The sequence below is a fragment of the Erinaceus europaeus genome, chromosome 2 (assembly GCF_950295315.1).
Source record: "Erinaceus europaeus chromosome 2, mEriEur2.1, whole genome shotgun sequence".
Lineage (NCBI taxonomy): Eukaryota > Metazoa > Chordata > Mammalia > Eulipotyphla > Erinaceidae > Erinaceus > Erinaceus europaeus.
In genome coordinates this window covers 57,678,612-57,797,050 of record NC_080163.1, presented here as the reverse complement: position 1 = coordinate 57,797,050, position 118,439 = coordinate 57,678,612, and the positions used below count along the sequence as shown (strand labels likewise).

At 47.5% G+C, this 118,439-nt stretch overlaps 2 protein-coding genes across 7 annotated transcripts; both read right to left on the bottom strand.

The window, feature by feature from the left end:
- Positions 1–12,325: 12,325 nt before the first annotated feature.
- On the bottom strand, positions 12,326–26,076 carry MYOZ3 (myozenin 3). Of its 2 annotated transcripts, XM_007516413.2 has the most exons (7): positions 25,927–26,076; positions 24,378–24,439; positions 21,584–21,738; positions 20,731–20,784; positions 20,486–20,618; positions 20,091–20,253; positions 12,326–14,120 (listed from the first exon to the last, which is right to left on the bottom strand). In XM_007516413.2, exons 2-7 carry the CDS (start codon positions 24,436–24,438, stop codon positions 13,952–13,954), a joined length of 735 nt encoding a protein of 244 aa, XP_007516475.1. In that variant the 5' UTR covers position 24,439; positions 25,927–26,076; the 3' UTR covers positions 12,326–13,951. The 2 variants fall into 2 exon arrangements, with proteins under 2 accessions (XP_007516475.1, XP_060042395.1); XM_060186412.1 differs by lacking the exon at positions 20,731–20,784.
- Positions 26,077–29,063: 2,987 nt separating this feature from the next.
- On the bottom strand, positions 29,064–117,332 carry SYNPO (synaptopodin). 5 transcript variants are annotated; one of them, XM_060181252.1, is made up of 4 exons: positions 117,232–117,332; positions 81,234–81,861; positions 39,020–41,352; positions 29,064–31,797 (listed from the first exon to the last, which is right to left on the bottom strand). In XM_060181252.1, the coding sequence occupies exons 2-4, from the start codon at positions 81,655–81,657 to the stop codon at positions 31,162–31,164; spliced, it is 3,393 nt and encodes a 1,130-aa protein (XP_060037235.1). In that variant the 5' UTR covers positions 81,658–81,861; positions 117,232–117,332; the 3' UTR covers positions 29,064–31,161. The 5 variants fall into 5 exon arrangements, 4 of the variants coding, with proteins under 4 accessions (XP_060037235.1, XP_060037228.1, XP_060037243.1 ...); XM_060181245.1 differs by lacking the exon at positions 117,232–117,332 and adding an exon at positions 116,499–116,601 and having other exon boundaries at positions 81,234–81,865; XR_009547252.1 differs by lacking the exon at positions 117,232–117,332 and adding an exon at positions 116,499–116,601 and having other exon boundaries at positions 31,666–31,797; positions 38,528–41,352; positions 81,234–81,865.
- Between the last annotated feature and the right edge of the window lie 1,107 nt (positions 117,333–118,439).

Here is a 118,439-nt window from a genome sequence, read left to right as displayed (position 1 = left end):
TGTTTTATTGTTGTAATTATTGTTGTTGGATAGGACAGAGAGAAATGGAGAGAGGAGGGGAAGACAGAGTGGGAGAGAAAGACACCTGCAGACCTGCTTCACCACCTGTGAAGCAACTCCCTTGCATGTCGGGAGCTGGGGGCTTGAACCGGGATCCTTACACCCGTCCTTGCGCCTTCAAGCCATGTGTGCTTAACCCACTGCACTACCACCCGACTCCCAGGTGTTTTTGTTTTCTTTGGGGAGAACCCTAGAGAAGAATTGCTGAGTTAGAGGGTAGGTCCCTTTTGAGTGTTCTGAAAAATCTCCACACTTCCAGAGGTTGAACCAATTTACATTCCCACAACAGTGCAGAAATCTTCCTTTTCCCTTATGTCCTCATTAGCACCTGTAGAAACAGCACTAAGGGGCCCAGACAGTGGCATACCTGGCCGAGTGCAAGGACCCAGGTTCAAGATCCCAATCCCCACATGCAGGGGGGAAAACTTCACTAATGGTGAAGCAGTGTTGCAGGTGTTTCTCTTCCCATCTCCCCCATCCTTCCCTCTTAATTTCTCTCTGTTTCTATCTAAAATAAAAATATCGAAACAAAGATTTATGAAAAAATACGGGTTTTCTGTATGCAGCAAAACATTGTACTAATGTATATGTTTTGACTTTAGAAAATATGTACAATAATAAAACTCTGCTACCTTACGGAGTTAATGCAAGCAGGTAAACACTCAGTATATATGCACCAACTGAGAAAGCACCAAAATACATATAGCAATTATTAATGAGGTTAAGAGATTGACATATTTGCTTGTTTGAATCTAATATGGATTACAGTATTGCAAGATTTTAGGAGTATAGTTCTGTGGGACTATGTGAAAGCTTGGTAGAGCTTAGGGGAGCTCTCCCATCCTTGGATAGAGGTCTGGAAAGACACCCTGCTTGTTAGCCTCTCTCATCATAGAGATGAGCCAAGAGGGAAAAAGTCTCCTAGACTAAGCTTGCCTTGTTAGCCTCCCAGGCTCACAGAAAACCTGCAGACCTCTTGCACTTAAGTTTCTCCCTGCTGGCAGGCCACATGGCTGCCTGCTTTAAGGTTCATTCACAAAGGAGAAACACACTCCATCTTACACCCCAACACCAGACAGTGAAGCCTCAAAACACTATTTCCTTATGGCACACTCCCCTTTCAGTTTCTGCCATAGCTAATAGAAGGGAGAAAAAAAGGGAAAATGACCAGGAGCAATAGATTTATGGTGAAAGATAATGTAATGATGTATAAGATTACAGGTGGGAGTACTGTGGTAGTGCAGCGGGTTTAACGCACATGGCGCAAAGCACAAGGACCAGCATAAGGATCCTGGTTCGAGCCCCCAGCTCCCCACCTACCGGAAGTCGGTTCACAGGTAGTGAAGCAGGTCTGCAGGTGTCTATTTCTGCCTTCCCCTCCTCTCTCCATTTCTTTCTGTCCTATCCAACAATAACAACAATAATAACTACAACAAAAAAACGAGGGCAACAAAAAGGGAAAACAAATATTTAAAAAAATATATCACAGGTTTATAGTTCCACACTAAACCATCACCAAAGATCTGTGCCCTCACATACTTCACTACATGCCCCCTGATAACCATCTTAGTTCTCACATATGGTAGCTTTAATACCAGAGCACTGCGCAGCTATGACTTGTACAGAGGATTGAACCTGGGACTTTTGAGCCTCAGGCATTAGAATCTATTTGCATAACCATTATGCTATCTACCCCTGCCCTCTATTTCTTTTTTTTAATTTCTTTATTGGGGGATTAATGTTTTACATTTGACAGTAAATACAATAGTTTGTACATACATAACATTTCCCAGTTTTCTACATAACAATACAACCCCCACTAGGTCCTCTGTCATCCTTTTTGGAACTGTACTTTCTCCCCACCCACACCAGAGTCTTTTATTTTGGTGCAGTACACCAGCTCCAGGTTCTGCTGGTGTTTTCTCTTCTGATCTTTTTAACAACATATATTTTAATTGTAAAAGTTTCCCCCCTCCCCCAAAGCACTGCTCAGCTCTGGCTTATGGTAGTGCTGGGGATTGACTCTGCCCCTCAGGCAGGAAAAGTTTATTTTGCATAACACATTTTTTTTAATTTACTCATTTTCCCTTTTGTTGCTCTTGTTTTATTGTTGTAGTCATTACTCTTATTATGGATGTTGTTTTTGGATAGGACAGAGAAATGGAGAGAGGAGGTGAAGACAGAGGGGGAGAGAAAGACACCTGCAGACCTGCTTCACCACTTGTGAATCGACTCCCCTGCAGGTGGGGAGTTGTGGGTTCGAACTGGGATCCTTACACCAGTCCTTGCACTTCACACCACATGCGCTTAACCCGCTGCGCTACCGCCTGACTCCCCATAACTGTTATTCTATTTCCCCAACCCTCACTGTCTTTCACCTCCTTTGTTAGATTTATCCAAAAGACTTTTTACTTTATTTATTTTTTAATTTTATTTATTTTCCCTTTTGTTGCCCTTATTGTTTTTTATTATTGTTGTAGTTGTTACTGATGTCATTGTTGTTAGGACAGAGAGAAATAGAGAGAGGAGGGGAAGGCAGAGGGCCTTCACCTGCTTCAGGGCTTGTGAAATGATCTCTCTGCAGGTGGGGAACTGGGGCCAGCCACATGTGCTTAACCCGCTGAGCTCCCACCTGACTCCTCCAAAAGATATTTTCTATTTTTAAAAATATTTTTTTAATTTACTTATGAAAGATAACCTTGTATCCACATTCCACTCCCACCTGCCCTCTGCCCCCAACATTTCCCTTTAGGAATTCTCTGTCCCTGCCAGGAACTTTTAAACCCAAGCACCACAATTTGACAGTGTTTTCTGTGGAGGACAGAGGACCGAATAGATAAGCCCTAATTTTTTATTTGTCTAAAAAATTACAAGATTATAATAGGGATATAATTCCATACCACTCCCACCACCTATGTTGTGTCCCCTCTCCCAACATTAACCACAATAGAACTATCCCAAGGTCATAGTTATGGATTGACTATATATACACGTTTTCTTTTTTCAGTTTTTTTTTTTTAATTCTTTATTGAGGAATTAATGTTTTACATTCAACAGTAAATACAATAGTTTGTACATGCATAACATTCCCCAGTTTCCCATTTAACAATACAACCCCCACTATGTCATTTATCATCCTTCATGGATCTGTATTCTCCCCACCCACCCACCCCAAGTCTTTTAATTTGGTGCGATATGCCAATTCCATTTCAGGTTCTACTAGTGTTTTATTTTCTGATCTTGCTTTTCAACTTCTGCCTGAGAGTGAGATCATCCCATATTCATCCTTCTGTTTCTGACTTATTTCACTCAACATGATTTTTTCAAGGTCCATCCAAGATCGGCTGAAAACGGTGAAGTCACCATTTTTTACAGCTGAGTAGTATTCCATTGTGTATATATACCACAACTTGCTCAGCCACTCATCTGTTGTTGGACACCTGGGTTGCTTCCAGGTTTTGGCTATTACAAATTGTGCTGCCAAGAACATATGTGTACACAGATCTTTTTGGATAGATGTGTTGGGCTCCTTAGGATATATCCCCAGGAGAGGAATTGCAGGGTCATAGGGTAGGTCCATTTCTAGCCTTCTGAGAGTTCTCCAGACTGTTCTCCACAGAGCTTGGACCAATTTACATTCTCACCAGCAGTGCAGGAGGGTTCCTTTGACCCCACACCCTCTCCAGCATTTGCTGCTGTTACCTTTTCTGATGTATGACATTCTCACAGGAGTGAAGTGGTATCTCATTGTTGTCTGTGTTTGCATTTCTCTGACAATCAGAGACTTGGAGCATTTTTTCATGTGTTTCTCGGCCTTTTGGATCTCTTCTGTGGTGAATATTCTGTCCAATTCCTCCTCCCATTTTTGGATGGGGTTATTTGTTGTCTTGTTGTTGAGTCTGGCAAGCTCTTTATATATATTGGTTATTAAACTCTTATCTGATGTATGGCATGTAAAGATCTTCTCCCATTCTGTGAGGGGTCTTTTGGTTTGGGTAGTGGTTTCTTTTGCTGTGAAGAAGCTTTTTAATTTGATGTAGTCCCATAGGTTTATACTTGCTTTAGTCTTCTTTGTAATTGGATTTGTTTCATTGAAAATATCTTTAAAATTTATGCAGAAAAGAGTTCTGCCAATATTTTCCTCTAAGTATCTGATAGTTGGTGGTTTAACATCCAAGTCCTTGATCCACTTGGAATTTACTTTTGTATTTGGTGAAATACAGTGATTCAGTTTCATTCGTCTGCATGTTTCAAACCATTGTTTCCAACACCATTTGTTGAAGAGACTCTGCTTTCCCCATGAAATAGTCTGGGCCCCTTTGTCAAAGATTAGATGTCCATAGGTGTGGGGCCTCATTTCTGGGCTCTCAATTCTATTCCACTGGTCAGTGTGTCTGTTCATGTTCCAGTACCAAGCAGTTTTGATGACAATGGCCCTATTATACAGTTTGAGATCTGGGAGTGTGATGCCTCCAGTTCTGTTCTTTTTTCTCAAGATTGTTTTGGCAATTCTAGGTCTTTTCTGGTTCCAGATAAACATTGTAGCATTTGTTCTATTCTCCTAAAAAATGTGCTTGGGATCTTGATGGGGATAGCATTAAATTTGTAGATGGCTCTGGGTAATATATTCATTTTGATGATGGTAATTCTTCCAACCCATGAACATGGAATATCTTTCCACTTCTTTGTGTCTTTTTCAATTTCTTTGAGTAGTGACTCATAATTTTCAGTATACAAGTCTTTCACTTCTTTGGTTAGGTTTACTCCTAGATATTTTATTGTTTTTGTTGCTATAGAAAAAGGAACTGATTTCTGGATTTCAATTTCTTCTAACTTAGTGTTTGCATAGAGGAATGCCACTGACTTTTGAATGTTAATTTTATAGCCTGACACCTTACTGTATTGCCTGATGATTTCCAAAAGCTTCTTGCTGGATTCCTTAGGTTTTTCCATGTATACTATCATGTCATCAGCAAATAAGGAGAGTTTGACTTCTTCTCTTCCAATCTGTATGCCTTTAATTCCTTGCTCCTGCCTGATTGCTATGGCAAGAACTTCCAACACTATGTTGAATAGTAATGGTGATAGTGGGCATCCCTGTCTAGTACCTGATCTGAGTGGAAATGCTTCCAGTTTTTCACCATTGAGTAAGTATGATGTTGGCTGTAGGTTTGCTATATATAGACTCCACTATCTTCAGGAATTTTCCATCTATTCCCATTTTTTGTAGTGTTTTGATCATAAAGGGATGTTGGATTTTGTCAAAGGCTTTCTCTGCATCTATTGATATGACCATGTGGTTTTTGGTCTTGCTTTTGTTGATGTGGTGGATCACATTGATTGATTTACGTATATTAAACCAACCTTGCATGCCTGGGATAAACCCCACTTGGTCATGATGAACAATCTTTTTGATATACTGCTGTATCCTGTTGGCTAGAATTTTGTTCAATATTTTCGCATCTATGTTCATCAGAGATATTGGTCTGTAGTTTTCCTTTTTGGTTGTGTCCCTGTCTGCTTTTGGTATGAGGGTGATGTTGGGTTCATAGAAGCTGGCAGGGAGTATTCCAGTGTCTTCAATCTTCTGGAAGACTTTTAAAAGTAGAGGTATTAGTTCTCCTTTGAAGGTTTTGTAGAATTCATTTGTAAAACCATCTGGTCCAGGACTTTTATTTTTGGGGAGATTTTTGATAACTGTTTCAATTTCATTAGCTGTGATGGGCCTTTTCATGTTATCCACTTCCTCTTTACTTAGTTTTGGAAGTTGGTAGGTATCTAGGAAATCGTCCATTTCTTCCCGGTTCTCTAGCTTGGTGGCATATAGTTGTTCATAGAAGCCTTGCATGATATGTTGAATTTCTGCGGTGTCTGTTGTGATATCTCCTCTTTCATTTACTATCTGATTTATTTGGGTCTTCTCCCTTTTTTGTTTTGTGAGTCTGGCTAAAGGTTTGTCGATTTTGTCTACTCTTTCGAAGAATGAACATTTACTTTCATTCATCTTTTGTATGGTTTTCCTATTCTTAATGTTATTTATTTCTGCCCTAACTTTAATAATTTCTTTCCTTCTCGTTGCTTTAGGGTTCCTTTGTTGTTCTTCTTCTAGGTCTTTAAGGTGTGCAATCAGGCTGTTTATTTGTGTTTTTTCTTGTTTCCTAATGTGTGCTATGAACTTCCCTCTTAGGACTGTTTTAACTGTGTCCCAAATATTTTGATAGCTTGTGTCTTCATTTTCACTGAAGTCTTGAAACATTTTGATTTCTTCCTTGATTTCCTCTTTGACCCAAGAGTTGTTAAGAAGTGTACTGTTGAGCTTCCAATTTTTGGGACTATTACTAATCTTTTGTTGATTGTTAAGTGTTAGTTTAATTCCACTGTGGTCTGAGAAGATGCTTGGGATGATTTCAATGCTCTTGAATTGGCTGATGCTGTCTTTGTGGCCTAACATATGGTCTATCCTTGAGAATGACCCATGTGGATTTGAGTAAAATGTGTATTCCAGTTTCTAGGGATGAATGACTCTGAAAATGTCCAATAGTTCTAGTTTATCTATCTCTTCATTTAGCTCCCTTATGTCTTTATTGATTTTCTGCCTGGATGATCTGTGAAGTTGTGAGAGTGGGGTGTTGAAGTCCCCTACTATGATTGTGTTACTGTTAATATATTGCTGTAGCTTTTTCAGTAGAAGTTTGATGTATTTAGATGGCTTCTCATTGGGTCCATAGATGTTAATAATTGTTAAGTCCTCTTGATTGACCCTCTGAGCATTAAGTAGTGTCCATTCCTATCTTTTTTAATCTTATCTATTTTAAAGTCTATCATGTCAGATATGAGAATAGCTGTTCCTGCCCTTTTTTGTGGGCCATTGGCTTGTATGATAGTTTTCCATCCTTTCACTTTAAGTCTGTGTTTGTCTTGTTGAGTTAGGTGGGTCTCCTGTAGACAGCGTATTGTTGGGTTGTGTTTTCTGATCCATCTTCCTACTCTGCGTCTTTTAATAGGTGAATTCAGGCCATTGACATTTATTGATATCAAAGATTGAAGATATTTTAACGCCATTCTTGTAGAGTTTTAGAATGTTTTGATATATGTCCTATTTGTGGTGGTCTGGTTGTTTATAGGAGACCTTTCAGAACTTCTTTCAGGGCAGGCTTTGTGATGGTTGATTCCTTCAACTGTTGCTTGTCTGAGAAGGATTTGCTGCCTCCATCTAGTCTGAATGACAGTCTAGCAGGATATAGTATTCTTGGCTGAAAGCCTTTCTCATTGAGCACTCGATAGATATCTTGCCATTCTCTTCTGGCCTGTAGTGTTTGTGTGGTGAAGTCTGCTGCTAATCTTATGGGTTTTCCTTTGTAGGTGACTCTTTGTTTTTTCTCTTGCAGCCTTCAGGATCCTTTCTTTATCCTTATTCCTTTCCATTCTAAGTATGATATGTCTTGGTGTCTTTAGGTCTGGGTTAATTCTGTTTGGGGCTCTCTGGGCTTCTTGAATCTTTATGTCTTTGGTGTTGTCTAGACTAGAGAAATTTTCAGCTATTATGGCCTGGAGAATGCTTTCTTCCTCTCCTTCTCTTTCTTCCTCTGGTATGCCAATAATGCGTATACTGTTTCTTTTGAAGTCATCCCATAAGACTCTGTTGTTGTTTTCAGCATCTCTTAATCTCTTTTTGAGATCTCTTACTTCTTTTTTAGTTGTCTCTAATTCGTCCTCCATCTAGCTAATTCTGTCTTCAGCCTCATTGATTCTATTCTCTCTGCCCTCTACTGTTTTCTGGAGTTCATCTATTTTGTTGATTTGCTCTGATACTGTTTTAGCTTGTTCAGCTAGTTGCATTCTTAGCTCAGCGATTTCAGCTTTCAGCTCTCTAATAACCATGAGATAATTAGTATTTTCTTCCATAGTCTCATTTGTTGTTCCTGTATTTCTGATTACAATTTTTTCAAATTCTTTACTCACTCCTGTTATTATTTCCTTAGTTAATGTTTGGATGTTGAACTCGTTCTTTTGTGCTTCACCCTCTGGAGGACTTTTAGCTGGACTCTTGTCCTGGTTCGATTCTCCAACATTTTTTCTTGTTGTTTTAACCATTTTATATATTATGTTATGAGTTCCCTTTATCAGTACTTTTCAAATTATTGATCACTATTGCCTGGATTGACTTGTGTCTAAGTAAGTTAATTAAAGGGTTCACAGTGGTGGAAGTTAACAGTTGTTTCAATCCCTGAGTTGGAGCTCAGTGATTTAAAAGCCTCTTTTTTTTTTTTTTTTTGTCTTCCCTGTAGGCTATTTGAGCCTGAGGGCTTTTGAGCTATCAATAGGCTTCTTAGCTTAATCACTGACTCCGGACCAAGAGATAAAGCAGGGTGTGGCAGAGATAATCCAGTGGTTATGCAAAGAGACTTTCACAGCCCCTCAACTATGCCACTGAGGTATAGGTCTTCTCCTGAGTTTCCAGGTTAGATCTCTGTCCCCTGGTGTCCCTCCCTGTTGCTGTTCCAGATTCTGAGGGTAGGAGCAATGGAGACTCAGAGTTGCACTTGGTGAGTCTCTGGGGAGTCCTCTCCTCCCTTCAGCTGTCCCCTTGTTGGTGGAGCAGACTGGAGGTGGTGTCTCCACTGATAAACTGCTGAACTGTTAGCAGTCACTTAATCTCTCCTTAGGCCCCTCTCTCCTCTCTGTCACCAGCCACATGTGTTTGTACTCACGGGTGATTTACTGGGTTCCTGTGGTCATTCTAGTCCTGTCTTGTTTCAGTCCCGGGTGGTCTCCTTTGGTATTCCTAGTTGATCCGGGAGAGGAGAGGAGAGAAAGCAATCTGCTGCTTGTAGCTCCGCCTCCGGAAGTTGAATCCCAAGTTTATATGTTTCAACTCTGCATTCCACTTAAGAGTGAAATCATCCCATAATTTTCCTTCCTTTTTTCCTCTTCCCTCAGATAAGAGAAACAGTGCCTGACTTGCTCATGTGTTCTCTAGAATCTCTTCCTTCTCAGTCATGGTGTAAAAACAAAGGTTCCTTGTCACAAAAATTCTGGGTCTCAGTGAAACTGGGGTTTAGAGCTCTCTGGTCATCTTCCCCTAACACTCCCCCCACCCCCCGGGGGCACTGCTCAGTTCTGGTTTATAGTGGGGGATTGAACCTGGCCAGAACTTAAGTGCCGAAAGCATGAGAGTCTCTTTGCATAACCATTATGCACTCTACTACCCACACCCCAACACTTCCCACTCTGGACATGTGGGCCAAAATTCTTTTTTGGAGTGCAGAAGAGTTAGGTTATTTTGGGTCCCTCCCATTTGCAATAACACCCTATGATTTCATTCATGTCTTGAACAAAGCCAGAACAAAGTATAAAGTGAGGTTTTCTTTTTTTTTTTTTTTCAATTTTTAAAATATTTATTTATTTTCCCGTTTTTTTGCCCTTGTTGTTTTTCATTGTTAGGGGAAGGCTGTCCTCTTCAAACAACCAAGCATGCAGCTTCGGGAGGGATGCACATGGAGCAGTGAGGGAGGAAGGGGACACCCGCCTAGCCAGCCAGATCAGCCGAATCAACCCTGGTGATCAATGGGGTGACAGATGTTGCAGCCAGATCACCCTCACATCCTGTTTTTCATTGTTGTTGTAGTTATTACTGTTGTTATTGATGTTGTTGTTGTTAGATAGGACAGAGAGACATGGTGAGAGGAGGGGAAGACTGGGGGAGAGAAAGACACCTGCAGACCTGCTTCACCACCTGTGAAGCGACTCCCCTGCAAGTGGGGAGTCGGGGGCTCGAACCGGGATCCTTCCACTGGTCCTTGCGCTTTGCTCCATGTGCGCTTAACCCACTGTGCTACCTCGCGACTCCCAAGAGTGAAGTTTTGTTTGTTTTACACAGTAATGCAGAGAGAGAATGAAAGGAACCACAGCACCAAAGCTTCCTTTAATGCAGTGGGGGATCGACTCAAACCTGGGTCACTCACATGGCAAAGAAGCACAGCTATTTCATTGACCCATAGAGTATTTTAGATGTTGGACTGACTACGTCCCCCCAAACTCCATGAAACATTAATAACCTGCATCTTCAGGACCCCAATGTTACTTAGAGTTGAATAAAGAAGCAACATATAGGATGATACACATAGTACAGTCCCCGTAAACAAAGACGTAGCTTTCTGCTGATGCACTATACACATGTACACATGTACACATCTACTTCTCAACTAACTGCACCAATGTGAGAAAGGCACAGAATGCAGATGGCAGACAGGGCTATGCACGTTCACATGAGGAGCTGTATGGGCAAACACACTGTATGTGTTCATTTGTTTTATTAATTTTGCAGTTGTTTTAACATCAGCCACACCCACATCACCAGAAGAAAAATGGTCAAGGATCTGTTTCAGGGTACAGCAGAAATCCTCTCAGGCTCCTCTTTTTCTGTACTTGGCAGCCAGGAGGACCCTCCAGAGCAAAAAGCACCAGCCCAAGGCTTTTTTAAAAATTATATTTATTTATTTATTGGACAGAGATAGCCAGAAATGGAGAGGGAAGGTGGAAAGGGAGAGAGACACTTGCAGCCCTGCTTCACCACTTATGAAGCTTTCCCCCTGCAGGTGGGGACTGGAGGCTTGAACCCAGCCCAAGACTTTCCAAGTCCTCTCTTTTACATTTCACACACTTGAACTTTGAGCTTTCAGCCTGTGGAAACAGCTTCCCGTAGCAGCCCTGAAATGCAAGACTGCATATGAACTGCAAGTGGTTCTCAGAGTCAGGCTACTGACTACCAGTATTGGGTTCTGGAGACTGGGGGCAGGGGAGGATTATGAAACTTCAAGCAGAAGGAACATATAGCCAGAATTCCTGACCATCTGTCTCATCTCCAATCCACAGAGGCTGTCAGGAAGGAGGCAGAGGTAAGGTAAGGGGTGCGGGGGAAAGGTGGGGGCTGATTCACAGGTAAGGGAGCTCACAGAGACCAGAGGTTTTCCTGCACATCTCTGCTTTACTGACCCCAGTGACATCCTGGCACCTGCTTCTCAAGCCACAGCCCCTACCAGGACTACTACTACTACTACTACCACTTCTTCTCCTTCCTCTTCTACTTTCTACTTCTTCTTCTTCTTCTTCTTCTTCTTCTTCTTCTTCTTCTTCTTCTTCTTCTTCTTCTTCTTCTTCTTCTTCTTCTTCTTTCTTCTTCTTCTTCTTCTTCTTCTCCTTCTTCTTCTTCCTTCTTCTTCTTCTTCTCCTCCTCCTCCTCCTTCTTCTCCTTCTCCTTCTCCTCCTTCTTCTTCTCCTTCTCCTCCTCCTTCTTCTTCTTATCCTTCTCCTTCTCCTCTTTCTCCTTTTCCTTCTTGTTCTTCCCCTTCCCCTTCCCCTCCCCCTTCCCCTTCTTCTTTTAACTTTTTATCTTTATTTATTTACTGGATAGAGATAGCCTGAAATCGAGGAAAGGGGGTGATAGAGAGGGAGAGAGACAGAGAGACACCTGCAGCCCTGCTTCACCACTGGTGAAGCTTTCCCCTGCAGGTGGGGACAGGGGGCTCAAACCTGGGTCCTTGCACACTGTAACGTGCACTCAACCAGGCGTACCACCACCCAGTTCCCCCTACCAGGACTTCTAACCAAGAACAGTTGCTGCATGAATTTTAATAACGGTTGAGTGCTTGCTATGCACATACCCACCTCTGCTCACAATTATTTCTTTCCTACTTCCTTTCTCTCTTTCCCTATCTATCTCTTTCCCTCTCTCTGGGGCTCAGTGCCTGCACAACTCCATCATTTCTGGTGGATATATATATATATATATATATATATATGAAGGAAAGACACCTGCAGTACTAAGCCACCAGTTATGAAGCTCCTCCCCACTTCCCACAGGTGGGGACCTGGGACACAGACTTGAGTCCTCAAACTTACAATCCTAAAGGGGCACAGTCCTAAGAAGGGCACTTTGTCCTCATGTGACAGGTGGAGGAAAGGAGACCATGTCTGAGACATGACTTGCTCCTGTTCACAGGGCAGTGGCAGTCAGAAGCCACTTTATCCAGTCTGCCTCCCAGCCTGTCTACTCAGCCTCAAAACTCCAAGCAGGGGACCAACCGTGATGCGATGTGGTGACTCCGAGTGTGTGAGCACTGGCTCACCCACCAGCTGAAGTAGAAAGTGATGCCCACGAGGAATCACAAACACCCACTTTGGCTCTGTCCTTGGACAAGTCACTTCCTGCCAGGCTAGCTTTGCAGGTGGGAGACAGATGACCAGGGACTCGTGGCTAGTATGCAGTTCAGACTTTATTCATGTGGAACGCAGCACAAACTAAGCTAAGCTATACCTAATCACAATCCTGTCCTTATATATACTCGCCAAGTAGGGTGGAAATAGGATGTGACATAGAGAGGGTGGAGCGAAAAGAGGTTGGTGAAAATCAGGGTGTGACAAGGAGAGGGGGGGGAGCAAAAAGACATCGTGAACCAGTGGGGATTAAGCCAATGCCCTGGAGGCAGGGTGGTGCTTAGTTAACAGTGGTTATGTAAATAGAATACAATGTTAATCAGGCGGGAGTAAACCAATGAAACAGAAGGGGTTTTAGAAGCCGAATTAGAAGCATACCAACAACTTCCCTCTTCTGGGCCTGGATAACCATGTGGGTAAGCTGGGACAATCCCACCCTTCTGGGATCATATGATAAATGAACAATAAGATATACAGAAAAACAGTCACTGAGGCTCCCAATAAAACACAGCCATCAACCTTACCATCATTACCATCACCACCTGCACAAAGAGTCCTCCCTTCCTCTCCTTTTCCTGAGAAACCTAACCAGAGCCTGGAACTGCTGGTAGAATCTGGGGCCCAACCTACCCTGGGATCCACTTAGGGTGGTGAACAAAGGAGATGGAAGAGAGTTCTTCCAAGTGCCCCTTTGGTACCTCTCCTATAAGATGCCCAGAAAACTGTCCATCTTTCCATCCTAGTAGCAAGCCTTGTCCCTGCATTCCGGCCTCACTCCTCTCCAGTCTGTACCCCTAGTACCACAGCCATCTTACTCCATTTCCTTAGAGCTCACCCCACTCTGGCCCTCCCTGACCCCTATAACCCAGCCCACTTCCTTTTCCAGAACTCTCCACATCTACGACCATGCCACATCTTGACCATGCACATGTTGGTCCACTCTCCATCACCCCGTCTTCCCTACCTATACAAACTCTCACTCCTACTCCCAGATCCTTCTCAGACCCTCTGGGAAGCTTCCTAGAGTTACACCCCACCTTGGGGTTGGGAAATGCTCCCCACCCCCTTCTGTTTCAGAGCACTTGATTCCTTCCTTATCAGTTATCAGGCTTTACAAATCTGTTTTCCTTGTTCTGTTTCTCCTCCATAACAGGGCTCTCTTCCAGGGGCTGGGATAGAGTCCAACACACAGTGGGTACCAAGAAAACACTGACCAAAGGAAGAGACAAACATGAACTACATCTCCACAAAAGGAGAAGCTCTTGGGTTATCAGACTTTTCCACAGGTAAATGAGCTTGCTGTGTTGGGCAGTGAGTATAAACAGGAATGCCTGAACAGCCAGGAGTGGGTGTCCATTCCATTGATGGTTTGGATTCCTACAGACACAAGCCAAGGACAAGCAACATGAACACTGCCTGGGAACAATGTTTCCAGCTCGGAAGATTCTGAGGCTGCAAATCAGGCGTGTTAGACAGTTGTGGAGGAACAATGTCCCCAGATCATTTGAAAAGTACACCCCCATGGGGATAGAGGCTCTGTGTGAGTTTTGAGGCTATCTGCAATCAGATTTTGTGTGGAAGGTCCTCCACACACTGTGATCTGCTGTTCACAAGTCCTGGTGTCAGGTGTTACCGCACTCTAGTAAGACTGGGGGATTAAAAGCTTCAGTAAGGTTTATAGCTCCTCGGATTCCGGGAGCTGGCGGACCCAGCCCTGGGCCACTCTGTTGAAGTTGGGTCTGAGGCGAAGGAGGTCCAAGCCACTTGTGAGCTCTGGGAGGAAGAGGGTGCCAGCTCTGGCACTGGGATCCTCCACCAGGAGTCCTCCAAAGGGCACCGGGGTCCTAGGGGGAGAACAGTAGCAGAGAGATAGAAAATGTGACAGTGGGCTGGCAACAGTGCCATGGGAGTCACTATATGCAGTCCTCTTCATTTATTTATTTACTTACTTAATTTACTGCTCAGCTCTGGCTTATGGTGGTCTGGGGGTTGAATCTAGGACCTCGGAGCCTCAGGCAAGAAAGTCATTTACATAGCCATTGTGCTTGCTCCCCAAACCACAATCTTCTCTTTGGGCCTCAGTTTCCCCTTCTATCCCTATCCAGAAAGGTTTTGTACTTTTTTTTTAAGTGCTGTATTTTAAAATTCATTTGATTGATTGATAGGACAGAGAAATTGAGAGGGAAGAGGGATACAGAGAAAGACAGAGAAACAAAGAGACACCTGCAGACCTGCTTCACTGTTTATAAAGCTTCTCCCTGCAGGTGGACCTGGGGCTTGAGTCTGAGTCCTTGATGATGATAATGTGTGTACTCTGCTGGGCGTGCCTCCATGCGGTTCTGGTTTTAAACTTTATTATTTTCACCAGATTGATGATTAGCTCTGGTATTGATGGTACTAGGGATTTAACCTGGGACCTCAGACATGAAAATCTTTTTACATAACCATTATGCTATCTCCCCAGTTTTTTGTTTTATTTTTGCCTCCAGGATTATTGCTGGGGCTTGGTGATTATACCATGAATCCACAGCTCCTGGAGGACATCTTTTTTCCATTGTCGTTTTTGTTGCTGGATAGGACAGAGAGAAATTGAGAGAAGAGTGGAAGGTGTGGTGGCGGAGAGAAAGACAGACACCACTCGTGAAGTGACCCCCCTGCATGTAAGGAGCCTGGGGCTTGAACTGGGATCCTTGTGCCAGTCCTTGTGCTATGTGCACTTAACCCCCTGCACTACCGCCCAGTCCCCCCACTCCCCCAGTTCTTGTACTACCTTAAATGTATATATTACTCTTAAGTTTTACATAATTATAAAATACTAATATGTACATTTTAATTAACCAGTGAACCAAATAAAGATTTAAAAGGTAATATACATATATATGTATTTTTAATTTACTTTTATATTTATTCGTTTATGAGAGAGAACCAGGGCATCACTCTATCTCATGTGCTATGGGGAACTGAACTCAGGTTCATGCTTGTAAGTCTAACATCCACTGTACAACCTCCCAAGCTCGAATTCTTACTGTCTTTAAAAAGTCTCCCTAGCTAGGACCATGTAAGTCTCTAGGGGGAGGTTTGTTACTTAGGAATAGGAGTGATCTTTTCAGAGCTAGAATGGACTTGTCTTAGACAAAACTCTAGTTTCCCACTGAGTAAGCTCTAGAAAGCGGCAGAGTTGGAATAGGACTTTCTTTTTTCTCTTGTCATCTTCCTTTAGAATAATAACTTATGGGGCTGGACAGTGGTACACTTGGTATAACACATAACATAATGTATAAGAAGTCAGGTTCAAGCCCCGAGTTCTCACCTGCAGGGGGGAAGACTTCACAGTGGAATACTATACAATAGCATATAAGGAATAAAAAGATCTATGTATGTTGAAACCATAATGTTGAGTGCCTAGCAAATTTCAGCCCTCAGCAGACATTTAGTCCTGACAGCCAACTTCCAGGATGGCCAGCTCAGGGCTCAGCCCCAGGTATGACAGATTGAGGGACATCCTACCAGTTGGAGGATCTAAGGGAGCCCCGATCCTTTCTAGGACAGAAGGGACAGTAGAGCCATAGCGAGAGAGAGAGAGAGAGAGAGAGAGAGAGAGAGAGATACAACAATACCATTGGCCAAGCTGTGCTCAAAACCCAGGACTCTGGGCTCCTCATCCTCGTGTGAGTTATGTCCAGTTTGGAAGCTGCTCAGCTGTTCTCAGCTGCCTTTGGCGGCTGCTGTAGCTGGGGTGGTCCAACAGAAATGCTTTCCTGGCTGGATCCCAGGCTCTGGGCCAAAGTTCTACTTTTCATCCCAAGTCTAGTCACTCTTATCTTCCCACTGGCTTCAGGCCATGGAGAAAGAAGTATATGAGCAATGTTTTTTATTCTTATTATAACTTAAAAAAAAATAAAAGACAAAGATGAGTATGGGATGATCCCACTCATAAAGCAAAGTTGAGAAAGAAGAACAGAAAGGGAAACTCAAAGCAGAATTTGACTGAGTATGGAGTATTACACCAAAGTAAAAAAAAAAATTTGAGGGAAGAGGGAGGGTAGATTTTCAGCTTTACTTGTAGGGTATTGGGGGTATGCACACAGACCTTTGGTGGCAGAAATGGTGTTAATATACACTCTTATTTATAGTTTTGTAAATTACTATTTAATTAACAATTTAAAAAAGGATCTGTCATATCTATCTATGACCCAAATCCAAACCTGGCCCCCACTGCACTGAAGTGTATTTCTCTCTGCCTCTCCCTAAAATAAATAAATAAATAAATAAATAAATAAATAAATAAATAAATAAGAAAACTCCAGTCTTATAGTCTTTCTTAAAAAGGGGGGGGGGGGGCGCTCTGTATTCACCACCTTGTGATCCCAGTTGCCTTCTCAAATGTAAAAACTATTGTTAGGTTAGTGGGCATGTTTTCACAACATTTTCCTTGGGCAGTTCCAAGCCTGTAACTCTGAAAGTTGCCTGTCAGTACTGAATCTCTTCTGAGAGTTGAAAATTACTGTGTAGGGGCTGGGGAGATAGCCTAATTGTTATGCTAAAGTACTGTCATGCCAGAGGCTCTAAGAGCCTAGGTTCAATCCCCAGCCAAAGCTCAGCAGTGCTCTGGAGAAAAAGAAAAACCACTGGACAGAGACAGAGCAGGGTCCTGCCTATGGACAGCCCCAGAACGCCTGCCAGAGGCTCAAGGCTCTTCTGGACCCAGTTCTTCCCATCCTGGCTTTCCATATTGGAGAAAAATCATCCCCTCCATCCCTCTTTTCTCAAGGTCAAATACCTCCAGTGCCTTTTTTTTAATTTTTAAAAAATATTTATTTATTTATTCCCTTTTATGGCCCTTGTTGTTTTATTGTTGTAGATATTATTGTTGTATTGATGTCATCATAGTTGTTGGATAGGACAGCTCTCTGGAGAGAGGAGAGAAATAGGGAGAGAGGAGGGGAAGACAGAGGGGGAGAGAAAGACAGACACCTGCAGACCTGCTTCACCACCTGTGAAGCAACTCCCATGCAGGTGGGGAGCTGGGGGTTTGAACTGGGATTCTTACGCCACTCCTTGCACTTTGCACCATGTGCTCTTAACCCACTGTGCTACCGCCCGACTTCCTCCAGTGCCTTTTAAAAATATATTATTTGGGGATCGGGCGGTAGCACAGCAAGTTAAGTGCACATGGTGCAAAGCGCAAGGACAGGAGTAAGGATTCCGGTTAGAGTCCCTGGCTCCCCCACCTGCAGGGAGATCGCTTCATGAATACTGAAGCAGGTCTGCAGGTGTCTATCTTTCTCTCCCTATCTCAATTTCTCTCTGTCCCATCCAACAATAATGACATCAATAACAACAATAATAATAACCACAACAACGATAAAACAACCAGGGCAGGGGGCTGGGTGGTAGCGCAGCGAGTTAAGTGCGCATGGCACAAAGTGCAAGGACCGGCATAAGGATCCTGGCTCGAGCCCGCTAGCTCCCCCCCTGCAGGGGAGTCGCTTCGCAAGTGGTGAAGCAGGTGCAGTACAGTATCTTTCTCTACTCCTCTCTGTTTTCCCTTCCTCTCTCGATTTCTCTCTGTCCTATTCAACAACAACAACAACAGCTATAACAACAATGACAAAAACAGCCACAACAAGGGCAACAAAATGGGAAAAATGGCCTCCAGGAGCAGTGGATTCACAGTGCTGCCACCAAACCCCAGTGATAACCCTGGAGGCAAAAAAAAAAAAAAAAAAAAAAAAAGCCAGGGCACCAAAAGGGAAAAAATAGCCTCCAGGAGCAGTGGATTCATGGTGCAGGCACTGAGCCCCAGAAATAACCCTGGATGCAAATATATATAATTTATTTATTATTAGATAGAGATAGAGAAATTGAGAGAGGAGAGCAAGATAGAGAGGGAGACAGACACCTGCAATACTGTTTCACCACTTATGAAGCTTTCCCCTTGCAGGTAGGGACCATGGGCTGAACCTGCATCCTTGCACACTGTGATGTGTGTGCTTAAGCAGGTGTGCCACCACCTGGCCCCTCCTCCAGTGCCTTTATCCCTTCCTCAGAGGACCTGATCCAGCCAGACCCTGGTGCCTATTTGTCTGTCTTTATCGGATAGCCATGGACTGTGTGGTCTGAGCAGGTGCCAGAAGTACTGGACTGTAGCCTCCTCTCTGTTGACCCTCTTTTTCACTTGCTGTATTCCAAGCCAGAGAAGCACTTTTTTTTTTTTTTTAAACTAACATCAGACCAAGGAAGAAAATTGCATTTGAAAGCCATCCTCCAGCTCAAGGGCTTCGGGCTTCATCCAGGGCCAGACTTCTGTCCTAATTCCTATGATTTGTTTTCAGGTCCCTGTGGCAGAACATGAAATGTATTCCCTTCAAGTTCTTTCCTGGTAACTTTAAAATGATTATTTATTAATGAAAGAAGGAGAGATTCAGAGCATCCATCACACTGACATATGCAGTGCCAGGGATCAAGCTCATGACCTCACGCATGCAACCTCCCAGCTGGTCCCTGGACATTTTCCTAGCCATCATTTCAGTCTATAAATGACTACACTTACTGTTTATTCAGAGCTTGCCAGGAATTTTGTAGATGGCTTCTCATGCCATTCTTACAACAGTCTTAGAAATTACACAGTATAATAGGCTCATTTATTATTATTATAGTCATTTATTTGTTTTTACCAGAGTACTGCTCAGTTCTGGGGATTGAACCTGAGATCTAGGAGCCTCAGGCATGAAAGTTTTTTTTTTCAGTGCCACTATGCCATTTCCCTAGCCCAATATACTTATTTTATAGTTAGGAGGAGGGGAAATCAGAGTAGTCGGCCATATATATTTGTCACCAGGGTTATTGCTGGAGCTTGGTGCCTGCACAGTGAATTCACTTCTCCCAGTGACATTTCCCCCACACACACACCTTATTTTATTTTGAAAAGACAGAGAGAAGTTGAAAGGGAGAGCGAGGGAGAGCGACACAGGGACACCTGCAGCGCTGCTTCAATACTGGTGGAACTCCCTCCCTTGATCCCCCACTCCCACCCCTACAGGTGAGGACTGGGGGCTTGAACCTGGTTCCTTGAGCATGGTAGTCTATGTGTTCAACTGGGTGCACCAGTGCCTGGCCCCCATTACATATATTTTAACCTTTGTTGAGACCTCATACTCTAAACAGTCACTCCTCTGTGGCTTTTCCTTTCTGATGTACCTCATTTCAGTGCCAACATATTTTGGAACATCCTTAAAGCCAGTGCCCAGGCCTCCGCCAAGCTTTTTCATGGATGAAACTGAAGCATAGGATGAGCTGGTCTGGGGCCAGTGAGATCCCATTCTCCCACCCTCCCACCCCACCCCCAGAAGGATGTTCACCTTTGTCTTTGTTACAGAGGAGACCATCCAGCAGGGATGGAAAACAGGTGCTTGGGCTCAGAGGTCAGACAAACCCAGGTTTGAATCTTAGACCTGGCTATTGAGTCTTTGCTTTGTGACTTTGGGAAGGTTGCTAGTGCTAGCATCTCTGTCTGTGTGTGTGTGTGTGGGGGGGGGGTTACATCTGCAGAATAAGAAGCCATCAGCCCCAACCCACCCAGTGGTAGGAGGATCTAACAAGATGTGTGGCCCATGTATCCATTTGTTCCCTGTATATTTATTGGGCACCTACTATGTACTGGTTCTACCGAAAGCCCAGTACAAACATGAAGCCTTTAACTAGAGCCTGGTTTGCAGAGAGGATTCAGGAAAAGGAATGACTGCTGTGCTGTGACTGGCTCCCTCCCATCTCTCCTCCCCACTCCCCACCCCTAACACACATACACTCCTTACTTGTTGAAATTTCGGTACTCGGTGAGGCTGGGGGTGTGACATCCACTGTCCACCCTGTAATCTGGGGAGCTGCCCAACTCCTGCCATGGGCAGCGGTAGCCCTTGGGGATGGCCGTGTGGTTGAACTTCTCTGGTGGGACGTCCCTCAGGGGCTCTGCGTAGCCTGCGAGCAGAGATGGGGGTGGGGCGGTTCCTTGCCTGGGAGGCGGGCGGGGCGCGGGGTTCAAGTCCCCCTACCCCAGCCCCGCTCTCGCCCCCAGCCCGAGCGCTCACGCCCATCCAGTGGACCAGACATGGGAAGGGGAGAGCAGGGGCAGGGTCTTCATCCCCGAAGCAAGCCCAGGAGCAGCCCTGCTCCCGGGGCCGGACAGGGTGGGGAGTGGGAGTGGGCTTACCAGGCGCAAGGGCGCTGGGCCCACGGGCGCGCCCCTCTGCGCTGGCTGCGGGAGCGTGCTCGGGGTCTCCGGCCGGGGCGGCGAGGACCTGCAGCTGGGAGCTGTAGTTCTGCCTCCCGGGGCCGTTGGCAACCTGGATACAGGGACGCGCTCAGAGGCGGCAGGGCGCCAGCTCCCAAGGGCCTGTCCCTTCTCCAGAGCTCCCTATTTTGGAGGTTTGGGTGGGGGGCTCTCTCTATGCTCACATTGCGGGAATCCGCGGCTCCAGTCACCTGCTCCTCATTGCTTCTGGCCACCATCTGTGCAAGGCAACAGAGAGATTTAGCCTAGATGATTTAACCTAGATGAAATGTTGCCAGTGAAGAGAACAACTAGCACCATCCTAGACTCAGCATAAAGATGTTCTGGCATCTTTATTATTTTGTCACGTGGCTCCCTGTCAGTCATCTTGATTTGGTCCAGAAATTGAACTGAATGGCAATAGAATGCCCCTAAATTCACTAGAAGCAGCAGGGTCTACCTGATTCCCCTCCCCCTTCCTTTTTTTTTTTTTTTAAGATTTGGCTATTTATTAATAAGCAAGAGCCAGAGCATCGCTGTGGTATGTGTAATGCCACTGATCAGACTCGGGACTTCATGTTTGTGATTTTAACTTTTTTTCCCACTGCACCTCCTTTCTGGCTGCTACCTGATGCCTTTAGAAGCCCAAGTATTAATCATTCATCCACTTTCCACTTTCTCTTCCAGTGAGAAGAAGAAGGGGGGATAAGGCATTCTGTGTTTTCCATCTTAGATCAAGCTCAAATTGGATCTTACTCCTGCTTGATGCAAACACTGTCCAGAGCACCACACACTGCAGCACTTTCTGTAGGAGTTCTTTTCACTCCACAGCTCATCCTGCACATGTAACGTTTTGCACCTGCAGACAGATTCCTAAAGAGGTAACACGTGCATAAGGCAGAGATTTCATCTCATGGGACATCATGATCCTCACCAAATGAAGGCTGAGGGACTCCCCAGAGGCCAAGGTCCTCCCCTGGATCCCTGTTGAGTTTAGGCCAACCAGCCCTCTCTGGCTTCAGCTAGGATCTTACTCACCGCCTGCTGGCTGTCCGAAAACTCATATGTGAATCTCTGCACTCTTTGCTGCCTCTTCTGGAAGAGAAGAGATCCTCGATTGTTGCGTAGTGACAACTCCTCCATCATCAAGTCCTGGGGAACGCTCAGCTTCTTGCCCAGGTTCAGCAAAGGGACTGCCAGCAGAGACAATAATCAATCAATCAATCAATCAAACAGCTCTCTTTATCAAACTCTGAGGTCTCTGGAGGCTACTGCTAAGGGGACTCTCAGGGCCAGTTCTGAATGAGAATGCCTATTTCCCCACTTGCCAGCAGGGGGCATCATCACATTGTAGAATCTGCCCTTGTGATAGGCAGAAGTGACAACTCAGCATTCAACTGGCCTGTGTTTGATACTCAGAAAAACAGAGCATTGCTCCAGATGGCCTGTAGCTATTTGTATTTATTTCATGACTGTCTTATGCCACTCTTGGAGAGTAGTTGTGGAAGGAGTGAGAAATTATTGGAGTATATATATTCTTTAAAGGTAAACTATGGGTATAGAATGAGAGAAAGAGAGAGAGAGAGAAGGAAAGAAAGAGAGAGAGAGAGAGAGAGAGAGGAGACAGGGGAGGGTTATTCCAAGGTGTTCCTATACTTAGTCACTGTCAGGATGGTATGCTCACTCTACTGAGATAAGAATGACTGCAGAAGAGTGGACCCACTTGTTTTCTGTTTTTACTTTTTAATTTAGCTTATTTTTTCTTATTTTTAATTAATTAGTTATGGGATAGAGACACAGAAAGTTGAGATGAGAGGGGAAGACAGAGAGAGAAAGAGACACCTGCAGCTCTGTTTCACCACTTGTGAAGCTTTCCCCCAGTGGGAGAGGGAACCAGGGGCTTGAACCTGGGTCCTTATGCACTGTAATGTGTGCATTTAACCAAGCATACTACTCCTTGGCTCCCTGTTTTTTTCTTAAACATTTCTGCATTACTAATATGTTTGGAGAGAACTAGAGCACCACTTTGGCACATGTGATGCATGGAATGGAACTCTGGTCCTCTTGCTTGTGTCATGCTATAGCCACCATGCCACCTTCTGAGCCATTTAATGCATTTTAGATATATGCCCACTTATTTATTTAAAATTATTTATTTTCCCTTTTGTTGCCCTTGTTTTTTATTGTTGTTGTAGTTATTATTGTTGTTGATGTGCTGTCGTTGTTGGGCAGGACAGAGAGAAATGGAGAGAGTAGGGGAAGACAGAGAGGGGGAGAGAAAGATAGATACCTGCAAACTTGTTTCACCACCTGTGAAGTGACTCTCCTGCAGGTGGGGAGCCGGGGGCTCAAACTGGGATCCTTATGCCTGTCCTTGCACTTTGCACCATGTGTGCTTAACCCGCTGCGCTACCGCCTGAATCCCCCACTTATTTATATTGCATTGCTTCACTCTTCTAGCTAGAGCCTCAATACTGTACAAAATCTGCATATTTCCACACACCACTTCATGGAATTTAGAAAAGCAGGGGGACAAAAAGGAGCCACATAAATGAAGGTGCATGTAACAGGTTAGAAGAACAGCACACACAAAGTCATATATATTATCAAACACTTCTCACTGCTCTGATGAAAGAAAACTGGTAGCAGTGCCTGTAGACGTGAGTTTATCAGAGTTTAGGTCACTGTCACCCACATTGGAATCATATAGATACTTGTCTTAAAGGCAAATATGTGTGTCCCCCTAACCCCATCCTGTGAATCAGAACCCTTGGAGGGTTGGGAGCTGAGAGCTTATTTGTTTTTTGCCCACTATCGTTACTGCTGGGACTCCATACCTGCATGATTTCATTACTTCTGGAAAACGCTCTTTTTTCTTTTTTAACTTATTTTTAAGTCAGAAGGTGAAAGAGAGAGAGAGAGGGAGAGGGAGAGGGAGAGGGAGATGGAGGAAGGGAGATACCACAACACGGCTTCACCGATTGTGAAGCTTCCCCTGTGTAGGTGCCCCCATGTGGTGTCTTGGGGCTCAACTGAGTCCTCCTAAATGGTAAATTGTGTGCTCCATTGTATGAGCTACCTCATGGTCTGCTTTTTGGTTTTTTTTTTTTTTTTTTAGATAGAGAGAAAGAGAGAAAAAGAAAGAGACCACAAGGCCAGAGTTTCCTTCAGTGGGTGGGTTCTGGCTTGAAACTAGGTTGTGCACATGGCAAAACAGTCCACTGTGAGCTATTTCACTGGCCCCTGGTCTGCCTTTCTAACTAGCACCATTTCACTGTGCTTCACCCTGCAGTTTGAGAGCCTTGCCCTAGTTGCATTTGTTTTTGAAATATTTGAAAGGCTCTGAAGGAGGCCAAATAAACAGATTCTAAAATCAGGCCAAGAGTTCTGGAAGAGAAATCACAAAGTTGATAAGCATGTATTTTAGAGATTGGTTTCGTTAATAAATTAGCTTTTTGGCCACATGGTTGGAATCTGATTGATGAGTTAATTCTTGTTCTACCCTCCCCCTACCTCAGACCACAAGGAGATCCACAGCTTCAGGGAGTGAGGTTAGGCATGGAGGTGGGAGGTGGTTGGTTGGTTAGGGCCACAGTGAAGGCTGGGTGTGAGGCAAGAGTTAAGTTTGGGGTTGAGGCAAGGACTGAACTGGGGCCAGGGCCCAGAGTAAGGCATTCAATCACAACCTGAGTGTATGAAGGCAGGACTGCCACCCCCACCCACCCACCCCCATACTTCTGGAAGCTTCCCATCCCAGGGGGCAGATGTCCTGTTTTCTCAGGGCCAACAAAAGATGGGGGCTGAGAAACACATGGGACTGAGTCCACCTTACCTGCTTCATCAAGGTCCCCCATGGCTGTTATCTCTGCCCTCTTTTGATCCTTGGGAATCATCCTGTGGAAGAGAGACACCCCCCCCGCCCTCAACAAGTGGGCCAGGCTGCTTCCATTCTTCCCAGGACAACCTAACATTCCCTCATTTACCTATTCCCAGGCCTGACCAGCCTTGGACGGCCCCAAAGTCTCAAGTAAGAGCTGTCTAAGATGGAAGGATCTTAGAGAAAATGGAAGTCCTGAGAGGGGGATGAAGAAACTTGAGGATACATAAATCTGTTCCCATGTCCCTGTTGAGGCTGATCTCTGGGGCTTCTTCCTAGTGTGGGGGGCAGAGGAACTGGTATCCTGCCTGGAGGGAGAGCAGATGCCCATGACAGTAGGGATATGGGGGTGGAAGCCTAATTCAGGACAGCTCTAACTAGAAACTGGGAGAGATTGGAGGCTTAAGTCAGAAAAAGAGGAGGCTAGGTTGGAGTGGCACTGGGGTCTGCAAGGGTTAGCCTCCCCTCCTGTTAGCTATTTTTAATCCTGAGGTTTGCTGGAACAAACTAGTCCAAGGAAGCTGACTGAGCTTCCTTTCCTCTGAATCCCCATCCCAGGACCCCTATGCAGGTACTCCCATGTGGTATCTGAGGGTTCTTCCTCCTCCCTTTTACAAATAAAATGAGGTCCAGAATCACAGAGAACCCTGCAGGTCCCAAATTCAGATATACCCTTCCCCTCAAACTTGCTCCCAGGAGAAAAGGCAGAGCTGTGGAGTCCCTGACAGGCCACCCACATCAGTGTTGGGTTTTTTTTATGACCCTTCCTTTATGGAAGCAATCAGTCTTCATCTGTTTGTCCTTCCAACACACACACACACACACACACACACACACACACACACACCTAGGACTTGCTGGAGAGGTAGGGGGTCGGGATTCCAATCAGTGTTCCAACTCCCCCTGCTCATCATAGAGATGAGCAAGAAGTACTCCAGCTCTTTGAACTCTCTCTTCATTCCTAGCTCTGTAACATAGGGCTTGCTAAATCATGGGGAGCCCTGGATAAACTTCAAGACACCTCCAACCCCCCTAAAACTCTTTGCAAGCCCAAGCATATCTGCATGCATCTGGAGTAAGGGCTGTATGACAATCGAGGAAGCTTTATCCAGGATCATTTTGGTTACACTGTGCACAGATCTACCTCTTGTTAGAAACCCCTTTGCAGCGGGAGATGCAGACATTGGGATGGGGCCCTCATTTTGCAATCAGGAACTTGATTTGTCTCTGTGACCTAAAGATCTCAGGCTTCTGCCAGCTTCATTATTTATCATTCTGCCTGGAATCCTAGCCACCCTTCTCTTAATCTGAATCCCGCTGAGTCTCGAACCCTTTCTTCTCATGCAGGATTTAAGCTTCCACAAGGTTCCCCCCAACCCTACCCCCCCCCGCCCAGATGCTCCCCAAGACCCTGCCTTTGCCTGGGTTGGGGAGGTATTTGGGAATTGGTATATTTCCTCTGCCCACTCCCCACTGCGCCCCAACCACCCTGGGTTCCTGGTACCTGAGAGATAGGACCCCAGTGGGAAGGAGGGCGTGATAGACCCTCCAGATTAACACCTCTGCCGAGGAGCTGAGAGCTGAGTGGTGGCGTCTGTGTGAGCCTTCAGTAGTCAGTGAGCTGTAGGTGCCCTATGGCTGGCTCTGGTCTTTGCTGACAAGACTCCTTCCTGTCCCGCCACTGCAGCAGCTCACAGCCTTATTTCGGGCTGCAACAGGATCCAGGGCCAGATGCTAAAACCCTGGGCCCCAAGGAGGACAGGTGCCCGGCGGCCAGCCCTAGAGGACAGAAGGGTGCACACAAATGCAGTACACTGCAAAACTGCCTAGAAATGGTGAGGTCTGTTGTCACTTGCCACTTGCGCTTGTTAATTGTGTTTGTGGTGCCTAGAACAGTGGCTGAGAGGAACACAGCAGAATGGGTCAAATGCATGCCTGAATGGATGAATGGTCCCCCAAGGGATATGCTTCTTATTCCTCACTTGCTTGCTTGTTTCCTTCTTTCCTTCCTTCCTCCTTCCCACCCTTGGTCTCTCCCTCCACCTTTTCGTATTCTCTGAGCCTGTCTCTATGGACTGAAAATAAACCAGGCAGGGAGGGCTCTGCTCTCAAGGAGCACAGCCAAGCCCAGTCAGGCCCATCAACAAGCCTTCGTGAAGCATCATGGGAAATCTGGATGGTGGGGGTCGGGGGGGCAGGCAGCTTCACAGAGGGAGCAACATCTGAGGGGTGGGGCTTGACTACTGCTGGGTGGGAGTGGGGGCATGACATCTCAGGCAGAGACCACATCATATCACCTAAGAAAATGTCAGGAATCGGCAAGAGAACCAGGACTGAGGTGGCTGGGGCATCGCCAGGTCTCCACAGGCCTTTCAGAAGGAAAGCACATTTTATAAAGGTGACTCACCCGGGAGAGTACATAGGTTACCATGAGCAAGGACCTGGGTTCAAGTCCCTATCAAGCATGTGTGAGCACCTGTGGGGGTGGGGGGAGGGAGTTTCATGAGTGGTGGAGCAGTGCTGCCCTGTCTTACCTCTCTCTGTGTCTCATCCTCTATCTAGAGGAAAGAGAAGAAAAAAGGGTCACTGGGAGTGGAAGACTGATGCAGTCCCCGGGCTCCACTGATAATCCTGACAGCAAAACAAACAATCAGTTGCTGAAGGGTAAAGAATGCAATGAAGTGGTCTGATAGGCATTTTCCAAAGATACCTTTAGCAGTGGGCACAGGAGATAGCATAATCTTTTTATACAAAGACTCTTATGCCTGAGGTTCCAAAGGCCTAGGTTCAGTTCTCTGAATTCACCAAAAGCCAGAGCTGAGCAGTACTTTGGTAAAAGAAAAAAGAGGGAGTCGGGCGGTGGCGCAGTGGGTTAAGCGCACATGGCACAAAGTGCAAGGACCAGCGTAAGGATCCCGGTTGGAGCCCCCGGCTCCTCACCTGCAGGGGAGTCACTTCACAGGCGGTGAAGCAGGTCTGCAGGTGTCTATCTTTCTCTCCCCCTCTCTGTCTCCCCTTCCTCTCTCCATTTCTCTCTGTCCTATCCAACAACGATGACATAAATAATTACTACAATAATAAAAGCAACAAGGGCAACAAAAGGGAATAAATAAATAAATTAATTAAAAAAAAAGAGAATTCCATATAAAAAAAAAAGAAAGGACAAAAATCTAAAGATACCTTTTCCTGTGTATGAAAAATGACTTGGGGGGATTAGCCTGAAGTTTGACTATAACAGGGGCCTGTTGGTGGTGTACTTGATTAAGTGCACAAATTACAGTGCACAAGGAACAGAGTTCAAGTAGCGGGGGTGGGGAGAAGATTCAGGAGCAGTGAAACAGTGCTACAGGTCTCTCTCTTTCTATTTTCCTGTTCCTGCTCAACTTCTCTCTGTCTCTATCTAAAATAAATAAAATATTTAAAAAATAATGAGGAAATTTTAAATAGTAAGATTTGCTCAGGGAAGAGGTCCAGGGACATGACAGGATAAGAGAGTGACAGGGGATGGAGGGGGTGTTCCAGACATAATGGGGGATTTCCCATGTCCAAGTAAAAGACTGGTAATGAGAGTGGCCACTGCTGATTCTGGCTGGAGTGGCTGAGAGGAGTAAGAGATTGCAGTGAAGGGAAGCTACTGAGCTGGAGTGGGAATGAACTTGACTGGGATGCTCGGTAGGCAGAAGATACTGTGTTCAAGGGAGGTTTGAGGGTACTTGCAGGTGGCACACCCAGTGGTGTGTGAATACGACCATGTGCAAGGACCTTGGTTCAAGTCCCAGGCCATCATATGGGAGCACCTTCGAGGTGGGAAGGCGATTCATGAGCTGTGGAGCAACGCTGCTGTGTCTCTCCTTTTTGCCCCCTATTTCTCACCTTCTATATTGAAAGAGAAATGACCATCAGGAAAGGTGGCTATGCAGGCACTGGGCCCTAGCGCTAACCCTGATGGCTAAATAAATAATCCCACTGAAGAGAAAGTCTAGGTCAGAGAGGAAACCAGATAGTCTCAGGGAAGGATGTGTTGGTCCCAGAGTGAGGAGCACCTGCACCTATGTGCTGGGACACACTCCCCAAGATGCCTTTGCAACATCCTTTTGAGAAGAGACTTGATATCACTCCCTTGACCTTATCACTTGACCACTCTCTCTTCTCTGGGCAAATATCACTGGAGGTATTCAGGAGAGAAACAGTCCTGGGAGTCTAGTCTCATGAGATTGTCCTGACCTCTCACAGGAACCCCCTTTTCTGGCCCAGGAGTCCCCACGTGCCATATGGATGCAACCCCAGAGCACCAGGCCGTCACTTGGTCTTGTCCACTCAGAGCCCTGTGACACCATGTAGCCTAGCCCACTTATTACACACATAGGGAAACTATACACACGAGGTCAAGAGGAGTTGACTTACCCCAAGTCACCTAGCCGGTGGATGACAGAACCAGGGCTCCAACCAAAAGATTTCTTCTTGAGCCCTGAATTCTTCTTTGGCTTTCTATCTGTCCTCATGGTTGTTGCATCCCTGGCTTCCATCTTGTGTGTTTCAAATATGCACACCCACCCTGAGTTCCACAGACTGTTCCATGGTTGGGCAGAAAGAAAGTTACTTCTGAAGCAGCTGAAAATGAGACACACGAGGAGGCAGAAGGATGCAGGAAATGTTTATTGAAGGCTGGAGCTGAATTCTACAGGAGGCAAGAAACAGGGCACAGGCAAGCTTCATAGGTTAGAGAAGAGGTATGGGGTGAAGGCAGTGACAGGGAGCTACCAGCCAGACTGAGGAAATGCAGTTTCCCAAGGTTGCCTTCTGCTGGCCCTTTGGGGAAATGTAGGCAGAAGCCAGCCTCAGTTAAGAGGTCCAATGAGTCTTCTTTGGAACAGCACCTCAGCTCCAGTCTGCCATGTTACAAGGGATACTGACACAAGGGGGGATGTGGATGAATGTGCTGATTCATTCTTGACTGGTCAGGCATGACCTCTCTTCTTGTAACCAGCAGGGCCTATGTTCCCAATCCTGAGGCCCTAAGAACTCTCTGGGATCACTCTTTTATTCCAAAGAACTCCCTGATTCTTTCCCATCTAGACCCTAGCTTTCCTCAGCCTCACCTAGAAAATTAGATGCAGATCTAAGTGGATAAGTCTATCCCTAAACATAAATCATGCTTGGTACCATTCCTTTAACAACATCTCGGTATCCTGTCTCTTACATAGCTAGGATTTTCAGTCAATTCCAGCACACATACCCCCTGAATATCCTGAAGCTGACATTCCAAACTCCTAGAAGGCACCACCAGCCAACTGCAGATACTTCAGAACTCAGCAATATTCCTCCCTTGAGCATTGGAATCAGACTTGTGAGGCTTAATGGACAGAACAGGGCCTCTGGCCAGTGTCTGCAAGGTCACTGGGTATCAGACATGAGCTGGGCCAGAGTGTGATGGGAAATAGCTGGGACAGGAAATGCCCACTCATCTGGGCATGGTGCAGACATTGGGTGGCATTTGAAATTGAAGAATGGGATACTTGCTAAAGACACAGAAACACAAACAGATCAGGATCTAACCCCTCCTCCCTCACACAGCCAACCTCATGGGCTCTTTCCCAAATTCTGCCCAGTTAACCCTCTACTATGACCTCCCTCCCTAACATCGTGCCATGTGTGTCAGAAGTGGAAGAATCCTTAGAGATTCCTCTGAGCCATTTGTATTCCCAAACTAGAATCTTTTCTTTCCCTTCTGGCTTCTGCTTGCTTTCCTGCTATGACATCCCTTTGCCTCCCTCTTTCCAAATGCTCAAAGCTCAGCACAACCAGCTAACACACTGGTTGGTTCTTCTCTTCTTCCTTAGCTGAGCTTTGAACCCAGGACTTGCCTGCCATGAAAGGACACAGGAGCAAATGGGTTGGAGGCACCTATAGCTTTCCTGGAGACCCCAATCCAGGATATATTTGTGGGGGGGGGGGATGAAGTGTCTGTGTGGGGAGATCCTTGTAGCTCTCTTCTTTGGCAGCAGATAGGATACCCTAAACAGTCTGAGCTGGGGTTGGGGAAAAGCATGCGAGGCCCTGTGGGAGGAGGGCTCTTTCATCTCTGTTCTGCCAACAGGCCAGCAGGGCACCTTGAGCTGGCCCAGGAGACCTTTCTAAAGGTCATCTTGGTAAAAATAGATCTCCTCTGGGAAGGGATGGAGAACAGCTGCTCCTGCCCCAGACATGGTGCCAGGGAGGCGAATGGTCAGGCCAAGTCTGGACAGGGGACTCAGGCCTAGGAGCTTCTGAACACAGCCTCTTTACCAAACTTTAATGGGCCTAAAAGAGGTTGGGTGGGGGTGGGGGAACCTTGGAATGCAGCAACAAATTGAGGGGTCCATATACATACTCCCTGCCTCCTCCAAGGTGTGTGTGTGTGTAGAGGAATTTAGATTTTTGGAGGGTGTCCTGGTGTGTGTGTGTGTTTGTGTTGATGGGAAGAGGAATTTAAGATTTTGAAAGGGTGCCCTGGCCAGAGCCCCATTAAATGGACGGGAAAACTGAAGTTCAGACAGGGGATGCATCTCTCCCAGGGTGACAAAACTGGGTGCTATAGAGAGGCCAAGCACCCAAGCTTGGCCCACTGCCCCACCACCCCCAAGCTGAAAGCCTACTGCCCTTATATCTCGGGGGCGTCCGAGGAGGCAAAAGCCCTTGTGGACGGGCCAGCTGGGCCACCCCAGGCCGGGTGACCCCCTGTGGGTCCCGGGGTGGGGGTCTAGGTGGTGCAGGATGCTTCCGCGGGGAGGCTGCCGCGCTTGAGCCTCAAGCTGCCATTCCACCCGCGGGGACAAATGTTGTAGCCGAGGATGCCGGGCGACTTAGCCCCGGAGTCCTCGGAGTCGAGGGACACGTCGGAGTCTGTGGGTGAACGGCGGTAAGGGAAAGGCCGTGGCGGCGCAGGCAGCGGGCTCCGCGGGATGGGAGAGAACGTGGCCCCGGCCACCGCGGGCGGGGCAGGCTGAGCTGGCTGCGGGGAGCGCATGCGCGGCGGCGGCGGCGGCGGCGGCGGCGGAGCTCGGGGAGGCGAGAAGGGCCGCAGGCTCTCTGCGCCCGCCGGCCGCGGGGAGGCGCTCTTGCGCCGGGCTGCGTTGATGATGTTTCGCGCCAGCAGCGCCTGCAGCTGGCGGCTGGGGGGCCGCGTCTCGGGCTCGGGTCGCATCGGGGACACTGAGCGCTCGCTCCACGAGGGAGACATGGGCGGCGGCGGCGGCGGCAGTGGCGGGGAGCTGCTCATGCTGCTCCCGCGGCCCGGCTCCCACGGCCCTGGGCTCACCCAGCCGTCCAGGCTGCTGGGAGGCCGGGATGCGCCGGGCGTCCAGGGCGGGGAGGTGGGCAGGTTCTCCCGGCGGTCCTGGGGAGAGAGCAGAGAGGGTGGGGGCAGGTGTTAATGCTGGGGTTTTCCAGACCGAGGAGGCAGAGGGTTCAGGAGGAACCGAGTCTCATCTGTGCATTGCATAGATTATTTTAATTTTTTTCTCTCTTTAAACCCCAGCACTGCTCAGCTCTGCTTTATGGAGGTGCTGGGGACTGAACCTGGGACCTCAGAGTTTCAGGAACGAAAGTCTCTTTGCATAATCATCATGCTACAACGCATGATATATATATATATATTTAACACATTGGATATATATATATCCGATGTGTTAAATAACTAGGGGGTTAAGAACTGTGGCTTTGAAGACAGATCCCCTCTCCTCGTGCTTACTGAATGAATTTGAGCGAGTTGCATCAGCAGCTGAAGCAACTTGAGACCTCGGAGCTTCAGTTTTCTCTGTAAAAATCTCAACTACTAAAAGGACTTAATGAGATAACTCATAGGAAAAAAAAGTTACATGTAGGGTGGGGAGATAGCACACATAGTAGATGCATATTTTACCATGGCCTAGGACTGTTAGGGCATGAAAGGAGGAGAGAGAGAGAGAGGGAGGGAGGGAGTGAGAAAGAAAGAGACTGACTTGCATTGTGGTGATCCAGGCAAAGAGCCCCATCTCTCTCAGACTCCAGGTTTTAAAACCAAAGCCTGGCCTCCACCTTTCTAAGTCACACCTGTAACCTGTAATTTACTGGGTGGTACTTTCTTTCTCAACAGGATCTGATTCTGAGTCTCTGGCCATCACATAGAAGCTCCTGCATGGGGGGAGCTTGAAGAGCAATGGAGCAGTGCTTTCTTTTCTCCCTCTACCCCCTTACTATTTCTCAAAAAAAAAAAAAAAAAAAAGGTCTTTCAGGAGTAGCAGAATCATGCTGGCATGGAGCCCAGCAATAGCTCTGGAAGATGTGTGTGTATGTATGTGTGTGTGTGTGTGTGTGTGTGTGTGTGTGTAGGTGCCTGCACTATGAATCCACTGCTCCTGGAGGCCATTTTTTCCATTTTGTTGATATTGTTGTTATTGCTGTTGTTGTTGGATAGGACAGAGAGAAATCAAGAGAGGAGGGGAAGACAGAGAGGGGGAGAGAAAGATAGACACTTGCAGACCTGCTTCACCATTTGTGAAGTGACACCCCCCCTCCCCCACAGGTGGGGAGTCTGGGGGGGGGGGCTTGAACTAGGACTCTTATACCGGTCCTTGCACTTTACTCCATGTACATTTAACCCAGTGCACTACTAGCAGGCCCCCAGCAATAAATATTTTAAAAGAACATGTAAGGGCTAGGGAGACAGTGTACAGTCTATGAAAAAGGACTTTCATGACTGAGGCACCAAAGGTCCTAGGTTCAATCCCCAGCATCATTGTAAACCAGTTGAGCAGTGCTATAGTAAAATAATAATAATTGTAATAATAATGATATTGTTTTAGCAGAAGAGTCTCTAGAAGAGACTAAATGTTCACTAGATGTCAGCTACTATAAGGAGGTGTATAAGGAATACTAAGTGCTACTAAAACAGCTCACTTGGATAGTGTGCCATATGCTCTGTTCAAGTTTGAAACCAGCCTCCACCTCAGTGGAGGAAGCTTTGATGCTGTAGTCTCTTTCACCATCTCTTTCTACCTCTTTGTCTCTGTCTCTTTTCATATGAGGGGGAAAAAAGTCATCCTGGTGGATGACTGGTGGATCTTTAGTGATGAAGGAAAAGAAAAGAAAGAAACAAACTAGGATACACATGAACTCAACCTAAATAGGAAGTGGAGTGAAAGGGACAAGGTTACAGGCAGCATGGGTAGGTTTTAATTGATCACTTTTTTTTTTAACAGAGAAACAGAGACTTCTCTCTAAAGAGAAAGTGAGTGAAAGAGACCACAGCACTGAACCTTCCGTGCAGTGGGAACCAGCCTCAAACCTGAATTGTACACATAGTAAAGCAGTGCACTGCTGAAGTGAGCTATTCCATTGGCCCTTTAATGTACTACTTGTTATAAAAGTTTAAATTCTTGAACCATTTGGGTGAGTCTAACCAGAGAATTAAAACTTAAAATTAACCATTATTATTAAGGTTGGGCTTAGGGACAGGCCTTCTCAGTCTGGACTGCCTTGCCATGTTGCCATGGTTACCTCTTAATTTGTCCTTTGGATGACTGACAGATGGAAACACAAGAGGAAGTTTGGTCCTTCCTCCCTAGGCAGCACACTCCCCTCACTGACTTCTCGCCATTGTCTGGTGGAGAACCTGGCTTTGGTGAGGTCAACTTGGTGAACATTTTTGTATTTTGAGCAGGCTCTGCTATACACTCACCACCATATCTGTTTCCTACCTATTTAGGAACTCTCTGGTCTGCAAGATTCAGCTTCATGCTTAATCTCTTATTAGATCCTCAGTCTGTCACCCATTTTTCTTTATGATGAAAATTGTTTGGAGGTGTAAATAACTATCCACTGTGTTCCAACCCACCAGGAAGTGTGTGTGTATGTGTATGTGTGTGAGAGAGGGGGGGAGAGAATCTGCTGCACTAGCAGTTATCTGAACTAGTCAGTCTGTTCAGTGTCCTCTAACAATAAATCTAGAACCAGCTTCAGGATTCATTCTCTCCTCGTCAGTAACCAGCCAAAACTAAACCGGTCAACCTCTCACCCAGTCAGAATATAGTTCCTCCCAATCAGAGGGAAGCATTAGACACAGAAGTCTATGTTTTTTTGCCTTAGGATACAGTCCCTGTTAGATGTATCCAGACTGGGGATCTATAAAGAGGAATGTTGTACAATAAATGCTCTGAGCAGACGTTTGATGGGATGGCGAATGCTAAATACTTCTGGGGGTATCCAAGGCCCCAATCCTTAAGTAGGAAATGTTCAGTGTGGGGTCCACCCCTCTTACAGCCAGAGTTAAAAGGCTAAGGTATCCCAGGAAGCTTTCAGCCAACCTGGAAACAAGAGGTGGAGTGGAGAGTTCAACATCCAAGGCAGCAAGCATGGAGGCTCCTTGGCCAGCTTAGTGGTGGAGGTGATGATAATCATGAGAATCTGTACAGGATGGCCTCTCTGCCTCTGGTGGCTCCAGAGGAAGGCTCAGGTCAGAAAATGGAAGAAGCAACAGAACTGACTTCTCAAGCTTGGGCTGAAAAGTTGAGGGGCAGTGGTGGGCCACAGCCTCCCTTCATCAGAACTGCCGTGTCTGGGTCCTGACTGTGTGTGTAGAGGCAGGAGATTACAACACAAAAAGGCTGTGGACACCAGAACTGTTAGCTTTCAGACAAAGAGCTATAAAGTGCATGGGCACTGCATACTGTATACTCCAAAACTCCCTGGATATGCACATGGAGACAATTACCCCACCTAACTCAGCACCATCCTCAAAGCAGGGCTGTGTGTGTGTAGTATGTGTGAAGGTTTGTGTGTGTGTGTGTGTGTGTGTGTGTGTGTGTGAAGGTGTGAGGAGAACAGGGCCCAGCAGGAACTGTCAGAAACCAAAGAGCTCCCAGACCTCCTTCTGTAATCCTTTCATGACACAGAAGGGGAAACTGAGGCCCAGAGGTAAGGAGGGGATGTCTAGATTCATACAGGTGGAGTCAGCTGCACAGCTGGGACTAGAGCCCAGTTCTGATTCTCCAGGGCAGTTTGTTCCTCTCTAGCTTGGGCAGAAGTCCAGAGCTGTCAGGAGTCAGATGATGATGAATATGGGAAAAGACCAGATTGAAATAATACAGTGGGAGGTGGGGACAGGAACCTGAGAGAACTGGAAAGTGTACACTCTGGCTCAGCACATTTAAATTTCACTTTCGGTGGCCCAGAAAGTAGTGTCGTGACTAGACTGTTGGACTTGGAAGCATGAGGTCCTGAATTTAATCCTTGGTGTTACATGTAACAGAGCGATGCTCTGATGCTCTTACTTTCTCTCTCTGAAAATAAATATTTTAAAAAATGACTTCTTGGTGTACTGCACAGAAAGGAAGGAATGGAGAGGGTTTGGGCGTCCTGGTGCATGATGGTGAAAAAGGACCTAAGTTCGGGGTGAGATTGTTTTGCAGACAGCTATCACAGGGAGATGGGAAATTGTAGCCATGTGTCAGCAACTCTACTGTAAACCATTACCACCACACCCCCAATAAATTAATTTTAAAAAGCTTCCACTTTTAGGGGCTGGGTGGTGGTGTACCGGTTGAGTGTAGGCATTACTATTCACAAGGACCTGGATTCAAGCCCCTGACCTCCACTTGCAGGGGGGAAACTTTATAAGCAGTGGAGCAGTGCTGCAGGTCTCTCTCTCTCTCTCTCTCTCTCTCTCCCTCTCCCTCTCCCTCTCTCTTTCTCCCTCCCTCCTTCCCTCCCTCCCTCCCTCCCTTGCCATCTCCCTTTCACCTCTCAATTTCTCTTTGTCCTATCAAATATAGCAATGTGTTTTTTTAATTTAAAGAAATTAAACCAGGACTATAGAGGGCTATGGCTTCCCCCAAATTCTAAAGCCTTGTTGGTTAAACTCTAAAGGTAGGAGAAAACCAAAGAACATATTGTTACAGAACTGTGGTCCCCTAAGTGTTGACCAGGGATTCAACACTTCAGGGCAGGCAGCCCTCAGTTTTTTTTTTTGTTGTTGTTGTTGTTTGTTTGTTTTGTTTTGTAGAGCACTGTTGAGCTCTAGTTTATGGTGGTGCTGGAGATTAACCTGGGAGCTTAAAGCCTCCGGCAGGAAGTTCATTTGCATATCCATTATCCTATCTCTCCAACCCTTAACCCCAACCCTCACTTCCAAGCCAACATCCTTGCATCCAGACACACAACAAATACAACAGCATGGGCAACGCCTCACACATTCACTATACAATAACCTGCAGTCCCACCCCACTTTCTGGGCTGGAATCAGGACTTCCAGAAAAGGGCCCCTGGCCACCAGCAAGCAAGCGCAGGAGAAAGAATGAAGCAAAGACAGGTTTGAGGCAGAGTGTATTGAGAGCAGGATAGAAACAAAAGTTGGGAGCAGAGTTTAGCTAGCCTGGCCCCAGGAGCTATAGGACAAAGGATGGACTCTTCCCAGAGCTGGTCCTGGGTGGTGGTGGGAGAGGGAGCAGGGCTGGGACAGGGACCTCACTCTGTCCCTGGAGGGGGCTGGCACTAAGGAACTAAGCTTGCTCAGGGCTCCCCCACACATGCCCCTGAATCCTGGGCAGAATGAGCTCACTGGGAAGGCACCCCTGTTCCCACGGCAACCAGCAAGCCCCAGCTCAGGAAAAACTGTAGGCTCAACCCAGCATGGGCACCGCCTCCACCACCCCTCCCTGCACTGTGAAGCCCAAAAATAGGGCTGGGGAAGAGGAAGTGGGTGGTGCTCGGCCCCCAGTTTTGGGAAGCTTCCATCTGAGCCCTGCCTCGTGTGTCTCTAATTCTCTTGCCACCCACCTAGCCTGGTGGAGGGGTATGTGTGAGTCACCTCAGCGATGTCAGAGCTAGTGGGGAAAGCAGATTACTTGCCTCAAAACCCTCACTGTGCTAAGGGGAAAACTGAGTCTCCAAGATACTTCTGGAATGTTAGAATCCAGATCTGAGTCTCAGCCTTTCCTCAGTGTCCCCTCTCTCCACTCCCTCCTGTCCTTCTGAGCTCAGCATGCTCCCATGGTCTCCAGGTAGCCCTGAGCCAGCTCATGCTAGTCACATCCTCCTCAGGAAAAAACACACCTGAAGGTACCTACTCTCCATCTAGCCCGGAGCAGTAACCCATCTCCATCTCTCTTTTTCTCTCCTCCCTTCCCTGGGGCACTGTCTTGTCACTTACAGTGTCTTTCTCCCAAAGCATCAGCCTGTCCTCCCTGGCCTTCAAGATGTCACAACTAGAAAGGTCCTCACTGTATAAATAAGGAAACTGAGGGCTCCAAAAGGGAAAAGAACAGGAGTCGGGCGGTGGCGCAGCGGGTTAAGCGCACATGGCGCAAAGCACAAGGACTGGCATAAAGATCCCGGTTGGAGCCCCCAGCTCCCCACCTGCAGGGGAGTTGCTTCACAAGCAACTTATTCTCCCCCTCTCTGTCTTATTCTCCCCCTCTCTGTCTTCCCCTCCTCTTTCCATTTCTCTCTGTCCTATCCAACAACAATGACAACAACAGCAGCAATAATAACTACAACTAATAAAAAACAAGGGCAACAAAAGAGAAAATAAATAAATATAAAAAAAAACAGAAAAAAAAGGTAAAAGAACTTGGCTGAGATCAGAGAGCAGACAGGAGGCCTAGCTGGGAACTGTGTATGTACGTGTCCCTTTTCCTCTCCTTCTGCAGCCCCCTCCACTGTATAGACATGGCTGCCTTGACTATGGAGCATCTTTGCAGAAGCGCAGCCCCAAAGGCCAGTGGAGACATTGCCAGGAGCCTCTCTCAGGCTGCAGAGCCATATCTGCCCACCCTTCACAGTGACTGCCTCCTGGGGAACCCCTGGGACCTCCCACACCCTAGAACTGTGAGGGCCAGCCAGGTGCAGTTGGGACTGAGGACCAAGATGATGAGTTGTCCCTGAAGTGGAGGTCACTGAGCAGAGGGAGCAAGGAGAGGAGCATCAGACAGCAGCGGGGGGGAGTCGAGTCTTCATCCCGCAGAAGAGTCAAGGAGAAAGGAAAGGCGCAGGTCGACACAGAGCTCTCCGCAAGGTGTCCAGAAGGCAGAGGTGGAAGAGGCAAACCCTTGGCAGTGAGAACTCAGCCAGAGGCAGAAAGACGCCAGGACCTGGGGTGACAATGGGAAGGCCCCCCCATTGGGGCAGTGGAAGCAGCAAACCCTAGGCTGGCTGTGTCACAGGCATGGGTAGGCTGTTTGCTCCAGAAATCCCTGTCAGAGTCTCCCTTTTTGAACACTCCCCAGCAAGACGCTGGCCTCCCGCAGTTCACACAGGCCAGAGGAGACCCGCCAGCCTCATTGGGGCCTGCAGAGGGTGGTCTCTCCCTACAGCTGTCCTGCCCACCCCATAGGAGACTTTAGATCTCTGAGTCTAGCCCCTCTCCTAGTGGGGATGGGGAGCTGCAGCTTAAAGAGAGGACGTGGCTTCCTCAGCTTCACCAGCTAGCCAGGTGGCAGTATCATTGAACACTGTGCCCCCAGAACCCTTACACTCCTGCCTCTCTCCCCATGCTGTCACATCTACTCTCCATCTGGCCCTCATGAGCCATGGATCTCTGTGGGGAGGTTTTGTTACTTGAAGCAGAAGGAAGGCTTCCACACCTGAGCCTCGATCCCCGCATTGCGGGTGGAGAAAGAGGGCCTGGGGGCCTGTTTGGCTCGGGGAGACCAGGCCCTGGAGGGAGACATGGGGGAGATGTCACAGCCATAGGTGGGGCTCACGGCAGTGGGCTGTAGGCCATCCTGGCCAGATTGGGCGTAGAGGCCGGGTGAGGAGCGGGAGGCCCGAGGCAGTGCCGGTGAGGATGGCAGGAAGGTTCCCTTAGGCAGATTGGGTGCCAGGTCCAGGGAGCTGGGCTTGGCAGGGGAGGCAGATCTGGAAGAGGCCATTCTGGGGGAGGCTTTGGTGGGTTCCTTGACAGGAGAGAGGACAAAGAGTGAGGAGCGCAACTGGTAGGGCGGCTGCTTGGTGGGCTCCGGGCGCAGGATCCCGTTCTCAGGCAGGTAGCCATGGTAGAGGGAGCCGGGTGGTGTCCGTGCCGGGCTGAGGGATGCCACTCGGAAGCCTCCGGGGGCGCTGGTGGAGTACTTCCAGGAGGGAGGCAGAGACATGGTTGGAGAGGGGCAGCGGGCCAGCTCGGCGTGGCCTGAGGACTCGATGACATACTTCTCCATGCGGGACTGGCGGCGGGCATAGAGCTCAGCCCCCTTGCCAGAGGCCTCTGACAGGTTCTGGTTGGGTTTGGGCTTTGGCTTGGCCTGGATGCGAGGGGACTTGAGGCACGAGGCCCACTCAGGGACCGGCTCCTCAGCTGCTGCGGGGCTAGCCCTGTCCCTGTCCCTATCCCGGGAGGGCGGCTCCTGCTGGAAGTTGGAGGCCTCTGCCCCCAGCGCAAAGGGCTCCTCATCCACAGCTGTCTCTCCCTGGTCCCGCTGTCTCCGCTTTTCGTCAGCCGTCTGCACCAGGTCCAGCAGATCTGGATTTGGGGTCACCTTGGGCTTCTCCACAAAGGTGAACATGGACTTGCGGCTGCCCCTTCGGATCATTGACTCCTCCAAGATGCCCGTCTTGCTGGCGGGACCAGCCTGGCCCTTCCCGTGAGGGAGCTTGGGGTCGGTGCTGGGGTACAGGGCTGAATAAGAGGGGGGAGACCTCACCCGGGAGGCTGGGGGCGCTGCGGACAAGGTCTCAGCATAGGTGGGGGGTGGGGTGAAGTTCCCCAGGGGACGCCTCTCCAAGGCAGGACTTCTCTGTGCCACAGGTCGTCTGGCCACCATGGGGCTGTGGGCCATGATGTGTCTCTGTGGCCGGGGGCTTCTGTCTGCCATGGCAGAGGGCTGAGGGGTCACAGCCTTTTCTCCCAGGTGCCGCCTCTCCACCATAGGGCTCCGATCCACCTGGCCGGGGGCCCCTGATGCCTGCATCCCAAAGGGCTTGGCCGTCCTGTTGACCACCGACGGAGGCTTGGCCAGAGTGAGGTGGACCTCGCTGTATAGCCTGGTGGGTGTAGTGGGGGTTGTGGATGCCACTGGGGCACTGGGCTGCACATCAATGAGCAAGGAGCTGGATGTGAAGTCGGGGGCCGGGGGCTCAAAGGTGGAGAGGGGAGCAGCTTCTTTGGAGAAGGTGCTGATGGTGGCAGGTGGTGCTGACACCTTGTCGATGAGAAGGGTACTGGAAAGCACCTCTGCGGCTGGCTCTGGAGCACTAGGCCTGGAATCTGGCAGGGTGCCATCGGGTGGGCCCCCCGGGGAGTTCTGTTGGCTGTTAGCCAGGGGCAGGCTCTGTGGGATGACTGCTGGGTTCTGATTGACATCTATGGCGGGAAGACTGTGGTTGTCACCAGACACTGGGGTGACAAGTGTGGCATTGGGTGAGGAGATGTTTTGGTTGACATCCGCCACCACCGGGCTGGGGGCCTCAGTCAGAGGTGGAGGGGGTGGACTCTGCTGAGCCTCTCGGTTCTGGGACAGGTGGAGGCCATTGGCAGTGAGCAGGGCCGCATTCTCCTTGAGATAAACCACCAGTGGCACCTCTTCTTCCTCACTGGCTGCCTTCTCCAGGTGCCTCAGCAAGTTGGCTTCCTCAGAACACCCCTCCATGCTGTGGCCAGGGACCCCAATGCCTGGGCTCGGGGAGACCAGGTGCAGGGAAGGGCCTGGCTCAGGAAGTGAGGCGGGACTCAGACAGAGCCCTGGGGCATGGCCTGTGGTGCTGGTGGTGGGTGCTCTGAAGGCCTCCTGGCCTGGCTTCTGACCCCCGCGTCTGTGGCTTTCAAGGGTGAACTCGTTGACCCTCTGCCGACGCCTGTTGAAGAGCTGGACGCCTCGGGAATTGGAGCTGGGCGGGGTGGTCAGCTGTGCAGCAATCTGCTGGCTCCGGGCTTTGGCCTCCTTCAAATCCTTCTCGGTGACACTGGTGCTCCGGCCCAAGGCTGCAAGGACAGGGACCTGGTTAGCACAGGGAGGGCACAGCCTTGGGGCACACCTGCAGCCACCCATGCCCCGTCCCCCACAGATGACCATTTTCTCTGCAACTTGACATTCACTTACTGTTTCCAAGGAACTGCTCTCCTTATCAAGACCCCGGATTCACCGTTGGGGAGATAGCATTATGGTCAAGTAGAAAGATAGTCATGCCTGAGGCTCTGAGGTCCCAGGTTTAATCCCCAGCACTACCATAAACCAGAACTGAGCAGTGCTCTGGTTAGAAAAAGTAATAGACAAAATGGTGATTTCACTTTCATTCATTTTGGATGGAACTTCAAGGAATCACATTAAGTGAGATAATTCAGAAACAGAAGGATGAAAATGGGATAATTGCATTCTTAAAAGTTGAAAAATGCTACCATCATGAAAAACTGCCTTCCTTGGGCAGATGGCCCTACCAATATGTCCTGAAACCCCATGTCCCCAGAGCCCTACCCCATTAGGGAAAGGTAGAGACAGGCTGGCGATACGGATTGACCTGTCAACACCCATATCCAGCAGAGAAGCAATTATAGAAGTCAGACCTCCTAACTTCTGCACCCCATAGAGATCTTTGGTCCATACTCCTAGAGTGATAAAGAATAAAGAAGCTTCCAATGGAAGGAATGGAGTGTGGCACTCTGGTGGTGGGAATTGTATGAATCGTACCCCTCTTATCGCACAATCGTACAGATAATTATTAAATCACTAATAATAAAAAGTTGAAAACTAAGAAAACATGAAGCAGAACTTGGACTTGGTTTGGTGTATTGCATCAAAGTAAAAGACTCTGGGGTAAGGGGAAGGTTTCTGGTCCTGGAACATGATGGCAGAGGAGGACCTAGGGGGAGTTGAATTATTATGTGGAAAACTGAAAAATGTTACACATGTACAAACTACTGTATTTTGCTGTTGATGATAAACCATTAATCCCCTCAATAAAGAAAAAAACAGATACATAAAAAATTCTCATTCAACCACCATGGCATGATTCAAATGTCCCCACCTGTGGAAAGCCTTCCCTGTATCCCATCAGAACTCACAGCTTTTGTCTGGGTCCCACAGAAGATATGTGCTTTAGCAAACAGCTTAGCAGCCAAGGCCACACAAGGCCCCCAACTCATCTCCTAACATGGTCCTTCTCTCTCACTGTTATTTAATAAAAGATTCACCTATTTATTTATTAAGGGGGGCGGGGAGCAGGGGCAAGGCATGGGGAATCCGAACATTACTCTCTGGTACATGTAGTGTTGGGGACTAAATTCAGGACTGGATGCTGGTGAGTCCAGTGTCCTACCTACTGTGCCAGCTCTCTGGCTGCCTTTGCTGGCTTTCTTTCTGTTCCATGAAAATGCAGTTTGTTTCTGCTCAGAACCTTGACACTTGCTATTTCTTCTGCTTAGAATAAGCTTTCCACATGTGCATTACATGTTGGTGTCTTCTTGAAACTTGGGGCTCAACTACATCTTACCTATCTAAAGCAGAAGTCCTCCTTCATAAGAGGAGGAGCAGAGAGAGGGGGAGAGAGAGAGAGAGAGGTTAAAGGAGAGGGAGAGGGAGTGAGATAGGCCAGAGCATTGCTCAACTCTGGCATACTATGGTGCCAGGGATTGAACCTGGTGCCTCAGGCAAGTAAATTTGGTGTGATATCAGCTATGTGATCTCCCTAGCCCTTAGAATTATTTTCTTTACACATTTCCTTCTTTGTTATCTATCTCTCCACACATAACATAAGCTCTAAGGGACAGTATAGTCACCTGAGCCCTGGCCCTAGTGCTATATCCAGCACCTCCATTTGCTTTGCTTAGGGATTTCTTTTTCCCACTATAGTTAACCCTAGCGCTTGGAGCCTCAACAATGAATCTACGACTCCCAGAGACCATATTTTTCCCCCTTGTCTTTATCTATCTTTTCTTTCATTCTTTTTTCTAGAGACAGACAGAGAGGGGGAGAGAGAAAGAGAGACATCTGTAGCACTGGTCCACCATTCATGAAGCTCCCTGCCCCTGCAGGTGGAGACTGGGACCTTGAACCTACAACCTCAGTCAAACACAGTAATGTGTGCACTCTACTGAGTGTGCCACTGCCCAACTCCTCCTTAGAAACCTTTACACTGTCATTTGCTTGGCCACTAACACTTTACAGTGTACACCAGGTAATGTATTTCCATGGCCTAAAAAAGAAAAGCTAACAGCTCACACAGTGAATAGTGTCTCTTCATGCTTGAGCACCTCACACCACAGCTAGTTTTTTTTTTATATTTATTTATTTTCCCTTTTGTTGCCCTTGTTTTTTTATTGTTGTTGTAGTTATTATTATTGTTGTCATTGTTAGGACAGAGAGAAATGGAGAGAGGAGGGGAAGACAGAGAGGGGGAGAGAAAGACAGACACCTGCAGACCTGCTTCACTGCCTGTGAAGTGACTCCCCTACAGGTGGGGAGCCAGGGCTCGAATCAGGATCTTTATGCCACTGGTCCTTGCGCTTTGCGCCAATTGTGCTTAACCCGCTGTGCTACTGCCCGACTCTCCACCACAGCTAGTTTATGACTGCTGTTAGCTTCTTCTATGGCTTCTCTGTTGTTTTTTTTTCTATTTCTATGTAAATACTCACTTAATTTTCTTCATATTTGTTGACAATAGGAAATTCATCAGTTGGGCTATTTTTTTTTTTAAATGATTTATCCATTGGTAAAGAGACAGAGAAAACCAGAATATGGCTCAAGAATCTCATGCTTGAGAGTCCATTGCTTTATATGCTGTGTCATCTCCTAGGTCATAGACTGGGCTAATACATTTATTTATTTATTCCCTTTTATTACCCTTGTTTTTTTATTGTTGTATTTATTATATTGTTGTTGTTGGATAGGACAGAGAGAAATGGAGGGAAGAGGGTAAGAGAGGGGGAGAGAAAGAGACACCTGCAGACCTGCCTCACCACTTGTGAAGTGACTTCCCTGCAGGTGGGAAGCTGAGGGCTCGAACTGGGATCCTTACACGGGTCCTTGCGTTTGCGCCACCTGCACTTAACCTGCCCAACTCTCTGCTGGGCTAATTCTAACAGTGACTGTGCTAGAAGATTGCATTCCTTCATTTTACCCTCTAAGAACACAAGAACTTCTTGGCCCTACTTCACGAAGTGGAAGATAAGACTCAGAGACTTGTCACTCAATCAAGGTCATGCAGTGGAATGGAAACTAAATCAAGTCAGGGTACAGCCATGCTCACACTACTTGTCCCAGAAGATCTCATCTGCATATCTAAGAAATAAAGTCAGTGTGTGAATGGTAGAGGAATCAGGATTCATTCTGGGTTTGGAGTCAGGTCCCTGAGGTCAAGTATTAGGCTGCGGTAAGGACCCTGTGTTCACTAGAAGCAGTTATTTCTTACTCTAGCCCAGCTCCCAGCTGGTACACAATGGATACTCACTTGGTGCTTACTAAGAGCAAATGGGTGGAAGGACAGGCCAGTTCCTCTATGACCAGGGCAGCCTGTGGCCAGGGTTAGCGGCTCAGTCAGTGGCTGGGAAGATTCCTTTTTTCTTGCACTACTACCCCCAACCCTGCCCCAACTATGGGAAGCTAATTAGTTCTTGAGGAATCTGACCTTACCCTCCCTTCTACCTTGCCCTCATTAGCACTGGCCATAACATGCTGAATGGGTCTCCAGGGACAGTCTTTCTAGGCATCCTGCCAACAGGCTCAGAATTCATGGGCTCTCTAACATAGAAGGGCCCCTAGAGAGAAGCCAGGGCAACACCACTCCTGTTCCATCCATGGGAAAACCGAGATCCAGATTGTGGTGCAGGGCAGAGTCTGCAAGGGCAGACTTGCATACCTGAGGCTCTGAAGTTGCAGGTTTAATCTCCAGCACCATATGCCAGAGCTAAACAGTATTCTAGTAAACAAACAAACACAGAGGGAGAAAGAGGGAAAGAAAAAGAGAGGGAGAGAGAGGGAGAGGGAGAGGGAGAGGGAGAGGGAGAGGGAGAGGGAGAGGGAGAGGGAGAGGGAGAGGGAGAGGGAGAGAGAGAGAAACCATAGCACTGAAGCTTCCTTCAATGTGATGGGGGCTGGGATTGAATAAAACAATCTTGAAAGGAAAAAAGAGAAGAATGACAGCTTCCCTAGGACAAGCCCAGTGATCATAGGTCCTCTGGCCCAACCTTTTCCTTCCTCTCCTTCCATCCCACAAGGCAAGGCTCTTCAAACACACACACACACACACACACACACACACACACACACACACATACACACACACACACACACACACACACACACACACTACACATTCCCACACCCATAGCTGTGCCCACTTGCCCTAAACAGTGAGAGCACACAGCCCACCTCCTGTACCTATGACAACTACATCTTCCTAGAGGACCACTCTCCTGCCTGAGTCACTCTGTCTGTAAAAGATAAAGAGTCTGGGGGTCCAGCCAGGCTGCTTCCCTGGGGAGGGGGTGGGGGAGGAGCTGAGCAAAAGGGGAGCCAGCCCTACTGAGGAAAGGGCTCCTAGACATTGCTCTATTCCACTTAGGCCAGCCTCCTGGTCCCTGACTAGTCTCTGGATTTGCTGGCTATGTGACACTGGAAAGTCAAGAGCCACTTTCCTGAACTCAGAAGGGGCTTCCAGAGCACTGACATGCAGCCTGGGAAGTGACTCTTGAATGGAGTGTCAGACTCTTAAACATAGGGAGAGTCCTGAGTTTGATCCCCAGACTCTTAAACATAGGGAGGGTTCTGAGTTTGATCCCCAGCCTCACATGTGCCAGAGTAATGCTCTGGTTCCTCCTCTTTCCAATCAATCAATCAATCAATCAATCAATCAATCTAAAAAATAAAAATAAGCACTGACATTAGATATGGGAAACTACAATGAGTTCAGCAATGCTGGGTGTTATCCTCAGGCCAAGTAGATGGGCGGACAGCTCACAGTTCCCTAAGACAAGAGGCACTTGGTAACCTCACTCAACTCTCCACAAGGGGCCAAAGCTGCTTGGACAAAGGAGAATCACCTAGGGGCCAGGAGGTGGTGTGCCTGGTTAAGCACACATGTTACAGTGGGCAAGAACCCAGGTTCAAGCTCCTGGTCTCCACCTGCAGGGCAAAGCATCATGAATTGTGCAGTAGGGCTGCAGGTGTCTCTCTGTCTCCCTCTCTCTATCTCCTCCTCTCCTCTAGATGTCTCTCTGTCTCTATCCAATAACAATCACCCCACAAATGGGGGTCCAGAGAGGACATGTGATGCTTTCAAGGACACACATCAGGGGACTCTATCACTGTGGGGGAGACAGAGATTATTCTCCCAAATCACAGAAGCTCAGAGAAGGCCAGCACACAACTGCTACGGCCAGAAAACCAATCCCTAAGCATGTACATTTCTATGTCCAGCTGACAGGCAGCTCACTGCCCCCAAAGAAGTGCATTCCACTAGTTATTATTAATTCCTTCCACTAATTCCATTAATTTCATATTCCTCAGCTGTAACGCTGCTTCTCATGTTAATGCCTTTTCCACCTTCCTTCCTTCCCTCCTTCCTTCTTTCCTTTCTTCTTTCTATACTTCTTTCAGAGAGGGAGAGAATAAAAGAAGGAGAGAGAAAGAGAGAGAGAGAGAGAAAAGAGAGAGAGAGAATGAGAAAGAGAAAGAGAGAAAGAGAATAGCAACAAAGATTCCTTCTATATGTCGGGGAGCAGGCTTAGATGTGGATGGTGATCATGACAGAGCAACTCAATATTCAAGTAAGCAATTTCACCAGCCCAATGTCCACCTTTTCACACAGAGCCTGCCCTTCCTGTCTTCCAGACAGTTTTCTTTTCCAGCTTAATAGCCCCATGGAAATTCAAACACAAATATTAAATATGGGCGGGATAAACACCCCTGGCTCTGCCAATGTTCATAATCCCCCCCATACTGGAGTCTAGTGCATACATGATGTACAGCTCCCAGGCTAAATTTGTCATTTTTGTGGGACCCTGTCCTCACACACTCAATTTCACCTCTCTAGGCTGCCTTTTTCACTCAGACACACACACACACACACACACACATACACACACACACACACACACACACACACACACACAGGGAGGGTGTGGCACCACAACACTGGTGCTTCCCCTGAAGCCACAGTGCCTCCCATGGGGTGCCAGGGCTTGCTTTGACTTGGATGCAGCACCACAGGTGTCCTACTCAGTGAACTATCTCCCAGGCCCCTCTTCTCACTTCGCTGCTTCTAATGGGTTTAGAATACCTGAACTGTGCGGCATGAAGAGCCCACAGAGATAAGCTGGCCCGGAGGCCTAGATAGGGGAAGGATCACGGGGAAGACTGTTGTCTGCAGCCACGTTAGGAATCTACCCCCCCCCCCACACACACACACATACACAAACACACCCTCTGGGCAACTGCGGTCTGGGACTAGAGGAACCCTACAGAAAAGGTCCAGGGTGAGGAGCTCAGCCTCCGGGGATCACTCCCTGCCCGCCACCACAGCCACACAGCCAGCACTATGACTCTATGGCAATGGAATTCAGTAGGCTTGGAGCAGGCCCAGCCAGCCATCCAGACAGTTTGTGCCACCCTGTACAAACAAAGCTGAGCAGGGACGGGGAGGGGTTGGGCCAGCTCTGGGCACCCCAGACTCACCCAGCATGGACCAACCAGACAGGCAGTGACAACCACCAGCTCCCAGACTAGGGCACTGCTGCCCTTGGCACTGCCCTAGCAATACCACCTCCATGATTGTGCTCCCCAGATAGAGAGAGGCAGAGGGTGGGTGCCTCACTGAACCTCCATTCAGCAATGCTATAGCCTACATATTAGCACATGTCCTAATACTCCCCTTTTCTCCAAGCTTCTGCAGGACCAGGTGGGGGAGCTGGGCCTTTAAAGATCCACCCTGGGTCATGGGTCAAGAGATAAAGGGAAGCAGACAGACACCAGAAAGAGCTACCTGGGGCCAGGAGGCCTGGGTCCCCAAGTAAGGAGGGAATAAGGAATCCTAAGTGCCAATATTAGAACAAGCCTGAAGCCACTACTATAATCACTGAGTTCCCCCCACAGCCCCCACCCCTGTGTCAGGCACTTCAGATTCATCACCTTCTCTTACCCTCCCAGCAGTCCTTGTGACAAAAGTACTGTTCTTAGTTCACAGCCGAGCTTGGAGCCCAGAGACATCTGCCCAGGGCCTGGGACTTGAAACTCAGAACGACTGGCTGCAGTTCACTCAGAGAGGCTCCAATTCCCTAGACAAAGACTATGAGAGCCCTCAACTTCTTTATTTCATGAACAGTCCTGCTAGGTGTCCCCTCTGCCCTATAAAGTCAGCTGCCTTGAAGAACCCATGCTTCCTCTCCCTTCTTCCCCTCAGAAGCAAAGCTGATCCACTCATTTTTACTAAGGTAGAAATGACTGCTAGGACATGAATGGGGAGTGGAGTGGAAAGAGCACTAAGGTGTCCTTATCTCTTGCCCCATCACCTAGCCCCATCTGGCTCCAGGACCCAGCTCCTGGGATCCATGGGAGCAAGAGAGGGAGTGCAGGGGGAAGGGTGGCCAGAACTGAGGGTCAGGAGAGAGAGAATTCAAGGAAATGCTTCTCTCAATGCCCAGGCTGGAGAGGGTGGAGCAGGACAGGGAGTGAGAAATAGGAAGGGAGAGTGGCTGGAGGAGCCCATTGTGGCCTCTGGGAATCCTGGCAGAAGGACAGGCAAGCACCGGGTAAACGCCCCCTCTGGTGGAGCCAGGAAAGAACCAGCACTAGCCTCTGCACAACCCCCAGCAGCGGGGTGGTGGGACTCAGCTGGGGGGGCAGGAAGATGAGCTGGGCCTGAGTAATGGTCTGGCTACCTTGGCAGTCCTTGCCTCGCATCCTCCCTGCAGCCAGGAGGAAATGACACAGCCTCCTTGGCCCCTAGGAGCTCTCCGTCCAAGCCAGACTGAGCCAGACCTCCTCGTAGGGGAGACTAACTCAAATTAAAGGTGGGAAAATCTGTCAGGACTCGGGGTGCATGCATAGGGAGAGCAATGGGGGAGCCCCAACCCTGCCACAGAAGTCACCAGGCACCTCTCTCTTGATGCCCAGAGGGGAAACTGAGACCCGAGAGCACTGCCACACACGCTGCACCAGAAAGACATGTTGGGGGTCCCATCTTACTCACTCGGGCTGGGTCCCTCCTGCAGCCCAGCTTCCACAGGGTGCTGAGCCGCCTCAGTTCTTCAAGCTCCCGGAGAGCCAGCCAATCGCCTTGCTGGCAAAGAGAGGAAAAGCCCACTTCGAAGAAGGCACCACGGCAGGAGCCCAAAGTGACTGCTCTCTCCTCCACGGATGACTCAGCCCAGCTCTTTATCAGGAAAACTGATTTTGCAACAGCCTTTTTAAATGGCCTCTCCACCCCCAGCCTCTCCCCCGTCAATCTACCCGCCCCACGCTGCCAGATCCGTCTCCTTTTGCCTAGCTCCTCTCTCTCCTGCTTCCCCAGGATGCGGAGGCTCCCGCGCGTCAAGTCCCCACTTAGGGCTTGCTTACTGATTCTCAGTGCCCTTGGCCATGCCACAGGGAAGCCCTTAGGCAAATGGTTCTCACACCTGCCCCTGAGTTCCTGCTTCTGCAGTGGGGTGCACAGACCCCTTCCCTCAGAACCTCCTGTCTCCTATCTTCCACACATACCCTAATGTCCCAGGCTGCCAACCAGACTCTAGCACCACCACCCCCTCCAAGGACCTCCCCGAACTATTAATGTTATTTGCCCCCCAACTTAGTAACCTCAACAATATTTATTTATTTATATACTTACCAGCAGAGCTCTGGTTGGGGCTCTGTAAGCTGCATGGCTTCACTACTCCCAGTGATACTTAAAAAAAGGGAGGGGGGCAGGTGGTGGTACACCTGGTTGAGCACTCACATTATAGTGTGCAAGTACCCAGGTTCAAGCCCCTTGTCCCCACCTGCAGAGGGAAAGCTTCACAAGTGGTGAAACAGGGTTGCAGGTGTCTATCTCTTTCCCTCTCTCCTCTCAGTTTCTCTCTGTCTCTATTCAATAATAAATAACTAAAAATATTAAAATGTATGAGTGTGTATTTTTTCTTTGCCTCCAGGTTATTGCTGGGGCTCAGTGCCTGCACCATGAATCCACTGCTCCTGGAGGCCATTTTCCCCCCTTTGTTGCCCTTGTTGTAGCCTTGTTATGGTTATCATTGTTGTTGTTGATGGCATTCATTGTTGGATAGGACAGAGAGAAATAGAGTGAGGAGGGGAAGACAGAGAGGGGGAGAGAAAGACACCTGCAGACCTGCTTCACCGCCTGTAAAGAGACTCCCCTGCAGGTGGGGGACTGGGGGCTCGAACCGGATCTTTATGCCAGTGTTCGTGCTTTGCACCACGTGTGCTTAATCCACTGTGCTACCGCCTGACCCCCATGTGTGTGTATTTTTAAGATAAAGGGTTAGAAACACACAGAGAAAAGAGACTATAGCATCCCATACCATTGGCAAAGCTCCCCCTATGCAGACCCTCCTTTGTGGTGGCCGGGGGCTCAAAGCCAGGTCCTCACACACGGTAAAGTATGTGCTCTGCCAAGAGAGCTATCACCAAGCCCCAAACTTCAGCACTTTTTTTTAAAGATAAATTTCATTTCACTGATGAGAGAAAGAGGGAGAGAAGGAAAGAACCCTATACTTATATATTCATTTATTTATGAGAGATAGATAGATAGATAGTCCCCAGAGTACTACTCAGCTCTGGCTTTTATAGTGGTGCTGGGGATTAAACCTGGAACCTCTGGGGCCTCAGGCACCCAGTCCTGTGCTCTAACATGCTGAGCTGTCTCCCTTATCCCTTATCACTCTGAACACATCAATACTATTCACTGCAATGAGCTTTGCTACAGTGCATATCCAGCACCAGGTTGTGCCCAGCCCTTGCCCACAGCAACCCCCTGCGGTGGTAAGTACCCTCCTTTCCAAGTTGGAGAAGAAACAGACTCAGCAGTGAGATGTGATGTGCTCAAGAAGGCACATTTAGAGGTAGGGTTGGAATTCAAACCCAGCACCCAGTCCAGGGCCTGTCAATGGGTTACACTGCTTCCTCCCAGCGTCTGCCTTTGCAGCTACCAGGGACTGCGTTGTATTCCCTTAGAATGTTAGAATCTAGGCAAATCTGAAATTCATCTCCAGGAATAAACAGTGGAGCAGAGAGTAAGGGCACATCTAGACTATGATTGAGCTTGTATTTCTACCATTTACTGAGCCAGTATTTACTGAAACTCCCCCCGCCCCTGGTGATAACCACTGCTGAGTCTGAGGGGACAAATAAAGAGAAGGGAGACAGCTTTGGCACTAGAAGCTGGTACAGGACTTAGAAGAAGGGCTGCATCTTTGTGGAGAGTCTACAGTGTGTAGGCTGGGACAGGGAAACCAGTGATGACCCAAGCCCAGTCCTTCTCTATTATTATTTTTCCCCCACCAGTTAGGGCAGGGGAGAGGTAGCTTCCCTGTATGGCTTCTGCCATGGGTCAGGGCTAGGGCCTCAGCCACCTCTGTCTCAGCCCAGCTAGGGCCTGGCACACCCTGGGCCCTCCACAAAGATGCAGGATTACTGCTGGGACTTGGTGCCTGTATGACAACTCAAATGTTTTCAGTGGCCTTACCGCCTCCCTTTCTGACAGAGACAGAGAGAAACAAAAAGAGAGAGCACTGAAGCACTGCTTCAATGTTTCAGTGCTGGTGAAGCTTCTCCCCTCCAGGTGGGGGACTGGGGGCTTGAACCTGGGTCCTTGTGCATGGCCAGCCTCCTGCCAATCCCCAAGCCTAAGCTATTTGAGCCTGTAAGAGCTTTGGGGGACAGGGCTTTAAGTGATTCACTGCTGCGCCCACCCCCACCCCCACCCTGCCCCCACCCATCCCTCCCACTGTCCACAGTGGCCTGCAGAATTTTGAAGTCAGTGAGGGTACTGCACTCAGGGAGCACTTGATGCTGCTGGGCTAAGGGTGTGATATGTGCTTTCCTCATTCAGTCCTGAAAGGGAAGATGAGTTAACCATTCACAGATGAGAGAATCAGCTCTGGGGGTGAAGAGGAGGGGTAGGGGTAAGGAGAACTGGAGCCTGGGGTCTGACTGAGTCCCACTCACTTTCCCACCTGATGTGCAGACCAAGCCCAACCACCACTTCCTCCAAGGAGCCCTCAGCCAATTCATCCCCACTGCACAGCCAGTGCTTCTCCCTTCATTGGGGGAGAACAGAGGAAACAATAAGTTGAAACCCAGGCCTAAGGAGGGGGGGGGTGGTGTGCTCCAAGCCTTATATTTCCATTCTGGAAGTAGGCTGAGATGGAGCAGCGTGGGATGGTGGGGGTGAAGTGGGGAACCTAGTGGAAGGGCACCCACATTGGTTTGGGCCTTGATTGGTAGTGTCCTCACAGGCCACAGGCACCACTCAGGGCCCAGGGTCCTGTTCTGGGGTCCTACTCTGCAGGGACCAGGAGCCACCACCTCCCATAGACCTATCCTATCAGCCCAGACCTTAACCTTCTGTAACTAGATTTCAGGCATTCCAGTGTGGTGACCAGGGAGGCAGGCTGGTCCCAGGTTCACAGCAAACTGAAAAAGGCTGGGCTAAGCCCAGGGGAACTGGGTTTCAGCCCCCAGCACCTCAGCCACCAGTCCCAGGAGCCTCAGGGGTTCAGAAAGTATGGTCACACCCTGCCCTTCCATAGAAGACATTTACTCCAGGAAACAGAAAGGTGGCGAGTTAGGGCAAAGGAGGGCGAGCTTCCCCATGTGGACTCTGCCAGGGGCAGGGTTAGGCCTTGGCCACCTCTGTCCCAGCCCAGCTAGGGATTGGCACACTCTGGGCACACATCCACAGTGATGCAGCCCTTCTTTTCAGCCCTGTGCTGGCCTCTGGCACCAGAGTTGCTGTCCCTTCCTCTCTCTAGGCTCAGAGTGGCTATCACACAAGGGGGCAATGAAGCTAGCCCATAGGCCACCCACCCTCAGTTTCTGCTACACCATTCATTCTTGGAGACAAATTCTAGATATGTCTAGATCTGATATAAAGATCTGGGAATGAAGCCCAGATCTTGATGGCTGCAAGGTGAGACATGTGTGGCCCATATGACAGAGCCTGGACTGGGGGGCTGGGTTTGAATTCAACTAAATTCTAAGTCAGAGACCTAGGGTCTGGGTCTGGAAGGGACTGAGAGGAGAAGGAGGAAAAAAGGGAACAGCTAATCTATGGATGAAGAGGGAGATGTAACTTCAAATAGTGATATTAAACCTAACAGGTAGATTATATATATATAGTTGAGTGCACATGCTACAATTCACAAGGACCCAGGTTCAAACCCCCAGCCACCACCTGTAGGGGGTAAGCCTCACAGGTGGTGAGGCAGGTATACAGGTGTCTCTCTCCCTCTGTATTTCCCTGTCCCCAAATTCTCTCTCTCTATCCAGAGTAAATACATAAATTAATTAATTAAATAGATAAAATACATTTTCAAAAAAGAGAGAGACTAAGAGAGAGGTGAATTAGTGTGAAGCAATCTAGGAAGTCTTCCTGGAGAGACTGGCATAGGAACCAAGTTTTGAAAGATAAAGATGTGGAAGCTAACAACAACAAGGGCAACAAAAAATGGGGGGGGGGATGGCCTCCAGGAGCAGTGGATTCCTAGTGCAGGCATTGAGCCCCAGCAATAACCCTGGAGGCAAAAAAATAAATAAATAAAGATGTGAAAGCTTTGTAAGCAATGGGATTTCTCAGTAGAAACTAGAAGGTAATTCCTATTCCACCTCCCTATTAAATAAAGAGATAGAGACATTTATTGTATTTATTTTATCTAAGGTAGAGATATAGACAGACAGAGAGAGACAGACAGACAGAGAGAGGGGTAGGGAGAGATAGAGAGAGAGAGAGAGGGAGAGAGAGAGAGAGAGAGAGAGAGGAGTCTGAGCACCACTAGTACATGTAGCACCAGACATCTAACAAGGCGACCCAGGCAGCTGAGCTATATTCCTGGCTGCATATTCCACTCCCTTATCCCATACTACCTGCACCCTAAAGCAAGACCTACTGGGCTGCTCGACACCCATGCCCAGTAGAGAAGCAATTACAGAAGCCAGACCTCCCACCTTCTGCACCCCATAGAGATCTTTGGTCTGTACTCCCAGAGGGATAAAGAATAGGGAAGCTTCCAATGGAGGGGATGTTCCAATGGGATATGGCATGTTGCTGGTGGGAACTGTATGAATTGTATCCTCCTTATCCCTCAATCTTGTCAATCATTATTAAATCACTAATAATAATTTAAAAGAGACGATGAAAACAAAGAAAGCGCAAAGCAGAACTTGGACTTGGTTTGGTGTATTGCACCAAAGTAAAAGACTGGGGTGAGGGGAAGGGTCAGGTTCTGGAACATGATGTCAAAGGACCTAGAGGGTGTTGAATTATTATGTGGAAAACTGAAAAATGTTATACATGTACAAACTATTGTATTTTTTTAATTTTTCATTGTATTCTATTGTTGACTATAAACCATTAATTCCCCCAATAAAGAAAAAGAAAAGCAAGACCTGTTGGAGAGAAAGGCACATCTGATGGAGGGGAACCCCTGATGGGCTGGCCCAGAGTGGGAGGGGGAGCTGGCAATCCAGGCAGAGTTCTGTGGGTCCAGAGACCAGAAGCAGTGACCCTGGGGTGGAGGCTGGGGGGTTACATCACAGCCCAGATGTCTTAGAGGGTCCTCTGCCTCCGCCTTTCCTCTCCCTCTGCTCCTCAGACCCACCTCGATGGTCCCTTTCTGTTTCTTCACTCTGACAACAGAGGCTGCAAAGCAGTCCAAAGGAGGGCTAGTGCCCTGTGGTAAATTCCCCACATTCCTTCCTTACAGAAAAATAAATAACTGGGCAAGAAAAAATGCAAGAGGAATGATAATGACGACCAAGCAGTCAGCCTCGGGGTAAACAGCAGAGGGTTCCAACTCCATTGAGGCCACAAGTCTGTGAGGGCTTCACTTCCCCAGGGGGTGTCCTCAACAGCACACCTCCCACCCCCTCCCACCCCACCCCTCGTGCAGCTTCCCAGGCTCTGCTGATAGGCTGCACCCGACAAAGGAAGCACTGAAGCAAACTCAGTCAGAGCAGATGGCGGCCGCATGTGCTTGGGCAAACCTGTCACCTGACTGGTGCGTTTCACTTCTTCTGTCCCTCAGGTGGTTGTTTATTGATTATGTCTTACATTTCAGGCATTCACTTGAAGTAGCATCACATTTGTATCATGCTGTTTTATTTCACTTTTTGGAGGGTGAACCCACCCCACAGAGGAGGAAACTGAGACTCCAGAATGTGTAAGTCATTCATTCATCCCAGTGATTTGGCCACAGAGCACTCTGCAAACATTGAGGGTCATGTCTCCTTCCCAGCCAGCCTGCCTGCCCTGCTGCTATGTTAGTCCTCTTTTGAGTGGGATCCAGACAGAGGTGCTGTCCAGTTAGTGCTCCCCATCCCCACACAAATCCCACCCCCAACATGCTCAATGAGGCATCCGTGCAACTTGCTGGGCTGTCATCAGCAAAATTACTCCATCACTCTGAGTCAAAGATGGAAATCTCTGCTTTTTTGGTGCAGATGAACTGCAGAAGTGATTTCCAGAGTGTACACATACCTGAGGCCTTTGCAACAAAGCCCATCTCTGCACAGCCCTACCAGGTAGGGCTCTGTCTCTAGCTCCCCCGATCCCCCCCCCCCCACTCACCCCCCTTGCCCTCTTCATCAGTCCTCTTGTGTCTGTGCTCTTCCACTCACAATCAAGCACTGCCCAACCTCACCCTCACCCACCCAGCATCCTCTCTGCCGCTGTAGCCTCCAGCCTCTAGCCATTCTGTCGCAACAGGGAGAAGTGGGTTTGAATTCCTGGGAGTAGTCCCTGGGGTCCAAGACTCCTGGGAGGGGATGTTTAGTCTACACTGTCCCCACTATTCCCGGAGGCCTGAAGCCTGAAGAATACAGTGGCCCTGAAAGTGCTGCTGACTTTGCCATGCTCTGTCGCCACTCACCAACTGCCTGAGTCATCCAGCCCCCATCCCATCTCCCATGTGCCCCTCAGACAGCAAACGCAGAACAGAATGGAGGCCCGGAGGACCAGAGATGAGACCGGATCTGACCTGTGATGCCTAGAATGTGGGGACCCCTCACCCCTGTGCTAGAAGCAGAAGGACAGAGGTGGCACCCCCAGGGTTAAAGTCTTAATCCTTGTGTAAATTTCAAAGGTGCATTGATTGGAAAAAGGAATAAAAGCAGCCCAGCAAACCTGTGAGAGGGAGAGGTGAACGTGACAATAACAGAAGTTAGATAACATAAAGGAAATACGTAAGTATAGGTGGAGCACAGGCTCATTCTTTCAGTCAATTTCCTGCACACCAGCTGAAGGTCAGGCACTGTTCACAGCCACGAAAAGAAAATGTTAACAATCCCTGTTAGGTGACCCAGGAGATGGTACAGTGGATAAGATACTGGACTCTCAAGCAGGAGTTCCCAAGTGTGATTCCGGCATCACACGTATCAAAATGATGCTCTGGTTCCCTCATTCTGACTGTGCTCTGTCATAAATAAATAAAATCTTTAAGAGGAAAGAATCCTTGCAAGCACTGTGGTGGGGGAGGGAGAAGACAGCTCCATGAGGAATTAGACAAGTCAGGTGGTAATGCTACAGAGAAATAGAAAGCTGGGGTGGGGGGAGAAAGACAGACAGTGCAGCTGGGGTGAGGGATCGTAAATACACACAGGTGCACAAAGGTAAATATGGTGTCATTTGGCAGGTGTCACCGAGAAGTCCCATCTGAGTAAAAGACCAGAGGTGGTGGGAGAGTGAGGCCTGTGAACAGCCAGGGAGCAAGGGGCCTAAGACTGGCTCAATCAAGGAGATCTGAGGCTGGTGCCCAAAATGTGGAGGTGGGACAGTGGGACACAAATAAGGGCAATTGGTGTTCTCGTGGCTCTTCTGCCTCCAGTCCTGGAGGTGTCAGGGAGACTGCAATCCTTTGCACTGGAGCCGCACACCTAACCCCACGACCCCCCACACCCCCAACACAATGCATCTTCAGTGGCTTCTGACAGCAGTCAAGGTCATGCAGCACACCCTCCTCTGCACACTCACCCACATGAGGCTCTGTGCCATGCAAGGAGCCAAGTCCATGAGGGGGTAAGGGGCAATCCACTCAAGTGGGTGCACATAGAGCCCTTGAAGAGATGGGCAGGGAGGCACAAGGGCCCCCATCCAGGTAGCACACTGGCAGTAACAGATTTGAGGGAAACATTTTGCATCTCCAGGTAACTCCTGCTGGCAGAGCAGATACTACCTGAGAGAGATAAGTACACCCATGGGGTGTGCTTGCATGGTCGTTGCTCCAGCCTCCCTGCACCTCAGTCATGCTTTCTTCTTTCCAGGGCATATTAAATTGGCCCCTCAAATTAAATTTGAGGGGCCAGGCAGTGGTGCACCTGGTTGAGCACACACATTACAGTGCACGAGGACCATGAGAGAAACTTCATGGGTGCTGAAGCAATTGCTGTAGGTGTCTCTCTGTTTCTCTCATTATCTCCTCTTCCTCTCTCAATTTCTCTCTGACTCATCAAATAAATAAGTTACTAAATAAAATTTCAAAATGACATTGAACTGGAGAGAGAGCATAATGGTTATGCAAAACTTACATATCTAAGATTCTAAGGTTCTTAGCACCACCATAAGCCAGAGTTGAGCAAAGTTATAATCCCTCTCTCTCTGTATCTTTCTCATTAAAAATAAATAAATATATTTTTAAAAATATTTATTTATTTTATTTTTTCCCTTTTGTTGTCCTTGTTTTATTGTTATAGTTATTATTATTGTTGTTATTGATGTCGTCATTGTTGGATAGGACAGAGAGAAATGGAGAGAGGAGGGGAAGACAGAGAGGGGGAGAGAAAGACACCTGCAGACCTGCTTCACCGCCTGTGAAGTGACTCCCCTGCAGGTGGGGAACCAGGGCTTGAACGGGGATCCTTATGCCAGTCCTTGTGCTTCACCATGTGTGCTTACCTCGTTGCACTACCGCCCAACTCCCATAAATAAAATATTTAAACAATAAAATAAATAAAAAATATAACCAAATACAATGCACTGTCTGACACTCCAAGGTTGCAGGGGATTGCATTGCTGTGGAGAGTGGTCCCCTCAGTATCCCATGTGCAATGAAGTGGGAATATCTTGTAATACACCTGACACCACACTGCAGATATCACCAGCCACTGGTGTCATAGCTCCTCTGGGGCCTTAGCATCTTGGGTTTACACTCTGCTAGGGTGCTATGTGGAGTGGAGGCTTAAGAGCCGGAAGACAGGGCTACACTGGGAGACTGAGGGCTGGGTTTCAGCTCCATCTCCATCTTGTCCCAACATGTTGTGAGACCTCAGGCAAACTACATTTCTTCTCTGAGAGGGAAGCCACTGGGAGTGAGACAAAAAAAAAATGGCAGCCTCTAAATCTCATGTGATCACAGATCACATGTGGTAACAGTCTTATTCTCTAATAACAGTTCTGAGTATAGTCAGCTAGGGGCCTATCAACTTTTTTTGAAACCATGATTTTATTTTGTTTAAATTTTTTTGGTGTGTGTTTTGTTTATTTTATGCATTTCCTTCCTTTTCCAAAAATACCTTATTGATTTTAATGAAAGAGAGATACAGAGAGAACTGCTCAGCTCTGGCTTATGGGGGTGCTAGGGATTGAATCTGAAGCTTCAGACATGGTTCAGACATAACCATTTACTGTCTCCCCAGCCCTATGTATATATTTCTAAATAATTTATTATTATTTTTTTAATTTTTACCAGAGCACTGCATAACTGTGACTTATGGTGGTGGCAGGGATTGATCCTGGGACCTCTGAGCCTCAAGTAAAGTCTGTAAGTCTGTTGCATAAGCTACTGTGCTATCTGCTTGGCCCTATTTCATAGGATATATATACACATGACAGAGACCAGAGTATTATTGGCTTATGATAGTGCTGGTGATTGAATCTGGGACCTTGGAGCCTCAGGTATGAAAGTCTTTTTGCGTAACCATTATGCTATCTCCTCAACCTGGCCTCCTGATTTTATACATGAGTTTAAAATGCTGCAAGCAAGGTCTGTCACATAATGTCAACACAGATTTCATGTAATCCACTTAGAAAATATATCTGAGCCAAGGAAATAGCTCCCCCTGTAAGGCATGAACCTTGCCACTTGGAGTGGGTTTGAACCCGAGTGCCACATCAGAGTGCCACAGGGAAAATTCCAGTACTGTGACCTCTCTCTCTCTCTCTCTCTCTCTCTCTCACTGAAATAAAAGGAATGAAAAAAATCCTACTTGGGGGACAGTGGAATACCTCTTAGAGTGTACATGTTACCATTCACAAGGACCCAGGTTCAAGACCCAGGTTCAAGACCCTAGTTTATAAACTGTGAAACAGTGCTTTGGATGCTCTATCTCTCCCTCCCCTCTCGGGCTCTCCCTGATTCTATCCGTAAATAAATAAATAAATAAAATTAAAGTCTACTTGGGAATGATGATTTGTTTGTTTGTTTATTTGCCTCCAGGGTTACCACTGGGGCTCAGTTCCAGCACTACAAATCCACCGCTCCTGATGGCCATTTTCTTCCATTTTATTGGATAGGACACAGAAATTGAGAGGGAATCGGGAGATAGATAGATAGATAGAGAGAGAGACAGAGAGAGTCACCTGCAGACCTGCTTCACCACTCGCTAAGCTCTCCCCTGCAGGTGGAGACGAGGGATTCAAATCTGGGTCCTTCTGCACTGCAATGTGTGTGCTCAACCAGGTATGCCACCACCTGGCACCAAGACATCTAGTTTTTAAAAATATTTTATTTATCTATTTATTTGTTTTGGATAGAGATAGTGAGAAATAGAGAGGGGAAGGAAGAGATAGAGATGGAGAGAGACACCTACAACATTGCTTCACCACTCATGAAGCTTCCCCTCTGCAGGTGGGGACTGGGAGCTTGAATCCATGTCCTTATACACTGTAATGTGTACACTCAACCAGGGGCACCACAACCCAGTCCTGGCATCTATTTTTTTTTTAAATAGAAATACTTTTTTTTTTTCATCAAGGTTACCACTGGGGTTTGGAATCCACTACTCCTAACTGCCATTTTTCCTCCCCCCCCTTATTGGGAGATTAATGTTTTATATTTAATAGTAAATACAATAGTTTGTACATGCATAACATTTCTCAGTTTTCCACATAATAATTCAACCCCCACTACGTCCTCTGTGATTCTGTTTGACGACCTGTATTCTCCCCTTCTTTTTTTTTAAATTTGATAAGATACATAGAAACTGAGAGGGGAAATAGAAAGGCAGAAAAAAAGAGAGACACCGACAGATCTGCTTCACTACTTGGGAAGATTCCCCTTCCAGGTGTGGAACAGAGGCTTGAACCCAGGTCCATGAGCATAGTAATGTATGTGCTCAACCAGGTGTGCACCCTCCTGGCCCCCAAAATACCTTATTTAAAAGATCTGTACCCCATAATGACCCTGGGTCCATACTCCCAAAGCAATAAAGAACAGGAAAGCTATGGAGGGGGAATGCGATATGGAGTTCTGGTGGTGGGAATTGCGTGGAGTTCTACCCTTCTTATCCTATGGTTTTTGTCAGTGTTTCCTTTTTATATTTAAAAAATAAGAAAAAAACTTTAAAAATGAAAAAAAGACATTTAATTAATTTTTTCAACATTTATTTATTTATTTTCCCTTTTGTTGCCCTTGTTTTTTATTGTTATCATACTTATTGTTGTTACTGATGTCATTGTTGTTAGATAGGACACAGAGAAATGGAGAGAGGAGGGGAAGACAGAGAGGGGGAGAGAAAGATAGACACCTGTAGACCTGCTTCACTGCCTGTGAAACGACTCCCCTGCAGGTGGGGAGCCAGGGGCTCGAACCGGAATCCTTATGCTGGGTCCACATGGCGGGGTCCTCTCGCTTTGTGCCACTTGTGTTTAACCTGCTGCACTGCCGCCCGACCCCCCTAATTAATTTTTTAATGAGAGAGACAAACAAACACTAGGGCACTCACTGCTCAGCAATGGTTTATAGTGTTGTTGATTGAACACCTGAGACCTTGGAGTCTCAAGGATGAAAGATTGTTTGTTGCATCACCATTATGCTGTCTCCCCAGCTCATTTCCAAAGCATCTAATTCCTCCCCCGCTGGGCAATTGCAAAGTGTTTGAACGCCTACCATGTGCACTGCATATGGGATAAACACTCAACCATCAGGTGCACTCAGTCAATGCAGAAATGCAAAGCTAGTGCCCAAGCAGAACCTCTCTGTGTCTGAGGCTGCAGGTCATGACCCACTTCCCAGTTTAGAGGCTACTTCCCAGTTTAGGTTTTGAGCAGGGATGATCAGTAAGGATGGGTCCTGGGTCCTAGGAAGTGCCATGAGGTAACAAAGGCCACCCAGGAGAACCATGTTCTGGAGCCCAGAATGTAATTCTGTTGACTCACAGGCATAAATAATGTATCACGATGTTCTCTTCTCAATTCTCTCACATGCTAAGAATAGCACCCTCGCCCCAGTGGGCAGTCCACAGGGACGAGAGCAGGACACCAAGAGGGGACTTGATGCAGTCAAAGGATAAAGGAGAGAGCTGAATGGCTGGGCACCAACACCACCCTCTTGCACCAGGACAGCTCTATGTGTCCCTCCTCCCCCCTGACATTTCTAGTAAAGACTGCACTTCTTTCAGCGTGGTGGGGGCTGGGCTTGCACCTAGTTCATGTACATGACAAAGCATCACACTACCCAAGTGGGCTATTTTGCTGCTTCCCTTTCTTCCCCTCCCTTTTAAAGATTTATTTATTTTCAGGGGACAGACAGTGGTGCACTCGGTTAAGTGCACATATTATCAAGAACAAAGACCCAGGCTAAAATCCCTGGTCTCCACCTGTGGGGGAAAGCTCTGTAAGCAATGAAGCAGTGCTGCAGGTGTTTCTCTGACTCTCTTTCCCTCTCTCTATTCCCCTTCCCTGTCAATTTCTCCTTTTTTATTAAATAAATAAAGGTTAAAAAAAAGATTTATTTACTCTCATGAAAGAGAGACCAGAGCACTGCTCAGCTCTGGCATAGAGTGGTGCCAGGGATTGAACCTGGGACCTCTGGGGTTTCATGTGTCAAGTTTAATGCTCTAATGCTGAACTATCTTTTTGGCACAGCCTGTGCAACTTAACCCCTTCTTTTTCATGCGATAAGTAAGTTAAGGGGGTGGGGGCAGATAGCATAATAGTTATGCAAAAAGACTCTCATGCCTGAGGAACTGAAGTTCCAGGTTCAATCCCATACCATCATAAGCCAGAGCTGAACTGTGCTTACTTTGATGATGGCATACTTTAACAATGACTTTTTAGTCACTATCAGGCCATTCCATCAGCTGGGGCCCTAATCGGGGAGTCCTGAGATTCCCAAACAGACTTGATGGGCCTAGAACTCGAATAAATCCCTCTCTCCATTATTACCGGTCATTTCTATCAGAAACAACAAAATAGACCTCTTTGTGGGCCCCCATAGTACCTTGCCCTCCACTTGGGTCAATAATGGTAGAGAATGTTCCATCCTATGGACAGCATACTCTACATGCTTCACCTGAAGAAGATGGGTCAATATTGGGGCAGCATGGAATGTTCCTACTCATGACCTAAGAATGTGAGCTCAGATCTAGAGGGATGCAGAGGTCACACAGACTCCTAAGCTAATTATGGGCCCCAGATCACATCAAATCAATGGAGTTTACAGTCAATAATATTTATACCCCTTTCCCATATTTGGGAGCTACTCTCTTTCCTGATCCGCTTTCTGGTCCTTTTTTCAGCCATGACATCATCTCCCCAGACAATAACTTGGATCCACTGGCATATCAGATTTCAGGCTCAGGGGCAAAAAGAAAAAAAAAATTAGTATAGCCACAGACCCTTTGGAATTTAACTAAAATATACCTACTAGCTATCTACAAGAAGGAGGACCTCCCCCCCAACTCTTCATCTGCACTATTCCAGCCCTTAGGTCCATGATTGGTCAACAATTTATTTGGTTTTGTAAGTTAACTCTCTTGTCAACCACCAGGTTCCAGATGCTAGCATGACACCGACCAGACTTCCCTGGACAGACAACCCCACCAATGTGTCCTGGAGCTCCACTTCCCCAGAGCCCTTCCCCACTAGGGAAAGAGAGAGACAGGCTGGGAGTATGGATCGACCTGTCAATGCCCATGTTCAGTGGGGAAGCAATTACAGAAGCCAGACCTTCAACCTTCTGCATCCCACAATGACCTTGGGTGCATACTTCCAGAGGTATAAAGAGTAGGAAAGCTATCAGGGGAGGGGATGGGATACAGAGTTCTGGTGGTGGGAATTGTGTGAAGTTGTACCCCTCTTATCCTATGGTTTTGTCAATGTTTCCTTTTTATAAATAAAAAATTTTTTAAAAAACAGGAAAAAATAAGTAAATTAAATAATAGTTCCTATCTTCCCTGTTTCATAAGAGTTGAGTGGATGATGCTATAGCTTTTAATTAAAAAAAAATTAAGTGTAATACTAACTGACCTACAAAAAGGCCTCTGATGCTTTAATACAATTGCTCAGAAATGTTGTTAAAACATGGATTTGAGCATCTGAGGAAATATCTCAACTGGTAGAGCACTGAGCTTCCATGTCTGGGGTTCTTGGTTTGAACCCTAGTAGTGCATGGTCTCTCTCTCTCTCTCTTTCTCTCTCCATCTGTATCCCCCTCCCTTTCTACCCCCACCCACCCTCTTTTTTTTTTTTTTTTCCTCCAGAGTTATTGCTGAGGCTTGGTGCCTACACTATGAATCCACTGCTCCTATGGCCTTTTTTTTTTTTTCTTCAATTTTTTGGATAGAACAGAGAAAAACTGAGAGAGGAGGGGAAGATAAGAGAGGGAGAGAGAAAGATAGATACCTGCAGACCTGCTTCACAGCTAGTGAAGTGACCCACCCCCAATGCAGGTGAGGATCCAGGGGCTCAAACCAGGATCCTTGTGTGGGTCCTTATACTTTGTACTATGTGCACTTAACACAGTGCGCCACTACCCAGTCCCTCTCCTCTCTGCCTCATGTAAATACTCTCTCTCTCTCTCATGAGTAATAAATAAAACAAATCTTTTTTCTTTTTTTTAAAAGGTAAATTCAGATCCAGGAGGTCAGATGTGAGTCTGAGATTCTGAATTTCTAAGAAGTTTCTTTTTTTTTCATTTCATTTATTCAAATGAGAGAGATATAGAGACCCCAGAGCACTACTCAGCTCTCTCTTATGATGGTGCTTGGGTTTGAGCCTCAGACATCAAAGTCTTTGGCAGAACCATTCTACTAATCTTCCCAATTCTCTAATAAGTTTCTGTGTGATGCTGAGATGGCATCCACAGGCCACATATCAAGTAAAGCAAAACTTTCCCTCCTATAATACACAAAAACTGAGGCACAGAAAGGAAAGTAAGGATTCCTCTACAAAGTGGATTCAGAACACACATGGGTCTCCTGACTCCTCGGGGGTGGGGATGGGTCTATGGTTAAATGGAGGTACCTAGCTGGAGTCAGTTCTGTGACAGACCTTCATCTGGTTAAAAGCTGAGCTCCAGGAGTCAGGCGGTAGCACAGCGGGTTAAGCCCACGTGGAGCTGAATGATCCTGGTTTGAGCCCCGGGGTCCCCACCTGGCTCCCTACCTGCAGGGGAGTCGCTTCACAGGTGGTGAAGCAGGTCTGCAGGTATCTCTCTCTCCCCCTCTGTCTTCCCCTCCTCTCTCCATTTCTCTCTGTCCTATGCAATGACAAGAACAATAGAAAACAACAAGAGCAACAAAAGGGAAAGTAAATAAATAAATAAATAAATAAATAAATAAATATAAAGCTGAGCTCCATAAGTTCCCACAAGGAATAGAAAGAAGAATTCATTTGACCTCAGCCTGAGGGACTGCTGCCTCAGGAGCCTTTGGGGTCTGCTGGGAGGCAGGTGTGTTGTGAAGGCCATTAAAATGCAAACAGTGGGGCCAGGAGATAGTTCACCCATCAGAGTGCACACATTGCCATGCATAAGGACCTTGGTTTAAGACCTCAGCCACCACCTGAAAACACATTCATAAGGGAAGCTTCATGAGTATTACATTGGTGCTACGGTGTCTCTCTTCTCTCTTCAATGTTACTGCTCTGTCACTCACCCTCTTAAACAAATAGAGTCTACTGGGAATAGTGAAATTGTGCAGATGGAAGGACTCAAAGCTCTGGCAGGGAGGGACAGGGGAAGGCATCTCTGCCCAGGGAGGCCACATTCCTTTGCCACAGCACCTCCTGCCTCTCCTCCAAGCTTTCATCAGATTTGTAATTCCATTATTACTTGCTTTGACAAGTGGCAGATAGTCTCCCATCAGGCAGGGACCTTGGCTGTTTGTTTTTTTTTTCTAAGTTCCCTCCCCCACACCTAGGCCAGGCCTGGAGCTCTGGAAAACACTGGTGGAATCTCTGAATAAAAATACTGCTCCTCAGGTGGTGGTGCACCTGGCTAAGTGCTCACATTACAATGCACAAGGACTCAAGTTCAAGCCCCTGATCCCCATCTGTAGGGGGAAATCTTCATGAGTGGTAAAGCAGGACTGCAGATTCCGGTTTGAGCCCCCAGCTCCCCACCTGCAGGAGAGTTGATTCACAGGTAGTGGAGCAGGTCTGCAGGTGTCTATCTTTCTCTCCCCCTCTCTGTCTTCCCCTCCTCTCTCAATTTCTCTGTCCTATCCAAAAACAACAACAATAATAGTAACTACAATACGGATAAACAACAAAGACAACAAAAAGGGCAAAAATGGCCTCCAGGAGCAGTGGATTCCTTGTGCAGGCACCGAGCCCCAGCAATAAGCCTGGGGCAAAAAAAAAATTGCTTGGCTAGTAATTTTGGTGGTGGAAAAAGCACTTTGGTGGTGGGTGCAATGTGGAACTATACCCTGTAATACTGCCATCTTGTAATGTGTGCGCTCAGCCAAGTGCACCACCACAGGGTCCCTATACTACCTTCTTGTAACCTACTATAATCACCAATACAATCAGTTGTAAAAAAAAAAAAAGTGAAGTCAGTATGTCTGAAATATATAAAAATAATAAATAAATAAAAACACTGCTCACATCACACTCGCCAGCCACCTGCATGGTGCATCTTCCCTGCCTCACCCTCTGCTCTGCACCCCTGCTTTGAGGGCCTTACTGCTCTCTGGAAGTGGTGTTGGGGGATGGGGTTGATGCTCTGGTCCAAGTGCTGGCAAAAGGTTCTGAACGAAGCTGAACCAGCAGCATCACTCTGTCATCAAAGGGGCCTGGTGTGAAGACCATGGGACCAACAAAGTGGGGACTCCAGACCCCAGGCTCAGCAGAATGCTGACAGCTGAGCGACAGGCCCACTCTCTGCCCTGGAGGCTAGGCAGGGCTGGAGGAGGGAGAGCAGGCTGCAGAGGAGCATTTAGCCCCAGGCCCAGAGCCAGGGGAGGGTGGGAAGAAGGGGCCCAGGCCTGAACAGAACCTGGCAGTTGAGCACAGGGAGCCAACTGGCACAGGCTGGGTGGTGGCATGCTGGTCCCTGTGCGCGTGACAGTCTATTTTTTAACAGCACCCTCCTTGCCCATCCTCCTCTCCAACTTTATGTGTTCCCTCCAAGGGTCCCCATGTCAGGAACGCATCCTGACTGAAACCGGGGCCACTCTGAGTGGGGGGGAGAAGAGGGATGGCAGGAGGGTCCCAAAGCCCCATCCCCTCTGGGAGCCCATAGTATTAGTGAGAAAGTGCTTTGTAACTCTGTAGCTGTGGGCAGGTTTCTGGACTCTGTGATCTCAGTTTCCCTCATCTGCACAGTGATGAGAAGTAGCCTGACCCCATGGAGACACATAGCAACACAGACTTTTGGGAGCCACTCAAGTTTCCCAACCTTAATGATGCCTGCTCAAGCAGCAGGCCCTGGCAGAGAACCCGGGGACACAGAACTGGCAGGGCACACTTGATCCTCCCTGACCTACTCCAGGGAGCAAGGGGGAGGGGTGAGAAGAGATGGCTCAAAGGACAACCTAAACTTCAGACCCAGGGAGCTTTTGATGTGCAAAGTTGTGTGTGCCTAAGCAGGTGGCCCCTCTGAGCCTCTACCAAGCCACCTGAAGCAAGAGGTTGTATTCTTCTGTAGACAAGCACACAAGCTTTGGGATCAGAACACCTGAGTTCACATCTGGCCACTGACCAGCTGTGTGACCTCACTCAACCTCTCTGAACATGTTTCCCTTAACATGCAAAGGACTTAAAACACCCCTAGCACACAGTGAATAACCATCAGAGTTAACCATTTTTTTAAGAACGTTGACTTATCCACTCAAAACTTTTAGTCTCTGGAAGATTTTCTTCCAGAGGATTAGACATGAATGGCCAAGCTCAGCCCTTTCTCTGTCTATGGGGCCCACCCAGCCTGCCCCTTTATAATTCGGGGCTTTTGGTGTCTACTGAGTTCTTTCACACCCACAATCCTTCCTGTCTTCTCTAGCCCAGCCCACAAAAGCACTGGAGAGTCTGAGAAAGCAAATGGTTTTTTTTTAAATTTATTTATTTATTCCCTTTTGTTGCCCTTATAGTTATTATTGTTGTTGGTGTCGTAATTGTTGGATAGGACAGAGAGAAATCCGAGAGAGGATGGGAGACAGAAAGGGGAGAGAAAGAGAGACACCTGCAGACCTGCTTCACTGCCTATAAAGCGACTCCCCTGTAGATGGGGAGCTGGGGGCTTGAACCAGAATTCTTATGCCGGCCCTTGAGTTTTGTGCCACCCGTGCTTAACCCACTGCGCTACCGCCCGACTGCCAGCAAATGGTTTCTGCAAGATCACAGCCGATCAGTGAAGGCTGCGGTCTCAGGAGTCCAGCCCTAAGGCTGCACCCAGGCCCTCTTCTTCTGCACTTGTGCCCATCTTTCATCCTCTAAACCTGTCCCAATCCAGAGGTCAAGAAGCAGTTTGTATTGACTACCTGGGTTCAAATCTGGCCACTGACCAGCTGTATGACCTTGGGAAACTCACTTAACCTCTCTGAACCTCAATTTCCCTTGGCAAGTAAAAAACAAAATGATAAATGATGAGACTGGAGTTAAGTGTCCATCTCAAGAACCTGCTGTTTTTAGGCTGGGAGTATAGATTGACCTGTCAATACCCATGTCCAGTGGAAAAGCAATTACAGATGCCATACCTCTCACCTTCTGCACCCCATATAGATCTTTGGTACATACTCCCAGAAGATAAAAAATAGGGAAACTTCCAGTGGAGGGGTTGGAATACAGAACTCTGGTGGTGGGAATTGTATGGAATTGTACTCCTATTATACCACAATCTTTAAGTCTTATACCACAATCAATATTAAATCACTAATAAAAAATGATAAAAAAGAACCTGCTTTAAAAAAATACTTTATTTATTTATATGAAAGAGAGAGAGAGAGAGAGAGAGGAAGAAAGACTGAGACCAGAGCACTGGCTTATGGTGATGATGGGGATTGAATTTGGTACCTCAAAGTCTCAGGCATGAAAGTCTTTTGTAGAACCATTATGCTATCTACCTAGCCAGACCTGCTATTTTAAAGTGACCAATTCATGATGATGCTATTTACAAGGGATAGTTATTTTTCTGATCATTTAACACCATCTCGGTTAATCTTCAGAACCATCATAAAAGATAGGGGCTAGTCCTGTTTCTGTCTCAGAGATGGGAAAACAAAGACTGGAGAAATTAGATAACACAAAATCTCCTAGTACCCAGGATGGAATAGACCGCAGGGATCCAGCCCAGAATGTGTGTGTGTGTGTGTGTGTGTATGTGTGTGTGTGTGTGTGTGTGTGTGTGTGTGTGTGTGTGTGTGTGTGTGTGTGTGTGTGTGTGTGTGTGTGTGTGTGTGTTTTAGCCTTGAAGGGAGCAGGAAACACAGATTAAGGCTGGGTTTTACTCCTGCAGCAGCTGGAGGTTGGGCTGGGGAGGGCAGACTTACACACAACTGTACTATTCTGCTCACCAAGTGGAAAAGATGAAGCTAGGATGGTGGAATTTCAGACAGTGGCCAATGTGAAGATTTTTCTCCAGAGAGAAAGAGAGAACTTTTGTAAGCCTCTGGAATTACACAGCCTGCAGGCTGGCCCCACACCAACTCCCTCCCTCACCCCCCAGCCCAGGGACAGTTCACAAAGGACTCTGATCACATCTGGGCTCCTTTGGGTCTGTAGGCTGAAGCCCTGAGGGATGAAGGCATTTTCAGGACCTACAGCTCACAGCCATCACCCCTGACCTCCACCCTCAGCTCCAACTTTGGATTGCTAACCATCCTCTAAAACAATCCCCTTTCACTCTTCTAGGCCCAACTCTTCTGGACATACCACCTCCAAGAAATCACCTGTGATCACTTCTTCAAATAACTAGCATTCAGGCCTGCACACCAAGGTCACGCCCTGACAAGTGACCTTCCCTTATGACCAATGTACAACAAGCCGTTGCAAGGGTTTTTCTACCTTTGCAGCCTTTTTTTTTAAAATAGCACTTTTTGACCATCTGAAAAGGTCTTGTTGGTTTCTTTGCTTCTCTTTTACTTGTCTAGCTCTATAATTAAAGTACAATTTACCTGAGGGCAGAGACTAATCTATTGTGACCAGTATTATAACCCCAGTGCCCGAGGATCCTTTCCATCCTATTACTGGTGAGGGCCATTCAGGTACATAGGGCACAAAGGTTTGCCAAGTTCACCAGCAAACAAGTGGCAAGGTCAGCCTGGCGCCGAGGTCTATAAGGCAGCTCAGGACACTGGCCTGTCCCCACCCCCTTCCCCTATTGATCCTCTGCTGGTCTACCTTGCCCCTGCTGCTACACTACAGTGGGGAACAGAGCTGACACGTCCTGATTACAGCACCCCCTACTTTCCCAGGGACCAGAGGTGCCCTATCTGGGCTGCCCAGCCCACTTCCCCCTAAGTCCTTCCCTTCCTGGCATCAGAGTCTTCAATAAGTTCATGTCTGGAAGCTGGGGAGCTGCCTTTAAAGAAAAAAAAGTTGCCAGGAGTCAGGCGGTAGCGCAGCAGGTTAAGCACAGGTGGCATAAAGTGCAAGGACCAGCATGAGGATCCCGGTTGGAGCCTCTGGCTCCCCACCTGCAGGGGAGTCACTTCACAGAGGGTGAAGCAGGTCTATTTGCAGGTGTCTATCTTTCTCTTCCCCTCTCTGTCTTCCCCTCCTCTCTCCATTTCTTTCTGTCCTATCCAACAAGGATGACATCAATAACAACAATAATAACTACAACAATAAAAAAGGGCAACAAAAGGGAAAATAAATAAAGACAGACAGACAGAAAGAAAGAAAGAAGTAAACATTAATAATAATAATAAAAAGTGCCTCCCAGGCTTGACTCCAAAGTCTAGAGGTTTGCTCTGCCTTGAGGGGTGAGTGGGTGGAGGTCAGGCTGTAGGTTCCCTGGAGATAGGCCACAGGCAGGAATGACAGAGAGGAGCTGGAGAAAAAAAAAAGCTTCTTCTTACTTCTCCCCCACTCCAGATGTGCCAGCACCTGTGCCCCTCCCACTGACCCAGGAGGGGTCCTGTCCCAAATAACAGGTTCTGTCCCTTCTCTACACAGAGCCAAGGCAAATCTCTTCTCTTTCCAGCACCTTCCACAAGCTCCCCAACTCTAAAAAAAAGGGAGATTAGATAACATGCTGACCAACCGGAGAGGTTATGGGTCAGTTGGGAAGTAAGCACCCAAATGCCACAGGGATTTTCTTTTTGCTCCCACCATTCAAAAGGGACAGCAGCTATGAAAGGGAAGAAGTTTATTTTACTACAGAGATGCTGCTGATTCTAGTCACAGCTTCAGGTACTGGTTGGGCTGGGGGAGGGGTGGTAGGCCTGCAAATGGAAGTCCAGGTGGGGTATAGCAATGAACAACTAGCTGTTGGGAACTTCTCTGAATATCAACCTAAAAGGCTGGTGAAATAGCTCACTTGGATAGTGCACTGCTTTGCCATATGCACAACCCAGGTTCAAGCCTGCCTCTTCCTGCAGTGAAGAAAGCTTCAGTGCTGTGGTCTCTCTCTCTCTGCTTCTCTCTTTTTCTCTCTTCATATATATATCATTAGCCCAGAGCAGTGAAGCTCCAACTACAACAAAATAAATAAATACTTCCCATGGAGGGGGGTGGGTAGCATAATGGTTGAGCACAAAGACTTTCATGCCTAAGGCTCCAGAGTCCCAGGTTCAGTTCCTAACCCCCTACACCACCATAAACCAGAGCTTAGCAGTGCTCTGGTAAAAATAAAATAAAGTAAAATAAAATACCTAGAATTTTCTGAGTTCACTGTTATCATACATATGGGGAAACTGAGGATCAGAGAAGATGAAACCCCACCCAAGATCTCATATTCTCCCTCTTCCAAATAATAATTTTTTTTTTAAAAGAAAGCATACAGGGTGTTTTTTTTTTTTTTCAACTGCCGTGAGGGGTTCCTTCCCACTACTGGAAGCAGTAAAGTAAGAATTGGAGAGAAATCATTGGTTTTAGTGGTTCTGCCCTCAGCACAGGAGAAGGCCCAGGGGGACCTCCTCCCATCCTCCACCTCGGCAATTGGACAGGAGTCTGGGCACTAACCCCACAACCTTTACCAGCACAGCTGTCCCCTCAGGGGTCACCCTGCCCAGTTCTCACTGGGTTGGAACTAAAATGGGGGGAGGCTTTTCTGCAAGATCCCTCACAGTAAGTCAATTTATTCCAGTGCCACCTGCCACTCTGGAGACAGTCGTGTGTGTGTGTGGGGGGGGGGGCGTGCTGCTTCACAGCGCAGTACTTGCCCCTTATATATAACCCAGACGTGGGATACAGGGTACTCCCTGCCTCCATATACAAGGGGCTTGGGGTGAACACGGGGAGGATACAATACCCTCCCCCATCCCTCTCCCCCACCCCCGACATCACCCCACTTCGCCGCCCATTCCTATTGCCTGGGTCCTGGATGGAGACCTCTGAGTCTGCTCCTTAGCCCCTGGACCTCTGTGCTCCCCTTGGCCAATGAGGAGATGCCAGCGGGGGTTGTGAGAACTGGAAGCCGAGTAGTTCCCTCTCGCTAGAGGCAGTCAGGGAAGGCCCCGCTTTAACCCCCAGGTGGGACCCGGGTGGGTGCTCCCTCCCTCTGCGGAGTGGGTGTCCCGTGAGCCCCACCCGCCTGCCCGGGAAAAGGAGGGGCACCACCCGGGCACACGCTGTCCCCGCCGCCCCGCGGGCTCACCCCCCGCAGAACCCAGCCCTCCCCACTCAGAGGCGCTCGGGGTCCGCCGGGCTCCCTGCGCTGGCCGAGGGCGCAGAGGCAGGACGATGCCCAGGGGTGAGCTGGGGCTGCCCTCGCCCCCAACCTCTAGGGCTCGACCATTCCACCCGTGCACCCCTGGGAGTAGCTTCCTCCCCCTTCGTCGGGCATCCCCCCCTCCACCCTCAAACCCCGCTCCCGAGCTGCTCCAAAGATTCCTTCCTCCCCCTTCGCCACACAGATGGGGAAACTGAGGCCAAAGTCTGGCAACGACTTGGCCAAGGTCACCTGGCGTGAGAAACCTGAGCCCCGAGGTGATGTGCCACCTCCACCTGACTGGCGTGGGGACCCGCAACTAGGCTGCTCCCCGAGGGCGCACCCCGGCTCCGCCCGGCGCCCCCCCACTCACCTCGGCCTCTGCGCACCTGGCGGAGCAGACAGCGCGCCTCCCCCTGCACACTCCGGCGCCCCCGCCCCGCGCCCTCTGAGCCGCTGCTCCCACCGCCTAGCGGGCTGCGGGGGACCGAGAGCCCCAGCCAGGAGGGCTGGCGGGCGGGGCGCGGGGCTCCTGCCGAACGCTCTCCGGGGCCCTAGCGCCGCCCCGCCCAGGAGGTGCGGCCCTCCCCCCCCCACACACACAGACACACACACACACACAGACACACACACACACACACACACACACACACACACACAGACACACACACACACAGACACACACACACACACAGACACACACACACACACACACACACGTCAGGCCCTTGGCTTCTTAGCTTTGCTGCACCCCTCCTACCCTCTCCTTAACCCCCCCTTGAAGGCCTCTGTGATTCTGTCCTAGGTTTTTTTTATCTCATCTCACACCTCCCCACCGTGTTCCTTTCAGCCCCCCCACCCCCATGCAATAGATCCCTTCTCCAGCCACCACCCTTGTCTCAGCCCCAGGCACTGCAGTAACTGTTCCTCCAGGTAGAACTTAGGACACAGGGGGACTGAGGAGGCTGTCACCTTTTCATGGACCTGGGGGTCTCCCTGACTTAACTCATGGACCAGCCACAAGGGTAGTGATTCATTCTTTCCCCTCACCCCGCCCCTTTCTCTGTCGTTGATTTATTCATCTATTGGATAGGGAGCGAGAGAAATCAAGAGGAAAGGAGGAACTACAGAGGAAAGAGACACCTGCAGGCCTGCTTCACTGTTAGTGAAGTTTCCTCCTTATAAGTGGGGGCAGGGGGCTTGAACCTGAGTCCTTGCACATGGTAACATCTGCACTGAATCAAATAAGCTATGGGTTTGTGTGCCTCACTCCTCTGCCCCCTGCCCCCTCTTATTTTTAGATAGAGGCAGAGAGAGTGAAAGACACTACAGCACCCAAGCTTCGTTCAATGCAGGGGGGGGCAGGTTTGAACCTGGGTAGTACAAATGGCAAAGCAGTGGACTGTCCTGGTGAGCTATTTTGTCGGTGGATGCTGTGTTTCTCATGGACTTTTCTTCCCCCATTTTGACCAAGATTTCAGAGTCCAACTGAGGAAGCTTGTGGAAAGGGGGAGGAGTATGCCTTGGACCAGGGTGAGTGTGCCCCAGAGTGATGTGGGGGTACAGTAGAGATTCCTGAGCCCTAGTACCCTCTCCCCAAGAAGAGCAGGGGGCAGTGGAATAAGAAACAGGAATCTAAAAAGCACCCTTGGCACTCCAGACAACTGTGAAATGAAAGCCTCCTTGGGAAACGTGCCCCCTTGGGGTTTTCACCAAAGTTTCCCTGAGTTCTAAGTACTGCATCCCCTTCTACCATAGCAGTTCCACTTTCCATTTTCATCTTTAGTCACAAGGCTCTGGGCTTAGACTTCTGCTAGAGGGAGTGAGAAATGTGCTGATGTGGCCCACTCCAGGGGCCACTCCCGTGACACAGAGCTGCAGCTTGCCTGGCTTGGGAACCACTCTTGTCCCCAGTGGACATCTAGTGAGTGTGAGGTCAGGTGACCCAGGGAACAAGCACTCCCTGGCTTCACCCATCCATCTCCCCACTCTCCCACCTTTTTCTCCCTTCCTCCCAGGTTGCAGGGAACTCCTCTGGCCATGTGGCTGCCCATGGATTGGGGTTGCCCCATTAATGTAGAGGGTTTGGGAGGAATACACAAAGGGGGTCCTGGGACTGACATCAGGCCTACCGTGTGTGTGTGTGTGTGTGTGTGTGTGTGTGTGACACAGAGAGCTGGGAAAGTGGTTCTATCCCAAAATGTGGGAAGCCAAGAAACAAACTGCATGGGAGAGAGAGAGAGAGCGCGCGCTAGGATTACTGTGTGGGTGGACACGAACGAGAAAGACATTGGGAAATGGAAAGAGGATGGAAAGCAGTTGGGGCTGCTCGTGGGTGTTCAGAATGGATATGCCTGCAGGAGAAAGTGTGTGTGTGTGTGTGCAAGAGAGATGTCAGTGTGTGGGTGTATGAGCAGGAGAAAAGAACATGCTTTGAGCCTGCCAGTGTGCCTGCATGTTTTCTGGGGGTGGTGGTGAAGTGAGTGAGTGTGGGGGGCTCTGAATGCTCTGCATATGGGATTCATGGTCACATGTGGAAGTTAGGCACACAAGGGGGGTGACGTCTATGGGAGGGTTTGCTCCAGTAGATTCCCATGTACAGGCATGTGGGTGCCTTAGGACATGCGTGTGTGCATGTAGCTGCGTGAGTATATATTCATATATGTATATATATATATGTGAATGCTTGCATAAGAACATGGTATATACACACCGTATTTGTACACGGGCATGCTTGCAGGCATGGACAAGTACATGTCTGAAGGATAGATGATCCTGTGAGTCCTGCTTCTGTGCCATCACCCTCTGATTACAGGTGTGTGTGTGTGTGTGTGTGTGTGTGTGATTCTCCCAGACTCCTAAAAAGCTGCTCACTCCCATTACTTCTTAGGGATCTTGTCCTTGGCCCAGTGACCACTGCCAGCACTTATTTTTGGGTACTGGTCCCTCTGCACAGCACAGTCATGTCACAGTCTCACCCTCAGTATCCCCCCACCCCTCACACACACATCCCAGAGGTTCTGTGCTTAGCTGTTTGAAGGTTGGCAAGGCCTCCAAATCCTCTAGACACCCTGGATTCCCAATAACAAATAGCCCCTCCAAAAGGAAGGAAAGTAGTTCTCCCAAAGTTATGGACAAATGAGGGCAGTATCAATAAGGGAGCCAAGGGACCCCTGAGTATACACAAGGGGAAGTTAATTCACTTGGCAGGATCCTCACCATCCCTAGGAGCCTGAACAACCTTTCTCCAGTCCCAGGTGGGTGGAAGAGCAAGGCCCCACTGCCTCCTCTCCATGGAGATAGGTGGCACAGAGAAGGGTGGGAAGCCTGGGCCTAGACCTCCTGAGGTTCAAACTGTGGCTCCTCCACCCACAAGCCTAAAACACTTGACAGTTCATGTAAGCTCCTCATATCTTAGTTTCCTCATCCATCCAACTTAATTTTTTACAAAGTAGGAAAGTCATAAGATTGTTTAGAGAATGAGATCAAGGGGGCTGGGCAGTGGCACATCCAGTTAAGCACAAATAGTACTAAGTGCAAGGACCTGCGCAAGGATTCAGGTTTGAGCCCCCGGCTCCCCACCTGCAGGAGGGACGCTTCACAAGTGGTGAAGCAGATCTGTAGGTGTCTTTCTCTCTCCCTCTCTATCTCCTCCTTCCCCTTAATTTCTCTCTGTCCTATCCAATAAAATGGAAAGAAAAAAGACTGCCAGGTACAATGGATTTATAGTGCAGTTACCGAGCCCCAGCAATAACCCTTGAGGCAAAAAAGAAAATAAAAAGCAAAATTAAAGAAGAAAAAAAGCTACTGATAGCTCATGCAAAGCATTTGGCACAGCTAAGCACAGCTAAGCCAGGAGGCAGAAGCCGTGGTTTTCAGTCCTAGTGGTGTCACCTACTTTCTATGTGACCTGGACCGAGTCATTTGCCATCTCTGGACTTCAGAGTCTCTCTGAAAAATAATCTTGATAAGCTGTGGCAGCTGAGACTACATCATGAGCCCTATAAGACACTTTTGTGTGTGTGTGTGTGTGTGTGTGTGTGTGTGTGTGTGTGTATCTATATATCTTCTCCCAAGTTGACAGAAACCAATGGCAGGAAAACTTGTCTCTATACTGCCCCCCCCATCTTTCCCACCTCATTCTGCCAACAACCCTGTTAATCAGGGCTTAGAGAGAGCACACCAGCATGCATACACCCCAAATGGTGGTTCCCTAGGCAGAAGGTGCTATGACCCACACTTAAGATGGTCACGGTGCACTCCAGAGAGTCAGGAATAATTGCTGAAGGACAGGTGCAAGGGTTCAGAGATGCTTCCAGGCCTCCAGAGATATGAGGAGGAACCAAGGAAAGAAAGATTTCAAATTCCACAAATATGTTGGCAGATCCACAAGCCTCTTCCCTTGGGACTTCCAGGCAACTAACGTCATTCCCCAAAGGAGAAGATAAGCCTGTGTGAGCTCTGACTATGGAACCAGCTGGTTTTCTACTCCCCTAGAAGACCAAGCTTCTTTCCTGCTTTCATTTTGTAGATGAAACCTATTCAGTCCATCCTCCTGAGCTCATGTCTGTCTCCCCTACCCCTAGAAATGATCAAGATTGAATTGGACAACCATGTGGCTGAACGCTAAAGAAAGGAATGTGGCTGAGGAGACAGAATGGTTCTGCAAAAGACTTTCATGCCTGAGGCTCTGAGGTCCCAAGTTCAATCCCCAGCACAATAATAAACCAGAATTGAGCAGTGCTCTTGTCATTAGTCTCTCTCTCTGTCTCTCTCTGTGTGTGTGTGTCTTTCTCACTAAAATATCCAATAGGTGAATAAAATATTAAAAGAAGAAGAAGAAGAAGAAGAAGAAGAAGAAGAAGAAGAAGAAGAAGAAGAAGAAGAAGAAGGGGAAGAAGAAGAAGGGGAAGGGGAAGGGGAAGGGGAAGGGGAAGGGGAAGGGGAAGGGGAAGGGGAAGAGGAAGAGGAAGGAGAAGGAGGAGAAGAAGAAAAGAGTAAACCAGGCAATGAGGTGAGAAGAGCCAGATTATCACTTGAGCTTGAACATTGACTGTGACTCTGGAGAGGAAAGTTAAATTCCAAGCCTAAGTGTCTCACCTATAAGATGGAGAGGCTAATACCTGCCTTGAAAAGTTGCACTAAGAGAATTAAGTATGAGATACTAAGAAATGACCTAGCTCTATGTGAAAAGCCCAAAGCATTCAATAAAGGCATTATTCTTTTAATACCTCTGCACCCAGAGTCTCTTCCACTTTGGAGTGCCAGGAGACAACACCTTCCCATCTTAAATCCAGAATGTTGTAATGGCTAAGGGCAAAGTCCCATATTCAGGAAATCATAGTTTAAGTATGGTTTGGTGACTTGCTAACCCTGAGTCTTGGATAAGCCACTTATCCTCTGAGCCTCGATCTTCTCATCCGTAGAATGGAAACCATAACGTGGTCCTTGTGGAGATCGTTATGAGTTTAAGTGAAATCTGTGCCAACTCTTAAAACCAAGAGCTCATACATAAGGGCTTAGAAAGTGATATTGGCAGAGCTGGCAAGACAGCTCACCTAGATAATACACCTACTTTGCCATGTGTGCAACAGGGTCATTGAAGGAAGCTTTGGTGCTGTGGTGTCTTTCTCTCTGTCTCTCTATCTCTGTCTCTGCTTATTTTTCTGACAAAGTTGTACCAGAGTGGTTAAGTTCCAATGATTACTTGGAGATGGGAACACAGATGACAGTGGTGGAAAAAAGATGACTACTGAGAAAGAGAGAGAGAGGGAAGAAGGAAGGAGGGGATATCATAGTTGGTGGGGAGGGGTAGATAGCATAATGGTTATGCAAGGAGACTTTCATGACTGAGGTTTCAAAGTTCCAGGTTCAGTCCACCCTGCAATACCATAAGCCAGAGCTGAGCAGTGCTCTGGTAAAAAAAATATATAATTGTTATATTGTTTAATAAAGACCTTATCTAAACTGTCCCAATACCTTAAAGACTAATAACCTGCAAGCACTGTGAGCTCACAGTAGCTCTATGAGGTAGATAGGGTTCATGTATTTATTTATTTATATTTCATCAGATTTTTAAAAATATTTATTTACTTACTTCCTTTTTGTTGCCCTTGTTGTTTTATTGTTGTTATAGTTATTATTGTTGTTGATGTTGTCATTGTTGGATAGAACAGAGAGAAATGGAGAGAGGAGGGGGAGACAGAAAAGGGAAGAGAAAGATAGACACCTGCAGACCTGCTTCACCACCTGCAAAGAGACTCCCCTGCAGGTGGGGAGCTGGGGGCTCGAACCGGGATCCTTACGCCAGTCCTTGTGCTTCACGCCACCTGTGCTTAACCCGCTGCACTACTGCACGACTCTCTAGTTATTTATTTATTGCCAGACCATGTCTATGCTCTGGCTTGTGGCAGAGGTGGGCATGGACCTGGGACTTTAGACATAAAAGCCCTTTATATAACCACTACATTATCTCTCTCTAGGTCTTTATTTTCTGATGAAGCTGAATCTCATTAAGGAAAAAGAATCTGCTGGGATTTGGCTAGTTGGCGCTGGGTTTCAGAACCAGCACCTATGTCTCCTGATCCCGAACTAGTCTTCCAGGGAGTTGGAGGCAGGAGTTCCCTAGGCTTCAGCCTCCCAGGAACCTGGACTTGACCTGGTTATGGGAAGCAAGGGTCCACTTTAAAGTTCAAGGCTTCTGAAACCTCTCGGGGGTGTCCTTTTCCCTCCCCAGGTGCTCCTGTCCAGTTTCCCTTGTGATCCCAGCATATCAGGAATATTATCTGGGATGGGGGGGGTGGGGGGTAGGGGGTGGGGGTGTGTGCTGGAGTCTGGAGAGATTTCAGAGAAGTAAGTGGGCGACATCTGATGAAATGCCAGCCTGAAAAGAAATGGGGTGTTTCTCTAGTTTCCTGACACATGAGCCCTCCCAGGCTTATATCCCCCACCCCACTCCCCCCCCCGCATGCCCTACTACGCCCCCAGGATCTGCTAGCAGTGGCTCCTGCCAAGCTCACGTTGTTCCCATCTGGACGCACTTCAGTGTTTCCATGGGCCGCCAGTGGAGGTTGCCCTGCTCCACCCTGCCCCCAGACGGCAGGAAAGCTGTCATCATCCTCTCCTTCCTTCCGTGACACACACAACCCTGCACACTGTCCCTGGGTGTCCACGTTAGCCCAGGTGACGTGGGTCCTGCCTCTGTCATTTCTGAGAGAGAGGAAACTGGGGCAGGGAGATAGCACAGTGGTGATACAAACGCCATTCATGCCTGAGAGATTGGGGTCCCAGGTTTAATCCCCAGCACTACAAGAAACCAGAGCTGAGCAGTGCTCTGGTAAAAAAATAAAATAAAATAAAATAAAATAAAATAAAATAAAATAAAACAAATTAGCAGGAGGCCAGATGGTGGTGCACCCTGTTGAGTGCACAGGTTACCATGCACAAGGACCTGGGTTCAAGTCCTCCATTTCCACCTGAAGGTGGCGTAGAGCTTCATAAATAGCGAAGCAGTATTGTGGGCATTTCTCTTTCGCCCTCTCTATCTCCCACTCCCCTCTCAATTTCTCTTTGTCCTATCAAATACAATAAAGTAAGAGAAAGAGAGATTGGGGACACAGTATAATGGTTATGCAAAAGACTTTCATGCTTGAGGTTTGAGGTCCCAGGTTCAATCCCCATTACCACCATAAGCTAGAGCTGAGTCAGTGTCTCTCACTCTCTCCTTAAAATAAAATACATAAAGTATTTTACAAATTCCAAAATAAATAAAAAGAGAAAAAAATTGAAGCCAGTGGCAATGGGGTGGGAGGAAACACAGGTCCTCACTCAGTCACCAACAGGCTGTGAGGAAGAGGCCTGGAACAGAAATTTCTTCAATCTGGGCCTCTGCTTGCCTACACAGTTAAACAGTGGGAACCTCTCAAAAACTCCAGTCTTATAGGATCTTTGACTCTTGCTCTACTGAGAGCTACAGTCCTGCATGCTCAGCAACCAGCACTAGTGTGTTCAATGACATACCAGGCTCTGGACAGCCACTGTCATTTGTCACCACAGATGAGTAGAGGGCAGACCAGTGTGAGAGACTGATTATGGCAATGCTGGGGATTGAACCGGGGACCTCAGAGCCTCAGCTTGAAGGCCTTTTTGCATAACCACTGTGCTGCCTCCCCACCAGAAAGAGCTTTTGCATCCACAGCATGATAATTCAGCTTTCTCTCTCTCTGCCTTCTTGTGTGTTCTTGTCGGCAGAGACCAGAACAGACTGAGGGAGGAAAACAGGGACAGCTGGAAACTCATGTAGTGCCCACCCCATCTTTTCACAGCTGTTAATCTGGGTGTGCCCTGGGGGCTGCAGTGACTGGTGCTATACTATGAGGTAAGGACCTGTATGTCAGCCCAGAGAAAGGGCCAAGACTTACCTGGTTTCTGAGCAACCCTTGGCCCAAGGCTGGGGCTGGGGCTGGGGCTTGGGCTTGGGCTGGGGCTGGCTGTGATCACCTGCTGGGCAGTCACTAAGCTCCATTCGTGGCCAGTCCTATCTTCTTGCTGGCTCCCCTTGAGGACCTCTCTGGGCCAGCTGGGGGACTGGATGAGCAGAGCCCTGGGCTGCTGAGGGGCTCCTGGAGCGGCTCTGCAGGCAAAGCTGTCCCGGCTGCTGCAGGATACCCTGTCCTCCTCCAGGTCTGTGAGTCCTGCTTCTTCCTGCAGACTGTCTTCACCACTGATTTCCTCTGCCTCCAGGGCCAGACACCTGTAGCTCCCATCTGGGATCCTGAAGGCACAGGGGCTAGGCCTGCTTTCATCAGGTCCCAGGGGTGGATGTGAGAGATGGGGGCCCAGCATGGTGCTGATGTTTCTCTTGGAGATGCTGGGACTTGGGCCTCTGCTCCTCTTGGGGCTCCTTCTGGCTTCCTGTGGCTCTGCCTTCTTTAGCCACTCACAGAACCAGGGTCTCTAGCTCAGGCCAAGTGGGGAAGACGGGTACTGGTGGACCCCAATTTCTCCTTCCTAACTCGTCTCTGGTCTGACACTGCCCTTCAAGATGGTCTATCTGCATGGAGAAAAAAGAAACAACATCTGTTTATTGAATGCTCCAGGCTGAGTTCCTGGGAACTGTCCATCCTGGGGGTGGTGGTGGTAGGGCTTGAGAACTGGCTGGGATCTGGGGTAGAGGTCCCAGTGCAGTCCCAGGCTTTCGTCATGGGGAAACCCAAGTGTTTGCCCTATCTTTGTGCTACCTGACACTTTGCTTACTTATTTATTTTCCCAGACATCAACATCTAATAACTTGCTTCTGTTACTTGAGGCTAATATTAAGCAATCTTTTTTTTTTTTTGTGGAAAACCACAAGTATGTTGTGTGAAGTCACTTCTCTCTCTAATATGTGTTAAATAAATATCTAGCAGTTTAAAAGCACTTATCTGGGTACTTCCTGGAAGGAATTCTCTCACCTGCTACCTAAGGTACATATTCCCTGAGCAACACAAGAACAAGGGGATAGAGGGCACAGAACTGGGGCTGAGGATCCCTGAGGAGGGGGTACTCTGAGGGAGAGGGTGACAGGCTTTGGGCTAGAACCCCAATGCTGCCACCTGTGTATTTGGTGGCTAATTTTGTACCTTTCCTGGGTTCCATCCCATAGCACGGAATACAACAGAGTAGTGCTCTGACTTATCACTCTCTCATTTATGAAATTAATTACTTAATTAATGTTTAAAATGTTTAATAAGGACCAGGGAAATAGCTCACATGGACAGTGTGTTGTTTTTCCATGTATACAACCCAGGTTTGAAGGAAGCTATGGCATATCTATCTATCTCTCATTCTTTATACCTCTCTGTCCCTATATATACTTTTAATAAAATAAAATGAGTAGCCTGAGAGGTAGCCTACTGGCTAGAGTGCAGCATATAAGAACATGAGGTCCTGAGTGATAGCCCTGGCATCACATATGCCAGACTGACTTTGGTTCTTGGTTCCATTATGCCACCTACCTCCACTCTCTCTGTGTGTCTCTGTCTTTAATAAATACATATATCTTAAGCATTGAATGATACTGTATTACTGTAGTCCCCTACCTATCCATTGGAGTATGTTCCAAGCCCCTCTCCCTCATCGATACATAAAACCAAGTACAGATAATACCAAGTCCTACATATTGGACATAATAGTTCTACAAGTAACTAAAACCATGGTAAGAAACCAAAGGGGCAAGGGGACACTTGTATCTTCAATATAGTGTTGCCCTGAAGATAAAGTGAGGGAGACCAAGAGGTGGCACACCTGATTAAGCACGCACATTATAGTGTGCAAGGACCCAGGTTCAAACCCCAGGTCCCTACCTGCAGGGGAAAAGCTTCATGAGTCGTGAAGCAGAGCTCCAAGTGTCTTTATCTCTTTCCCTCTCAATCCCCCCTCCCCTCTTAATTTCTCTCTATATCTATCCAACAATAAGTGAACAACAACAACAAAGATTTAAAGAAATTATTTAAAAAAGGAAAGTTCTGGGAACTCAGCACCATTTCAGAGAAAGAACTCAATGCGTACTGGTTATTCTTGCACTCTCCATGACTTATATGAGTTCCGGTGACATTTCAAGAACCATAAAGCAGGATAAGGAAGATACAACACTCTGGTGGGGGATCCGTGTGTGACCATGGATCCTAATAAGAACAGTAGGCTTATTTATAAATGTTAACAGGGGTGATGATGCCAGGGAGAAAGGGGTTGGAGGCTTCCTGTGAGGAATAGAAGAGGGGCTGGGGTGGGAGAGAAAAGGGTGGAAGAGCTGGCTGGGCAGGGAAGCAGATGGGGAGTGGGTGTGGAGGAAGAGGGAGGAGTCAGGATGCAGCCCAGGTCCGTTGCTCTGGTGACAGTGTGATTTTCTACATAGGGATCAGGAATAAATGGGAAGAAGCAGATGTTCAGGGAGTCATGAGGTGGGGAGGGGGACCCTGTAGAGGATTTCCAGGGGAGAAGCATGGTCAGCTCCACGTGGGACCTGGGGAGCAGAAGAGAGTTCCAGGCAGGAGGTCAAGGTTTGAGGATCACTTTTTTTTCTCTTTATTGGGAGGGGGGATAAATGACTTACAGTCAACAGTAAAATACAGTAGTTTGTATATGCATACATTTGTCAGTTTTCCACATAAGAATTCAACATCCTTTAGGTCCTCTTCTTCCATCATGTTCCAGGACATGTTCCCTTCCCCACACCCCAGTGTCTTTGGTCCAATACACTAAACCCAGTTAAGAATCAGTTTTGAGGGAGGCCAAGAGATATCTTACCAGGTAGGGTGGATGCCTTGCCTTTCATGTGACCTGGATGCCATATGGGAGTTACCATGGCACAGGGGAAAGCTCCAGTACCATGTAATGTGATGTGATAGCCCTTCCTCTCTGTCTCTTTAGCTGAACAAAAAATGAGCCCAAGAACAGTGAAGTCATGCATGTATAAGGCCCCAGCTCCACACAAAACCAATGAAATGAGTTTGAAAATGAAAATCAGGACCAGAGAAACAGCTCACTTGGACAGTGTCTGCTTTGCCATGTGCATGACCCAGGTTCAAGCCTGGTTGCCATCCCATTGGAGGAAGCTCTGGTGCTATGGCATCTCTCTCTCTCTCTCTCTCTCAAATGAAAGGAAAGAGAAAAGAAAAGAAAAGAAAGAAAAGAAAATCACAGGCTGGGCAGTGGCACATCTGGTTAAGCACACATATTACCAAGAGCAAGGACCCGGGTTCAAGCCCCTACTTCCCTCCTGCAGGGGGTCAGCTTCAAGAGGGGACCAGGCAGTAGCACAGCAGGTTAAGTGCACATAGCATGAAGCACAAGGACCATTGTAAGGATCCTGGTTCCAGCCACTGGCTCCCCACCTATAGGGGGTCGCTTCACAGGCGGTGAAGCAGGTCTGCAGGTGTCTTTCTCCCCACTTCTCTATCTTTTCCTCCTCTCTCCATTTCTCTGTCCTCTCCAATAACAATGACAGCAATAACAACAATAACAACAACAATAAACAAGGGTAACAAAAGGGAAAAAACAGCCTCTAGGAGCAGTGGATTCATAGTGTAGGCATTGATCCCCAGCAATAACCCTGGAGGCAAAACAAACAAAAAAATGGCAGTGAAAACAGGAGAATTGTGAAGGTTTGTACAGAGTGATATCAGAGCCAGCACTGGTCTTGGCTGCTATGGCACTGGACCAGGAGGCCTGGCCTCTGCCCCCAGGCAGGAGTCGGGAAGCCCCCTACCTACACACTAGCAAGACAGATCAAGGCCTTAGCCTCTGTCTGGTTGGAGCAGTGCCAGGAGAGCCTGATGGACAAGGGGAAAGAGAAACACATTGCCAGTCCTGAGAGCTAATCAGCACCAACCAGAGGAAGGCAAACAAACGCCAGGACCTGACAAATAACAGGCACCTGCTAGTTAGCAAAGCAGAGGTCAGGACAGCAAGGCAGAGGAGCCAGATGACTGCTCAAAGAAGAGCAGGCACTCATGACACTAAACACTTATTATGGGGGCCAGGCGGTGGCTCATCCAGTTGAGCACACACATTACCATAAGCAAAGACCCTGGTTCAAGCTCCTACTACCCACCTGCAGGAGGGAAGCTTCAGAAGCAGTGAAGCAGGGCTATAGGTATCTCTTTTTCCCTTATCCCTCTTTATCTCTCCTCCCCTTTCAACTTCTCTCTATCCTATCAAAATTTTAAAATAATCAAAAGAAGGAGTCGGGCGGTAGCGTAGCGGGTTAAGTGCACATGGCACAAAGCGCAAGGACCAGCATAAGGATCCAGGTTCAAGCCCCTGGCTCCCCACCTGCAGGGGAGTCGATTCACAAGCGATGAAGCAGAGCTGCAGGTGTCTATCTTTCTCTCCCCCTCTCTGTCTCCCTCTCCTCTCTCTATTTCTCTCTGTTCTATGCAACAATGACGACATCAATAACAATAACAATAACAACTACAACAATAAAAACAAAAAGGGGAAATAGATATTTTTTAAAATCTTTAAAAAGTAATCAAAAGAAATATCTAAACACCTGTTCTGTGCTGGGAAGCCCACTTAGCTGATCATGTCAAGTCCTGGAAACAGCCCTCTGAGAGAGAGAGAGAGAGAGAGAGAGAGAGAGAGAGGACTGTTATTATTACCCTACATTAGAGGTAAGGAAATGAGGCCTAGAGTGATATAGCTGATAAGCCACAGGGCCAAGGTCATAACCAGGGCAAACATCTGGACCCAGGTCTATCTAGTTCCAGGGCCTTACTCTTCCCCAAATGCTGCCTTATTGGTTTTCTTTAAAAAAATGTTTTTTCAGAGCCAAGGCCCCATCCATATGTGATGTCATTGCTCCCAGTTCAAATTTTTCATTCAGACAGAGAGGCAAGGAGGGAATTTCAGAGAGAGGGAGATAGAGAGGAGGAGAGACATCACAGTACCAGAGCTTTTTCTAGTGACTTAGCATCTCCCATGTAGGGCTTGGGGCCAGACTGTGGGGCACCCAGTTGAGCACACATGTTACTCACCTGTTTAATGAGTACCCACCTGCTTCATGAGTAGTGAAGCAGTGTTACAGATCTCTCTCTCTCTCTCTTTCTCTCTCTGTCTCTTTCTCCCTTCCCCTCTCAATTTCTCTCTGTCCTATCAAACAAAAAGAAAGGAAAGGGGAGGGAAAAAAAAAAGGCCCATGGATGAGGTATTCATTGTACAGGCACCGATCCATAGAGATAATCCTGGTGACAATAAATAAACAAACAAATAAATAAACAAATGGTGGGCATTGCACACACCCCACCTGGTGAGCTATCACTGCTTTCTGCCGCTAGCATTTCAAAGAATCTCAGAAGGTGACAAAAAGGCCAGAAGACATCCAAGGAAACCTCACAGGTTGTGTGGGGTCTGGCAGGTGACTTCCACAGTCCTGGGTCAGTTTGCCCAAAGGCACAACAGCTGTTTGAACCAGATGGTGGGGAAGGGTCCATGACCTCACCCCTACCCTGGCATTACAGGGTTTCAGGGTTCTCCCACTCAGCTCTCCACAGAGCCAGATGGCAGGAAGCAGAAATGGAGGAGGGCAGAGCCCTTTCTGCCACCCCACCGGGGCCTTGCCTCACTCTGTCTCCGCTTCTGTTTTGCTTTATTTGACGAGGGCCCTGGTTTCCAGGAAAGGAGAGAGAGGCGGAAAAGTTAACTTTCCGCCACCCACACAAATATTTTTGGCCGGCGTTGTCTTCAGGCTGCCAAAGCAGGAGAGATGAAGACTTGGCAGGAGTACTCTGTTTCAAGTCTCCTTCCCATGGGGGGTTGGGGGAGTTACTAGCCCAGCAGGGGAGGAAGGAGGTTCAGCTTGAGCCCTAGAACACCCACCCTGTTGGGAGACTAGAGAGGGGGCAAGGCGGGGTTATGGCCCAAAGGGGTGGCAGCTGGTGGCCACTTACTGGACATCTGTCTGTTCTGTGCCAAACCCCATCCCCAGTCCTTTTGTGGCCACCAGGGTTTTTGCTGGGACTCGATGCCTGCACAGTTCCACTGTTCCTAGAGACCCTTCCTTCCTTCCACCCTTCCTGCCTTCTTTCTTTCTCCCTTCCTTCCTTCCTTCCTTCCTTTTTTTTTTGTAAAATATTTTAATAATTTAAGAGAGAGAATCAGAGCATCACTCTGGCACATGAGATGCTGGGGATCGAACCCAGGAACCCACATCTGAGAGTCTAACATTTTATCCTAGAAAGAAAATCAGAGAGAGAGAGAGAGAGAGAGAGAGAGAGAGAGAGGAGCTGCAGCACTGCCCCATTCTTGTGAAGCTTTCCCCCAGCCAGCAGAAACCAGGAGGTGTGTGTATTCTATGAGGTAAGGCAGCAGAGGATGCCCTGGGCCAAACCTTTTACATAACGGTCCTGTGGGGCAGGTGTATGAGTGCTGTCTGTGGATGAGGAGACTAAGTCACAGAAAGGTGAATCCTGGGGTCACATGGCTGGTGGGTGGTAGAGCTGTTGGGCTGCCTGCTCTGACTGGCTCCCTGTGACTGTGGACTTTGTCCCAGGGACCTCACAGCTCCTGAGGTGGCTGAACTCAGGCCCATCAAACCTGTCTATGTGGGAACCTGTCCACTGCAGGCCAGGAAGGGCCCACTCTGGCCTCAGAAGAAACAGGAGGGGTCCCTCCAATTCCAGCTCCCCTAAATCCACACCCTTCATCACGCCTCACACTGCAGCAATGGGGCAGTCCGGGGCCTGAATCTCTGCTCTCATCTCAGAGCAGAGAAGGGCTTCTCCCAGGCTACAGAGAAATTCTAATGCAGGGCTGGAGAGATAGTGCACCAGACTTGCGTGTCTGAGGTCTTAGAGGTCCCAGGTTCAGTCCCTGGTACCACTACTAGCCAGAGCTGAGCAGTGTTCTAGTCTTTCTCTCTACCATGAAAATAAATAAATTTTAAAATGTTTAATTAGATAGGACAAAGTGAGTGGGAGGGGATATAGAGAGGGAGAGAGAGAGAGAGAGACACCTGTAGCACTGCTTCACCTCTTATGATGCTTCCCCTCTATGTGTGGGGACTAAGGGCTTGAACCCAAGTCTTTGTATATGGTAGCATGTACACTCTACCAAGTGTGCCACCATCTGGCCCCAATAAATAAATCTTACAAAAGGAAAGAAGGAAGGAATAAAGAGAGAGAGAGAGAGAGAGAGAGAGAGAGGCAGACATGGACCTATCATTTGCACCACTTACCACTTCTTATCTAAGCCTTGGTTCCCCTGAGTGATGAAATTCCTCTTTTTTTCTGTGCCTGCAAGCAGGACCAGAGGTCTTGCTGAGTGTCCACATTTCCTATTCCCTGTCTGTGGAGGTGTGTGTATGGGGTGGTGGAGTCTGCTGTGATTTCTTGAGGACTCCTCTGCTGAGTTCTGCAATGGGCTGATCTGAGAACATGGTCTTTTCTGCTGTCTTCAGTGTGACGTGACAGGGGAAGGGCCCTGGCTTTGCAATCAGATCTGGGTTCAGATTCTGACCTCACCCTCAGTGACTGCCTGAACCTGGGGAAGGTCTCATATTTCTCAGTTGCTGCTTCCCCATCTGTGAAATAGGTTTAAGCAGGGTCTAGTTCAAGGGATGCTATGATTGAGAGGGAGAAAGCCCCGCTGGCTGCTGCACTGTGAGGAAGGCTGTGCTCTGTGAGCATATGCAGGTGAGTGGGAAGTGTGATCTGTCTCCTCCCCCTGCCCCCCACCACTCCCACTCCTCTGCAGAGCCCTTTGCCTGCTTTGTGTCTGAAGAGGTTGGCGGAGGGAGTGAGGGAGCTGAGAGTCTGGGTATTGGTAGCTTCACTGCTGTAGTCAGGACCAGGGGGCTCTAGCTTTCATCCCCCCACCACTTACTGAGTCATGCTGAGAAAAACACAGGATTGGATTCTATAGTGGGAGAAACTAAATTATTTTATTAATTGTCATTACTTATTATTAAGTAAAGAGAAAGTCTGTCTTCTCATTCCTCTAAAGGCCATTTTGTCCCAGACATCTCCATGTCTGACCTCCCTATCTGTAGTTTCTTCTTATTTCCAGCTTATGCTAAGTCAGTTCCATTCTCCTAAGGGTTATTTTGAATGTGTTGCTTCCCTGCTCAAGAACCCTCCCCAGATCCCTATTGCCCATCAAACAAAGAAAAGTTGGCAGCAAAAGGAAATAAAGAAACAAAAGCAGATACTTTTTTTTTCTTTACCAGAGCACTGCTCAGCTCTGGCTTATGGTGGTGCAGGGGAACCAAACTTGGGACTTTGGAGCCTCAGGCATGAGAGTCTAACTTCGCATAACCACTATGCTATCTATGTCCATTTAATTCCTTAGTTCTTGACAAAAGACAGAACTGAGGGCTTCTTGAGAATGGTAACACTTGAAAGATTTTTTTTTTTTTTTGCCTCCAAGGTTACTGTTGGGGCTCAGTGCCTGCACTATGAATCCACTGCTCCTGGAGGCTACTTTTCCCCCATTTTTGTTACCCTTGTTGTTTATCATTGTTGTTGTTGGATAGGACAGAGAGAAATGGAGAAAGGAGGGGAAGAGAAACACAGACAGCTGAAGACCTGCTTTACCACCTGTGAAGTGACCTCCTGTAGGTGGGAAGCCCGTGGCTCCAACTGAGTTCCCTACACCGGTCCTTGTGCTTTGTGCCATGTGCGCTTAACCCGCTGCGCTACTGCCCGGCTCTGACTTGAAAGATTTTTGACAGAAAGTGTTTGGGCAGTATGATGGATGGATGGATGGATGGATGGATGGATGGATGGATGGATGGATGGATGGATGGATGGATGGAATCCCATCCATTGAGTCCTGTGAACGCAAGAAAGCAGGAGGACCATTTGGGGCTAAACCTGAAGAGTTACCTGTAGCATAGGAGGCTAGTGCATAGGTGGTGGGCAGAGAGAAGTGAGACTGGAAGAGAAAGTGACTGAATGGTGACAGGTTGCAGTTGCCTGGACTCTTAGCTGTTGGTGCTAGAAATGATGTAAGAGGAAGCCTGGTAGGAGTGGGAAGTGTGTGTGGGGACAGGGAGAGGGGTGCAAGGCCAGAGCAGAGAGGGGGAAAGGCTGGAACAAGGGCTGGCATGCAGGGATTCTGGGAGAAGAGCATTTAGAGCAATGCCCTAAGCATCTGGCACAGACCCAGGCACAGTGATGATCGGGGGTATTTATAGGGCGCTTAATGGCATCAGGTGCTATTCTAGACACTTCTGTGCATATTCATTTGTCTGATCCTCTGCAGAAGGGAGGTACTATTATTAACCCCATTTTACAGATAAGGAAATGAAACTTATATGTGACTTGCCCGTCTCAGACAGTAAGTGGCTGAGTCAGGGTTCATATCCTGATAGTCTAGCTCTAAAGGTGACTGACTGGTAGCCAAAGGCTATGCTGTCCCCACAATGTCAGTGCTTATGGCTGAGTGAATGAGAAGGAGGCATGGGAGGAAAGGATGATCCCCAACTCCTGCCAATGGAAACCAGAGGCTTGAACCCAGTTCCTGCTCCATTGCAGGTACTGCACACAGGATACTGTATACATCAGTCACTCAGGAGACATTTATCAAACTGGATGATGAATGTGGGGGGCCAAGGCATTAAATGTATGCATATAGGGGCCTAGAGATGGTTTCCCCAGTAGAACATACACTTTGCCATGTGTGAGGACCCAGGTTCAAGCCTGCACCTGCACCTGTTCATAGCAGCACCTGCACAGGGGAAGTTTCAAGATTGGTAGAACAGTGCTGTGGTGGCTCTTCTTCTCTCTATTTCTGTCTCTTTCTATGACAGAGAGAGAGAGAGAGGGAGAGGAAGAGGGAGAGGGAGAGGGAGAGGGACAGGGAGAGGGAGAGGGAGAGGGAGAGAGAGAGAGAGAGAGAGAGAGAGAGAGAGAGAGAGAGGATGGATCTTCTGGGAGCAGTGCTTGGCACTGTCATAAGCCAGAGCTGAGTGGTGCTCTGGTCTCTCTCTCTCTCATTCTCTCTCTCTTTCTCATAAAAACAAACAAATCTTTTTTTCAATGTTTTTTTCCTTTATTGAGGGATTAATGTTTTACATTCAATAATAAATACAATAGTTTGTACATGCATAACATTTTTCAGTTTTCCACATAATAATACAACCGCCACTAGATCCTCTGTCATCCTTTTCCAGGACCTGTACTTTCCCTCCCACCCCCCTCAGAGTCTTTTACTTTGGTGCAATACACCAACTGCAGTCCAGGTTCTGCTTAGTGTTTTCTCTTCTGATCTTGTTTTTCAACTTCTGCCTGTGAGTGGGATCATTCCATACTCATCCTTCTGTTTCTGACTTATTTCACTTAACATGATTTCTTCAAGCTCCATCCAAGATGGGCTGAAAATGTTGAAATTACTATTTTTAGTAGTTGAGTAGTATTCCACTGTATATATATATATACCACAACTTAAAAAGACACTCATCTCCTGTTGGACACCTGGGTTGCTTCCAGGTTTTGGCTATTATGACTTGTGCTTCTATGAACATGGGTATACACAAATCTTTTTGGATGAGTGTGTTGGGTTTCTTAGGGTATATCCCCAGGAGAGGAATTACATGGTCATAGTGTAGGTCCTCTTCTAGCCTTCTGAGAGTTCTCCAGCCTGCTCTCCACAGGGGTTGGACCAATTTACATTCCCACCAGCAGTACAAGAGGGTTCCTTTGTCCCCACAACCTCTCCAGCATTTGTTGCTGCTACTTTTTCTGATGTATGGCATTCTCACAATGAAACTGAGGGCTGGGGAGACAGCAAAAAGACTTTCATGCCTGAGGTTCAGAGGTCCCAGGTTCAATCCCCAGCGTCACCATAAGTCAGAGCTGATCAGTGCTCTAGGAGACAGAGAGAGGGAGAGAGAGAAAGAAAGAGAGAGAGAGAGAGAAGAGAAATCTGAGTTGTGATTACTTCGGTGCCTTTCCACTTCTCTCCCGAGAGAGAGAGAGAGAGAGGGAGAGAGGAGAAATCTGAGTTGTGAGTACTTTGGTGCCTTTCCACTTCTCTCCCATTGAGAGGGTGAGGACCAAAATTGGGGATGAGCTCTCCCCCAAAGCTCCAAAGAGGATGTCAGCCTAGTCTCTCCAACCTCCAGAACTGCTGAACTTAAAGAAGCTGGTGTCTGAAGTCACCTTGCTGTTTGTTCTTGGAAGAGTCACATCCTTTCATCAGACCTCAGTTTCCCTAGATGAGAAAGACCTGGGGCAGAGTGGCTGCTAAGTGTGATAACTCCAAGCTGACTTGACTTGTCCTTGGACCTGTTATGTCCTGGTCTTTTTTTTTTTTTTTGGAGGGGAGAGGACAGAGTCAGTGCCAGAGGGACATGCAAATGTGACCTCCAGTTACTCATTCCTCTCTTTAGTCCTGCAGAAAAGACTGACAATACTGGCCTCCTTCCCTCCTGCCTTGGCCTCCAGCAAGTCGCCACCCTGGACACTCAGCCTGTTTTGATCTCTTCTCCTTTCCCTCCCACCACTTCCTGAAGCAAAGGAATTAGTGTCAGGTGGGCATGGGTGACACCAGGGGGAAACTCTGGGAGCATTAGGAAATTGTCCCTTGCATTTCAGTGGCTTGCTCAGCAGAGTAGAGACTCACTCATTCACTCAGCCCATATTACTGAGTGCCCAGTGAATGCCATCCGCTACTTTAAGTGCCAGTAAACAGTGAACCAAAGAGCACAAAACCCTGCCCGTGGGAAGCCCAGACTCCAGGTGGGGTAGATGGGTAATAAATAAACACAGCATGTCAGATGGTGATACGTGAGAGAGAAAAATCATGAAACAGTACAGGGTCCTGGGGAATGCCTTGTGTCATTAGATTTTAATATGAAAACTCTTGACAGATTCCATTTTGGGTTCTGTGTGGTGTTTGGATTTCAAGCTCACTGTTATGCTAATTTCTCATTTGTAGTTTTAAAGTCAACAGTGGATGGCAGAGTCAAGTCTATAAACCCTGCAAATCCCTCGGTGGTTTATTTATTAGGTGAATATTCTGATCATTCCATCGTCTGTCATTTTAGAAGCTTAACGTTCCACTATGAGCATGTCTCATATAGGCCTGAGTATTTTTTTTGTGATTTGGCATATAAAATGTGACTTCATGTCATTATTACCTTTCATTATCTCTGAGAATCTTTTATTCTTCTGTTTGTTTTATATTGCCATCAGGGTTCTTGTTGAGGCTTTGTTCCTGTGTGATAAACCCACTGCTTCTAGTGACTGTTGATTTCTTTTTTTACTATTATTATTTATAAAGTCAGAGAGAAATTAAGATGGGAAGAAAAAAATAGAGGAGAGAGAAAGACAGATGCCTGCAGACCTGCTTCACTGCTTGTGAAGAGTCCCCCCTGCATGTAAGGAGTAGGGGGGTTGAACCTGTGTATGGTAAACTGTGTGCTCAACCAGTGCTCCACCACCTGTCCCCCCACCCTTTTTTTTTTCCCTTCTATTTTGGATAGAATCAGAGAGTACTTAAGATGGAAGGAAGAGGGGGACTGGCAATAGCGCAGCGGGTTAAGAACACATGGCGCAAAGCACAAGAACCAGTATAACGATCCCGGTTGGAGCCCCTGGCTCCTTATCTGCAGGGAAGTCACTTCACAGGTGGTGAAGCAGGTCTGCAAGTGTCTATCTCTCTTTCCTCTCTTGATTTCTCTTCTATCCAACAACAGCAACAATAGCAACAACAAGGGCAACAAAATGGAAAAAAATTTCTGCCAGGAGCAGTGGATTCGAAGTTCAGGCACTGTGCCCCAGCAATAACCCTGGAAATAAAAAAAGAGAAAGAGAGAGAGAGAGAGATAGCACTGCTTCACCACTCAAGAAGCTTCCCCTGCAAGTGGGAACTGGGCATGGTAACATGTGTGCTCTCTTGAGTGCCTCATCACCAGGCTTCCAATGAATGTTCTAGCTTTTTTTTTTAAAAGCTTTTTAAAAATTTTATTTATTTATTATTATCTTTATTTATTGGATAGAGACAGCCAGAAATCAAGAGGGAGGGGGGTGATAGAGAGGGAGAGAGATAGAGAGACACCTGCAGCCCTGCTTCACCACTAGTAAAGCTTTCCCCCTGTGTGGGGACTGGGGGCTGGAACCCGGGTCCTTGTTCATTGTAATACATGCGCTCAACCAGGTGCACCACCACCTGGCCCCCTCTATCTTTTTTTAAATGCTTACTTATTTCATTTAGTATGAGAGGGAGAGAGAAATAATGAGGGAGAATGAAGCAAGTGAAAGAGGAAATACTGCTCAGTTCTGGCATAAATTGGTGTCTGGGACTGAACCTGTCTCAGGCAAGCAAGTTGGTGCTCTAAGACTCTGAGTTATCTCCTCAGCCCTCGGAAAACAGTCTTTTCCAAATTTCATTAAACAGACCATGTTTCCTTGATGCAAAACCCACACCATGCAATGAGTTTGAGGATAATAATATTGATATCATGGAGCTGGGAAGATTCAAAAAGACAATGTGGATCGATGCTTAATAAGGCACAGCTGTGTCTTATTGTTATGATTATGGCTCAGGCACTTACTGAACCCTGGCTATGTGCTAGGCACTAACTATGATGAGTTCATTCTCTGCAACACTCTTATGAGGCAGGCACCTGCTACTAATTTCATTTTAAGAGCTAAACAAACTTCTTCTAGCGTTTGCCGAGCTAAACAAACTGAGGCCTTTGGAAAGCTGAGTCTCTGTCCATGGTCCCAGAGCAGAAAAACAACCTGACAGGTGCCTGGGGCCTGAGGCTTCACTGAGTGTCCAGGGAGAGGTGATCTAAAACCATTTTTCCTTCTTAAAATTTTTAAAAATTAATTTATTATTTGATAGGGTAGAGATATTAAGGGTGAAGGGGAAGAGAGAGAGAGAGACCTGCAGCCCTGATTCTCTGCTCATAAAGAGTTCCCCCTACAGGTAGGGTTTGGAGGTTTGAACTCAGGCCCTTGCACATAGTAGCATGTGAACTTAACCAGGTGCACCACGGCCCAGCCCAGAAGAAGTCATTTTTCTACAGCAGAAAGAACCATTTATTTTTGCCATGGCTCTACTGTGCCTGCTGGGAACTTTATCAGTTATCTCCACTTCTGGGCCTTGGTTACCCCTAACTACATAATGTCAAGGCTGGTCTTGGAGTCTCTGGGCAGCTTCCAGATCTGAATTGTCCCCCTGAGTCCCAGTGCCCAGGATGCTAGGGAACTAGAACCCAATCCAAATGGACTGGCTGAATCCCGCCCCCTCACTGTTCCAGCCAAGTGCCCTGCATGTCACAGCTATTTCTGTCCTGCTGGGTGTATAAATATGTGGACCAAGAAACTATCTTCAACAGAGCTGGGGAGACTGAAGTCAGGGCTATAAATACAGGGCCCAGGGTGAGTGGGGCTGGGCTGGAGTGCTGCCCCCAAGGGTCCAGATGCACTCCAGTTGCCTCCTGGAAGCACAAGATAACTGAGGCCCAGAGGGACAGGGACGTGCCCACGATCTGAGCCCACTCAGATCCTTTGTTATGGTGAGGAGTACATGTGCATGTGCACTGCATTGACTCTCATAGGAGGCAGCCTCTTGGACCCTCTACCCCCACACTCACAAGTGCCTCTCATCCAGCACTGAGGCTGGCCTGATTTGACAGGAACACAATGTTATGACTTAAGTCTTTTTTAGAGAGGGAGAGAGAGGTAAAGAGAGACACCACAGCACCAGAGCTTTCCTCTGTGCCATGGCACTCCTATATGGCATCAGGGTTTAAGCTTGGATTGCAGGAATGAAAGGCATATACCTTACCAGGTGAACAAGCTTCCAGTCCCATAAATGAGTGTATAAAATAAGCTTATAGATATAAATAGGCTGGGTCTATAAATTGACCTGCCAACATTCATGTCCAGCAGAGAAGCAATTACAGAATCCAGAACTCCCACCTTCTGAACCCTAAAAATAATCTTAGGGGAAGTTGACCAGAGGGCTTTGAACCCCAGTTCCACCAGGATCCAGAACACTTGTCACCAGGAATCTTTGTTTTGATACCATCACTGAGAGGTAAGAGAATCTAGAAAACACCAGAGTCAGTCAGGCACTGTTTCACTTATCTGAGAGAGAAGAGGAAAAAGTGAAGGACATTCAGAAGTAGTAGTAGGGTTAAGTGTAACTTAGAAAGGAAGTGAAGGCAAGACCATAGAAAAATGGGCAAAACCAAGAAGACAGATCCCAAAAAACTAATTCTGGTTGGATTCAACAAATGACACTTAACACTTAAACAGCTGGGAGTCTAAGGTCATCAGATAAAGACAGAACTCCAAAAGTTGGATAAGAATAAGAGACTGGCTCACTTAATAATGGTCCTTTTGGTCAATATCACACCACCTCACCATCTAGGGCCCTAGTCGGGGAATCCTTGGAGTTCCACAAAAATATGACGGGCTTAGATCTCTAATGGACTCCTCTCTACACCACCACTGGTCACTTCCATCTGTACCATCATCGTAAGTTCTCTTGTGGGCCTTCCCAGGACCTTTCCCTTACCATAAAGCAGCCAAGGTAGGGACTGCCCCAGGCTCCGAAGGGAGGCTAGGGTATCCTGCCCTGACATTTGAGGAAGACTGGTCCTGAAATGAGTACAGCCTGCAGTGTTCCCAGATGTGAGTTCTGAGGTCAGATCAATCGGGACTCAGAGGTTATACAGGCTTTGGTTTTAAATATAAAGGTATATATGGGTCCTGGGTTGGGTAGATGGAGGTAAGTAGTTAATTTTATTCATAGATTAATTTTTTTCCAAGAATGTGAGCTACTCTCTATCTAATTCAATCTTCTAGCCCTTTTCTCTACTCTGACACCATTTTTTCAGAATATATATATACCTCCAGGGTTATTGCTGGGGCTTGGTGCCTGCACCACGAATCCACTGCTCCTGGAGGTTATTTTTTTCCTTTTTGTTGCCCTTATTGTTTTATCGTTGTTGTGCTTATTATTGTTGTTGTTATTGATAACATTGTTGTTGGATAGAACAGAGAGAAATGGAGAGAGGAAGGGAAGACAGAGAGGGGAAGAGAAAGATGGGGACCCCTAGAAACATGGACTTCCTGGATTTCTTCCACCCTTAGATCCCTAATACCATCTGCTCTCTTCCTACTTTTTGGTTCATTAGCTACTTTGTCTCACTTTATGTCTTGCCACCTTCCAGACACTAAGTTGCAGATGCTACCATGACTCCATCCTGACTTCTCTGGGCAGATGAGCTTTCCAATGTGTCCTGGAACTTCACCTCTCCAGAGCCCTAACCCACTAGGGAAAGACAGAAAGAGGCTAGGAGTATGGATTGACCTGTCAACATCCATGTCCAGCAGAGAAGCAATTACAGAAGCCAGAACTCCTACCTTCTGCACCCCAAAAAATATTTTGATTCATACTCCCAGTGGGGGAGAAGTGATAGGAAGAAGAAGATAAGAGGGCTCCAAACTCCAACTCTATCAGGACCTGGAGAAAGTGGAGGAAGAAGGGAGGGATATGAATGACTTGGACATGAATGACTTGGAAAGGAAGAGCGGACTGGACCTGAAAGAAAGAGGGGGCAATTATGTACAAATGTAGACTGATAGTTTTAGAGATGATAGTTAACCCATGTTGAAACCTTAGGAGAACTTCAGTGACTTGCAATGGAGGGACTGGGGATTCAGAACTCTGGTGGTGTAAACAGTATGGGATTATACCCCTGTTGACATGTAATTTATAAATCAATATTGAATCACTAATAAAATTAAAAAATGAAAAGTGGGCTAAAATATAGATATAGAGATTGTTTATTTATTTATTTCTGCCAGAGCACTGCTCAGCTCTGGTTTATGGTGGCGCAGAGGATTGAAACTGGGACTTTGGAGCCTCACACATGAGAGTCTCTTTGCATAACCATTATCTATCTATCTGTCCCTGCCTTAGATATATAAAGTCAACCTATATCTATGACCTTGAGAGAACCACTACAGTTTCCATTCCATTCTCCGGAATTTCTGAGCATCTGTCACCCAAGGATGGTGACACAGAACTACGGTGGTGGGAAAGGTGTGGAATTATATTACTATTATAATTTTGTAAATCCTTATTAAATCACTAATAAATTTTTTAAAAAATATATAACAACAACAATACTAAGAACAAACAAATAAAATAGACTTATACAAAGGCTAGATGGTGCTGTGCCCTGTAGAGTGTGCATATTACCATGTATGAGGACCTAGGTTTAAACCCCTGGTCTTCACTTGGAGAGGGAGAGTTTCACAAGGAGTGAAGTGGTGTTGCTGGTGTCTCTCCTCCTCCTCCTCCTCCTTCTTCTCTCTCTCTCTCTTTCACTCTCTCTCTCCCCTTCTTTAGCTCTGTCTATCACCATCAAGCAAAAAGCAGTTGCCAGGGACGGTGTAGTACTCAGCAATGACTTGGGTATTGAAAAAAAAAAAAAAAAGACTTTCACTACTAATAACCTCCATTTAGCACAGGTTCTAATAACTTCTACTAATGGCATACTGACTTTATTTTATTTACGGAGCTCTGCTTAACTCAGGCTTCTGACAGTATTGGGGATTTGAACTTGGAGCCTTTGGTGCCACAGGCCTGAAGACTTTTCTGCATAACCACTGTGCTATCTCCCTAATGTTAACACACTGCTTCTTATCTGTTGATTATATTGGGCTTCTCAAAACTTCCATTTAGCACAGGTTCCATGATTAAAAATCCTGAAAATAACTGAGCACATGTACTTCATTCAGTAGGGCCCCACTTTTGCATGCAGAGGACTGTCCTGGCAGCTGGTTAGACAAATCTCTCCCCAACTTCTCACCCAGAACCATGGTGAGAGTTATCCCATGAATATGAGTAGATGTTACAATTCCAGCTTCCCTGCCCCTGAGAATTAGTTGGTAAATATGTGTGAGCATATCCTTGGAGAGGCCACGGCTAGTAACACTTGGCCATGCCTATTTCTTAGCTGTCAGACCCTGGGCCAATTGTCTCACTCCTCAGAGGCTGTTATGCCATCTATAAAGTAAAGCCAGCAGGGGCTAGGCAGTGCTGCACCTGATAAAGTCTATGTGTTACCACACTCAAAGCCCTTGGTTCAAGTTCCTGGTACTTGCCTTTGGGGGGCGGGGAGGGGGAGCTTCCCAAGTGGTTAAGCAGGACTGCTAGTGTGTGTCTGTATCTATGTATTTCCCCCTTCCTTGTCAATTTATCTCTGTCTCTATCTGATTAATTAAATAATTAATTAGTTGATTAGTATATAGATAAATAAAATACTAAGATGGAAAGGGAAGTCATCTCCATACCTGCACCAGGCCACTGAGAGGACTGAGTAAGCTTAGTCCTCCTCAAGGTCAGCTGGAAAGCTCTGAAATTTCTGAGCATCTGTCATCCAAGGAGCCTTCATAAGCCCCAGCTCTACTCCAGTCTGGGATTCCATAATAGCTTCTGGGGGTAATATCCATGCATCAGCACCTTTGGAAATGCCCTGGGTCATTCTAGCATGCTGGTCTGGAAATACCCTCTCCTGGTGCCTCCTTGCAAGTGACTTTCTGTCCTGGAACCATAGAAGGATGGAGGCTGTGAAGATCACTCACCCTGCACCAACCACGTCACTCCAGGGCTTCAGGGGGTGCATGAAAGTATTGAAAGAAGAGTGAGGGTGAGGTGGGGAGATAACATAATAGTTATGCAAAAGACTCTCATGCTTGAGGTTTCAGGGTCCCAGGTTTAATTCCCAACACCACCGTAAGCCAGAGCTGAGCAGTGTTCTGGTCTTAGTCTCTTGATTTCTCTTTTGGTCTCTCTCTTCGACTTCTCATAAATTAATTAAATAAAAAAGAGTAATGGCACTGTGAATAAAGGGTTGAACTCTCAAGAATGAGGTCCTGAGTTTGAAACCCAAAAAATCACATGTGTGAGAGTGATGCTCTGGTTCTTTCTATCTCTCTCATAAATAAATACATCTTTTGAAAAAGAGTAATGAGGGCTGCTTGTTATGGCCAGTCATGCAAGTTCCAGACAGATGAAGGGCCTCATCTGCTCCTGGTGTGTGGGAGGTGTTGCTTCCAGGGACCACAGGAGAACCTTTGCCATCACCTTTCCAGATGTGTGCCTAGCTGCACCACACCCTCCACAGCAGATGGGATGTAGCCTTCTACAGCCAGGCAAGGCCTGGCTTTATGTGGTGCTCAACTGACCTGCCAGGGAGAGGGAGAGGCCTCAGCCAGGTCTCTTCCTAGAGAGTCAGACCGGTGTTTCTTCAGAACCCACCGGTCAGGACTTTGCAGTGCTTGGCTTAGCCTAGGAGACAGCAAGCTTCCTGATGAATGAAGGACTAGAAACATTGGTGTTTATGCCAAGAACTGAGGCCTTCAACTAAGCTTCTGTCTGGACAAGCAGTGACAAGTGAGGATAGAAAGAGTTATGACAGGGAATCGGGCGGTAGCGCAACGGGTTAAGTACACATGGGGAAGCACAAGGCTTGGAGCCCCTGGCTCCCCACCTGCAAGGGGGTCATTTCACAGGCGGTGGAGCAGGTCTGCAGGTGTCTGTCTTTTTCTCCCCCTCTCTGTCTTCCCCTCCTCTCTCCGTTTCTCTCTATCCTACCCAACAACAATGACATCGATAACAACAACAATAATAACTACAAAAATAAAACATCAAGGACAACAAAAAGAAACAAATAAATAAATAAAATATAAAAAATCAAAAACAGAAAGAGTCATAACAGCATTTGAAGAGATGGAACAACAGGTAGAGGACTGGACTTGCAAAAGTGAGGTCCTGAGTTTGATCTTGGTATGGCATATGTTATCACAAATGACAGAGTAATGTTCTGGTTCTGTCTCTGTCTGTTCTATGTTTCTCCCTTTCTGTTTCTGTTTTTATTTGTTTATTTATTTTAATTAATTAATTTATTTTCCCTTTGTTGACCTTGTTATTTTTTATTGTTGTTGTAGTTATTATTATTGTTGGATAGGACAGATAGAAATGGAGAGAGGAAGGGAAGACAGACAGGGAGAGAAAGATAGACACCTGCAGACCTGCTTCACCGCCTGTGAAGCAACTGGCCTGCAGGTGGGGAGCCAGAGGCTCAAACCAGGATTCTTACACCGGTCCTTGAGCTTCTCGCCACATACACTTAACCCGCTGTGCTACCGCCCGACTCCCTCTGTTTCTGTTTTATGAATAATTTAATATATATTAAAAAGAAAGAATCATGGGTAAGATGATAGCAGTTTATGCAATAGAGTTGGATGTCTGAGGCTCTCAGATCCCATATTCAATCCCCAGCACCACCATAACCCAGAGCTGAGCAGTGCCCTTGTTAAAAAGAAAGAAGGAAAGAAAGAGATGAGAGAGAGAATGAGGAAGAAAGAAAGAAAGAAAGAAAGGAGAAAGAAGGACGAAAAGAAGAGTTATGACAGTAGCAAATGTAACTAAATGAACAGTGACATTTAGATTTTTTCCTATACATAATCATCTATTGTGCTAGTACCATGAAAATAATTTTTCCTGTCGACTTTTTCAGACAGAGAAAAACAGAGACAGAGAGACATGGGAAGCAACAGAAAGTTACCATAGTGCTGAAGTGAAGATTTGAAGCTCAAATCTGAACTAACTGAAAAACAAAACAGGCACACTGTCCAGATAAGCTACCTTGTCAACCTAAAATTCTCTGTATATAGATCTCTTTAGCCCAACAGCTGTTCACATGTATCTCTGTGCACACAGAATCCAACAAGGCCGAACTGAGAAGTGCTGGAATTAAAGAATGCTCACCAGCTTTCCAAGACTTAGTACCCAAGGAAGAATGGAAACTATCTCATTAATAACATTTTTAAAGACTTACTACATTGTTCAAATGATGCTGATTTGAATCTAAACATATGTACTGTTAAAATAAACCTCATTTTTCCCCCTATCCTCACCTGTTTCTTTTTACTTTTGAGTATGGCTTGTAGGAAAATAAAAATGACATGTAACCGCTGCTCTTGTAGTGAACAGTGCTGGTCTCAAGGTCATGGCCACATGCTCCTTTAGGACACATTACTGGGTTTGGAATTGTACTCTGTTTTACCCCAATTGCCAGCCTAGAGATCTTGGTGAAGTTATGCCACTTTCTGTGCCTCAGTTTCCCTGTCTGTTAAATGAGAGTATTTGTAGTACCTACCATTCATGACTGCAGGTGGATTTAAATGTGCCAGCATAGAAAAGCACCTCATAAATCTCAGCCACCAGGGAACTATTTGATATGGGGCTAAGTGATTGCCTTGGATTACTTCATGCCCCAATAGATGAGGAGCTCCCTGTCACAGGTGGGAAACAAGCAGAGCCTGGAAAACTCCTTGGCAGGTTGTTCTAGAAGGAATTCAGGATGTGGATGCAAACCAGGAGGCACCAGATAAAATGGCTTTTGAAGGTCACTCTCACAATGTCTTATGTTCCGCTCTGTCTCTGGCTTGCTATTCTCCACTCATTCCACTCAGCCTCTCTGATTCTGCGCTGGTCCTGGAGGGCAATGAGATGTGGGCAGGAGCTGAGACTGTGCAACAATAGACAGGCCCGGGATCAGGATGCCTGCTCTGGGGACCCACCCCTTCAGTACTGCTCTGGGAAAAGCTGAAGTCAGGGGACACTGACTCAGATTGGCTAAATGTTGGAGCTGGAAGGGAGCTAACACTCACAGCTGTTTTACCTTGTTTTGTTTTTTTGTCTTTTCTTTACTTGTGTGAGACCCAGGTTCAAGCCTGACTGATTGAATCACATTAAAGAAAGTGTTGGTGCTGTGATTCTCTCTCTCTAAAAAAAAAAATAATGGGAGTCGGGCTGTAGCGCAGTGGGTTAAGCGCAGGTGGCGCAAAGCACAAGGACCAGTATAAGGATCACGGTTCAAGCCCTGGCTCCCCACCTGCAGGGGAGTCGCTTCACAAGCGGTGAAGCAGGTCTGCAGGTGTCTGTCTTTCTCTCCCCCTCTCTGTCTTCCCCTCCTCTCTCCATTTCTCTCTGTCCTATTCAACAACAATAATGACAACAATAATAACTACAACAATAAAACAACAAGGGCAACAAAAGGGAATAAATAAAATAAATAAATAAAATAATAATAAAAAGCTAGAGCTGAGCAGTGCTCTGGCTGAGAAGAAAGACAAGAAAAAGGAACGGAAGGGAGAAAAAAGATGGTGGTGCTCCTGATTGAACACATACTTTACCAAGCCTAAGGACTTATGTTCAAGTCCTCAGTCCCCACCTGCAGGGGTAGAAGCATCACAAGCAGTGAAGCAGGTCAGCAGGTGCCTCTCTTTCTCTACCTTCCCCCTTCTCTCTCAGTTTCTCTGTCACTATAAAATAAAATGAGCCACACACCTGACATGTAATCTTTGATAAGGGGGCCAAAAGTATTAAATGGAGGAAGGAGGTCCTCTTCAATAAATGGTGCTGGAAAAACTGGGTTGAAACATGCAGAAGAATGAAACTGAGCCACATTATCTCACCAGAAACAAAGTCAACTTCAAATGGATCAAGGACCTGAATGTTAGACCAGAAACTATCAAATACTTAGAGGAAAACATTGGTGGAGCACTTTCTCACCTAAACCTCAAGGACATCTTTGATGATATAAATCCAATTGCAAGGAAGACTAAAACAGAAACAAATCAATGGGACTACATCAAATTGAAAAGCTTCTGCACAGCCAAAGAAACTATCACACAGACAAAGAGACCCCTCACAGAATGGGAGAAGATCTTCACATGCCATACATCAGACAAGAGACTAATCACCAAAATATACGAAGAGCTCAGCAAACTTAGCACCAAAAAAGCAAATGACCCCATCCAGAAATGGGGAGAGGAGATGAATAGAATATTCACTACAGAAGAGATCCAAAAGGCTAACAAACAATGAAAAATTGCTCCAGGTCACTGATTGTCAGAGAAATGCAAATAAAGACAACACTGAGATACCACCTCACCCCCGTGAGAATGGCATACATCAAAAAGGACAGCAGCGGGAGTCAGGCAGTAGTGTAGCAGGTTAAGCTCAGGTGGTGCAAAGCACAAGGACCGGTGTAAGGATCCCAGTTTGAGCCCCCTGGCTCCCCACCTGCAGTAGGGTTGCTTCACAGTTGGTGAAACAGGTCTGCAGGTATCTGTCTTTTTCTCCCCCTCTGTCTTCCCCTCCTCTCTCCATTTCTCTCTGCCCTATTCAACAACAACAAGAACAATAATAACTACAACAATAAAAAAACAAGGGAAACACAAAGAAATAAATTTTTTTTTTTAAAAAAAGGACAGCAGCAACAAATGCTGGAGAGGCTGTGGGGATAAGAGAACCCTTCTGCACTGCTGGTGGGAATGTAAATTGGTCCAGCATCTTTGGAGAGCAGTCTGGAGAACTCTCACAAGGCTAGACATGGACCTTCCATATGATCCAGTAATTCCTCTCCTAGGGATATACCTCAAGAACTCCATAACACCTAACCAAAAAGATATGTGTACACTTATGTTCATAGTAGCACAATTCATAATAGCTAGAATCTGGAAGCAAACCAGGTGCCCAACAACAGATGAGTCGCTGAGAAAACTGAGTTATATATACACAATGGAATATTACACAACTATTAAGAATAATGAAGCCACCTTCTCTGACCCATCTTGGATAGAGCTAGAAGAAATTATGTTAAGTGAGCTAAGTCAGAAAGACAATGATGAGTATGAGATTCATAAACAGAAGTTGAGAAAGAAGAACAGAAAGGGAAACTCAAAACAGGATCTGACTGAGTTTGGAGTAGGGCACCAAAATAAAAATCTCTGGGTGGAGGGTGAGGTTGGATGCTCAGTATCACTGGGTGGGGATGGGGGAGGATGGGATGGGACACTGGTGGTGGGAATGGTGTTAATATACACTCCTATTAACTTGTAGTCGTATAAATCACTATTTAATTAATATAAGAGGGGAAAATTGATTGAATGTCTTTTTGATGCACAGACCATAGGCTGAGTTTTAGAAATGCTGACTCCCCTAAAAGCTTAGACCAGGGAGAACTGAAGCAACCAGTGATGTTACTATATAAAAAACACAGTTATATATAAATAATGTCAAAGGACATAAATTGTGGTGATGTCATGTATGATATAGCAAATCCTAACAATAGGATTTTCAAAGTTAACCCAGGTGCCAAACAATTTGCTTATAACAGTAACTATTGCCTTCTTAAACCCAAAGAAGGCAGGAACCTCCCGCTTCCTCTATAGAACCTCTATTTCCCCCAGTTCTAGAACCTGTAGGGTGGGGCTCACTTTCCTGTATGCTTCTCTCAATTCATACCAACTGACACTGCATCTGCTGATCTCAACCTAACCAGCGCAATGAGTACCACCTTGGCATGCTTCACTTTAGAGTGTCCAGAGACGTCAGGCATGAAATGTTAACCCTTCAGCCTCATTACTTGGGTGAGACCTTTCCTAGCTCATAGGACTCCTTAATTCCATTTCAGATGGTGCACTTCTTAGCAAAACCTCAAAATCTAGATCTAGACCTGGTCCCATGAGATAGGGCATATGTTCACATGTATCCATAAATTAGGGCAAAATATATACCTGAAAGCAAAAGTGCACAATAGCCTGCAGTGAGTCAATATATGCAGCAAGTAGAAAGACCTAAAAAGGCACCATAAAGTTCCTAATGAAATAGTTTTTACTTAGATTTAGATATCTTCCTCACCTACTTCCCATTACACTTATTTCAGTCACTCCAAAGCTAACCTTATCAAAGTAAGGACTGTAAAAGCTGAGTAAGGGCAAGAGACTAGCATACTTTAATAATGACTATTTAGTCAGTATCAGCCCACCCCATCACCTGGGGCCCTAGTCAGGGAGTCCTGAGATTCCCAAACAGATATGATGGGCCTAGACCTCGAATAAATCTCTCTCTCCATTGTTACCAGTCATCTCTTATCAGGAAAAAAACAATAGATCCCTTTGTGGGCCCTCATAGGACCTTGCTCTCAATGTGGATCAACAATGGTAGAGAATGGGTCCTGATATTGGGGCAGCTTGGAACATTCCTACTCATGACCATAGATTATGAGCTCAGATCTACAGGGATGCAGAAGTCACATAGGCTCCTAAGCTGAATATGGGCCTCATATCAGATCAAACTGATGGGGTTTACAGTCAACAATATTTATACACCTTTCCCATATTTGGGAGCTACTCTCTTCCCTGATCCAGCTTTCTAGCCCTTTTACCAGCCAAGACATTGTATCCCCAGACAATAACTTGGATCCACCTGCATATCAGATGTCAGGCTCAGAAAAAATAAAACAAAAACTAAACAAAAAAACCCTAGTGTAATCATGGGCCCTTTGGAATATAACTAAAATCGGCTTACTAGCTATCTACAAAACATAAACCCCCAAATCTTCACCTGCACTATTCCAGCCTTTAGTTTCATGATTAGTCAACAATTTGTTTGGCTTTATATGTTAACTCTTCTTTTAGCCACCAGGTTCCAGATGCTAACATGATGTCAAATGGACTTCCCTGGGCAGACAACCCCACCAATGTGTCCTGGATCCCCACTTCCCCAGAGCCCTACCCCACTAGGGAAAGAGACAGGCTGGGAGTATGGATCAACCTGTCAATGCCTATGTTCATCAGGGAAGCGATAACAGAAGCCAAACCTTCCACCTTCTGCATCCCACAATGACCTTGGGTCCATATTCCCAGAGGGTTAAAGAATAGGAAAGCTATCAGGGAAGGGGATGGGATACAGAGTTCTGGTGGTGGGAATTATGTGGAGTTGTGCCCCTCTTATTCTATGGTTTTGTCAGTGTTTCCTTGTTAATTTTTTTCTATTTATTTATTTATTTTCCCTTTTGTTACCCTTGTTTTTTTTTCTTTTTTTTTTTTACTATTGTTGTAGTTATTATTGTTGTTATTGATGTCGTTGTTGGATAGGACAAAGAGAAATGGAGAGAGACAGAAGGGGAAGACAGAGAGAGGGGGAGAGAAAGATAGATACCTGCAGCCCTGCTTCACCACCTGTAAAGCCACTGCCCTGCAGGAAGGGATCCGGGGGCTCAAACCGGGATCCTTACACCAGTCCTTGCACTTGGCGGCACGTGCACTTAACCCACTGCGCTACTGCCCAACTCCCCAGTGTTTCCTTTTTATAAATAATTTTTTTTAAATGAGCAAGAGGGCCAGGTAGTGGTGCACCAGGTTGAGTGCACATGTTACAGTATGCAAGGACCCAGGTCCAAGTCCCTGATCCCCAATTGCAGGGGGAAAGCTTTGCAAGTGGTGAAGCAGTGTTGCAGGTGTCTCTGACTCTCTTCTTCTCCAACTCCTCTTCCCCTCTCAATTTCTGGCTGTATCTATCCAATAAATAAATAAATAAAGATAAGAGGAAAATGACAATTAAAAATAATGAGGGTTATTTAGTTTTTAAAAAAGAACAAGTAAAATTAAATATTTATTTATTTATTTATGATGACACAGAGAGAATGAGAGCCAGAGTATCTATCACTCCAGCACAAGTGATGCCAGTGACCAAACTTGGGGCCCCATGTTTGTAAGTCCAGTGCTGTAGACACTGCTCCACCTTGCAGGCCACTCTACCTGATTCTAGACTTGTGATTCAGTTTGTACAGCTTGGTTGTCAGGAGTTTTTCCTACTCCAGGGGCAGCTCATTCATTCCATCTTTAGCACCCTTTTTTCCATAGAAGTGAATTCTACCTCCACCACATTGATCTTAATCCCACCCTCTGAACATGTACAGAACAAGGTTCTCCTTCTTTTCAATTCCCTCCCTTAAGCCAAACCTCAGCCCCTTCAATTATTCCACACAGGAAAGAATTTTCTGGCTCCTTCTCACCCCTCCTCTGCCGACAGCCCAGTCTGTCAGATTCTCAGAATTGAGCTGACCACAACATTCCAGGAAAACAAGACCAGCCTTGACCATGGCAAGTCCATCACCTCCCTCATTCTGGGTAGTCTACCTTTACTAACACAGCCTTACTGCAGATAATTTTTTATCTTCATCTTTATTTTTAATTAATTAATTAATTTTATTTATAAAATGGAAATACTGACAAGACCATAGATAAGAGGGGTATAACTCCACACAATTCCCACCACCAGAACTCTGTAGCCACTCCCCTCCTTTGATAGCTTTCCTATTCTTTAACCCTCTGGGAGTATGGACCCAGGATCATTATGGGGTGCAAAAGGTGGAAGGTCTGGTTTCTCCTCTGAACATGGGCATTGGTAGGTCAATCCATATTCCCAGACTGTCTCTCTCTTTCCCTAGTGGGGCAGGGGTCTGATTCCAACTATGACACCATCTCCCCAGACAATAACTTGGGTTCACCTGCATATAAGATGTCAGACGCAGGCAAAAGCTAGTAAAGTAATGGGCCCCTTGGAATAGACCTACTAGCTTTTTCCAAAATGCAGACTCCAAATCTTCGTCTGTGATATTCATGATTAGTCAACAATTTGTTCTGCTTTATCTTAACTGTTTTTCAGCCACCAGGTTCCAGATGCTACCATGATGTCAACCTGATTTCCCTGGGCAGATGACCCCACCAATGTGTCAGCTCCATCTTTGTGGGGTTGTATTGTCCATTGGTTTCTAAAAACATCACTATTCAACTGCTACTCCTATGCAGCACCTCCCAGTTTTTAATCTGTGCCGTCGGCATTCTGAACCCAATAGAGGACTCTGGTGTATGTTGTAGTTAGTTTGGTTCTCTACCAGAAAGGATTTTCTTTACCTGGTAGAGCCAAGATAAAAGGACAATAATCACCACTGCTCCGCTCTCCCCCACCACATCAACGGTGAAATAAAACAATGGAAGGGGACTGTGTTTTGTCAAGTTACCCAAAGTTGTTATTAATGAAGCTCAGGACATACTTGTTGAGGCAATGAAGGGCAGACACACAAGAGGGTATGAGACACCAGACAGGTAAAGTCTAGAGGGCCACTGTGCCATCTGAGGCAGGAAGATGGGCCATGGGTGATAGCAGGAGATGCAACAAGGGAAGCAAACAGCACTGAGTCTGCAGGTGGATACAAGACCCCCTGCCTCTCCGTGCCCCCCAAGTCTTGGCTCAGCATGTGTGAGAATACCTAGTCCTGTTCTTTCTGCTGCCTGCCACCAAGGGCCACCCATTCTACCACACACACCACCACCACCACCACCACCACCACCACCACCACCACCACCACCACCACCATGACCAAATCCCTCTCCTGGTCCTAAGCAGGAGCTCAACTTGCTGACACCTGTCACAGCACACAACCTAGAGAGTGAGATGGCTGCGAGGACCTGGGTGCCTAGCTGAGTGAGAGTCTGAACCCTTAGAGATGGCGGGGAGGTGGGGCACTGATTGAGAGTGAAGGTGGGAGTGAGCACTGAGCAAGATGTGTGCATGACCTTGAACTCTCTCTCTCTTCCCTCTGAACCTGTTGAAGGTTAATGCCATGAGAGGGAGCCTACAGAATTTGGTGGGGTGAGGAGACACAAAAAGGCTCCCTCAATGCCAGCTAAGCATCTGTATATCTCTGCGACTATGTGTACACACTGTGTGTCTTTGTGTCTGTGTACATCGCTTTGGCATTTGTGGAAATCTACTGCATCTGCAACTCTGGGTGTAGCTATGTCTTCTCTGTGTAGCTGTGTTTGTGTGTCTACGTGTAGCTGTGTCTATTTGTGTGCAGCTGTGTGTCTGTAGTTGCATGCACTGTGTTTGTGTGCATCTTTGTGGGTATATGCACATTCACATGTGACTGCGTATTCCTGCAATGCACACATCTGTATGCCTGCGTATGTGTGTCAATGTCTGCATGCTCTTTATGTCTGTGTGTGTCGGTATGTATGTTGCTGATGTTACTATCTGTGCTTGTGTGTTTCTGTGCTAGTCTAGATGTCTGTGTGACTATGTGTCTGGATATCTGACTGTGTGCATGTATGAGTCTATGTATAGCTGTGTCTCTGTACCTTCATCTGTGTGTAGTTGTGTGTGTATGTGTTTGCACTTGTGTCTGTCTGTGTTGTATTTACATGCACAGCTGTGAACTCATGTTTGTGTGTGGCTGTATTTTTGTGTCTATGTATAGCTGTACATTTGTGTGGAGCTGTATGTATGCATTTTTGTACATATATTTGTGTAGTTGTGTGTGTTTGTGCATATAGGTGTGTGCACTTCCATCTGTGTGTAGTTGTGTGTATTTGTGTGTGTGTCTCTATGTAGTTGTGTGTGTGCAGCTGTGTGTCTGGGGGTGTGTATGTCTGTGTGTATTTCTGTGTCTATATTTGTGTTGCTGTGTGTGAGTATTTGTGCGTGTGTTTGTGTAGCTGTGTATATATACCTAAGTCCATGTATATTTATCTGTGTCTGTCAGCATCGGTGGGTGTCTAATTGTGTGTGTGTACTCAAGTCTATGTTCATTTATATCTGAATAACTGTGTATCTCTGTAAATATTTGTGTCTGTCTTTGTGTCTACTATGTGTTTAAACTTAAGCCTATATGTGTGTGTGTGTAACTGTGTGTCTGTGAACGTTGTATGTCCCTGTGCACTGCGTGTCTGTATCTATGTGTACGTACATGCCTGTGTTTCCTGCATGTGTGAGTGGTGTGCACATGTGGTGGGGCTGCCGGCGCCTGTCTGCAGGGCTTCTGGGAGTGGCCCAGGAGGCAGCTGGGCCAGACCAAACAACCTCAGCACTTGGAGCTCCAGGCTTCACTCTGACTGTTTGCTTTCTTTCTCTCCTTTCCGGTCTCCCTTTACCAGGTTCCTGCTTTCAGTGAGTGGGGCTGGGAAGAGGCCCTGGCAGGGTTAGCAAAGGCCCTCCTCCTCCTTCTCCCCACTCCCAGCCCTTGCCACTCTGCCGCTGAAGTCCCCTGCTGGTTCTGGGCCTCAGTTTCCCTAGGTTCCTCCTTTCTGTAAAGATCTTTCTGTGGGAAGCCACCCCCTTGCTTCTACTGGCAGTAGTTGAAGGGCACTGCAGGGGCCACCACACCTCCCTGAGACCATGGCAGAGGATGTCTCCAAAGGAGGCTTGGCAGTTTCTGGAACCAGCCCTGAGGGAGACGCCCTCCTGGGGCTCCAGAACCTCTGCCTTCCTGAGCTTCCTGCAACAATTGTCTGGGTGTGTGTATGTGTGTGTGTGACTGGAGCCATTTTCCACAAGGACCCCTGAGATCAGCTTGGGGCCACAATTCTCACTACCCATGCAACTAGAGTTGTGTTTAGCGAGCACTTACTATGTGCTAGGAGCTCATTCAGTCCCTACAAGGGCCTATCAGGTAGGTGCTGCCCCTGCTCCAGTTATACAAGACGACAGAAGGCTTAAGTAGATCTACTGAAGTCATGCAGCCAGAGGGGACAGGGCTGGGGCTGGAACCTGAGCCTGGCAAAGATAGGACACATCACCTGGGGTCTCTTCTTCCCCTGTGATAAAGACAAGAAAGCTGCCACTGTTAGCAGGGTCACTGAGAGACCCCAGACCTTTGAGGCACTATTTTTTTGGATGCCAGATGTGGTGTTACTACTTCTGTGCTGTAATGAAGATTTTACAGATCAAGAGAGTAAGAGGAGAGCTGAGGGGTACAGTGGTTCCTCAGCCACCCAGGGGCAGAAGACAGGGCACTATGAACAGTCCTCTTTGTGAACCCAGCAGCAAACTCCCACTTTCCTCTGCCCATAGTCGATACTGTTACATGTAACTCTCTACAGTCACCTGTCAACACTTAGTTGCTACCAAGCACGGAAAGAAATCAAGAGGAGAAGCTCAGGAGGTGGCACAGTGGATAAAGCGTTGTGCTATCAAACATGCAGTTCTAAGTTATCTCCTTTTAAAAATTGTTTCATTATTTTTATTTATTGTATAGTGACAGTCATAAATTGAGAATGTAGGAGAGGAGAGAGAGACCTGCAGCACTGCTTCACCACTTGCAATGCTTTCCCCCTCTAGGTGGGGACCGGGGACTTGATCTCAGGTCCTTGTGCATTGTAATGTGTGCACTAGCCAAGTGTGCTACCAACTGGCCTCACTGAGTTCAATCTCCAGCACTGCATGTGCCAGAATGATGCTCTGATTCTCTTCCTCTTTCTCATTAATTAACAAATGAGTCTTTATAAAGGGAAGGGGGTGGGAGATGGAAGGCGGGAGGGAAGGAGGAAGGAACTAAGGGGAAAAGATGTGAAGCACAGGACCTCACTGTGCGTGGATAAGCTCCCTTTAGGATCCTTTGCGCCATCTGAACCCCTGAATGGGTTAGCCTTTAGAGTGTGACCCTGGTCACACAAACAGGTTCAATTTTTATCTGAAATTGCTTATTCAGGAAGAGATGGCTATGTGAGCCCCTGCCATATCCATCAAGCAGTGCCACTTCCCACCCCCTGGCTCAGCATATCACTGCAGAGAGCTTTTGTGTTACTCAGAAGCTTCCCAGGGTTGGGCTTGTGAAGTAGCTCACTGAGATGATGTGTTGCTTTGCCACAGGTGACCCACGTTTGTGCCTGGACCCCATCACATTACAGGGGTTATCAGTGCTGTGTTCTCTTTCATTTTCTCTGCCTCTCTGTGTGTGTTTAAAAAAAAAAAAAAAGCAAAATGCTTCCTAGGGCATTACAATCCTATCTCTGTTTTCCCTTGGCCTTGGGCATGGCTGCTAGAAGTTCCACAGGGCCCACAGACCATGAAGGTCACTTAGAGTGTATTAAGTTCTAAAAAGCAACACCTGACCCCTGCCTCTACTTCCCCAAGCTTTAAGATAATCATCCCTAGCCCCCAGGAGGGCCTGCACCAGAGGCTAGACTTTGAGGCTCAGCTTTGCTCCAAGGAATCTGGTCCTCAGCCTCAAAGGATCTGTCCCACCCCACCTCCAACCCCCTCCCCCAGGAAGACATCCTTCTAAAGGAACAAGAGCCCTAAAGATAGGTGGACAGAGACTGGGCAGTGGCACACCTTGATGAGTGTACATGTTACCATGCACAAGGATCCAGGTTCAAGGCCCCCCATTCCCACCTGCAGGGGGGTATCTTCAAGAGTGATGAAGCAGTGCTGCAGGTGTCTCTGTCTCTCTCTCTCACACCCCTCTCAATTTCTCCCTGTCTCTACCCAATAAATAATAATTTTTTTTCAAAAAGTAGGTGAATGTAACACCATGCTGAGCAGAAGTGGAGAACTTGAACTTTATCCAGGGCAGAGTCCTAGAGGTGTTGGGGTGTACCAAGCCTCCCCAGAGGACACAGGACATGTTCTGCGGCTCCTCCTTCTCCCCCTGTTATCTCACTAAGGGGACTCCTTCAGGAATGCTGCCCACATCCTGGAGCTGGTGTGGTGTCTTCTACCTGCTGCAGGATAAGACAAAGAAGGATGGCTTGGAGGGGGCTTTCCTTCTGTGCAAGAGCAGTGCAATGCTCACCCAGAGTGGTAGTGATTAAGTCTGAGAGAGGACCACAGTAAATGGTTCCTGTGATGCACAGCAACAAAGTCACAGCGAGTCACAGGAGAGGGAGGCCCCAACCCATACCCAGCTCCAACCAGCTCTGCCTAGAACAGTGACCAAGACTCTGCCAGGGGCTCCCCACACCTTCCAGGGCTCCCCTCCCTTGCTGGTCTAAAGTTGGCATCAAAACACAGCCTAGTGAGGGGGCAGTTGGAGCTGAATGGCAGGAAAGGCTGAAACCAGGGTGGCCCTTCACAACCCACCCACCCGGCCATTGAGAGCAAAGCTGGGGCCGGACAAAGCACTTGAAAATGTCAGCCAGGGAACAATTTCTTTCCCAAACTCCTTACCTTAGGTTTTGAACACACAGCCCCCACCTGGAAAAGACTGACCTTTTCTCCAGCTCTGTCCATTCCCTTCGTCCACGGCATGAGCACAGACACATGCACACACACACTCACACATATACACACATCTACACACACTCATGTAACCAGCACAGCACACACACTTTCACAGGATCACACCCACACACAAACATATACACTCAGATGCATGCTCACACTCATAGCACCCAGCACAAACATACACCTAGTCTGTGCACACAACACCCAAGGAGCTACTCCCATACATACAGGCACAGTACACACACCTATGTATGGATTGCATGTATGCCATGCACACACACAGAACGTACACACAGTTGCACACATGCTCACGTACACTCACACAGAACATGTTCACACACACACTCAGGCTCCAGGGTGGTGACCAGGCTTTTCACTCTAACCCCAGAATTATAGGTCTGCTTGTGTAGGGACCAAGAGACGGTCTGCACAGCAGATTATACCTCCAGGCCCTGCACCATAGCAGCTAGCTCTTTTCTGAACCTTCAAAATGGGAGAAGCAACAGCTAGGGAAATGGAGTAGCTGGTAGAACACCAAACTTCTAAGCCTGAGGTTCCAGGTTCAATCCTGCTTCCACAAGTAGCAGAGTGCTGTTCAGAATCCTTTCTGGTTGTTTGTCTATCTGTTTGTACCAGTGCACTGCTTAGCTCTGGCTTATGGTGATGGGGAGGGTTGAAACCTGGGACTTGGAAACCTCAGGCATGAAAGTCTCCTTGCATAACCATCATGCTGTCTCCCCTGCCCTTCCTCTCTCTTTCAAATGAAACTGTCTTGTCACATATGAAATAAACAGACAAAATGGTAGCATTGGGACCAGGCAGTGGTAAACCAGCTTAAGCGCACATATCACAAAGTGCAAGGACACGCTCAAAGATCTGAGATCGAGCCTCCCATCCCCACCTGCAGGGGATAGGGGGATGCTTCACAAGCGGCAAAGCAGGTCTGCAGGTGTCTGTCTTTCTCTCCCTTTCTTTCTCCCTCTCCTCTCTTCAATTTCTCTGTCCTATCCAATAAAAAGGAAAAAATGGCCCCCAGGAGCAGTAGATTCAGAGTGCCAGCACCAAGCCCCAGAGATCCTGGAGGGAGGAAAAAACTGAAGTGGTAGAAGTACAAAGACAGCCTGTTGCCAAAATGGCAGGTTCCCAACTCCTCCTTCCCCTCTTCCATCTTCACTCATTTGGGTTATTTACACTTTCATTTCTCTCCATTGGCCAGTGTATTATATTCTATGTAATGATTATTTTTCTCCAAAGTAGATGAAGATAACACACAACCCTGTATCACAAAAATTGCCGTCTGCATGGCACAATCTACAAGCGGAGATATTATCTTAGTCCAGTCCTGCCACTATAGAGATGGGGAAACTGAGGCCCAGACACAGAAGGAGATATCCCCATGGCCCAGAGTCCAGGAAGGGCCACTCATAGGAGAGGAGATGCAGATTCAGGTTCCTCCAAGAACACTCACATTCATCACACAGTCCAAGTCCACAGCCTCCAGACTCGGCTCCAGGATGAAGTTCAAGGTCCTCTGACCCCCTTGGATGCATCTCTCACCTACCATGGGCTAGTCTGGTCCTCCAGTTGGCTTTCCCCCCCTCCCAGGGTGACGGCGAGTGACACAGCTGTGCCCCTGGAAGCTGGCTTTAGGATGAGGAGAGATTGTGGCCAGCCACACTGTAGGTCTCAGTCTTTCTCTCCAGCAAATGGGCAGAGGTGTGCAGGTGTGAGGCCGCACAGAGTGGGAGGGAGACAAATGGAAGAGGATGGTGGTCATAGCACAGGACTGCCACCAACTCCTCGGAGGTAGCCAGCGGGACTCTGGGGATCCTAGTGACAGTTGGGCATCTGGCAAGACTTTGAGACACAAGCCACCAAGAGACGGCACTTCAGCCTCATGAGCAGGGCCACTCCAGGGACTCACAGACACACTTATACACATACACCAATCCACACAATATGCATCCACACACACCCTGATGCAATCTTGTCTGTACAGATACACGCAACCCCCACCCTCTTGCCACCCAGGGGTCCACAGCAGGCCAACCAGCATCCCTCCTCACTGTCCCCAATCTCAGGCTTGGCGGCAGTTCTGTCCCGTTACCCGAAAGGAACATGTGGTTTCAGTTAGCAGCAGAGCGGGCATTTCCGCCCCAGACAGACTTACCCTGCCAGGGCTCCAGTCCCACAGGCACCCACAGGAAGGATCACCTGGGCCTCCCTGTCCTTCACTGTCCACCCAGAGAACCCCAGAGGCCCCTCTCCTCTGAAAGAACCTGTTCCCTATCCTAGAGGGTCCCCCTCACCTGCAGCAGGAATCAGCACCCATCTGTGAAGAACCCAGCTGTGCCCAGGCCTCCCTCTGGCCAAGCTGCCCGCTGGTCTCTTTGCTCACTCACTCAAGCTCTGTCTGCTGCAGGCTGAGCGGGAGGGGAGGAGGGCAGGGTGTCAGGGGGGCGGGCGGGTGGGAGGGAGGGGAGGGGGCGTGTGGAAATGAAACTTTAATAACAGAGCCCCTTTTGTTTCCAAGCATATGGGATATTTCATACATACTGAAGACATTAGCCGTCTATATTTTTTAAGGGCTGGTGCTCCAGGATGAATAAATACAGTCCATGTTCTGCTCGGCAAACAGGCTCACACCAAGTGAACTTCTGGGGTATTTCAACCTCCCTGCCCCCACCAAAAGAAGAAGCCCTAGTGACACTGGACACTCACAAATAAATGTGTTCCCCAAACCTCAGGCTGGCAGGCTTCCCTGGCTCCCTCTCCCAGACATCTGGAGGCCTTGGGGTGCCTTTTTTTCCCCCACCCACCCCCTCTGGCCTTCCTCCACTCTATACCTTCTACTCCAGAGTGAGAAAAGCAAACCTCTAGAATTCACCCCCTCCCCCCACACACACACCCTAATTTTCCTTCCCAGATTCTTCAACCCCTGCAGAATCCCAGAGTATTAGCTGACATCCCAGAAGAGTTTAAGAGTCTTTGCCCTCCTTGTTTTGGTGACTGGGAGGTCAAGGTTCAGAGAGGGGTATGGACTTGCCTGAGGTCACACAGCAAACCAGGATCTTGAGCCAAAGGGCAGTACCTTCTTCTTTCAGCAGAAGGGATCCTTGCTTCCCAGACTTGGGGGGGTAAGGGGTGGGGAGACCCCCGCCCCCAGAGGGAGGGTAGGGGTGGAGGCTGGGAGAGTGCCCGCCTGCCTTTCTCACTGGAGTGCCGCTCTGGGCACCCATCCAGGGGAAGACGTCAGCAGGGCTGGGAACAGGCCGGCCCCAGGAAATCCCCTTCAGGCCGGCAGATCCCGACAGGCCTGAAGGCCTCAGGTGCAGAGACTTCCTCCCCGGTCCGATGCTCTTCATCTGCAAGCTGGGAAGAAAGGCAGGCCCAGAAGACCTTGGCCAAAGCCATGAAGAGAGTTGCCCAGAGAGCATAAAACCAAACCCCAGACTTCAGCCCCTGTACTCACCGGTATGCTTTGGTGGGGGTGGGGGAGAGGGGGTTTCCCCAGTTGCCTCCAGACAGGGCCCCTAACTCTGGGCCTGCAGGCATCCCACTCCCCACCCTCTACCATGTTAGATCACACTCCCAATCCAGCATTGCCCACTCAGTAGCCCCTTCCCAATAGCTGTGTGACTCTGCACTTAGCCCAGGTAAGCAGCCACAATTAATGTAAGCATTTGATTGCTGAGATGTTGGTGAAATGTCTACTAAGCACCTCTCCCCACATCAGGCACCCTGGCTGCACTGCATACAGTGAAATAAGCCCACACTCTTTTTCCAGGGGCTCTAGGGAGAAAGAGGAGTCTCCCTCTCTGCAGATATTTGCTTGCCACTCTGAGAAAACTGAGGCCCAAGGAAGTTTAGGCAACTCCCTAAAACACAGACGTGATGAGTAATTAATGAGGTTGATTTCTGGGATTTCCTTCTTTTAGAGAGAGAGGAGAGAGACCACAGCACCAAAGCCTTCTTCAATGCAGTGGGGGGGTTAGGATGGGCTCAGACCAGTGTCATACACATGACAAAACAATGCACTATATATTTTGCCAGCCCCATCTGGGACTTCCTAAGGTCAGAGCCAGACTCTGAAGGCTCAAACACTGCTTGATCTGGGAGTCAGGCAGTAGTAGCACAGTGGGTTAAGCTCAGGTGGTGCAAAGAGCAAGGACCAGCGTAAAGATCCCGGTTCGAACCCCCAGCTCCCCACCTGCAGGGGAGTCACTTTTGAAGCAGGTCTGCAGGTGTCT

Bases quoted from the DNA above. Each gene is read 5' to 3' on its own strand.
- MYOZ3 (XM_007516413.2), bottom strand. From the start codon at position 24,438: ATGATTCCCAAGGATCAAAAGAGGGCAGAGATAACAGCCATGGGGGAC. The intron at 20,619-20,730 runs GTGAGCATAGAG...CCCTGTATCCAG, and splicing joins GAGCCGCGGATTCCCGCAAT to GTTGCCAACGGCCCCGGGAG. The intron at 14,121-20,090 runs GTAAGGAGTGTA...TTCTCCCCCTAG, and splicing joins GAGTACCGAAATTTCAACAA to GACCCCGGTGCCCTTTGGAG.
- SYNPO (XM_060181252.1), bottom strand. From the start codon at position 81,657: ATGCTGGGCCCCCATCTCTCACATCCACCCCTGGGACCTGATGAAAGC. The intron at 41,353-81,233 runs GTAAGTCTTGGC...CTGTCCTTGCAG, and splicing joins AAGGGTTGCTCAGAAACCAG to CCTTGGGCCGGAGCACCAGT. The intron at 31,798-39,019 runs GTGTGGAAGCCT...CTCTCTCCCCAG, and splicing joins ATGCGGGGATCGAGGCTCAG to GACCGCCGGGAGAACCTGCC.